This window comes from Malania oleifera, chromosome 9 (assembly GCF_029873635.1).
Source record: "Malania oleifera isolate guangnan ecotype guangnan chromosome 9, ASM2987363v1, whole genome shotgun sequence".
In the NCBI taxonomy this organism is placed as follows: domain Eukaryota; kingdom Viridiplantae; phylum Streptophyta; class Magnoliopsida; order Santalales; family Ximeniaceae; genus Malania; species Malania oleifera.
Window position 1 is genome coordinate 95,814,673 of NC_080425.1, and position 144,179 is coordinate 95,958,851.

General features: G+C 35.5%; 9 protein-coding genes across 10 annotated transcripts; 4 read left to right on the forward strand and 5 right to left on the reverse strand.

Moving 5' to 3' along the window:
• Nucleotides 1–12,057: 12,057 nt before the first annotated feature.
• On the reverse strand, nt 12,058–13,799 carry LOC131165050 (malonyl-coenzyme A:anthocyanin 3-O-glucoside-6''-O-malonyltransferase-like). The gene has a single exon (XM_058122698.1). The coding sequence runs from the start codon at nt 13,491–13,493 to the stop codon at nt 12,135–12,137; it is 1,359 nt and encodes a 452-aa protein (XP_057978681.1). The 5' UTR covers nt 13,494–13,799; the 3' UTR covers nt 12,058–12,134.
• Nucleotides 13,800–16,746: 2,947 nt separating this feature from the next.
• Nucleotides 16,747–17,194, forward strand: LOC131165051 (arabinogalactan protein 23-like). Its single transcript, XM_058122700.1, has one exon. The coding sequence runs from the start codon at nt 16,817–16,819 to the stop codon at nt 16,994–16,996; it is 180 nt and encodes a 59-aa protein (XP_057978683.1). The 5' UTR covers nt 16,747–16,816; the 3' UTR covers nt 16,997–17,194.
• A 1,725-nt stretch (nt 17,195–18,919) lies between these two features.
• LOC131165052 (uncharacterized) lies at nt 18,920–20,576 on the forward strand. The gene is made up of 2 exons (XM_058122701.1): nt 18,920–19,548; nt 20,153–20,576. Exons 1-2 carry the CDS (start codon nt 19,003–19,005, stop codon nt 20,516–20,518), a joined length of 912 nt encoding a protein of 303 aa, XP_057978684.1. The 5' UTR covers nt 18,920–19,002; the 3' UTR covers nt 20,519–20,576.
• Nucleotides 20,577–24,214: 3,638 nt separating this feature from the next.
• LOC131165053 (nucleolin 1) lies at nt 24,215–44,335 on the reverse strand. The gene is made up of 9 exons (XM_058122702.1): nt 43,762–44,335; nt 39,454–39,554; nt 39,003–39,357; nt 31,829–32,713; nt 31,600–31,654; nt 30,972–31,033; nt 30,768–30,874; nt 30,581–30,668; nt 24,215–24,821 (listed from the first exon to the last, which is right to left on the reverse strand). The coding sequence occupies exons 1-9, from the start codon at nt 43,897–43,899 to the stop codon at nt 24,546–24,548; spliced, it is 2,067 nt and encodes a 688-aa protein (XP_057978685.1). The 5' UTR covers nt 43,900–44,335; the 3' UTR covers nt 24,215–24,545.
• A 20,092-nt stretch (nt 44,336–64,427) lies between these two features.
• On the forward strand, nt 64,428–87,650 carry LOC131165054 (zinc finger A20 and AN1 domain-containing stress-associated protein 8-like). 2 transcript variants are annotated; one of them, XM_058122703.1, is made up of 3 exons: nt 64,428–64,549; nt 64,639–64,723; nt 86,802–87,650. In XM_058122703.1, exon 3 carries the CDS (start codon nt 86,833–86,835, stop codon nt 87,346–87,348), a length of 516 nt encoding a protein of 171 aa, XP_057978686.1. In that variant the 5' UTR covers nt 64,428–64,549; nt 64,639–64,723; nt 86,802–86,832; the 3' UTR covers nt 87,349–87,650. The 2 variants fall into 2 exon arrangements, with proteins under 2 accessions (XP_057978686.1, XP_057978687.1); XM_058122704.1 differs by having other exon boundaries at nt 64,432–64,549; nt 64,642–64,723.
• Nucleotides 87,651–98,331: 10,681 nt separating this feature from the next.
• On the forward strand, nt 98,332–99,360 carry LOC131165055 (zinc finger A20 and AN1 domain-containing stress-associated protein 5). The gene has a single exon (XM_058122705.1). It carries the CDS (start codon nt 98,471–98,473, stop codon nt 99,122–99,124), a length of 654 nt encoding a protein of 217 aa, XP_057978688.1. The 5' UTR covers nt 98,332–98,470; the 3' UTR covers nt 99,125–99,360.
• An 8,701-nt stretch (nt 99,361–108,061) lies between these two features.
• LOC131163594 (phospholipase A1-II 1-like) lies at nt 108,062–109,691 on the reverse strand. Its single transcript, XM_058120184.1, has 2 exons — nt 109,107–109,691; nt 108,062–108,682 (listed from the first exon to the last, which is right to left on the reverse strand). The coding sequence occupies exons 1-2, from the start codon at nt 109,689–109,691 to the stop codon at nt 108,062–108,064; spliced, it is 1,206 nt and encodes a 401-aa protein (XP_057976167.1).
• Nucleotides 109,692–117,972: 8,281 nt separating this feature from the next.
• Nucleotides 117,973–119,144, reverse strand: LOC131163595 (phospholipase A1-IIgamma-like). The gene is made up of 2 exons (XM_058120186.1): nt 118,893–119,144; nt 117,973–118,596 (listed from the first exon to the last, which is right to left on the reverse strand). Exons 1-2 carry the CDS (start codon nt 119,142–119,144, stop codon nt 117,973–117,975), a joined length of 876 nt encoding a protein of 291 aa, XP_057976169.1.
• Nucleotides 119,145–132,626: 13,482 nt separating this feature from the next.
• Nucleotides 132,627–134,370, reverse strand: LOC131163596 (phospholipase A1-IIgamma-like). Its single transcript, XM_058120187.1, has 3 exons — nt 134,105–134,370; nt 133,781–134,060; nt 132,627–133,256 (listed from the first exon to the last, which is right to left on the reverse strand). The coding sequence occupies exons 1-3, from the start codon at nt 134,368–134,370 to the stop codon at nt 132,627–132,629; spliced, it is 1,176 nt and encodes a 391-aa protein (XP_057976170.1).
• Between the last annotated feature and the right edge of the window lie 9,809 nt (nt 134,371–144,179).

Below are 144,179 nucleotides of genomic sequence, written 5' to 3' on the forward strand. Positions count from 1 at the left end.
TGACATGGACACCTTAAATTTGTCTTTAAATTTTTTACTCAATTAGATTATAAATTTTGGGCTATTGTCTGCAGTTTGATTGATTTTAATAATTTTAGCTTAAAATTGTCCAAAATTTATCACCATTATTGTTACATCCAAATTTTTCAGTAATTTTTTTTTTCAAAAAACTTTTTGATTTCCAAAGCGTGAATTTTGGATCTTAATTTATTTAAATAAATTTAAATATAAATTTATTTCACCTTGTAGAACTCAAATTCACTCTCTGTTTTAGTAAAGTGATTCTCGGGTGAGAGGCACGAACAAGACGAAAGTAGTTCTTCGAGAATGAAGTAAATTTGGATACTTTAAATTCAAAAGCTATCAAAACATAGGGGTTGAGTCTTATAAATTAAATGTCAATTTTTTGGTCCAATAAAATTGATTTAAATGGCAGGTTTTTTCATGTATCAAGTGATCAAGTGAGATCCATATAATAAAAGATAAGATCATGTTAGTCTTTCATGGAAACCTAATTATTTTTTCAACACAAAAAAAATATGGGAAATAGGGGAGAAAAATGAAAAAAAGTATTTGCTGTGAGCTAGGCAAAATCAACTATAACTCTTTGATACATTATAATGGAATAGATTAAGTAGAATGCATTAAAAATTGTATGATGAATTTGTAAATTATAGAGATCAATCTCATTACATTACATTTCATTTTATTCTTTTCTATCAAACACAATTTTAAATTTTCATTTTTTAGGGAGACTAAGTTGACAACAATGTATAGGACATAATTGCCAAAATGCTTTTGCAAAATTTGACATTTTTGGGAAGGGTGAGAGAGTAATGTTGAACAAATATCATTCATAGATTCCCCTTTAATGAATAATGATCAATGTACAAAATCTTTCGATAAACTTAAATCAATCGAAGTAAAAGATAATGTACCATATTTTTGGCAAAGTTGCATAAACTATTTTGAGTAATTGGCATGCCTCAATTAAAATAAGAGATTCATACAGTTTCATAAAATGATTCTTTATATTTAGATTGAAATTTTTTGTGTTCAATGCTTGTGTTAGAATTTTATAGATTGTAGTATAAGAAAGAAAGAAAAATTTGTCTCCAAGTTAGAAAGAGTAGGACTGGGATTGTAAAGTATAATTTCATCTCATTATTTTCTTTATATTTCAAAATTTATAATTAATTTTCAAATAAGATGGTTGTAGGAAGTAACTTTAATTTCAAATTATAGTTTGAAATTCAAATGTAACAATGGTGCCTATTTCAAAAGATCTCACCCTTTGAAAAATGGTATCTATTGTAAGGAGTATTATTCGTAATGTTGAATCCCTTCTTTTCGTTCTTCTAATATCCTGTTGTCATACAAGTTTAACTGATGTTCTAATAATTTCATTAAAAGACTAACTTCTCTTGAAATTTGAGAAAAACGCAATAACCTCTCACAAGATTTCGAAAATCATATGAACCTTCCCTGAGGTTTTAGAATTTTTACAAATCTCTCTTAATATTTGATTTTTGAGAAATGTGCATCCCTCAAAACTGTGTCTTTTTTACAAAATATGAGAAAAGTTAAGTGTCATTTTGACAAATTCCAAGAGAGGTTTGTGAAAATTTTAAAATCCTAGGAGAGGTTTTCGAAAATTTTGAAATTTTAGGGGATGTTTATATCTTTTTGTCAAACCTCCAAGTGTCTTTTGTCTTATTTTTTTTGTTATCATTGCAAAATTCTCAAATGCATATGGGTCTTTCTTTTATGTTTTGGTTTTTTGAAATTGTTTCTATTCAAAGCTAATTGATTAGGCATAGTATTAATCAAGAGAGAATGGATGATATTTGATTAAAAGAAATGGTGCCCGTAATAAATAGAAAGTCCAATTAGCAATGAAAATGTCGACCAAATTGGCCTCTTTAGTTATAAGTACCTCTATATTTGGCCATCAAAAGATACTACATCCCCCGAGATACAAGAAAAAGACACCGATCTTTCCTGAAGTTTCTAAAATTTCATAGACTTCTCTTAAGGTTTTAAAATTACCATAGACCTCTCCTGGCATTTGATTTTGAAACACTTATACACCCTTTAAAATTTTGTTATTGTATTTTAGTAATGTACAAGGAGAGATAAGTGCTACTTTATCAAATCTCAAGGAGGTTTGTAAAATTCTTATAACTTCAAAAAGAAGATTTTGAAATTTTTGAGGAGGTATGTATTATTTCGTCAAATCTCCAAAAGGTAAATGGTGTCGTCTTTTTGTCTTATGTTTTTATTATTGTAAAATTATCAAATGCATTCGAGTCCTTTTATGTTTCAGTTTTTTGAAATTGTTTCTATTTAAAGCTAATTAATTACACCTACTATTTTAATTCATGTTAAAACGAAAAAAAAAATGCTTGATTATTTGATTAAAAGAAATAGTGTTTGTAATAAATAAAAAGTTCAATTAGTAATGAAAAGGTTAACCAAATTGGCCCGATTAGCCATAAATGGTTCAATATTTTAAGGAGAAGAATTTAACAAATAAAGTTGAGTCGGTCATTCAAAAATTATCTTTTTCTTGATCTTGATTCACTTAAAAAATTAATAAAAAGTATGAAGTATTTTAATATAACAAAAATAAAAAAGATGATTGGTATAATAAAATTTAAAAAATAAAAAGTAGGTGCAAACTTAGAATTTTTAAGAATATATTTTAATACAATAAAATTTATTCAATTCTTAAATAAATATGATATTAATTCCCATGATTGAAAGGCACCTATTTTATATGGAATATATAAATATGGTCAGTCATCATCACAAACAACTTATAATATAATAAATTCTCTCAAATATTCAAAGAATTTAATATATTTTACTCATCAACAACCCACAATTCAAATCATTGAAGGTTTCATATTTAATTTTTCTCAAAAATGTATAGCAAAGAAGTACACATTAATTAATTGAAAGACAAAATAAACTACGGCACTTCATTTATTTTTCTTTCTATTTTTTTGCCAATTGATTGATTAAGAGCCAAGAAAACAATTTCTCTAAAAAATATTTAAACTTTGAATTTTAAAATTAGAATGCTCGTAAATTTTTTAAAATCAGTAGAAAATTGCTTTTAAATTCCACGTAAAAGAGATTCAAAATTCATGTTGCTAAACACATTTCGATCTCATCAGCATTCACGGAACCAAAGACATCACAGATTCACAGATCCGTATTCACATTCCAGTTTGAAATGCGAGAGTGATCTCTATTCATATTTTTAATGATATATAATTTAGTTTCAATCCTAATAATTTATTTCTCTCTTTCTCTAGTTTTTCCCATTGAACGATCATCCATGTATGGTGAGAAAACAAGAAATTATTATAAAGATGAGAAATCTCCTTTATTCATCTCAGTACCAGATAGAAAGAATACATAATGATAAAACAAATAAAATAAATACACCATAACAAATGTATAATCCTCAGCTCAATCCATCAACAGAAACCGCAGCTCGAGTATACCTATATCTAAATAAAACGAATCAATCACAGATCTACTGTTTCAACAGAGCCATCAAGGAGACCAAGAGTGACGCGCCGATGGCAGCCCCAGAGATCGCCGTGGAGTACGCCGATCCAGCCTCTATCGACGGCGTCGGGGCCGAAGCCGGAGCATCGATGTCTTGCGCCGAAGCTACGGCGGCGAAGATCAGAACAGCTGCGGCGAAGAGAATGGCGACGGCCTTCATTGTGCTTTTCTGATCGGAGATCTAGGCTGAGGAGGAGGAAAGTCGGAGAGCTGTGATAAAGATCTGAAGCCCGAGAGTTGCAGAGCAGCAATGGGAATTTAGAAACTGATGGTAAGGTTTGAGGTTTAAGGCGGTATTTATAAGGGTTCAGGGCGACGGATGACGCGTGGACCCCACAGGAAACGTGGACAGCTGTCGGTATAAACCGGTCACCGCTGTTTGATTCCAGAAAGCAACCGACTGAGTCTGGAGGAAGACCCCCTCCCCTGTCCTGTGGGCAGTGAACGTTGGGGGAGGAGGGATCCTCTGTGTCTCTTGTCTGGACCTTTTCGCTGCAATTTTATTTTATTTTTTGTAAAGTTTAAAATTGGGCCACTCTAATATTGCAAAATGGATTTTGATATCTAATGTCAATATTCTTCTTTTGATTTGAATTTTATTTATCACCTTTTAAACTTTAAAAATTACTTCTTTATCAAATTGTTCAAAATCTTAATAAGTCACCCTTTTTTTATTAAAAAATAAATTAGGTAGGTTTAGGTTATGAGTCAAGATTTCACACTTTGATTAATATTTACATTAATTGTGGATATAAAGGTGCACTTTTTTTTTTTATATATTTAGATGCATAATTTATTTTTATTTAAATATATAACTACAAATTAATCATAAGACATCATTATATCTGTAAAAAAAATAGATTACAAAATGTTTTTTATTAAGTTTTGTAACACCGATAATATATTTTTTCTTTTTCTTCTTTTTATATATCCTTTGAAACTCTTATACTTTTTTAAGTGAATTATGTTATACGTCACAAGTCTATGATAACACAAGTCCACATGATAGGATCTCACTGGATACAACAGTGTAGGTCTCATACTATTTTACTCAATAACGCTCTGACGGTGCGAGTCTCCACTGAACATTTACCTTCCTAACTTATTTACTTAAAAAAATTTACTTATATTTACATTTTGCGCTATAAAAATTAAAATTTATGATTTTATAAATTAGAAATAAAAAATATATGTATATTTTAAATCTAAAAAGAAAACTTACAATGATTTATCCTAATCAAGAATTCGTCGGCCTTTGCCAATAAGGAAAATTATTGCAAAAACAATAGCATGAAAAAAAATAGAAATCATGCCCAATGAAAAAGTTGTTATTTTTTTAGAAGGTACCATTGTGATTCATCAGATGGTGGGCCAGGTTTAAATGTGCGGCTCTGATGTAATGACCGGGAAGCAGCAGATCAGCCGCGGACTGTGGTTGGGTGGGCGGCGCACGTAACCCCCAGTAGCCATGTTCGGTAAACTGCCTTGCCTAGTCTTAGCGACTAAGCAGCTCATGTATGCTGGGCGCCGAACTGGGTCTACCGCCTACGCACGGAATTCGGGCCCTTTACAGTTCACACCCAGACCAATAACTAGTTAACTACACGTGGCGGAAGAAGAGCCTAGGGCACAGATTTCCTCTCGTCAGGCTGGCTGATGGTCATGGGTGTGCTTAATATTTTTTACTTCGCGTGAGAATCACTAATTGTGAAATTTGATTCAAATATATATTTTTTGAGTTTAAAAAATGTAATTTGAAAATTTTATATTTGATTTTTTGTTCTAGAAACTAATCATCATTGGCTCGATTGAGATCGTTCGAAATGCCCCCGTCCGACACCTAGACGTATTCGACATCGTCCGATCCATTGCCAATCGGGACCCTACCCAGCACAAACTCTTCATTCGCAGCCTTGGATGAGACACTACCATCAAGAACTTCCGCAATCTCTTCTCCACCTACGTTGACCTCGAAGAAGTTGTCGCGATCCTTGGCAAGGTCATCGGAAAAAGTAAAAGATACGTGTTTATTACGTTTAAGCACGTCAATGGCGCTTTGCTCGCGTTGAAGAAGTCAAGTAAGAAAATTGATTGATAAATAACCGGGACCCAGTGTAAGAACCCGAATCGTGATATATGGGTTTAAATAAATAAGAGAGGAGCAAATTAGGAATTTAGCAGATTTCGTCGACGAAGTCCATATAAGTCTCGTCGACGAAGTTCAGAGACTCGTCGACGAAGTTCAGAGGCTTGTTGACGAGGAGAAGTTGAGAGATTTTGGGAAACCGGTGATATCAGGATTCGTCGATGAATCCACCATCTCGTCGACGAGGACACCATTTCGTCAAAGAAGACGCCCTAGTCAAAGGGCTATAAATAGAAGTTTCATTACTTCTAAGCTAAGGAAAAAAAAAAATTCTCTCTCTCCCTACTCTTCATCTCTCTAGATTTCTTCGTCGTTCGTCGCGAGAATCGTAAATCTGAAGTTACCACGAGGATTGTGGAAGGATTCTCTACAAGTTCTACGAATTAGATTTTCGGTTTTGTCGATTTCAGGTTTCAGCTTAAAATCGAGATAAGGCTCGGTTTTCAGTTTTGATCTGGTAGTTTTGTAGGAAAAAATCTTATGAGTATCTTCTGTACTGTGATTTGTAGGTTTTGGAACTCGATTTGTTGTTTATGAGCCTTAGAGTTTGGGATTTGCTAATTAGGGAAAAGGTAAGGGGAATTGTGTTTATATCGGTTATTTTTGAAATTGAACTTGGTAGAACTGTGGTTCACGGTCCTGTGTGTGTTTTGGCTACTCATTTGGGGGGATCTAACGGAAAAAATTATAAGTTTTTCATGATTACAGTTTTGGGAAAAAGGGGGCGACGAGCTGTATCATTGGTTTTGTTGAAAACCGAATGTATATGTTGATTTATACTGTGTTATAGGGATGACCGTGTCTTGACTTGTTTTAACTGTATGTGTTTGAAAAACCATGATTTTATATTATCAAATGGGTGTGATTTGTTTGGTTATATAAGCATGCATGTGTGTGTGATTGGTTGAAATACTAGTAGGAATGTAGCGACTCGAATAAAATGGAATTTGTCTAATTAAGAGGGAGAAAAATAGAAACAGAAACAGAAAAAGGTCGTAGATTTCGTCGACGACATTGCATTTGGGGGATAAAAATAATTTTAAAAGATTGCCTGGATTCGTTGACGAACACAGGGTTTCGTCGACGAAGGCTTTAAGAATTTCGTTGATGAACACAGGGCTTCGTCGACGAAGAAATACGGAGAGGGGTTTTGGTGTCGACTGAATTTCGTCAACGAAGATTGAATTTCGTCGACGAAATTAGTGAGAATTCGTTAACGAATGAGGCATCTCGTCGACGAAATCCCCTATCTATAAATATGAAAAATCCAATTTTTACTTCACTTTTAAGCTTTCTCTCCACTCTCTCTCTCTCCCCTTCGACTCTCTCTCTCTCTCTCTCTCTCCCCTTCGGCTCTCTCTCTCTCTCTCTCTCTCTCTCTTCGATTTTGGGCTAGTTTTACACTAGATCGAAGATCTGAGGCTACCATGACGCTCTTGGCAAAGTTCTCTACAAGTTTGCCGGAGCGGATCGTTGGGGAAACAAAGTTGGAAATCATCTCAGAGTTGAGGTAAGACTTTTTAAGACAAATTTGGTCTTGTAATAGTTATAGGAAATGATGTACGCATGAAAATATTGATGTTTAATACTGGGAGTTTTGAGTTTCAGGGTATTGATCAGGAAGTCATAGAGGGGGTTAGCCTAAGATATTTTGGGGGCTTTCTCAATAGTCAAGTAAGAGAATAAACTAAAACAGTTATTTTCCATACAATATATTATTAATTATGAGCACATTTATTTTCAGAAAAGCATATGCTATATTTGTTTATCCCATGTGAAATGAATGTTTGGAAAATACTGTTATTATGAGTAAAAAGTATATATATGTATAAGATACTAGAAATGATGATTTTAGAATACGTGGTATGACTTTAAACGGCATATGTGTGGCATGAATATTATTTTTTTGTGAAGTGAATCATGATATGAATGATTTTATGAACCAAACATGTTTCCAAGTATTATGAAAAGATAAGTTATGTTGTGATGATTTTGACGAATATATGATAAATGATTTATTTTCAGAGCATATATATATATATATATACCTGAAACAATATTGGCGCGAGGCCATGTATTTTATGATATCGGCACGAGGCCGTATTTACGATTTTTGGCACGAGGCCATTATTTACTATGATTTCGGCACGAGGCCGTATGTATGATTTTGACGTGAGACCGTATTTATAAAATGTTCGGCATGAAGCCGTATTTATGAAATTATGTACTATATGTTATCATAACCCGTATGTTAGTTTAGTTCAGTTCAGGAGCTCGGTACTGTAACTATATTGTAGATCAGATATCTACGTCAGATTAGTGCTAACCATCCCACGAGGGGATGGGAGATGGATAGTCGATGTGGCTTTCAGTAGAGTGTGGACGTCCACTTGGCAGTTTGAACCAGGGTGTGGCGGGCCCATCGTACTTACAGACATATTTGATTCTATAGTGGTCGGCTCGCCATTGTCGGGTCCCGCCTTCGGACTGCACAACCCGTCATGGGGGGTAATACATGACACAACTAACTAGTCATCCTGGGTATGTTTTCAGTACTATTCAGTTATAATAGATGTTTTATGTATGATATGACTTATTAGAAAATATGAAAGCATGTGAATATTCAGTATGATATGATGAATTTTTATGAAAATATGAAATGCACTGTATATGTATAAATGCCTTAAATGTTCATATTGTCACACAGTTGTATTTGGTTTATTTTCCCTTATTGAGAAGTGTCTCACCCCCAAACTTAATTAACTTTTCAGGAAACCCAGAGAAACCGAGGGGTCAAGGCCGCCGTTGAGTGAGTGGAGCTTCCCTACTAGAAGGGTAAGCTTTGTACTAGGATCAGTAGATTTTTGTTGTATGATCCTAGGGTCATTTTGATATTTTGATGGTTGTATATAAGTACAGTTTTTGGAGATGTAGTAAACTCTGGTGTTATGCTTCTGATGTTAAGTTTTATGTATGGATGATTTAAATTTTATGTTACTGCTGCTTAGGTTTCCGCTGCGATTGACAGGTGTCCCTGTTACCCACGGGTTCGGGTTGACCACTTTTATTATTATGTTATATTTTATGGAGGGACACTACAAGGAATGCGGTTCCAAATTTTTTCAGGTACTGAGAGTGTCCGACTCTATATCCGAGGGCATATGAAATCGCTGGCCATAGATTGACAGAGTGTCCGGCTCTATATCCGGGCGTGAGCCTATTCTGTCAGATTAGGCCGAAGGGTGTGGATCCACCAGTTTAGTGTCGGTACGATGCCATGGGAGTTGGGGACTAACCATGTGCCGGTGGGGCCGTATTCGTGGGTTGTTTACGGGCTAACGCCGTATGTCGCGGGCCGACTTTAGGCCGATGGGTGTGACAATACCGGGATTGCTGATCATGTGTGTGTGTGCGTGTATGCACTGTTGTGAAATTAGTACTGAAATTGCATTTAACTACGTGTATGTTGCATCATGATAATACTCAAATGCCACACAACGATATAACCTATGTTCTTCCTTACTGAGAGGTGTCTTACCCTTACTGTACGTACATTTTTACAGGTCCTTTGAGTAACCGAAACTAGCGTCTTGGTATTGGGAGCGTAGTGGCCGCTGTACTGTGGGTAACACTTGGATAAGTGCTAGGGCTTGTATTTTGTGGGTTGCCGTTTTGAGATATGTTAGGCACCCATTTGCACGTTATATGATGGAACCTTGATTCTGTCCTTGTATAGACCCTGGTATGGTATTGTATGTATATAGAATGACCTTATTCCGCTGCGTATATTCTGTTATGTTTGAATGTGTATAGGGTGCTTGAGAGCCCCACGAGGTAGGACCCTTATCCTTTGCTCTGTATCTTGGATGTTTTGTACGTTACAGGGACTGGTTGGTTTACATTTTCACCCCTGGGTCCCATTTCCAGGTTCGGGGCGTGACATCCAGCTTATGATATTAGGAAATTCCGGATCTAATGCGAATCTGACTACAATTGATGTTTCTATGCACAAGATTTATGTAGTCAACGTGCCTATTCTTAAGATATGATTTTTTCTCCATCATACAATAATAATTCTAAAATAAATAAATAAATAGATGCCACAGTTTCAATGCTTGAAAAGTTCCGCCTTAATGGCTAATAATAATTAATAGGATGTTCAAGTTATTTAGTTGATTGAACAATAACCTATGCACCAAATGCATAGTGGGGTCATGAAAGTTGTACTTTCAGTCAAAAAAACAAAGCCAAACTTTGAAATTCCAATGGGTTGGCCGAATGCACCATGGGGTCAGCAATAATGAGTTTTGCATATTCATGTGCGCTGAACAATGCTTTGAATAGTGAATTTGAAATTGCAATTGGAAATTTGAGTTGAAATTGCAATGCACACTGAAATTGCACAATGGTGGCAACTACAATCGATAAAACCCCAAACAACAAAATCGAGCTCTTTAGTGACATTATATCGAGCACCTGGAGCCCAATCAGTTGAACAATCCACACTATAATCAAAACAAACAATAATAAAATCACCGTTATCAATGGTAGACATCTCACAGATCTCAATCTCAAACTTTAATCTGCCGCTGCACTTACAACCCTATGTCCAAAAAATTCAATATAGGACTCACGAATCAACTAGGATATAATCGAATAATCTAAGTCTATAGACCCTACAGATGACAAAGACGATACGAAAATAGTCTGCGAAATCTATAATACTGCACGCTCACCTGCAATTCCCTTTGTCGCAAATGATCGAACACTTGGTGCATACACGTCCAAAACCTTTGAAACAAATCCATCCCGAACCGATTTCGAATCCTAACTGATATTGAAAATATCAGAACTCACATCTTTAACCCTAATAAAATCAAAACTGCAAGAACTTGTCGAATTGAACAACCATCTCGGCATCATAAATTACTAAAATGTTACTGAAAATATAGTACAAAAGATAAGCATAGCTCATTAGGCAAAGAAGAATCGGCCCAACAATCATAGATAGTTTGGATTGGATTGAGCTTGCGGCGGTAGTGGAAGCCGTGAAGGGCAGAGGCTAAAAAAATATTACTAAGGCTATGATCACATGTTAGATCAAGAAGAATGAGAGAAAATTTGGTAATATATTATCACTGTAAAAAGGATATTTATACATAATAAAAAACATTGTGCAATCAAATCAAATCCCCACAATCACTCCTATAATTAAAGTTAATCAAATCTTCACAACTAATCAAATCCTCAATCTAATTAAATCTCCACAATCATTCTTATAATTAAGGCTAACACAATAGAAGAGAGTGTTTTCATTACCATCCAAGGAAAAATAAAAAATCTAGTCTCCACACAATACTAAGATAAATCCGTGACCTTTAATGGTGACATACAACTCATACCCACACTATAGTACATTTATGCTTAGAAAGCACTCAATATATGTATGACTACTAAGGGCATAGTTGAGAATTTAGAGTGCACCAACAAAGGTATGGCCTTTTGCAGGGCTGTGGCAAAGTATTCAACTTACCACTTATCATGTCTGCCAGAAAAGGAAAGGTTGTGATTCTCACGAATCAGATGTTCATTGGGGGATGCTCCATTATTTTGTTAAGAGATATGGGAACCAGGCAGCTTCTTTATTGGCCAATGGCCCCTACCCTTTTCCTTTTCTTTGTTTGCTGCCCTTTCATCCTGTCCTTGTTTGGATTCTTGAAAACAAAATACAGAAGAAAAAAAAAAAAAACTAAAAACAAAATGTATTAAATTTCTAAAATTAAAAGGAGATTTTTTCTTGCTCTCGTATTTTAATAGTGTGAACCCTAAAACTCAAATTTTGAATTTTTTTACTTATAAATCGTGACGATCATCTATAATTAAGAAAAATAAATAAATTATTTAGAAGGATATCTGTACGAATGTGCAAACTTATTTAATTCTTACATTCTTAGAAAAGTACTTTACTTTTATTGGAGGTCTCGAACCAAATAACTAAACTCTAGATACGTACCACTTTGTCCCTAAGTTAAGCCATGGTGACGTAGTTTAGACAGCTTTCTAAGTAAATATTTTCATGCTAATATCTAAAATTTTACATTATTTTCATTCCAAAAAATGCTTAGGCCTTAGAACTTTCAATTATGCTAAAAGACATTGCTTAAAAACAATTCATTTCATTAAGTAAAATTTCTATTCAACAACTGATGGAGCAGCCCAATACTGCTACACAAGCCCAATCAAAGAATTCAAAAAATATTACCCAAGCCCACGGTGATTTGGATCATATTCGAATTGGGTTCGAGTTACCCGGCCCACTCCAATTAACGTAAATAAAAATAAAAATAACTAAATAATTAATAAATACGCATAGGGATATTAAAATTCAATGGCTACAAGGAGTGGCTTATTGGAAAACCTTGAGACCCTCTTCAAAAAAAGAAGTAAAAGCATACATAGTGGCCCTCTTGAGAACCAAGCCAATCTCAATGCCTCCCTTGATTTCCCTACTCTCTGTCAAAGAAATTGCCCCCATTCCATCAATTGAAATATCCTCTATCTTCTTGGGCCTTCCCCACCCGAAATCCATCTCATAAAGGCCCACTTTTGGCGACCCGGAAACCGTCATGTGGAGCTCCGACCCGACCATCAGCTCCCAATCCGGAATCCACCTCTCTGCACCCTCCAAAACTCCTCTATTCAACTTCTCAATGGAGCTTCCGATGGCTTTGGCGGCAGCCACCACGCCATCACCTCCCACCAACTCCCCCATTTTCACTGTGGCCCGCCCGAACGCGACGCAGTTGCCGAAATATGTGGCCGGGATCGGGTAGTCCAACCGCGCTAACCCGCCCGCAACAAACCCGAAGAAAACCGGACCTTCAGTGCTCATTTTTTCGTTTTTGCCCTCTGCTTTGGCTTTTGCCAAACAGACCCATACAAACGCACATGTTACAACATAGTTGGAGAGGAGAAGTTGGGCCGAGTTACTTTTCTGAGTGATGATCCAGCGTTTGATCTTGTCCATGTCAGTCGGACCCACCACACAGGTGGCCCGAACCATGTCACGGACTTGGGTCCTCTTAGTGTAATTTCCCGGCGAGTCTCTCCATTGCTTCAAGAGAATTCCCTCGAGCCCACGGCGGTCGATGATCAAGCTCCGGTCGTGCGAGGGCAAAACGGTCACTTCACCATCGGACCTGCAAATTGCGGCCCACGTCTTCATGAAGTTGTCGAACGTTCTCCCGTCGCCGGCCGCATGGTGAAAAGCGAGTCCAATGGACACGCCGGCGCCAGGGAACAACGTGATTTGCACGGCGAGCAGTGGAATCGTGTGAGGGTCGCGTGATGAGGGCAGCAGCTGAGGCACGAGGGGGTGGAAGTCAGCGGCGTTTCTGGAGCTGTGGCCGCAGAGGTGGTGGAAGTCGCCGGAGGATTCAGCGAAAGTGAGGGGGACGGAGTCGGCTTGGGAGTAGACAATGCGGGGGCTGGCGGGGTAGGGTGGGGCGCAGAGGTGGCCAGCGAGGTGGTTGTAGTGGCGAAGGGTGAGGGAGAGGGAGTGTTTGAGAGCGGGGAGGGTGGCGGCGGCGGTGGCCGTGGAGAAGGAGGGAAGGTGGTAGAAGAAGAGGGGTTGGTGGGGGGAGAAGAGAAGCCATGGGATGTCGAAGAAAGTAAGAGGAAGAGATGTGGGTGGAGGGAGAGGAGGTGAGGGATGGACTCGGCAGTGCTCCACCACCTTCACGCCATGAATGGTAGGCGCAGCCATGAGAGAGAGAGAGAGAGAGAGAGAGAGAGAGAGAGAGAGAGAGAGAGAGAGAGAGGGTTGAGGTTTGAGTAGGTCGGAGGTGGACAAAACCGGGGGAGAGAGAGACGTTGCAATTGGGAGAAGCTAGGGCTGTCATTTGTAATGTGAGTTTAATTAATGATCGACGGTGAGACAGAGAGGGAGTAGTACTACTGAAACAGTGAATCAGTGATCGTTGATGCTCACCATGGTCAAAGTGTGCGTGGATGCCCTTCCAAATTTTGTCCATCTCAACTCCCTCTACTGTTAATGGGAGATCAGTAGTACTCCCCACTTATCTTTTAAGCTATAGACCTTTTTAATATAAAAATATTTAGTTTGTCTTATAATGGGTTAGGAAGAGATATTAATTATATAGATTTTGTCTTTTTATATTGTTTATATGTCTATTTTTTAAATATGAGACATGTGATAAATATGTCTATTCAATACTCGTAAATGTGAAAACTATTATCACATGTTTTACATCTAAAAGACAAATATATAAAGAGTTGGAAGGACATATTTATTGTATAATCTCTTCATAATGAATTGAGAAATTAGTAAATACACTAGATATATATATACTAGGCCTAATATGATTTTGTCATGTGCAAACAAATTGTTTAATTTTATTGAAATATATACACATGACTAAATCATATTAGATTTGATTGTATACTTGTACGTAATAATTTCTTCAACTAATAATCCACCATTGTGTGGCGTCCTTCCTTTACCACTCTACACTCGAAGACAAAGATTAAACATTAAAAAAAAGTTTGTAAAATCTAATAATTAACATCTGAACTCAAACGTTGTCGTCCAAAAAAGAGAGTTTCAAGTTCTTACTAAACACATTATTCAATTGATTGTTATCAATTTTGATAATATTAACTTTATATAGTAAATGAGTAATATAAGTGTCAAATAATAAGTAGAATTTATTTGTGTCTTCTACACACACATTGCAAGCATGTCCAACTTATGTAAAATACTGCTAATACAATAGCATGTTGCATCTATATATAAATCTTACGATCTTACGATGTGTATATGTAATTTTGTAAAATTTATAGAGTAAACATTTGATTTGTTTTTCTAATTAAGTACATGTAACTGCGCATCTTAGATTTCATGTGCATCTAAAGTTACTGATAAAGAAATGGTCTGATCATATTATATATTTGTATTATGAGAACATCTTGCATTCATAAGAAATATTATAAGATGTTTAATAGAAAAAATTGCCATGAATCTTTAAATGCGGCCATCTAACATTGTAGAAGTTATATTCCTAAAAATGCATAAGGATAGTCCAAACAAAATGTCCCCCTGAATTAGTTGCATCATCAAATTTAATGGTTCTTATTAAAGAAAAACCGAAACATGAAGAACAATGATATTTTTATTCAAAAGCCGAGTCGTGAACACTACGTGCTTTAAAGAGGATACAAGTAGGGGTATTTATGCACTATTACATTATATAGATAATAATTATAAATCCCATGATTTGAGATAAGAACTGTTTTATTCTTATATATCCTCTTTTTTGAATCAACTCTGATTTGTTAACATATATGACCCTCAGACATTGACTTTGGATCTTTGACATTCCCCAATCTTTATTGTAATAAACTGTCTCGAATTTTCATCATTTAAATCTGCAGCAAACAAATGTGATTGTCAAGATGTAATCGTCGATATGCATGGTTAATACTTATAATATTTACTGAAATATAAAAATAACACGATTTAAACAAGTAGAACGTAAAAAAGAAGTACAAATTTTAATTAGGGTTTAAATGACAATGAATCCAGAGAGAAAGCATTAAGATTTTGTTTCAACTAAAATTAATTTGGGAAGAAAACACAAAATTGGGTTCAAAGAATTCAAAAATCTTACCCAAACACAAAATTAAGATTTCAAAAAATCGAGATACTCTCTTCATTAACTTTTCTAAAGCAAGACTTGTGTTGTTTGAATAAAGATTTGGTCCTCACAAAATTCCAAACGGATTCAATATTAATAAACCAATAAAAATCAAAATAAATAACATTTTGTTTGGAAACATTAATTTTATTTTACAATTTGAAATTTATTTGTAGATTTAAAAAAAAATTATTTAATTTTGTATTATATGTTTTATTTGCCTCTTAAAATTTAAATTTAAGGTATGATGTTTGAAGCCCTAACTAAAAGTCAACACAATTAAAAATACTATATTACATATTTTGAATTGTAACACAATGGGTCGTCCAACTATTTTGACTTTATGACCACCTTTGAAAACAAGACTTGGTCAACGCAATCTCCTAAATTTTCATATCCTCTGCAATTTCATCTTTTTTATTTTTTATTTTTTTTTAAAAGTTCATAATCCTTAAATTTAATACTCAAGGAAAAAATTACTGGACACAACATGCACAATTAATCACCTAAATTTTTAATACCACCCCCAATAATTTAATATATTTACCCCCTGTAAATTTCTATTTTTCTCGTAATTTTATTTATTTATTTTTTTAAATTCTTATGACTATGATGATATTAAGAATCATCAAGCGCATAATCTTAAAATATTACGATATAATGCACTCACCAATAGATTTACTTTTTTTTATAATATTTATTTATTTTAAAAATAACTAATAAAAATTATTCGTGAATTTATTCCTTAAAATTGTATGCTTCAAAATAAGGAAAAAAAACCACTCGACACTATATATACAATTAATTAGTCACTAAATTTATGCTGCGCCTCTAATAATGTTGTTTTATTTATTAAAGCATCCACGCCCTATTATAAATTTATGTTTCTCGTAATTTTATTTATTTATTCTCTTAAATACTTATCTTACTTTAAAATATGACGATGGTATCACCAAATCTTTATTTTCCTCAATAGTTCAAATCTTTATTTTCCTTTATAGTTCAAGATACAAAGAATATTACGATATGATATGCAATCGTCAATATCTTTACTTTTTTTCTTAATTTTATTTATTTATTTATTTTAAAAAATAATAACGTCCACCCTCCAATGTGATTCGCCTAAATTTTTTCTCTCCCCCATAATTAATATTTTTTTTGGGGAAAAAAACAGAGATAATTATTCTCCACCATGCAATATTAAACACACCATATTTAGAATTTACAATTGAACATTCCAAAATTGGCCAAACGCTGCACTATAAAATGGGTGGTCGGCCTCCCATAATTCCTCCTCAGGCTGCACAAACCAATTCGGAAAATAAAATTATTATTCTCGTATAATAATACTACAGCCGGAAACGACGCCGTCATGGAGATGAAGAAGGTTTCGTGTGCAGTCCTCTTCGCCGCCGCCGCCATGAGCGCGGTGGTCGCCTCCGCTCAAGATTCTGCAGCCCCGGCTCCCGGGCCAGCCAGCTCCTCGGCCGCCGCAGCCCTCCCCGCCGTCGGAGCCTCCATCTTGTCGCTCTTGGCCTATTACTTGCACTAATTGAATCGTTCGGTATATTTGAAGAAACGCAGAAGAGGAGAGGAGGGCATGTTTGGATGATTTGATTTCGCAAATTTGTTTTTTTCATTTTTCAAACCCTTCTTCCCCTTTCTTTCTTCATGTGATTCTCTTCTTCTTCCTCCCTATTTCATATTGATCCATTGACATGCAATAAAACAAATTTCGCATTTGTTATTATTATTATTGTGTAATTTTTTTAATTTGGTTGGGTGTATTATAAAAATTATCATTTAATATCATTAAAAATATAAAAATTGAGTGATAATATCATTTAGTAATCTCCAAGATAATATATATATACTCATGGAGAATATCGGAGTTATTAAATTGATTCCAATTTTTATTTTTGCTTCGAAGGATGGCATGAAATATTTATAGTTGTATATGTTAAAGTTACAACAGAATAACAAATCTACTATTCGAAATTTAAAAAAGTGTTATATAAATGGAGAATCCTTTTAATTGTTTTCCGATTCTCCTCTAATACTAATAATTAATTTCAGCCAAAAAAGAATTCTCCATATGATATGATGTCCCTTTTTATTTTTCAAAATATTCTTACACAAATATTGATGAGGTAAAAAAATTAATAAAAAATATTGCTTTTATCTTATAATTAATTTATAATTACTCATATCAATATAAATATTTATTAGTAACTTTTAATTAATTCATAAATATTTAGTATATTTGATTCACTTTTTAACACTTTAAAATGTTAATGTTTGACATAAAAAAGGATTAAGTTACATAAACTTAGGTTACGTTTGATTTGCGGATTGGTTGTACAAGAAATTATGTTTTTACTCAATAAAACAAACAAAAACATGAAACGTTTTATAAATCTATAATAAGAAATAGACAAACACGATAATTTTTTAGCGTGCATTCTCGTGTGTAAACTCTCAAATTTACGAAAGAAAATGAAAAAAAAAAATTATCTACTTCATAGAAAGGAAAACAAAAATTATGAGCATAGTTAATAACTTTTACAAAGCATATAAGTCATAAATTTTTTAATTTTTAATTCTTAATTCAATTATAAAACCAAGTTTAGAGAAATTTGTAAGGTCATCAGGAAAAAAAATTATTATCCAAATATGTTAACATTATAAAAATTAATTATTAAAAACTAATAAGGTAATAAAATTGATTTAGTGACAAAAATTGAGTCGATAATATGTAAAAAAAAGTTATGAATGTCATGATTAATATTAAACAGAGATAAAAGAATTTGTTAATTTTGTTAAAAATTTATAGTGTGCTAATACAAGTGCCCAATAGGTAGCTCATCGAGAATGAAAACAAATTTGTCCATACAAATTTATGGCTAATTATAATCAATACATAAACATATAACAATAACAACAAAATCAAACCTTAACCCTACTAGGTGAGTTCGATTATATGAATTTTTTTCCGCTTACTTAATAAAAAATCAAGTATAAGAAAGTCCCAAAAGTAAAAAATCATGAGGTTTGTAAGGAGTTGTTTGGTATCATTATTGTTTTTTATTTATGTTTTTGCACCGTGAAAAAACATATTGTACAAATGTGTTTATTTATATTGTTAGTTTTCTATTTTTGTTACTAGTTCTCATCTCTTTACAAAAGAAAAATGAAAATCAGGTTTTTATAATTTTCAATTAGTTTGATAACTTATTATTAGAAATTTTAATATCGAGAATTAGTTTTTTTTTAGATTAAATCATCCATTTTGTGCACTTTTAAATTAAAATAAAAATAAAGTGATAAAATATGAATTAAAATAATAATTAAAATAAAATATACAATAATTTAAAAACATAACATTCATAGTAAATCAGAGACTGAATACTAGAGAGGCGAAAAAAATTGTTTAAATTTATTTGTATAAATAAAAAATCAAATATAAAGGATTAATGAATTTTAAGAAATTAAATGAGTTTACATTAGTCATAACTGGCCCAGCTCGCTCCTCTCCCTCTCCCTCTCTGTGAAGTCTGAATGGCGGCCATCGTCTATCGTAGATTCTCCTCCAAGCTCCTAAGCACCTCTCGAGCTTCTTCTTCTTCTTCTTTAATCTCCTCACTGTCCACTCGCCCCATTTCTCAAGATGCTCAAAACCCTAGTTCCACTCTCTTAACCCAATTCAACGCCCATAATTCCACCTGCACGTTCTCACTCTTCCCTAATAAAAAACCCTCAGACCCTTCACCCACACTCCCTAATTTCATCTGTTCTTCCACTAATTACACAACCCTTCGCAAATTCGAAGCATCATCAACAGACCCCAAACCCATATTTTTCGATCTCCGTCTCATTAGACTCTACTCTTGTTCTGCTCCCAACTTCAAAAACCCTAATTTTAACTGGGTATCAGGAGAAAAACCTAAGCACTTTTCAACCTCTGATGCACCATCAGCTTCTGAAAGTGAAAAACCGCAAAACTCTAGTCCGTACCCCAGTCAAAACCCTGAGTTCAAGCACCAAGAGATCGAAGGACCGACTGTGGATCGTGATCTCTCTGCTCTTGCCAATGAGACCCGAGAGGTACTGTTAGAAATCAAGTGAAGTTTCTGAATTTCTTTGACACTCTGTTTGGAATGCAAATGAAAGTAGAATTTATTTAATTTACAAGTGAATTCTTAATAAGAATTCATTTGTAAATGACTTGATGGGTTTGGCTTGCTATATATAAAACTGTGGAGCTCAGCTGAATTCTTGTCACGTTCGAATTATGATCCGATAGAATGTAGAAAAATGTCTTTCGATCTCAATTTTGTGAAATTCATTTATCAATTTTATTTGTTATAAGAACATGAATTCTGTGATCTGTTATTTAAGATTTCAATTCCATGATTCCTTATGCTTTCAAACAAAAAAAACTGCATATTTGTAAATGAGTATAAATTTAACAGAATTCAACTGTTCCGAACCAAGTCTTAAGTATTCCTATTTCATTTTATACCGTGCTTACCCGTAATTTTAAAGACTGTATTTCTAATGGGTGTCTATTACTTTATTTAAAGAAGACAGGACTGTTTTTCCATTTCACAGGCCAATCCACATTATTTTACTTTAATTTTTTGTTATCCTATTTTTGTAATTTATTGCAAATGAGACACAGATTAATGTACACCATATTTTCCAACAGGTTCTAGAAGGATTGTTGAAGAACATCTATAGTCTGAGCAAAGGAATGGCTGTTCTGGGTATGGTGCAGCTAGGATTTGGAGCTTGGATTTCATATATAACTCGATCTGCTCCGATCATGGAGGTCGCAATTATGTGCTGTGTGGCTTTTGGGTTCCCTTTTTCGATGGCATTCATGTTGCGGCAATCATTGAAGCCAATGTTCTTCTTCAAGAAGATGGAAGAGCAGGGTAGGTTGCAGATTCTGACTCTAACGCTTCAAATTGCAAAGAATTTAAATATTTTCTTTGTGCGGGTTCGAGGAATTTCTTATTTATGCATTGCTGGTCTGTCAGTTGGCTTCTTGTTTACCTTGTTATCAAGATGATGAATTACACGTCTGTTCTGGTTTAATTGATAATAAAAATGTTATCTTTTTTGCTGGATTTGTTGCCCATGGAGCATGAACGTGAAAATATAGTATGCTGCCTTCCATATACACTCCTTCCAATCTTTATACTGGCATATTAAATTTAGATGTGACTGTTGACATAGATTCTGAGATCAGGATGAGCTCGAGTATGCTTGAGGGTTAATGCCTGCAAAAGTGGAGAGTGCAACTAGAGATGGGATCCAAATGGACTCTCTGATGCTTAAGTTAGTGATGAAGTTCTTCGAAAGGAGGAAACTGATAATGATGACTTACCTTCCTATGGAGAAACTCTACAAGAAACCTACCCATTCATGTGTTTGTGTGCCTATTTTCTAAATACTAAACATGTGGCTAATAGGTCCTACATTCATTAGTATGAGACATAAACTATAAAGAGTGAGATTCATTTGCCAGATGTTTAACATCTAAAAATCAAGCACACGGACAACATGGAAGAGCATCCTTGAATGAAGAAAGAAGTTTTCATTTGCGAATTAGTAGTGGTTAGTACATGGTGTGGTAGTTATGGATTAGTCTGGTAGGTCGGGAAGGCTGTAGGATTGAGTTCAGGCGAACAGGCCAGACCACACTTCCTCCCATCTTGGGAGTGTGCCTCTGCCCACATCTCTTAAGATGGATGGAGCCATCTCCTCATTCTTTGCTTGCATCAATAAGTATTATTGCTCATTAGAATTAGTTATTACACAAATTTTCTAGAAAGGAAACCATGTGCGTGAGCCTTAATATTTGCTTAAACTATGGTTGTCCCTTCTTCATTCTGCAGTGATGACAGCCCTCATTGTTGGGCTTAGGTGACCTGAATGTTGAGCTGCATATCTCCCTCTGAATACTGCCTCACAACTTAATACCAATTTTCATATGTTAATCTGTCTGATTAGCTGAGTTTTCATCTAAAAAGACTTTTAGATTCAACCATAAGTAGGGCATGGTTGCGAGAGGTTAATGCCTCAACAGTTCTGCATTTTAAGGTTTGTCATGTTGTAGATCACAGGTGGATGCATCATGTTCTGTTGAATGCTAAGGCTGCATTTTGAATCATGTGTTTGGGGCACTCAATTCAAATTCGTATAGATTTGGATGAAAATGTAGTTTTATATAACATTTTATTCTAATTCATATGAATTGAAATCCAAATTCTGAAGTGGAAGCTCCCAATTATAGGATTAAGTTTTTCCTTTTCAAGATCTTGTGTCATACAAGCATAGAAAATTTGCCAGGAGTTGCAAACACTGTAGGTTTACATGGCAAGGAGATGTAGAAAGTTTTATATATATATATATTGGCGAGCTGTTAGCTTGATTAGAATAAATTCATAATCTGGAGCAAGGAGATGTAGAAATTTATGTTTATTGATGAGCTGTTAGCTTGATTTAGAATAAGTTCATTGTTAGGAGCTTGGTTCTTCCAATAGTATAGAATAGGAATGGTATAATGGCCATGAAAGAATGTAATTTGCTGAGAAGAATTTTATAATTTGTTTGGTATGCAAGAATGGAATAAAATTGGACCTTATTATAGTTTACATTTTTGCTATATAATTTTTCTCTTCATTTATAGAATTTGAAAAATCATCAAATTGCAACGTCTTGGAAACACAAAGTTAGATTTAGTGCATGTCTTACATCACATGAAATTATTAGGTCAGGTTGTTTAATTTCATCACAATTTAAACAATTCATCATATTCTTAGAGGCAGTTTTAATAATTTCTCGTCTAAATATTAATGAGATGTTGTGACGGGAGAGTGTCAAATATTATGAAGAATTATTGTCCCAGAAATTATTTTATGCCTATTGCCTTTCTTATTGGCCTGCTAGGGGGGATATGATTTAATGGCAATGGGAATTTAGGCCCCATTTAATTATGAAAAAAAAAATTTATTTTTTATTTTTTAAAATTTTTAAAAAATTATAAAAACTCAAACCTAGGTCAAAATCATATTGGATGCGGTTTGATTAGGTTAACGGTTTAGTTTTATTTTTTAGAAATAAATAATATAAAAAGGTAGTAGTAAAATTGAAATTTTGCAGAATATATGCAATTGACCTTTGGCTCCAAACATAGAGAGATTGAATTGGAAAAATGTTCTCAAAGTAACAACCACAATATACAACGTTGGCCTTCTTTCCTTTATATAATTTACCTTTTTGCTTTTAGATTCAGTTTGGGTTGAGTTGTTTGCTGTTTCAATCTATCATTCCGTTTGCATGTTTGGTTTGTATGAAATACAGCTCACAACTTGATTCAAATATTTCCATGGTCATGCCTTGTAGGCTATTTGAATTGGGTTAGTTACCCTTAATAATTATAAAAATACCACATTAATTTTTTAATTTTTTAATTTTTGTAAAAAAGTTGAAAATATGTTTTTATTATTTTTAAAATTTCTAACTATTACATTGCTAGAGAGTACGAAATTTGGACTTAGCGTGGAAAAATATTATAAAAATTTTAAGTTTTAAAATAATTGGGAAACTTTCGCTTCATTTTTAGTTTACTATTTTCAAGTTTTCTACACAAATTCTCAAAATATTCAAAGACTTAAAATAATTTTCAATAGTGCAAAGTGAGGACCTTTTATCTCTGCAAAATTCACATATTTAACCAAAAAAAATGTATATACATATTCATTAGAGATACATTACCATTTATTTGTTTAGTGACGGATAAAAACGTTGAGTTATTTGATATTACTATAAAAATTTATGAAAATAAAAATAAAAAAATTAGCAACTATTTGAAATTAAAACTTGATTAAACAAATACTTATTTTTATCTTTAAATAAAAAAAATATAAAATATAAAAAATATATATAATTAAAATAATAAAAGTAAAAAGTATACAAATTAAAAATAATATTATGAAAATAAAATCATTATAATTATATTAGTTGTTATTATATTTCAAAATTACTTTACAAGAACAATCTTATTATGCGTAACAATTGAAACAAATTATGAGAAAAAGTATTTTAATTATATATTAAATTCATATGATCATTTTATTTCTAATACCTATAAAGGAGAATATCATTCAAAAATATCAAACTTCACCCTATAACTAACCATAATAATTCCAAAATACTCCTCTTCCGCTACCCAAAATATCCTTATAAATATATCAAATTTATCCGCTAAACTACTCATATTTATTCCAAAATATCCTTATAATTTTTTACAACTATCCCAAAATTTCCTTATACTATTTAATTCTAAATATTTTAAAAAGTAGTCGTAAATCACGTACACACAGTGAAGGCCTTAATGAATGGATCTTCCTTGGGGAAGCCAACCTGCTGAGAGATGCACCAAAGGAGCCAAAACTCCGGTTCTAATCCAACTACCTGTTATAAAATCATGAATTTCTTTCAATGGCTCCGTGCAATCCAATTGAGTGGTCCGCATGCTGAAAATCTTCCATGCATTCTGAAAGACCAATCCCAGTCAATATGCTTTATTTGAAGAACATGGCCTCTGCTGTAGCCTCTCCACAGAATGCTCTGCTTAAAGTTTATAAACTATATTGGCCCCTATCATACATATACACATTAAATGAGGTAACAAAAACTCCAGGGGCCCTTATTAGGGCTAAATAAGGAGGGGCAATGCGAGAAAACGAACCCCAACACGAAATGATTATTCATCCACTGCTATTCACAAATTTTGAAGTACTGTTAACATGTATATAACTTTATGGTTCTCACCAGACAAAACTATTTTAAACAATTCCTCGCATCCTCTTCTTCTCTCCCAAAACCTTTCCTCCCCAACCCAACAGGGGAAGATAAAAGACCTCCAATCCCTGCAAAATGTCTTGAGCCATAGAAGGCAAACTACATATTCCACTTAAGGAAGAAGAGGGTTCCGCAGTTCTTTGCTATTAATGTCCTTGATGATTCAAATTTTATGCACTACATAATTTGGGCATCCAGAGGGGGAAAAAAATAAATGATAAAATCAACTAGGGTTTAGGCTCTGTTCGGATATAAGTGAGGCTTCGGGTAGTAGGTGAGGGAAAACTGTTGCCTGCAGTGGCAGTAGCACCACCCTCATCCCGCTTCCACTGCAGACTCCTTGCGCCGGGCTTAATTGGGAGGCGGGCCCTAAATGTGCTGGGAATGCCCCTTGAGAATGGGGCTCTGGCAAACCTACCAACAGCAAAGGGAGAGCCCCGAACAGCACGAGCCCAGGACAACATAGGAGCAGCTTCTTGCTGGGCAGCACTTTTCCTCACAACCTGCAAGATATATATGGAACAGAAATATAGTTAAGCAAATTAAAAAATGAAGAGGATATAAATGAATGTTGATCCATATTGCCACTTCAATTCACAAACACCGACACTCCCACAAACAAAAGTGCATTGTTAGTAACCAGAAAATAGTCGATAACACAATCATCCATTTCATATGATTCAGCTTAAGTGTCTACAACTTAATTTTCAATTGATATCTCAAACCTCATTATGTACCCATAATCCCATGAAATCTTTAGAATTCTTCATTTCAAATCTCCTAGCAGACTGCAGGGAGTACCAATAGGAAAACATCAAAAGCTCAAATGGTTCTCATTTTTGCTACACATACTTTAGTTCATGTTTTTTTTCTGTCATCCAACACTCTAGTTGATGTAGTACATCTTTATTATAATCAACCTTACAAATTTAAACTTGAGTGCCATATAGCAAGCAAAATGCACTTCTCCATTTTAACAAACCTGTCTTCTCTTTATTATCACTAAAAGAATTCATTAAAGGGCACCAAAGGAGTGCCACCCAGATAAACCGAATAGCAATAGAACAGAGAGGGTGGGGAGGAAAGAAAAAAGAAAAATCTTAAGTACCAAGGGAGTGCCACCCAGACATAACCAAAATAAGTCTACAGAACAAAGAGGGGGAGAAAAAAAACCCAGAAAATACAGGACATGACTTGTGTGAAAGAGTATCCAAAAGTCAAGTACTATGTAAGCACCAAAAACAAACATTACGCTTAACCAGCTAGCAAGTGAAATACACCATCTATTTTCAAGACATGTCTTTTAACTTTATCCACAAATTTATCTGAATGACTGGTCCAAGGTAGCAAAACCAATTATTTTTAAAAATTTCCCTCAACCTCAGTTTTAAATTTACCTTTCTTGAAATAGTAAAATGACTTTTAAAATTTAGATGTGAATAAAATGCATTTCTGAAACCATGTACACATAGAATTTAATAACTTTAATGCCCATAAAAGGACTAATATTAGTTAAAATATTACAAACTCACGATTCAATTTGTACTAGTTCCATAATATTCCAAATCTTACTAGCAAATATAAAAACAACTAATGAATCGATCTAAACTATAAACCCACATGATTCAGGACCTACCATATCTTGATAGACCATGATGGTTATCAATCCTGCAATCCTACTTTACTAAAACAATCCTGATCCTACCTAGAAACAAAAATTCGTAGGATCATAGTAGGATCAGTGGCAGATGCAAGGTGGGGCTGGAGGGGGCAGCTGCCCCCTAAGTGCAAACCCCCCTCCCCCAAAGGGCAGGTACTCCTTCCACTGCCATCCACATATATATCTTCCATCATACTTTTCCCATATTTGAAAAAAAAAAAAGGGAAAAACTAATTAGATTATATGAAAGATCATATGGTATAGATAATAAAGATATGATCACTATTATTTTATCCTATTTCATACCAAATATATGTATATATATATATTTTTAAAAAGTAAATGGCATGCACCTAAAGTTTTTTTGTCATAATTTAAAAATTAATAATTGCATTTATATCTATTATTGTATTTAATTTATTTTTTGATAAATAAAAAGTGAAATCATAGTTAGAACTTATTAGAAGTATTTAAAAATCAAGTTAAAAGCAAATATACAATGTAAAATTTCTTGTCTGATAGTATAAAAATCTAATAAAAAATGTTAAAATCTAAGAGTTAGTAATACCAATATATAGAATAGGTACACATATGGATACAACAATTTGATAATTCTTAAAAGAAAATTCTTGGAAAATAAAAAGTGAAAGAAATATTCATCATAAAATTATATTACTTCTATTCCAAAGACTTCACTAAAAAGAGATTTTTTGAGACATTAGTTACAACATTAACAACTTGACATTTGTCAATGTCTAGAGATTTTAAGAAGTGACAACCATTTTAAATTATGTTGAGAGTTAGCGGATGCAATAAAATTAGTAATCCATCCTCTTGTTGCTAGATTGACTCAATTTATTAATTATCCCTATTTCTAAAATTGTAATCAAGTGTTTTTTTTTGCCCCAATTATGAATTTTGTTAAAAACAAGCTTACAATAAATAAAAGATCGTTATCTTGTGAATTATTTTATTATATACAGTAAGAAAGAAATTGTGTAAAATTTTGATACCAATTCAATGATTGATGACTTTTGTGCTATGAAAGAAGCGGCAAACACGACTATAGGATCATAACTCTAGTTGAATTATTGGTTTATATTTGATATTTTGAAATTTCTTTTTGTATATGTCATGCTCATAGTGGCGTGTGTGTGTCTGTGTGTGTATATAACTATATATATATATACACACATATATAATTTTATTTTTTTACAGTTTCTGAGATGTATTTACTCATGATTCTAATTAATATTTTTTAAATTTTTGCATTTGCAGATAATTTAGTTAAAATTAATAAAAGTCATAATAATTACAAACATATTAAATCAATCTTCATACATTTTATATATATATATATATATATATATATACTTTTCCCCCCCCACCCCCCCCCCCCCCCAAAAAATTATAATTTCTGGATCCGCCACTGAGTAGGATCGGTAGGATTGTAAAAGGATTGTGATAGGATCATAAGGTCCTACATTCTTTCATGTTTTTAAAATCTTTACTCCAATACTTTAGGCCGGGCTTTTGTCATGTATCTCTTTTTTTGTCTAAGCTTCTGCCCGCCTTTCTGAATGAAAGCAGAGGAATGTATCATTATGCTTTGGATTTCATTTATTTGAATTCCAATTTTCATTTTTTTTATTCTTACCTTAGGGTGGACCCTATATAACTAAAATTCATTAATTTAATTGGATTGGAATAATTAACATATTCATATTCTAATAAATATTAGATAAATAAATGTAGAATAAGTTTCCAAATTAGAATTTGGAAATAACTAATAAATGAAATGGACAACTGAGAACGTGATTTGGTTCATTTTATACTGAAAAATGATGCATTTAAGAATAATAATGCTATTGTGTAACTTATACTAAATAACACATTGATGCATTTAACAATAATAATGATAATGATAGTGAAAATTTTAATGGTGGCCTCGATTAAATTGGTCATGATACTCTCAGTGATACCAATGAGACCAATGGTGGCATGAATGCTAATATTTAAGGTAGAAGCTAGCTTGACCATTTAACTTTTGTTTGTTAAGAATTTTTTTGAAAAAGAAAAATCTATATTCATATTGTATATTGTTCATTGACTGATTTGTGTTAAAAACTATGTTCTTGTTTGTGATTATTTCATTTTGTTTATAAGCCGGTTTGATTAAGAACACTTCATTTTTCTTCTTTTTGTAATATGAGGGCTCCACTATGTATACTTGTAATTTTTTGAGTCTTCAACACTTACTACCCAATTTTGAAGGTTTGTATCATAGAAATTTGTGAAAAAAACAACATACAAATGTATTTTACATATTTATTTAAGTATTTAGTAGAATCTTACAATCCTCTATCCAATTCTATGATCCGATCACAAAGGATCCTAATGTTAATAAATAGACTAACTAGTTTAAAACCTCAACAACAGCGTTTCTTTTTTTCTTATTGCTTTTATTTTTGCATGAAAAATGGAAAAGCTATGGAACCAGATAACATCCCAATTGAAGTTTGGAAATGTTTAGGTGATAACGGAATTATATGGTTAACAAATTTATTTAATACAATTGTAAAAACTAAGAAAATGTCAGATGAATAGAGGAAAGGCACTTCAATACATATATACAAAATAAAGGAGATATTCAAAATTATAATAACTATCGTGGAATTAAACTTATGAGTCATACGATGAAACTATGGGAAAGGGTAGTTGAACAAACATTAAGGTTAGAAACGAAAGTCAAAAAATCAATTTGGTTTTATGCCTGGGAGATCTACCACAGAAGCTATTTATCTTTTAAGAAGATTAATGGAAAAGTTTAGGGAAAAGAAGAGAGGCTTGCATATGATATTTATTGACCTTGAGAAAGCATATAATAGGATACTTAGGGAGGGTTCTATGGTGGGTTTTAGAAAAAAAAACAGGTATATGTAGTAAGTATACCGATATCATTAAGAATATGTACGATAGAATAATGACTAGTGTAAGGATTATAGATGGAGAAACTAGAGAATTTAAAATCACCATAAGTGTACATCAAGGATCTACTTTGAGTCCTTATCTTTTTGCATTAATGATAGACCAATTGACTAAGAGTATTCAAAAGGAGGTTCCTTGGTATATGTTGTTTGCAGATGATATTGTATTAATTGACGAAAATAGGGACGAAGTAAAGGCTGAGTTAGAATTATGGAGAGAAGCTTTGGAATCTAGAGACTTTAGGATAAGTAAAATATGACAGAATATATGAAATGTAACTTTAGTAATGATAGGAGGAATATTGGAGACAAAGTTAAATTTGATGATGAAGAAGTAAATAGCACTTGTAGATTTCGATACCTTGGATCTATTATGCAAGCTGAAAGAGAAATTGAAAATGATGTAATGCATAGAGTTAAAGTAGGTTCGGTAAAATGGAGAAGTGCTTCAAGTGTGCTCTATGATCGTAGAATACCCTTAAAATTGAAAGGGAAGTTTTATAGGATAGCTATAAAACCAGCTATGCTATATGGATCAGAATGTTGGGCGACGAAGAAACATAATCTAAAAAGTAAAAGTTACCGAGATGAGAAATTTTAGATGGAAGAGTGGTATAACATTGAAAGATAAATTTAGAAATGAACATATTCGTGGTAAGTTAGGTGTAGCTCCTATAGAAGATAAGATAAGGGAGGGACAACTCAGATGGTATGGACACTTGCAACGTAAGCCACATAGTCCACCTATGAGGAAGAGTGACTTAGTTACTGTGAGAGGGACAGTATAAAGGGTAGGGGCAGACCTAAAATAACTGGAGAGGAGATAGTGAGTAAGGATTTAATATCCTTGAATCTATCAAAAGAAATGGTCCATGATCGCATAAATTGGCGGACAATGATTCATATAGCCGACCCCATCTAGTGGGACTAAGGCTTGGTTTTGTTGTTGTTGTTTTATTTTTGCATGATTACCTTTCATTCCTTGTTTATGTCAGTTTTGTGCTCTAGGAGAAAATACGACTGATCTACCAATGAGAGCAAGGGGCAAAACACTCATCAGCTAAGGTGTTGCTTATGTTCCATCGTACTGTTAAGATTCAAAAGTTGTTTTTTCTAGTAGTTTGTTCAATTATTATCAGTTTGTTAAGGCTATTTTTTTCCCTTTTTAATCCAAGAGAGAATAGGCATGAAATTTTTTATTTTTAATTGTTGATAAACACCTAAAGTTCAGTTTTTTATTATTTTTTCTTGATTCCTTCCATTAAGAAGCATGAGTTCATTTTTTTATTAATTTTACTTGGTTCATTCCCTTACCTTACATTTCTTTGGGGAAAGCATACATGAAGTATGATTTTTATTGACAAAAATAAAATGTATTTTACTATTTTGATTGTTGTTTGCATATCAATATATGCATGTCATTTAGAATTGATTTTGAAAATTTGCACTGAATCTTCAAATCAATTCTCGGTTCCCAAAATTGGAATTTTGAATCTCAATTTGACAACCATGACACTAATTTATTTTCTAATGTGTTACAAGTTAAATGCAAACACAATAACAGTGAAAAGACCATCATATCTACCAGTCAAAACACCACATTTCTAAGTTTTACCTTGAGAATGCGTGACATAAAAGATGTGCCATCCAGAGACAAAGCATGCTCTGCTGCCTCTTTCCGCATGAACTCTACATAGGCCGCCCTGCTTAAGCAGTCTGATTTAGCATTTCTCCTACAGAAGATCAAGACAAAAGAATGCTAGGAAAATACAACATAAGAGTCAGCATCTGAAACATCTCACCCCTTTGGCTGCCCAGTGGCTGCATCCGTTATTATGACTACCTTCAACACTTCTCCAAACTTGTTAAAATGCCGAGAAAGACTGTCCTTGGTAGCAGCAAAATGAACCTGTAAAAAACAAACAGTAACACCACATACTCTTGGCAAGCAAAAGAATATCTTTCCTAACCCATACAAGGGATAAAACAGAATAAAAAGTCCTTACATTGCTAACAAATATGGTGCGAGAATCAGCATCCTCTGAAGGACGACCAGTAGAATAAGGAACTGCACAATTCAACCATAAAGATTATGGGGGTAAAGGTGAAAAATATAGTGATCAGAAATAGTGATAAAATAAGATCCAAAACCAAATATGGGTAGTGCCTTTTTCAGAGAGAAGATAAGTTTATGGGGCACAATGGAAGGAACATGCTACTCCAAAAAAGGAAATGAAAGGGAAGTTGGGGAAGCAAAAAAAAGTATTTATAAAAAAACTGCCATGTTCTCATAATAAACTAAAGAGATACCCATCTTGTTTTCCTTTAGGAATGTTTGGAAATTTGGAAGCATTAAGGAAAGAAAAACATGAAGGAATCCAACTTTTGAAGTTGGTTATCAAGGGAAGTGAGAAGAAATAAATTCTATATCAAACCAATGCACAAAATATTTAATTTTACACATATTGGAAAAAATATTCATTTTAATAGTATATGATATAAAGAAAATATAATGAAAATTAGTTTTCCTTATTATCTTCTTTTCCTTTCCTCAAAAGAAGTCCTTGATCCAAATGGAGCCCTAAAAAAGAAGGCAAAAAGAATGCCAACCAACCAACTAGGTCCGTAACTCACCAGTAGCAGAATGCGTCTTCTGAGGCTCTTTCAGAGAATCTGCAACTGGTTTTGCCTGTTAAAGATTATGACAAACTCAACCATCTTAAATTTTCACACAAAGAAACCCCTGATAAAGTGGGGCATAAAGAATAATACCGAAGAATAAACAAATAATGATAAATAAAAACTATATATATATACCTACAAATACAAATGAGCATGCATATACTTAGAGAAACCATCTTACATTTCCATTACCAGCGGTGATGATGTTGCTATTCTCCTTCTTCAGCGATGCATCAGACTTGCTAGCGGCCACCACATTCTCCTGCATAGGTTTTCGACTATCCACTTCTGTAACCTCCCTGGATGCCTGATAATGAGGTGGTTTCCATGTATTTACATTGACAGATATATTTACTATCTTACGAGATGCATTAGCTACTGCAGCAGGTTGTTCCTGATCTTTAGTCCATGTTTTCCGCACAACGTCATCAGAATTCTTAGCTACACTATACTGCACCATCAGTGAATCCTCACCTTTGCTCCCACCAGAAGTGCCAGCCTGAGAAACACCCATTACCCTATGACCCATTATGTTGACATCGTCATATCCGTCATTATCAGATGCAGAATCAGAAGCCAACCCTGTTTCACTTTCCATCATTGCCATTTTCCCAATATAGTGTCCACTGTAGTCACTTCTTTGAAGGTAAGATGAGTAGGTGTCTGGAATTTGGTTGAAGTCACTGTATTCTCCTCCTTCAACAGTAGCCTCTCTAATTTCGGCATGCTGATCATCTATAGTCTCTGATTCATCCACACCACGACTAAGACGATCAAACACATTTACTGAAGATCTAACTTTTTTCACATCCTCAGCAGCTTCCGCTACAGCCTTAACAGCAGTTGCCACTGCATTAGGCACTCTTGCAACTGACTTGAGTCTCAGAGGACGATCAACAATTGATGAGTCACTGGTGGCTGTAGAAACCACAGAGCGAAGACGCTTTAATGTGGGCTCTACAGCAGCAGCCAAATTAGATGGTCTCGCAGTAGCGACAGCATCTCGCACAGCAAATTGAAGCAGCCGTCGAGGAGCACCAACAGTTCCTTGAGAAACAGCATCCCTCTACAAAAATGTTCATTAGCAGATCAGAAAATCGAGAACCATTCCTCTACAAAAACATTCATTAGTGGATCAGAAAATTGAGAAACAACGAACATGCAGAATTTTTAATTCAAAAAAACATAGAATCTGCAATATCATTTGCTTGATTATTGCACTAAATCTTAAAGAAAGAAAGGTCAAGGGCTCGATGGATTGGTGTCACGAGTTAAGCTTGTTCAGGGCATTATGCTTGCCTGTGACCGCTTATCTCGTGTGTTTGGGATGGGTTTCCATCATGTAAATACTAGTGTAGGGTTATTTTCCAGTATTTATTTCATTGTAAGCCAAATAAGGCAGTATGACTCCTCGGTCACTTTGATGTTTCCTAGTGCCAGAATGAGAATAGCCCAGAAAGCTCTTTAGGGGAGGGTGAGTGTTCATCAGTCATTGTAAAACTCACTAGCAATTGTCAACATGCTTAGCCTACTTGCCTCCCTCGCTAAGTACAACATGTCAACGGAGGATTTGTTAATGAATTACATTTGCTTCAATGTTTACTGCTTGGTTGCCACAGCTTTCATGAATTGATTATTATTTCCGCTGCTATCTGAATGAATGTTAATGAAAGTGTTTTGTGGATGAATGTTGATAAACGATAGGCTGGCTAATTAAGCAAGAGTGCTTTAGCTCGCGCCGCACGGCTCTTCACAACGGTGTGAAAAGAGTCGGACCGTGACAATTGGGCATGTTATGCAACCAACAGCAGAAATGCAGAATCAACATAGATTAATTTTAGAAGTGAGATTTAAAAAGTTGATTGTTAATATGCAATAAAAAATGCAAACACTTCCACTAAGGATGCAGGCTTCTATGCAGTTCATGCTTCAATAGGAATTCACTTGAAAGTTTTTAATGGAAGTATGCAAAAAAGGAAGAAATAGAACAGAAGTATATGAAAGTAGTCAATGAAGTTTATGCACAATACAAAATCATCACAACCATCAATAATCAGTTGGGTAGCCCCATGTTCTGTTCCAGCAGTGAATTGTCGATTCTAAGCATCTACAGGTATTTCAATTGACAAGCAAGGTAAAGGTATCTCCATTGACAGTAACATGAATTATTCATTGCTTTGAGCTGTGATAAAAAGAAAGTGCAATTGGATCTGAGACAGTTATCTAATCAATAATATGAATTTTCCTTTCCACCATTACCTGTGAATATATCATGGGTAAAAAGTAGAATTTGAGGATTTAGATCATCTTAGGTGGAGAGAAATGCATTTTATGTTCAGCTTTCTCAATTTCATCAGTTATCCACGCTTACAGTTGCAACAGCTGTTGAGCAAACCCACTTGTACCTGCTAACTTAATCAAAATTCTAATGCAATAGTATATCATGACTCTTTTGCCAAAGAAATTCTGGAAGATATTTATTTCATATTTTGTGCATTCTGGAGTCAGGGCTCTGTATTCTAAGGGTTCATTTCCTGTAAGTCATGTTTCATTTGATATCAATTTAGTAATTTTTAATTCCTATGCAGTGATTTGATCCTTCAAACCATTTTAAAAATTGAAGTTCTTATATGACAACTGCTTATCAGAGCATTGACTCAAATGCTTCAAGAAAGATGTTTGAAGAATTCTCTCTCCACATACTGCATGTTCACATCCATTTGGAATGACTATTCTCACAGAAGCAAAAGCATTGGCCCAAGGAATCAGATTTTTTTATGCTCCACTCTTCTGTCCAATAGAGGATTCACAGGGACCAAGCAACATAAAAGGCAAAATATAGCTTCTCCTTGGTTTAACTTGTTTAAGAGGAAAAAATTGCCCAAAGTATTGAAGATGGGTGTAGTTCAGTGAACTCACTTGAGTAAACCCACTTGTCTGCTTCCCTTTTTAGAACAACTACTAATGCATCAACTTTGAGCTTAGCATTTCAACATTTCAAATGAAGTCCTCTCCATACTTCTATTTTCGTAGAAAAAAAGAAATATTTTATTTATATTGTCGAATGGAAGCTCAGCCCACCAATGGACTTGGCCTCGTGCCCTGCATCCATCTACATTATCCTTGCTGTGATATCTAGATACTTCCATTTTGCCCATAATTTTGTAATTGCATCATCAGTTACTACACTTTGTTTAGTCCAATATCAAGACACTCTTTCTCTCTTGATTTCGAATTTGATTTTGACTAGAACTCTCTCCAAATGGAGTCCTGAATTGACGAAGATTAATAAACTTAGGGGTCATTTGGTATCACTGTCAAAAATTAGAAAAATAAAAACCAAAAAAACCAAAAACAAAAATTAAAAACTAAAAACCAGCAATCTATTTGGTTAAAATTTATAAAACTAATACAAATTAAAAAAATGCTCATTTTCATCTTTAAATCAAAATATTATAAAAATATGATTAAAATAATAAATTTACAAATAACACGCATTAAAAAATTACAATAACAAAATTAAATTTATTATAATTATTTTACTTAATTATTCTACTTTCAAAATTTACTTTACAATTAAAATTTTATTCGGCATGACAATTGAAAAATAGTAAAAGTATTTTGTAATTGGCTTTATTATTATTTTTAGAAAATTATGTATATTTTCCCTTTAATTATATTTAAATTCGTCATTTAATTTTGATTTTATTTTAAGAGCGCATAAAATGAATAATTTAATCCAAAAAAAATATTACTAAATATTAAAATTTCTGACAACGTGTTGCCAAAACAATTGAAAACCATAAAATTTGGTTTTCAATTTTTTGATAAACAATTGAAAGCCAGCAATAGAAACAAAAAACTGCCAACAGAAACAAAAGAATTTCTATAATTTGTTTTTCCATTATGGAGAAACAGAAACTAAAAATAGAAAACAACAACAATACCAAACAGACACTTAGGTTACATTTGGTTTGCAAAATACCTATTTTAGAAATGGGATGAAATAATATGTCAATATAACAAAAATTGTATAGGGATGGATGCAATAATTTAGAAAGAATTCACTCAAGCAAAAGTTTGTGTTATTCCATTTAACATCAAATAGAAATAGAATAAGCATACATGGTGAAGTTTCTGAAAATAATTTAGAAAAAAGTCACTCATGCAAAGGTTTGTATTACTCCATTCAACATGGAATAGAAAAAGAAAAGGCATTCCCATAGTGATATTTGGGAATAGTTATTCCTTGTCTATTCAATTCATAACAATTTTTGCATTGATATATATATATATGATAGCAAAAGAAGAGATTACTATGATTAGAGGAGAATTTACAAAACAAAGAAAAAGATTTCTCCCATCAAAATTCTGGGAAAATCCAGAAAAAACAAACTAATAAAACTGGGGGGAAAAAATTCTAAGCAAAAGATTCCTCCATTCTTGTTAAAGAAAGAAGACAACCATTCAATAACAACACCAAGGATGAAAGTTCCAACAATTCTCAATCATAAGGAGATCTTGTAATATGAAAGTTCCATGAAACTAGAGGGCTACTTGAATCAACCACAAAGAAAGTCCACAAAGAAAGAAATCATACTATCTTGCCCTGAGCTCAAATGAAAGAGCCAAGGAAAATATGAGGCTAGAATATCATTCCACATTCCCCAACCACAGATCTTACCAAATTGAATCCGAGAACCTATCCCCACCACAAATTTGATGTGAGGCGTAAACAAAGGATAAATTTGAGAAATAGATCTCCATGGGCTCACTGATGAATAACAAGAAGGCTAAAAGTTCCAACAATTCTCAATCATTAGGAAATCTTGTAAAATGAAAGTTCCATGAAACCAGAGGGCTACTCGAGTAACCACAAAGAAAGAAATCATACTATCTTGCCCTGCGCTCAAATGTAAGAGCCAAGGAAAAGATGAAGCTAGAATATCATTCCCCATTCCCCAACCACGGATCTTTCCAAATCGAATCCGAGAACCTATCCCCACCACAATTTTGATGTAAGGCGTAAACAAAAGATAAATTTGAGAAATAGATCTACATGGGCTCACTGATGAACATCGTAAACTAACATTGGTAACCCGCCCATTCTCGCCCACCCTATACTTGCTTCTAATCACACTGTGCCAAAGGGAGTTCATCTTCTAAGGGAAAACTGCCATAATCACTTAGCTAAAAGGGCGATGATTTTAGACACCAAATTTCCAAGACATAGCCCTCCTCCAATCTAGACCTACAAACCTCATCCCACCTCACTAAATGATCCCTAAAGCCTTCAACTCCTGAGTCCTGACCATGAGAAATCCCTCATGATTTTCTCCTTCTTAGCAATCCCCACTGGAATCCTCAAGACAGACAAATAATATAACAGATGATAGATAAGCAGGACTGAATCAGGGTGATTCTACCCCTAAAGAAAAAAGAGACCCCTTACCAACCATCAAGCCTGCTAGCCGCTCCCTCCACTACTAGATTCCAAAATTTTGCGTGTTTAGGATTGCCCCTAATGGGACCCCTAGACAAGTCAGAGGTCACTCCAATATACTACATTCCACAATAGAAGACCACTCCAGAACTCAATCAACAGGCACATTAATATGTGTGAAACCCTTTTTCCCCATATTTATTTTAAGCCCCAAAATTCTCTCAAAGACTTTAGGATACCCAAAACACAACTGAAAAAAAGGATTGTAATCTTCTAAAAGGAAAATGGTATCATCTGCTGAAGATGAAAGACCACCACTCCCTCTCTCCCCACTTCCAACCATCTCACCATCCCCCTATCCACAGCCCTATCCACCATTCTACTCAATAGATTAGCTACTAAGACAAACAAAGAAGGGGAAGTGGATCACCTTGTCTAATACATCTCGAAGCCCTAACCCAGGACTTAGGTTCCCCATTCACTACAACCAAGAACCACACATTAGACAAACAACCCCTTAACCACCTATGCCAATGCTCGCCAAAACCCTTCCCACCAAAAATTTTGTCCAAAAACTCCAACTAAATCTATCATAGGCCTTCTCAAAATAAGCATTTAGCCACCAAATAAGCATCTACAATTCCCCCCCCCCCCCCCCAAAAAAAAAAAAGGGCACTCTGAGCTGTAGAAATAGACTTGTCCAGCACCACACTCAGCTAATTTTCTAGAACTTTGGTGATAATCTTATAGACAATAAAGACTAGACTAATAGGTCCGAAGTCCTATACCTTAATAGATCTGGATTCCTTAGGCACTGGGTAATTCAGCAAAAACTCTGAGCAAGTCATCCTTAATAATATCCAGCCAATCCTAATAAATAAATAAAAAAAGCTAAATTAAAACCATCCAGTCCAAGAGCCTTGTCCCTGTCCATCCCAAAAACTACATCCCTCACCTCCTCCTCATCAAAAGGTCACTAACCAAAGCATCTGACCAATAGAAATGGGATTCCACTCTAACTCCTCAACTATCAATCTCCAAGCCGCCTCCTCTGGATAAATATTTTCAATGAAAGCAGAGATCTCAAAAGCAATCCTATCAGGATCATTAATAATTGTCCCTCCACCCACCTTCAACTCCCTAATCAAATTTGTCCTCATCTTTCCTTTGCAAACTATGAAAGAAACCAGTATTACAATCATCTATCTGGCCCATTTGAATTTAGTTTTTTGCCTCCAGCATCTCATTTCTTTAAAAATCACCTATTCAAGCTCATTCTTTAGAGAGATCCTTCTATCCTCGTCACTCTCCAAGAGATTTGTCTCCTCTTCCTTTTTATCCAAAGATTCAAACTCACCTAGGATTCTAGATTTTCTAACTCTAACATCACCAAGCACCTCCTCATTCCAAGATTTTAGCTTCTTCTTAAGATGTTTCAATTTCCTCATAAACCTAAACCTTCCCAACCCCTACCTATATCCTCTCCCCAAGAGTTTCTAGCTAATGACTTTTACCATAGCAAGTGGAAAAACATGTGTGTGGACTAAGCGGATCCAACCAATTATAAGAGGCAAAAAATGTTCTAGTTCTTCAGAATATTCTTTGAAGGGTGCCTAAGCATGTAAATCATGAAAAAAATATGGAACCACAGGTCCCAAATCCTAGTGAAAAGTAGTGTCTGCTGCTCAACTACAATGTTTTTCACTTCTTACAACTATTTCCTCTTGTTGCATTGTTTCTTCTATTTCTTCCATTTAGACAATCCATTTTCTCACTAAAAGAACTTTATCAGTTCTATTGAAAATAAAACTTCAACATCCTCAAGAGTAAGGTAACAGCAATTACTATATTCAAACTCATGAGGAACAGCACAAATATTCTTGAGTTCAGTAAGAGAACTAAAGGCACAAACCTTGGTTTGCTGCCAGTCATCAGGCCGATTCCTTTTCTTCTGAACTGAAGGTTCAGGGGAGAGAGATTGTTTTGCATGCTTCCGATGAAGTTTTTCCTCTATATGAAGATTGTCAATCTCAGAGCTCCGAAGAGGAGGGGTTTCAGTTGCATCCCTAACTAGTCCTTTCCACTCCCTATTGTGCCGACTTCTAGATAACCGGCTAGACTTCCCTCTGTCGGATTCAGGATCCACATGATTCTCATTTCTTCCGGCTTGTTCCACCAATGTTGGTTTTGCTTTGGCCCCTCCCTCTGGATAAGATTCCCAGGGTTGCGCATAAAGTTCTATATTTAAAGCCAAGTGATCCCAAAGCCTATTCAAAAATAACACTATCAGAACAAGCATGACCGAAACAACTGATGTCAAGGGCCTCAGAACTTTTGAAGAATTAAGATTGGGATCAATTTACCAAGAGACAAAAGAGTCAATGTCATCCCCCAAGAAAACATTTAACTCGTTCCTTGCTTCTTCTCTGCTCCTGCCATTTCTAAGTAACACAATCACATATTCCTGCAAAACAACTCAGCATATGAGTAAAGTGTAGTACAATTATTGAGCTATTTTTTTACTAGATAACAAAAACAGTTTTTCTCCACATGTTTAATCAACACTTTTTCCAACCTATCAATCAAAATCACACAAATCATGCCAAAAAAATTATGTCAACATGCAGTGAGAGTTCTTATAATTAATAAGATGTGAAGACAAGGAACAGCAAGAACATATTTAAGTCATTTTGCAGAAGTACCCAAAGGCTCTGACAAAGATTGGTATCCAATAACCAGAACTTAATATAGCAGAATCCATTAAAATAATTTTCATAGCAGCACAATACCATACTTGTAAAGAGGCAGCATTCAGTTCATGGCATCTCCCTTAATAAAATATTTTCTTTTTCGATAAAAGTATGTATATTCTTCATATATTATATGCATAAACAAATCAAGGGTCTAATGATAATCCATATTACATATCAAATCATTTTGTGGACAAAAATATCCTTATCTTTTGAAAGTAACAGAAAACATTCCTTTCAATACATAGATGCATGAACAGTGTAAATCAATTTGTAGGCAAGAGTTCCTAATCTTCTAAAAGTAAGACTAACATTTCTAAAATGGAAAAATTCTATACTATATACAGAAGTGGAAATTGTGTAAATCATTGCGTACAAAATATCCTTATCTTTTCAAAATAAGATGAAATATTCTAAAAAGAAGTCAGAAGTTATTTTTAAACATAAAAGAAAGAGATTCAGTTATAAAAATAAAATAAAATGTTAGTGTATAGATATAAAAACATGTCTATATCTATATCTATACTATAAATTAATAAAAGTACAAAATGGATAAATCATTTATGACAAAAATATCCTTATATTTTAGAAGTAAGATAAACTTCCCTAAAAGAAAGTAAATTTAACAAAAATTTAATAAAATTATATTTATAAAATATATTTTGGATACGTTAAATGTTTGAACCTAAAAAACAAAAAATTATTTGGCTAAAAAAACACTAAACTAGCCATATGTATACATATCGTCATATATAAAAGTACAAAATGAAAATTATTTAAACATTTTATTTTAAATATGTAAAAATTTGAACCTAAAAATTCATTTAATTAAAAAATAAAATAAATATAGTGGCATTCTAAACACTAAATAAAAGGTATATCTCAAAATAAAATAATTATTCTTACATCTTTTAGAATTTTGTGAAGTATCCAACATCGATAATGATGTAACTTCAGAAAAATAAATTTTATAAATAAAATTATAGACATAGAAGTACCCCCAAGTAATGTGTTCGAAATTTTTAAACAAAAAACTCATTAATAAATCATTAATAAAACAAAAATAATAATAAATTTAAATATGTTAGGTAAATAAAATAAAATTTAGAAATTGCAATAATTTTAGTAATAATTCATCAGAAGAAGTCATATATTAAGAATTTTTATTAAAAAAATTATTTATTAAATTTTCTATATAGAATCACACATAAATATTAATTTTAATATTTTGCCTAATGTTATTAGAGCATTCCTATCGTGCCATATCCTATATTTTTAAGATTTTTCATATCTTTATCTACATGGTGTCATAATAGTATCCCATGTCTATGTCTGTTTTTCTTAGCTTTTGAAAAATATAATTTTTTATAAATAACTTTGAATATTCATACTTTAATATTTGTGACACTATATTATTAATTTTTATAAATTATATCTAAACTTCATTAAGAATTATAAAATATTTTTACGTAATATTATTCACATACAATCACGTGCAATGTCTTTTATAAATGTCTAGATTCTATGTTGAACCAAACAATAATAGACTAGTAAGAACATCTTGTGTGCATTCTTGTACATTCCTACGAATCTTAAATTACGAACTAAAACAAAAGTACTCCCATGAGGCATCCAATTCCCAGGAATGAGATTCCTGGGAATGTTATTCCATGGGATCATATTTTTTATACCGTGAACCAAACACCACCTGAAAAAATACAGTACATTAAATAACCAAAAGATTGAGTATGCATCAGACATGCAACTCTAAGGTCATCGAAACCACCAAAGTGCAAATGCTTGTTTGTATTTTTAATGCAATAGGGGCCAAAAATGAAGCATTCAGAGCATGTGATTCAAACACTAAATCAAATCACTTAATTTTGTTATGATGAAACTCAAACTCAACTAGGACCCATCAGTAACAAAAATACAAAATCCAGAAGAACTCCACTTTTAGTTCAATTGTCAAAACTGGGGACAAACTGTAAATTTGATGATAAAAAGGAGCAGTAGTTAAACAAAAATGTCCTTGTGTGACATACCTAATAGGGACATTATTCAATTACACATTAGGGAAGGGAAAAAAAAGCTACATGGTCATTTAAAAATTAAGTCTTGCAATTTGGACATGTTATCATGGTCTTTCTTAGAAATAGAACATATCACCAAAAACATACACAGGTCAACTGCAGCTACATAAATAAAAATCGAGATCTTAGTGAGGAAGAATAAATTTCGGAAAACTTTATTAGTATAGGGTGGAGCATAATGGATGAACTAGTAAATAGGTGAGGGCTTACATGAGGTGTTTCCTACGATCAAGTGAGTTTTGAAGTGGACAATGGAGAGACAAGGCAACCACCCTTTCATGGTTCCGAGAGCTAAGAAAAGGAGCATATGATGATTTTTGCTCCAAAAAAGGAACTCAAAGGGCTGATTCCTCAAACTATTGAAGATTAATGGAGGAGGTTCAAGTATGGTGACCTTTCCAAAGAGTTTTCAAGCAAAGTGACGGAAAATATTTGGAAACCCCAAGAATTTGGAAGCTTTATAGCTTCATCAAAGAAAAAAAAAATGCAGGAGGATACATTAAACTCGTAGGGATGAGAACTATTGGGAATGGTGCTGAAAATAAGAAAACAAAAAAGGATGCAAATTAAGACTTGTGCCTGCATTGAGGGGGTGAAAGTGAAATACCTCGAATTATACTTTAACCTCAAAAAAATAGTTCCAATCACTATAATAATCACACACGTACTTGCACATATGCATGTGCTTCTGAAAAGTGCCATGACTTCCTAAGTTCCAACTAATGATGCCCTTTCTTTCCTCAACAAACTGATTGAAAAGTTAACAATTCTAACCATGGATCCAAAGCTTGTCTAGCTTCCAAATTTTTTTGGTTAAGAGCCAAGCTCCCAAAGTTAAGAGCCAAAGCTAAATGCGTGCAAGCATTGCTCGTCCAGACATGAGGAGAATGAACACTAACAATGAACACTAACAAAACTTTAGAGGACTCCTAGAAAACTGAAAGGAATGTGGTAGCGCCACTAGTCAGAGCTATCCAAATGGATATCAATTCATTTCCCATGAAGATGAGCGCTGCCAAATTACCAAGATAAAGGTGTGAGTAGGTCTTGGAGCCTTGATTAGATATTGATGTCAGTTAACTAAAACTTCACCTATTCGTCCAACTTTCCGAGATAAAGAGAAGAGGGAAAGAGAAAAGTAATGCACAAGACTGCCACAGCATCATGGATCTGGGAAGAGCAATTTGTAGACAGTCCTGCCTCCATACTTTTAAAGAAACATTTTCCATGACTTGAACACGTTCGGGTGTGGATATGACATCCTTGCAATTGAGTCGAGGCTCGCCGTCAGAGAGAGAGAGAGAGAAACAAATGACCAAGATAAAGCATTATTATTCAATTTTTTATTGGAAAAAATATAGTATATTAGTAACGGATTTCAAGGGTTAGCTTGATACATAATTAAATGATGAAAGCAAAAACATAACCACATCAAACAACTGAAGAAATTCAGTTACGCTAATTGTTAAGACTTCTTGTTCAATATATGTTTTCTGCATAATATCATCTATTTGGTCGTTTACAGTGCAGAGTGTAGATTTTCGTTAGATTGAAATGAGAAGAGATTTTTGGAGCTTTGCAGGGTTCCGTATTAGCATGTTTCGACCCCTGAGACCTATCTCAGAGTCCGGAAATCATTTTCACCACGGTCACAACTAAAAATCTTCTCAACCGCGATTATGAGCAGCAAAATAACAGAAGTCAATATCGCGCATAATTAGAACATCTATATTACATTAGACTCGCCCAATCATGCACAAAGCCTAAAAATTTTCACCCCAATTAATCAAATTCTATGTGCAGTGTCAGAACACGAAACCATGCGTACCACGAGAGTGTCATCTGTGTAATCCCCCATGTACTCCTTCAACTTTTCTTTCACTTTCTCTCTCAACTTCGCCGCTCCGTCGCTGCTAAAGTTAACCCTAAACGTCTGATCATCATTCCCGACGTCCATCTCCGACATACAAACCCTAGAAGAACCCTACAATTAATACCTGAAAATAAAATAACTCTTTCGCGCCCCCGATCTACCGCTTGATAAACGCAATTCGATGCTCAAAAATTGAATCTACGAACATCCAATGTATAGATAAACCACAACTGGCACTCTACCACAAATGCAGACAATTGAACCTCTTCGAAACGATACTGAATTGGAAGGCTCTACAAATCTGATGCGATGTTCGATTACGGATGTCTGGTATTTTCTCGGTAAACAGTCGGAAAATGTTTCAGTTATGTTAGGCCGTCGGGGAAAAGCTCTGGTTTCGCGTGGGAGTAGAAGAGTACCCCCCCACAAGCCTCTGTGTGTGGGGAGAATCAGTCCAGCAGAGATGAACCCTACGTCCGTATATATATAGACTACCGGAGTGCTGTTTGGAACCGGGTCGCACCCTCCCAGCCTTTAGTCGGCGACTCGCTGGATTTTATTTTTTGAGCTTAATTTCGATTTCCGAGTTAAATTTAATACTATTTTTAATGTTTAATATTATTTATAAATCTAAATTAAATTGAACTATTTTTATATTCTAAATTTTTATATATTATACTTGTATTTATTTTTTTACTCTTTTTACAAGAAAAAATTCTATTTTCTATTCATCTGGATGTGGACGAAATAAATTATCTATTTTAAAAAATTTTATTTTTAAGTGGAATCATGTCTCATTCATTATTTTAAACCACTAAACTCGTAATATGTATTTATTTTAAAAATGAAGTTACAAAGTTTTCTAGTAATAAAAGGATTTGGACTCAATTTTGAACAAGAGTTGATTGTTGATTTAGCACGAGAGAGTTATGGGTTCAGTCACACCCTCTCCTAATTTGGTGTTCTTCGGGAGAGGTCTTAAGATCTTGTCCAAATTGAAATTCTAGATGATCAAAAAAATTTATGCCAACTACAGCAAAAAATGAAATTAATAATGAAGGATCAATTATTAATAAACTAATTAATAACAAGTAATTGTTCCACGAAAATTTCTAAAGCTAAGAATTTTTATTTATTTTTGATCCTTAATTAAATAATAATTAAAAATATAGTTAAAACAAGAAATATAAATCATATAATAAAATATATATATTACAATAAAAAATATAGATAATTTAAAATTGATAAAAAAAATTGAAAATGTTTTTGTTACCTTATCATATCTTATGAATATTAATGGATATTTTATTTAAATCATGTTTTAAATTTATATTGTCCTTTTATTTTAATTTAAATTAAAAACTTTATATAATGAATGCTTACGTCCACAAAAGTCAAATTTACAAATTAAACCATTGCAATTGACATTTAAATAATATAAAATATGGTTTTTAATTTTTCAAAAAATATGTCAATGAACAAAAAAACCAATATCATAAATAAATGTATTTTCATAACAGACTTATTCATTGTAAAATATTGAAAACAAAAAAAGACAAAAATATAACTTATACTAAATAGACCTTAATGGGTATAAAGCATAAACTAGTTCTAGGAAATCCTTGGATTTAAAATTATATTAGATTTATATAAAACGTAATATAAAAATTATATTTAAATTTGTTCAAATTCCCTCAAATCCGAGATCCAAAATTCATGTTCCCGAACACAGCATAAGGTGATTTATTTTCACAATTGATGAACTTCCGGAATGTAAGTACCTCTTACAAGTAAGACATGCTAACAATCTCAATCAAAGGGAGACCATTGCTTATTTGCATTATATTTTAAATATAAGAAACCAATATTTGAAAAAATGCTTCTATTGAAATGTAACAAATGCATACGGCTGCTTAGTGATGGAAAATATTTTTTATTTTTTATTTTTCATTCTTAAATTTCTAAAGAATTAAAAAATAAGTAAGAATATTTTTAGCTTTTGCAAAGACTAATCAAATGATAAAAAAAATTAGCTTTTAATTTTAATTTTTCAAATAGTGTTAAAAAAATACCACTTTTTCAAGTTTTTTAAAATTTGTACAAGAAAATTGGTGAATATTTTTTATTGTTTTTTTTAAATTGTGTTTCACTGAGTTTAGATTTTTTTTTTTTTTTTTGTATGTCGTCTTTTCCCCGTATTGTTTTTAAATCAAGGGTGGAAGGATCTTTTTTTAATTTTTGAACTCTCCAATTCATAAACATTAAATTGATTTAGATGACAACTTTAATTAAACAAAATTAATAAGTATAAATATTTGATTATGCAAATTAAAAATATAGTGACTAAACAAATATTTAATAATGACTAACTTATTATTTTGCTCGAGTGAAAACTTTTTGTCAACACTAAATGGGCTTACTAAATTTGCCACATAATTATAATGATTTTCATTCATTCTTAACCTGAGCTTATAATCCTCCAATTTACTCTTTTGTGATGAAAAAAAAAAGTCTTCCAAATTTTATCTTCATTTACTTTTTATCAAATTTGATATGATATACAGTATAAGAAATCTTTTATCAAGATGCTTCCACATGTGCATGGCTTGTGGAGGAACCGACCTGCTTTGATTTGCTTCCCAATGTGGAGGTCATGTGGAGGAATCAAGTTTCTCCAAGTTTTTGAAAGATTGTACAAACACGGTGTAACAATTGATGCCTACACCATTCTCTACATGTTTCATTTATAGAATTGTAAAAACTATATAAGGAAGTTTTGCATACAATAAAAGACTTGATAAGCGTGACAGACAAGGAAATGTTGGTTATAGACACATTCTAAATAAGGAGATACAATCATGAAAGGAAACTATGTGTCCGTTGGAAAGAAATTAGTCGAGTCAATCACCACATGTTGATTAACCGATGATAGATCCAATCTCACGTTGATTGACCGATGATAGCTCCAATCTATGAGTTGTCTTGTTTAACACTCCCCCACAAACGAAGGGGGGTTCACGCACCATGAGCTTGGACTTGAGAAACTGGAAGCAATTCGAGGTGAGACTAAAAAATGTCGCCAATCTAATCTTTGGATGATATGTAGTGAAAGTTAATATCTTGATTGACCACCTTTTTCGCGAATAAAATGGTAGTCAACCTCAATGTGTTTTGTGCGTGCACGGAACACTGGATTAGCAGCAAGAGTAAGTGCACTTTCATTGTCACATCATATAGCATGAGGCTTAGGGAGAACAATTTGTAAATCACATAACAACTTTCTAATTGCTTAACTTGCCACCCAAAATGCACTGCAAGTATCAACACAATTTGAACTGTAGCTAGTTTTATAACAGGATTGAATGTCTCAGAAAAATCAACCCCATAAGCTTGATGAAATCCCTTTGGCACTAGTCTCGCCTTATACCATTCAATTGCACCATATGGAGTCTGCTTGATCTTGTATACCCAGCGCATTGGAATCACCTTTCTATTTAGGGGTCGGGGAACTAACTCCCTAGTTTCGTTGTCCATCTGTAGTGACCCGAAGAATAATAGAATTTTAATAATAAGAGAGAGAGAGAAAATAGATACCAAAACAGAAGGAGGCCGTAGACTTCGTCGACGAACACAGGGTTTCGTCGACGAGAAAATATCGAGAGAGGGTCTGGGGGCGGTCTGAATTTCGTCAACGAATACAGGGCTTCGTTGACAAATTTACTGAAGAATTCGTCGACAAAGTGGCGGGCCTCGTCGACAAATCTAGTAGTATATAAATGGGAAAATCGGGATTTTTTCTCATTTATCTCGCTCCTCTCTCTCTCCTACGACTATATCTCCCTTCTCTTTTCATTTCCGGCCCCACCAATCACCGGATCAACGATCCGAGGTTACCACGACGCTCTTGGTGGAGTTCTCCACAAGTCTGCCAGAGCGGATCGTCGAGAAAACAGAGTTGGAATTCATCCCAAATTCAGGGTAAGTCCTTTTAGTCCCTTTTTGGCCTTATAGTAGTTATAGGAAATAATGTAGGCAGAAAAATACTAATGTTTAGTTCTGACAAATACCGTTTTCAGGGTGTTGTACAGGAGGCCCTACGGCTATCGGGCTAGAGTATTGTAAGGGCTTTTCAAAGTTAAGGTAAGGGAAATATGCTATGTTAGAAAATTTCTAAATATTATACAGTATATTTATTTACAAAAATTATGCATAAAAGTATGGTGTGGCTTGTGAATATGTATGTAGTATGGGGATATGTTTTATGAATTGTAGTTTCATGATATTTATGAATTTCATTACCATGATTTTACGGATTTAAGTACTATGATTATGTGAACTTCAGTACCATGATTTTACGGATTTTAGTACCATGATTATACGAATCTCAATACCATGATTATACGAATTCCGGTATTACGAATATGCAGTTCCATGTTATGATTATTCAAATTTCAGTACGTTATGTAGCATCATGGTTATTTCAGTACTTCAGAATCATTGTAAATCAGTTAGAAATATATATATAAAAATATATTATACGATATCATACCCTATTGGACTTGCAGCTACAGAGCACGGTACCGTTGCTACAAATACTATGTTACTTTATCAGTGCAACCACCTATTCAAATAATATGTGGTAAAGTCGACCACCTAAGCCCTTGAAGTGGTTAGGCTCCCAATCCAGATATGGGTTGAGGTGGGCAGGTCGACTGAAGGAGTTCAGTGATTTATTCTTGGTTGGCCAGTCAGGGTAAATCCAACCTACGGGCCGCACAACCTCGTCATGAGGGGCATGTCATGACACAGATAGCCACAGGGAACAGTTTCAGTTATTATTACATACGTATGGATTTTACAGAAACAGGGACTCTACTTATGTACACTAGAAGTATTTTGAATTATAACCTGAAATATTGCTATGTTAATCAACATGGAAAGGGGTGGTGTATTTTATTATTTATATTGTACTTGGCATTCAGTCATTCATGTTTATATGAAAACAGATTTCATGATATATAGTAGCTCATTTGCCACACACTAGTAATAGCATATTTCTTCTTACTGAGTGTTGGCTCATCCTAGTGTTGAAACATTTTTCAGGTGATCCAGGTAGGCGAGCAGATCAGGCTCGCAAATAGAGGGACGTCTATAGTGCCTTGTCAGAGAGTGAGTATCATTTTAGGGAACATTTTTGTATAGCCCTCACTAGTTGAGGATATTTTGGGAATACAGTTATGTTTGTATATATTGGAAAACATTTCAGAACTTTGGTATTGTATATAATGGTTTATGATTATGTTTGTATGATTTTTGCTTCCTGCTGTTTAGGTTAATACTATGGTATCAGAGTATGTTAATTACTATAGGGGAAAAAAAATCATGTTAATTAAGCAGGTCGTTATACCATCGGCGTCCGATACTCCTCCTGTATTGCCTTGCACCAATCAGTAGACACAACAACTCGTGAGCAGCAAGATGGTTCAAAAATTTCAAGCACAGCATGAAGACTTTTATGGGGTGTTTGAAGGCATAGAAAAGATGGTAGTCTGTGTATTGCTTGGGACGAGAGGAGCCGATTTGGGATCTAGTGACTATATGTGGTTCGGGAGGCACAGGTCGTGACGTAGGAAACAAGTCAGGCTGAGGGTTCTTTTGTATAGGTGGGTTAAGTAGAGAGGGGGGTTCGTAAGGCTCGGGAGACTAGACAATGGGATTTAGGTCCAGAGGATCAGGTATCGTGATGGGTTCAGGTGATGAGATAATGGAATTATTAAGAACTAGGGGGTCAGGTATCGTGACGAGCTGTGTGAGGGATTGTGTCCTTCCAGCAGTGTGCATCCCGTTTTGCGATCCATTACCCACAACAATTGTTTCCGAGCCATTATGAGGCGTTGGAGAAGCCATATCACCATTATCATTGGTGATGTGCCTATTTGCCTCGCTATCAGCCAACCAAGTATTATCTTCCAGCAGAGAGTTTGAGTGAGCTACAATGGCGGCAAGTTAATTGGGTGGATGTCGACCTTGGCAGCTATAGTCGAATATGTGAAAGTAATTCAAGGCAGTGTGGTTTTCCTTTTGGCAAAATTGGTAGGCATACGGATTAAAAACATCACCATTCGGGTTTTGATTGTTTCTGAATGGTAGAAAATTCCTTTGAAATTGAAATTGATTATTATTCTGCTTATTGTTATTGCCTTGGAATGGAGGACGACCTTGATTGTGATTTTGTCCAAAAGGATTGGGAAACTTGGGTTGAAAGGGTTTGTTATGCTTCTTTTAGCCTCCAAAATGACGAGCCATCATAGCAAAAGTGCCCTCATCGTGCAGCTGTGGGACATGAATAGGTAATGACTTTAAATTTGAATTTCACAAACAATAGCTCAGAGGAAAAATCATTAAAACTCATTGATTTGTCACGAAAAACAACACCCATGGAGATCGAAAAAGATGAAAAAAATGAATTCAAACCACTGAGAATGTGATGAATTAAATCATCATCTTCTACAGGTTGTCTAGTTGCAGCCAATTGATCTACCCAATCGTTATTTTACATTTCAGATAATTTTGAAGAAAATACCAAAAATCAGGCGTAGCAAGTGCATGGGCGGGAGTAGAATGAATATAGTAGAATAAAAATTTAGCATAATACAATTTAAAATATGTTTGTGCATTTTAGAATTTTAAAAATTTTCATTTTAATAGTTGAAACATATATTTGTAATAAAGGTAATTAGTGCACTGATAATAAAAATAATTTAGATTTTTGTGCGTCCGCTGAAAAATTTATATGTAAAAACTCACTCGGGTTCAAGTCCTTACATGGAAATTGTAAATAATGTTTTTCTTTTTAAACTCATATATATTTTTTGTCCCCTTAATGACAAAATAAGCCAATAAGTCAAACAACTAATAAGCAAATGTTAAACTTGTATTTCAGTTAACTCATTTATTATTAAATAACTGAATTAAATAAATTATGTTAAATTTATTAAATCACATAAGAATATTGCACTTTTTCTACTTCTTGGCGTGGTAAACTAGGTCTACAAATCAAGTAGCTAATAATGAAGATAAGTAAATTTGAATTTAACTTATGCATAAATGGATGAATTTAAACGAATGTATATTGTCCATGAAATTTATTAAAAGGTTGCAAACAAATACTCTGTTAACCAATTATAATAAATTTATTTTATATTATTGCTTAACATTTTCACAAATTTAGCTAGAACAAACACATGTTTAACACATTCATCAAGTGTAAAGACCCATGAAAAATAATAATAAATAATGAAATGGTAAAGAAAAGGAGGGAAGTGGGTTTGGCACAAGCCAAATCATCGACGGTTTTGTGAACTCAGAAAAAACCGACGACTGTTTTGAGTTACTGAGGGACAGTAAGGGTAAAATGGTGAAAAAAATGGCTTGGTTAAAACCAAACCGTGGTCGACGGTTTTCCTCTGGCCAGCAGCGTATAAATTGAATTCAAGTCATTTTTTTGGGACAAAATTAACTCTCGCTCTCTCTCTCTCTCTCTCCTAGGGCTGTGACTTTCTTCTTCTCTCTCTTCGATTTCTCACCTGGTATAAGCCCGAATTGAAGGAGGATTCGGGATCCTGGCGACGTTCCTCTGTAGTTTAATCGGAACAAATTAGCTGTTTCAGGGATCCTAAGCACCACTCCAAAACTAAGGTAAGGAAGATGTTTTTAAAAGTTTAATCAGTTATTGAGAATGTGTGGACCTAGGAGTGTTAAATAGTTATTATTCCAGATTGAACTGATTAAACAAAGGTATATGAATACAAGGTTTTGTACGAACACTATAGACACTGTTTTAGGATCCTTACGGGAATATTCTCGATAAACATGTTAGAGGAATAAATTATGTCAGCCATTTTGGAAATTAACTGAATAATTTAAAGCATGAAAATATGAAAATATTGTATATGATTTCCTGATGTATCAGGCATATGAAAATACTGGTTTTGGATTATCATATATTTATTTGGGTAATTATTATTTTATGAAATATTATTTAAAATTTATGTGGCATGAAAAATGATTTTGTTACCGTATATTAAACATGTGAAAATCTTTTATGATGAAATGTGATTTATACTGGTATATGAGAAAATTTTAAAGGGTAGACACAATATTTTGATATTGAAAAATGAGATTTATACAGACATAATATTTTTGATATTGAAATATGTGATGATGGTTTTATACCGAAATACAGACATAATATTTTTTATACTGAAATATGTGATGACGGTATTATACCGAGAAATAAAATAACAAAAATGATAGTTTTTATACTGAGACGTGGAAATGAGAATCCTGATGGACCAGTGATGTACATGAGAGTACGGTACCATTGCTAGGAAATAAGTCGGTGCAGCCACACTGCTCGGGGAGAGTGTTGGTATTGGAAGTCGATTGAGCTTACGGAGAGTTGTTGACCGCTCCTGGGTCTAGACCAGGCTGCGATAGACCAATCGTACTACAAACAAGATTTGTTTTGACTTAATCTAGTAGGCCAACCATGGTTAAGTCCCGCCTTTAGGCCGCACAACCTGATCATGTGGGGTGATTATATGACAGTGATTTATGAATGTCCACTCAGGTTAGTTCCTCATTACAGACATGATGAATGTACGTTTACAGACATGTTGGGTTTTGAGCCAAGAGAAACCTATTGAGCACGTGTATATTTTTGAGAAAAATACTTGCTTGCAAATGTATATATATGTATATGGATATAAGTACAATTTTCATGATTACTCTGTTAAATTATTTATTAAATAAACGCATTATGATGTATTAAAACTCATGTTGTCACACACTGACAATAATTTATTCCGTCTTACTAAGAGGTGTCTCATCCCAACTAATATTTTAACATTTCAGGACCTCGTGGGGATCGAGATTAGCGCTTTAGAGTAGGGTATATATAGTGTTATCGAAAGTAAGTACTGGTAAGAATTGTTATGTATACAGTTAGACATGTTTTTGTATAGTTGGGTTATAATAAGGTTTTGGGCGTATTTATGGAAATATGATGGTATTAGAACTTGGTAATGTGTATGAGATTTATATATATTATGTTTCCACTGTGATGTAATATTATATCTTATGGATAGTTGTACTTGGTAACCCACTTGGGGGTCGGTGGTTTATATATGATATCAAAGTTTTATGTAAAAAAAGAAAAGAAAAGAAAATGTAATAAAATTTTCGAGTCGTTACATTAAGTACATTTAACTATTACTTTATATTTATTATCAATCCAATGTTCAATATTACAATACTCTTTAAAATTATTCATTTGCTTTGTTTTTTTTTTTTTTTTCTCTACTACTAATTAAGAGAAACTTTTTAAAATAATTTTTTTTTTCAAATCATCTTCTCAAAATATAACCCTTTACTGTCTAATTATAATATTTTATAAATTAAGGACATATAAATTGTTTAATTTGTTTTACTTAATTTTTAAAAAATTATATTATTTTTTAAATTTCATGTTATCTCCTAAAAATAATTTAAAAAAAAAACTCACACAATTAAAATTTTAATAAATATTTTAAATTATCCATTATTCTTGAAGATAGTAAAGACAAAAAAAAAAACGTATTGTGCCAATTTATAATCTATTATTTTTTAAAATCTCTATTTTATCTCCTATTTTTTTTTTTAAAATAATGCAAACATTTAAAATTTGGATAATATTTTGTTTATTCATTATTCTTGAAAATAATAAAAATTTAAGAAAATCACGCACAAACATAGTGTGTGGATTTATACTATATTGTTTTTTAAAATCTCGCACTATATATTAAAAATAAAAAATTGAAAATAACACACATTTAAAATTTTAATAAATATTTCTAATTATCCATTATTCTTGACGATAATAAAAAATTTGAAAAAATCATGCACAAACGGTAGTGTGTAACTTAAATTGTAAGTAAGAAACCATTAATTAAGAATATCATCAGTTTTTAGTGTCTCAAAATAATAACCACTCGATACTTGTAAACTTCGCAATAAAGATGAGTTCATTTTTTTTGTAAATTTTTCTTTTCCACACTTTACATAAATTGTAATAATTGGATAATATCTAATTTTCCTACTCCCAAACACAAGACAAACATACAAACATGGATCCATTGAATTGTTGTTTCCCTCAAACAAAGACTTCGCTACATGATAGAGATAAAAAATAAAAAATGAAGTAAAAGGGTTGTTTGCTTGCACTTAATAGCCTTTAAATAAAGGTCAGACTCTTAACAGTCTAATATAAAATTAATCAGTATTATTTTTTTCTGCTCTGGCAAGGTACTTTTAAATGAAGAATGTGTTCTCACCGAACTAACATTTTTCTCGTTGTTGATTCGGTTTGCAAAAAATATTTTCCATCTTTTTACATGCAAAAATCCCCAAAATTCTCTTTTTGTCTCTTTTTTTATTTATTTATACAAAAGCCTGAACTACGAATTCCATCTCCTTGTATTGTTGCTCCCAACCATAAAATTTAGTCTAGGTCACTAAATTGAGGTTAGGTCTTTGACTAGAAAATGGGAAGATGCTTTTCTTCAAATGGCCATCATTGCCATGAATGGAGCTGCAAACTCCACCAATTTGAGTTTAACCTTGGTATTTCTAAAATATTTCCAACCTACTTTCCATTGTAAGTCCCAAATTTATGTCCAATTTTGTTCAATTTTATTTTTTTATTTTTCTTAAATTTGAATTGCATTTTGTATTCATATTTGTTTGAATTTTGTTGTCCTTTTTGTTTAATTCAAAGAATGCAAGCAAAGTTTTTGTTTAATTTGGGTAATTTTATTTGTGTTTCTATGTTTTTTTATGATATAGATTTTTTTAAATTACTTATTCAAGTTTTTACTGTTGGCCTAATAAGGTTTAATTTCATTTTGATAATGACAAATCAAAGCATCTGATTGTTCTTTTAAGTGTATTTACAGGTATTTCAATAGAAAAAGTACAATGAAAGATGAATAATGGAAAGTCAAGAATACAAGCATATCAAAAATGACTATTGAAGTAAATCTTGGATGAAGATCAAGCTTAAGGATATGAAGATCTACTTAGTTTATAATGAGTATTGTAAACTAGGTTTCATGTAAGTACTTTTTAATTCATTTTTGTTTATGAAATTCTTAGGTTAATTACTTAGACCTAGATACCTTTTAAAATATCTGAAAAATATTTTTATAAGGTCAAAAGTTATTTCAAAAATGTTAAAATTATTTTTTGAATGAAAAGCGTCAAAACACGATTCTCCAAATTCATTCCCTTGTTTTTCTACAGCCGTCTTAAAGTGTGATTTTATCTATCTATATCTTCTTATCTTCGAAAGTCTTAAACACAAAAGTTGTGATATTTTTTCTTATCTTTCTTTTGATACCAATATCGCTTTATTTGGAATTCTGTAGCAAAAGTTATGCTCAAAATATTGAAAGGTGTTCAAAGTTGAAATTTCCTAAGGAGTTCAGGCAACCGAACCTCAAAGTTCAGTCGACTAAATGGTTCAAGTGACCGAACTTAAGAGTTCAGGCGACTGAACCTGTACTGCCACTTTGGAAATTCAATTTTAATTTGTTCAGGCGACTGAACACGTGGTTCAAGCGATTGAAGTGCTGTGATAACTCTCGGAAACAACCTAAAATATTCCGGTTTTTGAAAGATAATGTTACTGAAACATACCCAAACGGTCATATTTCAAACTTAACTATAAAAGACTAACCCTAAACATGTTAGGGCAACCAAATAGCATCAAAGCATGTTGATTTTATCTCTTAAACGTTGCTGTGTGTCGTTCCCCTTTTCTGAACTGATTTTCTGGTTTGTTCTTTAAGTTCAAAGCTTTCAAAACCCCAAAAACCTAGCCTAGCTTTCAAAACCCCAAAAACCTAGCCTATCTCCTTGAGCTTCATAGTAATACCTTTTGAGAGTATATTTGTGATTTGATATTATAAAAATTTGCTCTTTGAGAGAGTAATTTGATTGTACGAAAATCTATTGTTACGTGCTTTGTAACTTGACGATTCGGGATAGAATTGTTGCCTAGCGAGAGGGGTATTCTTGCTAAAGAGGGGCCTCCACCTACCAACGGAGAGAGGGAATTCCACCTATTGAATGGAGAGAGTAAGGAAAATTCTCATAGCAGGTTGCTTGAGGCAAGGACGTAAGCGGGACGCCAAACCTTGTAAAAAATATGGGTGTCTTTCTCTTCCTTAATATTTTTTACTTTTTTACAATTTTAGATTGTTTATTATTTGCCGTGAATGATTTAAAATTCAGTTAAGAATTGTTGGATGTTGAGATTGATTTGAGGATATTGTGAATGCTTAGATAGACTTTGTGAATATTGTGAATAAATTAACTTTCAGTTGTGAATCAAACGCTACTGAACTTGCAATTCTAAATTGATTTAAATCAGCTAAGATAATTTTATTTGAGTTGAATAATTGTTCGAATACAAGAAGGATATTTGCTTAACATAAATTGTTGAGATTGTATATTGACATATTCATTGGTTAAACACAAAGGTTAATATTTGTATGGTTCAAATATCTATTGACCTATATTAATCTGCTGGAATTAAAACAAGCTTTGTGTTTTGATTATATATATTTAAGATTGTTCATTGGTATAGTCGTTCGCTGATTAGACTATTGTGTTGATTAAGATTATTTAAAGTGAATGTGATAAATACTTGTTAAAATAAATCAAGCTTCCACACATTAAATTTAAAATATCCAATTCACCCCCCTCTTGGGACTACATCATCACTTTATGAAAGTGGTGGTATGCTCATATACCACTTGTCGGCCCGGGAGTATATAAAGTTAGATGGGGGGTGAATGGACTCTTTCACATATTTTGGGTTTTCTCTACAAAATAAAATTCTTGCCAAGATTCAAGCAATTATATCATAATATATGAAATGTAAATCATGCACAAGTCAAATAATAAAGAGTAGGGTAGAGAAGCTTAACACCGATATTTTAACGTGGTTCGGCACCAAACCTACGTCTACACCTTGAGACCAACTCAAGGATTTCACAAACACTAAGGAACTCCTTTACCGGTGGAGAAGCCTTACAACTCGGGAACAAATTCATACCGCTCACCAATAGCCTTCACTTAGGAACAAATCCCTACCACTCACCAAGAAGCCTTGCAAGACGGTTCACCGAGAACCTTCACCAATTTGGTTCACAACGAGCCTTTTACAAGAATATGGGTATACAAAGCAATTGCTCCTTAAATGAGCTGATATCAAATACAAAATAAGTCTCACACTAATCTCTCAAGTAATGAATCAAACACGATTTAGAGAGCAAGAGATAATTAAGCACTTTGAATGATGAACTAAGATGCAAAAGTGTCTAGGTTCTGTATTCAAAGATATTTTTTCACTAAGAACTTGTAAAATCACCAAAACCATATCTAAACAAGTCGAATAACTTGTATTGATAGCCAAAAACCCATGCTAGCCGTTATATAGCCGTTGAGAGCAAATCCCAAAAGAAACTAACCATTTTCTAGCCGTTCGTGTTCAATTCACAATGTTAATTGTCGACGAGTCCACCCCAATCGTTGACAAGTCACCCTCAGTCGTTAATGAATCATGCCCTTTTGTTGACGAGTCATCTATGCTAAAAACTCGATTTGGCTACTGGAAAAATTTATCGACCAATCAATACCATGTGTCAATGAGTCCCTACAATTCGTCAACGATTGCCCTGGGCAGAAACTCAATTAGGCTACTGGTTTTATTAGTTGACGATTGCTCTGTTTTTTCATACCAAAAGGTCTCTTAATGATTTAAAACATTCTTAGAAAAAAGTATATTAAATATATCAAGTTTAATGAAGACTAATACTTGTCTAAATGTGTTTTCCTTTAAATATACGATATCTTGATTATGAAAACTCATTTGAAAGCTTATTTGATATCTTATAAGCTGGTATGCCCTTTGTAAAGATATACTTGACTTTCTTAAGGCTCTAGGGCATAAAACTTGTTTTGGACTCAATCGGGACCAAGTATGTAAAAGTTCAAAATACAAAGATGTTTGAAAACTTCTCCCTTTAGAAAACATGTTTGAGTATAGGATTCTTTTGACAAACTCTTTGATTTAATTTTGAAAACTATGAAAGTTGAATTTATGACTTAGTGAAATCCTATATACTCATGTGTCCTAGTATGCATGTGCAATTGCTCAACTCTTACTCATAAATCATGTATGAAATAAAACTGTGAGAGTTACAAAATATACTACCTCTGGTTGTGCTTGGGTGCTTTCCGAGTGAGTGTCCATCTGATATTTCCTACTTGACGTCTACTCGGTCTGATCTTTGCTTTTGATCTAGTCCTTCATGTAATTGTCACTTGTACCTGTACTTAACATGATCTGCAAAGATAGGAAACACTAGGAACCACAAATAGGTTAATAGCATCAAAACACATTAAATATGATTATGAAACCACCAAGGCTAACAATATGTAATGCCCCGAACCCGTTGAGCAGGGCCCGGGATGTTACGTGTTCCATTCACCTATTTCTAATACCAAAAATACCATTCACACAGTGGAAATAATTAAACATTATCCATTAAAATACCAGAGTTATATTATATACAACCCAAAAAGTGTATCCATCCACTTTATATTACGTAACCAAGAATTAAACATAACTTTTAAATACTTTATATCTTACAACTACTCATAATATCAAAAACTAAACTCTGCCTTGGAGCTTGCTAAACTCGATCACCAGAAGAACCTAAAAAGTTAATAATTCACTGGGGTGAGACACTTCTCAGTAAGGATGGAATAAATCATAACAGTGTGTGGCAGAGGAGTTTTAGTGCACACAAAATATATTTGTTTGTTAATCGACAATAATAACCGCTAATACACTTATATACTATACTCACACATACATAACCGATATTTATAATGAAAGTTCTCGATGATTGGAGAGATTACACGCCTATACATGTAACGGCTCTTTGCTCTGATACCGTTTGTAACTTTGCCCTTTTTAATTTGGGTGAGGTTACAACTGATACTTATCAGAACACTTACCTTACTGAGTAAGCCCTTGGGCGGAGTGTTTTACTTCGCCATAAATATTCATGCATTTAAATTTGCATACATGTACCCACACACATTGGACATCAATCACACATTTCAGTCACATCCATACAAGATAATGCACAAGTTTCACATCCACACAGGATACTGCACAAGTTTCACCACAATCGATTGTTACCTTCACTGCTACACTTCCTAATGGCCTATTCATAGTGTATCAGTAAAACAAACTCCTTAGGCTTGCCAATATTATATCATGATTTATACCCAGGCAATATAACGAACTCCTCAGGCCTACAATATTATATTGTGATACATACGAATAACCACACAAACAATTCATCCAAACATATCAATTCATTCACCACAGTAATCACAACTAGTTTGTTATGAAGAGTTATTCTCATGCCACACGGTTTGAGTGTTAATCAGACTGTTACATACTGTAAATAATTAATATACCCCACTTACATTGGTCTTTCCCTGAATATGAATTATAATCAAAACCATCACTTTCAAATACTTAACCCATTCAGAAAATCATACATACATACACAGGTTTATATACTAAAATTTAACTAGTTCAAATTTAATAAAAAACTAGTATAATTTAATCCCCTTACTTGTTTTTCCGAAAGCGACCCAAAACGAATCAGGAAAGCAAAACCCTAGCTTTCCAAAAACTCGCCGAGGGCGGAGACCCAAAAGGCGAGAGGTGTAACGACCTGCTCCTTTTTCACATATATATTTTTTTTATATAAATAAATTATCATCACATCATACATTCCAACTCAGCAGGTCACAATCCACGTGGGCCCGTGGGCACCAGGGATATAACAAAACATACAGCAGAAGCCTACGCAGCAAAAAGTATAAAATCATATACATCTCATCATAATGTGCATAACACATACCAGAGTCACTACAATTACTATCTCACAGTATATACATCTCAAAAATGAAATCTAGGGACAATCCCCACAAAACCTAACTGTCCCTACCAAAAACTTACCCTTCCAAAGAGGGCAAACAACTGATCTAGATCAGCGGGGCTTTTCCCGCTCTCCTATCAGGGGCTCTTGAAAAATGTATAAGATTTAGGGGTGAGACACCTCTCGGTAAGGGAAATAAACTAATACCAGTGTGTGGCAACATAAGTATTCTGTGTTCTACATATACCATACATAACATATTTAATACTGTTTATCAAATTTGGGAAAACATATGCATATCAAAACATGGCAGAACATACTGCATTTTCATAAACATTTCTCATCTCATATCATAATAATAATAACATAAAAACAACCCTGGTAGGTTAGCTGGCTGTTGTCATGTATTACCCCCACATGACTGGGTTGTGTGGCCCGAAGGCGGGACCTGACAATGGTTGGCCGACCACTGCCAAGTCAAACAGTAGTCTGTAGGTTCGATGGGTCTACCCAGACTGGTCCGTACACCAGGGGCGATAACAGCACACTTCTTGAAAATAACCACATCGACCATCCAATCTCACACCACTCCGTACAGTGGCGTTAACACAGATATCATGATCACGAGGACCATGGACACATAGCAACGGTACCGTGCAAGTGCTAGCCTAGACCAAGCCAACCAGGTTCTAATATCATATACATATACTAAAACCGTGATACATAAATATCTCATATCATTTATTTTCACATCAATCATATCATTTCACATATATACGTGTATCACAAAAATCATCGGCCCGTACGCCGGTATTACACATTTTAACATAGCACGGCCCGTACGCCGGCAAATCACATAGCACAGCCCGTACGCTGGCAAATCACATAGCACAGCCCGTACGCTGGCAAATCACATAGCACGGCCCGTACGCTGGCAAATCTCATCCACATAGCACGGCCCATACGCCGGCAAATCACATATACATATAAAAATATCTTGGCCCGTACGCCGGTTTTCTATCATAGAAATCCATATCGTCCCCATTCCAAAAAAAAAACAGTATTTCACAACATTTTTATACTCATGCCACACTAAACAAATTTTCTACGTATTCAACATATCATTATTTAAACAGTATTTTCCAAATATAAATCATATATATAAATATATTTATTTTTCCTGAAACCAGATGCTATATATATATACATACATTTTCTCAAAATAAAATTAGCTTAGTTTATCCCCTTATCTGATTCCTGAAAAGCTCCTAAGAAAATCTTCCCCGTACCCACAAGGTTCTCAACTCAACACCCTGAAAATGAAAACTCGTAGAATTAAAGTTTAGTATTTTCGTACGTACAACATTTTCTATAACTACCACTAAGTCAAATTCGACTTAAAAAGTCTTACCTCAACTTAGGGATGATTCCCAACGTTCCCAATCAACACCTTGGAACTGAAAATTTTCAGTATTAAAGTTCAGTATTTTTACGCGTATATCACTTTCTTCAACTGTCAAAAATCCAAATATTGAATATAAAGCCTTACCTTGGATTTGGGATGAAATCCAACTTCGTTTTCCTGACGATCTACTCCGGCAGACTTGTAGAGAACTTCGCCAGGAGCGTCGTGGTGGCTTCGGTTTGTCGATTCGACGTAAAACTAGCCCGGAATCGAAGAGAGAGAGAGTCGTAGGAGAGAGAGAGAAGAGAGAGAGAGAGAGAGAGAGAGAGCACTTCCAAAAAATATCCAAGTAAGCTTTTTGAAGAAGCTTTCCACTTTATATATATACCTTTAACCTTTATATTAAATACATATCATAATAACTTATATATATATATATATATATACACACACACACACATATATATATATACATGCTTCAATATATATATATATATATATATTTTCCTTATCATACTATTCATTTTACTTGTTAATTTAATTAATTAATTTTATTTTATTATTTTATTATTATTATATTTTTTTAAAATTAAAATTTATTATTATTATTATTTTTTCATGGTTACTACAAGAGGAGAGAGACACAATCAAATAGCAAGCATGAACTTCGATTAGGATTAAGAGAGCGAGAGAAACCCGAAAGAAGACCAAATCCGGAAACCCTAGGTTTTTGAGAAAGAGAGAAAGGAAATTTTCTTAAAAAAGTAACTCAACATCTATTTATAGAGTTATTGGCCTACAAAAAACTGTCGACGGTTTTCCTGAAACTGTTGACGATTTTCCTGAAACCGTTGACGGTTTAGTTCGTGCCAAACCCCAAAACACCCTTATATGGTCTTGGTAATTTGCCCTGCAGGAAAACCGTCGACGATTTTTCTGAGTCCCTCGTAACTGTCGACGGTTTGGTCATGGCCAAACCTTTTTTCTTTTTTTTTTTCTTCTCTTCTCTTTATTTATTTTCCTTTTCTTTTATTTATTTTTCTTTTATTTTATGGGTTCGAGTTATTACAAACAATCTCCTCATTTTTGATAACTTGATATGAATTTACTTTTTAATAATTTACTTAATCTTTGCATTTGAGTTTGTACTTATCATAACTTGATATGCAAAGATAAGTTTACCTAGAACCACTAATGGGTTGTTATCATCAAAACATGATAATTTAGATCATGTAGCCACCAAGGCTAACACTTTCAATTCAATAAGTTATATTTCTTAGTGTTAAAATGTTGGATGAACCTCTAAATTGGTTAGTAAAATTTAACGGCTAATTCAATCTACAACACTTACTGTTTAATTTTATCTATCTCTTTTAAGCTAGGGATGTGCATAATCGAAATAACCAACCAAATTCGGTCGAATCAGTTCAAATAATTTTTAATTCGGCTTGGTTTTATATATCGGTAAAATCGACTATTCGATTTTCGGTTTGATTATGGAGAAACTACATTTCGGTTAACCGATTTAACCAAATTATATAATTAAATATAAATTATATGATTTATAATTAGGGTTCCATAATTATTATATAATTAATAATTGAATATGAATTAAATATTGAAAGCACACAATTATATTTTTCCCATAATTAATTATAATTTGATTCGGTTAAATTCGGTTAACTAAATTAACTGAAAATTCGATTCAGTCGGGTAAGGTTCGAGTAAGAAGGGTAATTCGGTCGGTTCAATTATGATGAATAGTTAACCAAATTTTTTCGATTAATTAAGTTAATTGACCGAATTGGTCGAACCGACCAATTCCATGCTCCTATTCTAAGCATCCACACTCACAAGGATAATAAATTCATAATAATTTAAACAATTCAACCCTCACTTTTAGCGGAGGAATACATGACCAAATAAATAACCAAGTTGTGAATTAGTTTCCGCACACATATTATGTTAAATTTATCAAATCACAAAAGAATATTGCACTTTTTCTACCTACAGGGCCGGCTCTTCCATTAGGCCACTGAGGTACTTGCCTAGGGCCCCAAAAATTTTGGGGCTCCTAAATATTTTTTTAATATAATAATATTAACATTATTTATAGAATTCATATGTTTGGTGGGTGGAGTGCAAATGCAGTGCAGTTAAAATTATTTGATATACTTAAAAAAATTAATTTTAAATAAAAATAAAAATTAAATAAAATATTAAGGACCCCTAATTAAATTATTTACCTAGAGCCCCATATTGTGAAGAGCCGCTCGTGTCTACCTATTTGGGGTGGTAAAATAGGTCTACAAATCAAGTAGCTAATAACGAAGGTTAAGTAAATTTGAATTTAACTTGTGTATAAATGGACGAGTTTAAACAAATATATCGCAAACAAGTACGCCGTTGACAAATTGTAATAATTTTATTTTATATTTTTTTCTTAACATTTTCATAAATGCAACTAGAACGAAAACATGTTTAACACATTCAAGTACATTTAACTCTTATTTTATATTTATTATCAATCCAATGTTCAATATTACAATGCTCTTCAAAATTATGCATTTACTTTTTTTTAATTTCTACTACTAAGTACGGGAATTTAAAAAAAAAAAAATATTTTTAAATCATCTTATTGAAAAAGAATCCTTCAATCCATAAGTTATCGTCTAATTACAATATTTAATAAATTATAAATATTTTAAGTGTTTTACTTAAATTTTTTAAAATTCTATTATTTTTAAATCTCATGTTATCTCCTAAAAATAAAGAAAATAATGCAAATATTTAAAATTTGGATAAATATTTTAATTATTTGTTATTCTTAAAATTAATAAAAAATTAAGAAAATCACTGACAAAGGTGATGTGTTGCCTTATTATATATTGTTTTTAAAAATCTCATGCTATATCTTAAAAATAAAAATTTCAAAAATAACGTACATTTATAATTTTAATAAATATTTTTAATTATCCATTATTCTTGAAGATAATAAATATTTTAAAAAATTATGCGAGTATTTGGTGTCTCAAAATAATAGCCACATAAAGTGGAGTTCATTTTTAATTTGTAAATTTTCCCTTTTCACATTTCACGTAAATCGTAATAATTGGATAATATCTAATTTTTATCCAGCTAAAAATGAATTTTGAGTCCAAAAGAAAAACCGAAAAAGAACTCCACTCTCCTTCGGCATTTAAATACTATACCATCGTTTGGATTTCGCTTCTCTGTGGTTCTGAGTTCATTTCCTGTTCCCTGAGGGGTACTCTCTCTCTCTCTCTCTCTTTTCCGAACCGAACTATTAACTTTACTTTTTGATGCAATAGATTTATTTTTTGTTTATAATTGAAGGAGGTAAGGCTCATATCAAGTGATTTTTCTGAGTTTGGAGCGATCAGAGAAACTACTTGCCAGAGATTATCTTCCCCGTGAACAGGTTAGAGTTCTGTTCGTATTTTTTTTATTGAGTTGTTGATGGGGTTTCTATTTCGTGCTGTATGATATTGGGAATTCTTCGTTTACGGAAATAGTTCTGTTTTGTGGAAGTGCCTGGGTCGTATTCTAGATTTGTTCAATTTTAATTTTATTTTTTAAAAAGTGGGTATAGAATTACGTGTTTTTGAGTTTTGTATTGCTTTGTAATCTTAAACCTTTTTTTTTTTTTTTCCGAGTACACACTTCAATTGAATTGCTTTGAGTATGTTATTTATTATTGTTGTTCTTAATTTTTTGTTTTGTTGTTTGTGTTTGTGTTTTTTTTTTTTTTTTCCTTTTCTATTTTTAATTTTAATCTATATCTCTATACTAGTTTAGGATTTGCGTTATTATTGAAAAGCTCATTCATGTATTTCCTTGATTCCGATTGGAGGACAAAGATCGTATCATCTCACATTTAGGATTTTAATATATTTTGATTTTTATTAAATGTCTAGATGTGATTGGATTTGGGCACTTTTTATTTATTTATTATATTATTATTATTTTTGGTTGATGTTTTGGTTTGGAGGTTTGAAGATTAGATTTGTGTCTCTAGGATCTTGTTGGGTTTCTGTCTGCTTACGACCTAATATTCTTCTACAAAGTGAAGGGAATGAACATGAAGCCAAAAAAAATGCTTAATGGAGGATAGGTTGATGGTAAGGAGTGGAGTGGCAGAGGCTGAAGTTTCAAGGTGAAGTAGTGGGGGAATCCAAAAGGAGGTAAGTCACAGGCTATGAAGCATTGACATGGACAAGAGATGTGAGTATGGCATGAGACGTACATGGGGACAAAAAAATTAAGATGTTGGACATGACATGGCAATTATAGTTTTTACACCCACAAAATGCCTTTCCCTTTGTGGGTCAGTGGAAGAGGGGTGGGGGACTGGCCAGCTGTAGCCTGAATAAGAATTTCCCTCTCACCCTAGCTGTGCCAAACATGGATTATGAGAGCTTAGCTAAGACTATCTTGCTTTAGCCTAGAGAACTATGGTACGCTTGACTAACAAATGTGATGAAAAGATAGGCAAAAATGCAAAGCGAGGAGCATGTACGGAGCACATGTTGCTACAAATTATCTTGGAGGCTTCGATGAATCACTATCTTTGAAATGGGTGTCAAAGGAGGTCTTGTTCAGCTTATTATTGCAGGTTGACATGTTTATTATGTTTGCAGTTTTGGCATTTATATTTTTAAATTGGGTTAATTCCTCATTACAACGCAAAGAAATTTGTGAAATAATTAACCTCCTCAAGTCACTCAACCTAATCGATATGTGGCTGCTTTCATGTTTGGGTAGCAAGGCTTTCTCTAGGGCCTGACTTATTTAGTACAGTGGTCTGATTTTGAGTTATGGGAGGCCTGTGCTCTAGATTATTCATGCTCAAGAGCTTTACTATAGAAGCCATGAGACCCATCACAGTTTTGACTACTTAGGTTGTTTGATATTTTGTGAACTAAATCTGTTTAGTAGTCATAGATTGATGAATGTTTGGGAAATTTGCAACCTATATATTGGTTAACTTGGAGCATAAAAGTAAATATACTGAGATGGGCAGACTATTTTAATATAGTCAAGCTCTTATATTGAGTTTTAATATCAACTTATTCAATTTTAAAGCATTATTGTTGGCAAGTGTGTGCTACACAACTTGGTTACTATATGATTTTTGCAAAGTCATCTAGTTTAATTTGAGTTATTTCTTCAGTTGAACTTGAGTTTCATGTTAGATTTCGTGCTTTAAGGTGGTTTCAGCTGTTATAACACTATTGTGTAACGGTGATACCATTACGGGATGATATCTTGTAACTGCCTGCATTCACATCCATGTCATTCGCTACAGTCTGCCATGGTGTCATGATCTGTTTCTGTCTAGTATAGGCTGTTATGTCTTCAGGCTGGTTGTGCATTGCTTTAGCAAATTTTTACTAAAGCTTTTATACTTTTTAAAAACATTTCAACCTTTTAAAGTTTGATATAGAGGATCAAAAGAATCTTTTTTGAATGTGTTCACTGCTTTAGAGTTGTCTGATAGGGCTTCTTGTTTAAAAATAAATTTGGGGAAGAGTGGTTTAGCTTGTATTAATGTGGTTGTTAAAATTGTGATCATATCCAATGATCCCATTTTACCAAAGCAATCTTGATCCTATGTAGAATGGCAAATTGGTAGGATTGAAATAGGATTATAATAGGATCGTAAGATCCTACAATTCATTTTATATTTTAAATTTAAAATTGTACTTCAGTTTTGGTGTTTGTATTAACTTGTACAAGGATTGCACAACTTAAGGAAATGGTTTGCAATATTAACAAAACCAAGGACTCAAAAATGATTCTGATGTAGTCACTTGTGATGATCTCGGTGATATTAATGAATCAAATGGTGGTTGAATGTTGACACTGTTTTTAATGAGTGTGCTTGATAGTTTGTCTTTAGTTATTTGTTTACTAGATTTTGAATATATTTTAGAAGTTCTTGTTGTATAATTGTTTGTTGACTATTTTTTCATTTTTTTTCTCTACAGGTATTTTCTCTTTTTTCACTATAAGCCAATTTGATTGACTTAAGAATGCAATCTCTTTGTTACATGGGGGTTCTACCTTACAAGCTACCTGTTATTTCCTAGACCTGCAAGCCCTTCTCCTTTTCATGTGTGTCATGTTGTTTGGAAGGCTAAGGTTCCTTTTAAGGTCCATGTTTTTACTTGGACTCTATCTCCTAACAAGATTAATATGAACAACTTGTTACAAGTAAGAAGGCCCAATAAGGTTCTCATGCAGATATTTGTATATGTGTCGCGAGTGCGAGTGACTCGAGCGAGTGAGTCCAGGGAGACTAATGCACACTTTTTCCTCCATTGTTCAGTGGCAAGGAATTTATGGGATGCTCTTTTATCATTTTCTGATGAAAATGTGGGTAGCTCCACAAAGACGTATACGAGTTCTTACTTGTGAGATTTCAGGGTTCTAGGAAGAGTAGAAGAGGGAGGGATTTTTTGGTTGTGTAGTGCGTGCTATGTGTCTTTTTAAGTACATTCTTTGAAATTTCTAGCTGGATATTGCTCTCTGATCTTCAAAGATATTGGTGGGCAGCGCTTTGCAGTTAGTTTGTGGAGGATACCTTATTCTACTTATGTATTTTTGATTTGTTATTAATGGATTTTTGTCATCTAAGAAAATTTTTCCTTGTCTTGAACAGGTACGATACAATTTTTCAGTTTATCATACTTAAATTTATGAAAAATAACTTGTAAATTCATTTTTATAAATAAAATGATCCTCAATCTGATATTTCCAACCTATTAGCAATCCCAAATCTCAATTTTAACTACATTGGTATTAATTTGAGTGAATCTAGATCTTTTGAGTCATATTCTTTAGTTGAGTGTGGTATTTTAGATTGTCCTTTGATTTATCTAGGGATGTCTTTGGGTGTTAAGTCATGTCGGTTGGGTGTTGGGATTCTGTTGTGAAGAAGATGTCATAGAGGTTAACTAGTTGGAAGAGTGCTTTATTCTCTCTAGATGGGAGGATCACTTTTATTCAGACTTGTCTTTCTTGCATCCCTATGTATTTCTTCTCTATTTTTAAAATTCTCAGTAGCTAGAAATATTGACAGTCATGAGAGTTTTTCTGACATTTCTGTGGTCTGGGATGGGGAGAGTAGTGATCATTTGGTTAGTTGGGGGCTGTTTGTAGGTCTAAGGAGGAAGGGGGTTGGGGTCTTTGGAAGTTGGTGTCTAAAAACACTGCTTTAATGTGTAAATGGCTTTGGCGAGAGGAAAATTCCCTTTGGCGCGAAGTTACTATAAGTAAATTTGACTTGCAGGGTAATGGATGGATGATAATATGGGGCTAAGGTGTCCATTTGAGAGCCCTTGGAAGTGTATTTTCCAGACTCATCTCTTTATCCCTTATACCAAAGTTATTGTTGGTAATAGGAATCATATTCAGTTTTAGGAAGACATATGGATGGGTGATGCTGCGTTTTGCAATTTCTTTCCTCCTTTGTGTAGGTTGTCCCCTGCATAATGGAATTATTTCTTCCTATTGTATTTCAATTCATGGCATTTCTACGGACCTTCAGTTTTGATGATTCCTTAATTACATGGAGGTGTTGGTGCTCTCTTCTTTGTTGTATTTGTTGGAAGGTAGTCGTCCATCCATGAGGATGGACAATTAGTTGGTCCTTGACTCCTCCACAGTTCTTTTTTTGAGTTTCCAATCCAATAAATTTTTGTCTTTTCTGCGTCGTAGTTCTATTTGGAAAGCCAAACTCTCCTCTAAGATTAAGGCTTTGATTTGGTCAGTTGTTCATAGTTACTCCTCATGCAGCAGATGATGATGTGTAGGGGTGTAATTGGTTGGGTTGAAAAATGAGAGTCAGTTTAACATTTAGGCCCATCATTGATCATAGCTAGGCCTATAAGGAATAGGCCTAAGTTGCAAACCTAAATTGGGCTACAGTCCACATGGTTGAAGTGCAATTGATGCAGGGTTGGTTTTTATAAGAGGAAGGGGCTCCCCAATCTTGGATGGAGTCGATGTAGGAGTAGGACAAATAAAAATGGAGTGTTGCACTGCATGCATAAAACAAGAAGATGAGAGAAGGGGGTCCTCCTCCTTCCTTGTTCATTGTCTCATACCTTGGAGAAGGGGGTGACCCTCTTCCCATCTATAAAATTCTTCTATTCCCCTTTTAAAGCAAATGAATTATAAAGCTAAACTTTTATAAAGCGCAGCACAACTAAAAATTTGTATGTTAATTTCTTTAAAACAAAAAAATTTAACAAATAATTAAAAAATCCTAATATTTTAAGTTTAAATAATGATAAAAAATAATTTGATTTTTCTATTTTTTTTTTGGCTTGTACAACTGAAATGGAGACACAGAATTGGTTTAAAAAAAATAAAAACTGAACTCAAAAACTATAACTGAAAAACTGAATTGAAATGTGAAGAAGTTCACTTTTCTGTCTGGTTTTTGTTTTTTAGTAATTTTTGTACTCCCAGAGGGTTTGGCAGGGTGATGCTTCAGGTCTCCTTTCTTAAATATCTATTTCATACACTTTTAAGAAATGTTTCTTTTAATTTCTTCCCTTGAAGCCACATCATTTGGAGGGCAAAGGTTCCTTTTAAGATTTGGACCTTATCTGGACTGAAACTGTCAATAGAATTAATACGCATGATTTGCTACAGACAAGAAGACCCTACAAGTCTCCCAGTCATCATATGTGCTTGATGTGCCATGAGTCCAATGAAAGCTCTCCTTTTCCTCTGTTATTAGGTGGCAAACTACCTTTGGAATGCTCTTCTCTTGTTTTGATGGGGCTTGGGTGGTGCCTTGGAACGTGGGAGATCTCTTGCTTGTGGGGCATTGGGGTTTTGGCTCACATAGTAAAAGGCTGCATATATGGTGTTGCTGTGTTGTTCAGCCTTTGCTATTTTGTGAACAACCCTTTGGATAGAGAGGATGTGGGAACCATAAGAGGTTGGACAACCACTCCTATTCTGTTATGGGATAGAGCTGTGTTCTTGGCATCTTTTTGGGCCCATTTGTTTGGATTTTTTAGGTCTGTTGCTGTCTAAGCTTCAAAGGTATTGGAAGGCAGCTGTTTTGGAATTTCTCTGGTTGTTGCTCTTCGCGTTTTGGATGACACCTCACCCACCTATTATTGCAAATTGTTTCATTTTTAATGAAAAATTTCTTATCAAAAAGCATTCTGTTGGAGAGTAGGAGGTCTTTCAAGGCTTTATCTTTTTATCTCTGGATGTTTGTTCTTTATGTTTTTAAAGTTCCGAATCTGCTTCTCACCTTTTTCTTCATTGTTCCTGTGAGAATAGCACTTTACCCAAAAGTTTAACCTGTTAGATTGTCAGCCAACATTGTATATCAAGCCTTAACGCTCCCCCGCACGTGCACAAAATATAAGCAACACCCATCACAGGGAGTACAATAATTTTTTAAATACCACACAATAAACGTGGGCAACGAGACTAGAAGTCTAGAACCCTGGACCTCTTGGTAAACCACCTTTGTTACCATGTTAGATTACCCACTTTGCCTAAAAGCTTAAGCTGTTAGGTTGTGGGCCAACAATGTATATTAGGTCAGGCCTTACCAGTTCCTTTTCTTGGAGGGTCTGGAACAAATTATTTGGAGTATTTGGAGATTCAGGTTTGTACAGAGTTAGTGGAGGATTTTTAACTATTTTTTTTTTAAAAGGTTTTGGAAGGAGCAGACGCGGTTTTGTGTTGTGTAGTGGTGGTTTTTGTTACTTTCTTGTAGGGTATTTGGTTGGAGAGGAATGCTTGTATTTTGTGGTGGAAGAGTATGTCTTGCTCTATGCTTTGGGATAGGATTCACTATATGGCATCATTGTGGGCTTTCGCTGCTGGTTGTTTTAAAGGATTGTCTTTTTCGGATCTTCAGCTGATTGGATGGCAGTACAATTTTAATGTTTTCTGTGTCTTTTTTTTTCATTTTTTTCCCTCGTCCAAGGAGGATTTCTTAAGATCCTTGTTGTGTTTTCTCTGTTCTTCAATTTCTTCTTTCTCTATCAAAAAATAAATTGAAACAAAAGTTGTAAATTATATTAATCATATTTACTATCAAATATTAAAGAACTTAAATCAATTGAAGATAAACATTCTGTTATATGGGAGAGCAAATAATCATATTTTGGAAGTTTCTTCATCTACTGTTTAGAATATTTTTTTGATAAATGTAGGGAATTTATTGAAAAAGCATCAAGGGGATGCTAGCCCAAGTTACATCAAATCAACCACCCTGTAGGGTGTTGCAAATATCAAAGATTACATTGAAGTCATAAACAACATTTCCATTGTGCCAATAGTAACAGCCATTATCCATTGCTCCTTGCTTGTCTAAGGTGTTGAGGTTGAGTTACTAAACATTCTCCTATTTCTCTCTTTTTAAACTCACCAGAAAATTGTGAGGGGAATCAGTGACAAAGCCTTTTTTTTTTCTCTTTTGTTGCCCAAATCCCTCTCCAAGCCCAAAGCTCCCCCCACCCTCCCCAGTAGAGTTGGTGGTGACCCATCAATGTCCGATTAAGTTCAGATCCGAATTCCACAGGCTCCTAGTCCAAAGGCAATGAAGGAGGATATGCTCGACTGATTCAGCATCAGCCATGCAAAGGGGGGCATCTTACCAAAGTCCGGATTTCCCCCTACTCTGCAAGTTATCCAAAGTCAGGATCTTACCATGAGTTGCCTCCCAAGCAAGGAAGACAGCTTTTGTGGGGGCAGCTGTCTTCCAAATTTGATTCCAAGGAAAACTTTTTACTATTGGATTCTGGAGGACAGAGTTTTCTGTAAAAGGATCTAACAGTGAAGATCCCCTTCTTATCTAAGGTCCAAGCTGGCTGATTTGTGCTGTTTTGATGCTGAAAGTTTTAAAGATAGCTGTAGAGGTCTGTGCTATGGTGTAGGTCCCAATCTTCCGCATTTCTGAGGAAGGGGATGTTCCAAAAGAACCCCTGATCTGACGTTTGGAGGTGCTGGCTGATGCAGTCATCTTTGTCACGAACAAAGTTATAAATGGCTGGAAACAAGATATTAAGAGCCTCCTGATCATGCCAAACATTGTGCCAAAAGTAAATTTTGTCCCCGTTCCCCACATGAAATCTAATACAATAAAAGAAATCATCCCAACGTTTCCTAATGAAGTTCCACATCCCAACACCATGTGATCATTTGCCAGCATGGGAAGTCCACATATCTTTTGCAACAAGTATTGTGAGTCAATTTCTGAATTCTCCGAGGACAAGTCACTGAGTCACAGCAATTCGCATCTTGAGATATCTCAAAGGTGCACCTAGGAGAGGTCTTTTATATAGAGATCCGGGTCACACTTATATTTGCCTTCCAGAAGATCCACAATCAGGTACTATGTCTTGGTTGGTGGTAACTTGGTTTCTTGGAAGAGTAAGACACAAATTGTGGTGGCGAGTCAAGTTTTGAACCAGAGTATAGAGCTATGGTTCACCCTAGTTGTGAACTTATTTGGTTGAAGAACATGTTGGAAGAATTGGGTCTTCCACATTCTCAATCTATGGAATCATTTGTGATAATTAAGATGCTCTTCATATTGCCTCCAACCCGATCTTTCATGAGCGAACGAAACGCATTGAAGTTGATTGCCATTTTGTTCGAGAGGAACTTGTTCAGAAGCTCATTACTACCACTTATGTGAAGTCCGATATGCAGCTTGTTGATTTGTTTACCAAGGCCTTGGGGGGTGCTCATAGGAAATTTTTTTGTAACAAGCTAGGAGCATATGATATTTATGTTCCAACTTGAGGGAGAGTGGTAAAGGTTATTTTAGTCTTTTAATATTATTATTGTGTGTATGTTAATTAGTGAGAGTCATTGGAATGTATTTGATTTGTATTATAAATAGAGGGAGAGACAAATCTTCAAGTTAGGTCATCCATGTAATCAAAATCTTCATTCCATGTTCTCATAGTATCAACATAAAATATTCATGTGAATTGTTTATTTATTTATTACAATAGTAGCGACTCACTGTCATCCAACTATCAATAGCTTAGGTGTCTATTAATTGATGAGTGTGTAATCAAATCAAGACATGGACATTTTAGGAACATTTTACCACAAATTTCACATATACGCATGAAACTAGTTTTCTATTAATCAAAATGTGGACAAGAAAAATCATCCAAGAATAGTAAAGGAACTCACTTTATTAAGTCAAGGAAATGATTAATGCTTGCTAGTTTTCCCCATTATCCAATTATCTCTCCTCACATGTTTGATTCAAGGTAGTTCAAACTTAGTTGGGAAATTATTTGGATTAAGTTAACGTTTTAGTTGGAAATTTATTGGAATTGAATTAAGGAGTGCATCCTCAAATGATTGTTTCATACATTGAAGGGTGGACTGACATATTAGTATATTAGTACATATAGTAAATCAACCCTGAATTGTGTCCTAATTACAATTTTCCAATCAAATAGCTAAAAAAAAAATCCAACAACATGGTGAAAATTCATTGGAAAAGGGATGCCTTTGTCATGTTTTGAACACACTATCAAGCCTTTTCGCACCTTTCCCAAGTGTGGGGATAATGTTTGCAAAATCATCATTGATGGGAAATGCCCTATGAATGTGGTTTCTAGAAATGTTGTTATTCATATGCAGTTCCTCCTAAACCCTACCCACAACAATATAAGTCAATGAAAGCTATTCAGTTTCTATCCAAATGGATGACTATGAAACTGTTTACTATGATATCATACCCATGAATACCGGCCATCTGCTCCTTGGTTCTCCTTGGTTGGACGACTTCTAAGTGGGACTCAAGGGCATGAAAATGCACGTCATTCACTATAATGGCAAGAAGATTATTGTGAAACCTGTTTTACCAATCCACCGAGAAAGAATTTGGCAATATTGATCATGTCAAAGTTTCCAAGGGCATGCATATGCTTGAATACATCCAAATTATTCAAAACATTCCTATTGTTGAGATCTCCATCCTTAATTAAGCTCTTTTCTATCTTTTGGTCCTATCAAAGTAATAGGGGCATCTTGCAACACTCAAGCAAAAACTTTCAAAGCCTCCAAGTTCATTGCTTGTTTTTTATCCTCCAAGATTTCAAAATTTGAGAACAAATTTTCTGGGTTGACTCATTCACTAGAATCGAATCAAGAAATTACTTGGTCCTTGACCCAATAGAGTTGGGAGTAATTAATCAAAATTATATTTATCTAGGCGTTTGTTCTTAATTTATGTGTTTTTGATATTTTTTTAATTTAATAAAGAGTTCATAGGTAATTTTATTTATTTTAGTTTTTCTATATTAGTAGGTTGTATTTCTATATTAAAAAAAAAAGAATAAAAATAATAGTTGTATTGTCAAAGGGAATTTTTTTTTTTTAGTGAATTTCAAATTTGGAAGTTAGTGTGTGTTTTCCCCCAATCTTCTTCTTCCTCCTCCCTCCTCTCTCCTTTTTCTTTCCTAGCATCAATTCAGCGCACCAGTTTGGTCCAAGCTTTCAAAATCATCTTCATGCAACTCACCTAGTAACTTGTCTTCCTCAATCCCTTGTAGTTTTGATGGCACAACATTGCAACAAAGAACAAGTGATTTTGGCAAACAAGACCAGGAACCAAATGATGGAATTAGAGACTCCAACGACTTTGGATGATAATGTTGCAACAAGATTGAGATCTAGCTTGCGCAGAGAAAAACACCAGTGATGAGGTAAGGATGAGCAAGGAACTATTGCCAAAGAAGATTGGGCAACAACAGTGAAGGGTGTTGGTTATGTTTTTTGAATCCAACTGCTTCAAGTTTAGTGGCTTGGGCTGCGACAAACAAACACAAGCATCTAGGTTGCTCCGACAAGTAGTGATTTTGACTACTAACTGACATGCGAAAAGCACCAGCATGAGTTGATGTGAACGTCTATTAATCAACAAAGAAGATGGCGGATCTTTGATTGTTTCAAAGGATTTCAACTGAGGCAGCAATTTTTCTTATTTTTGGGTTCAAATATGGTAGGGTTGGGATGAATAGTGTCAATCGAAGGGAGTTGAGGCTGCTACGTAAGAGGGTTATAATGACTGTTGCAAGTTGGAACATGAGGGGTCTGACCCCATCAAACAAAAAGAAGTTAGCAGATATATCAGTAATCAGAAAATCAGCTTAATTGGTCTCTATGAAACAAAAGTTAGATCTCAGAATTTTGACGAAATGTGCTTGTTGATTCAAAAATACGGTATTCCTTCATAATTTTCAGAATGATAAAGCTACAAGCAAAATATGGGCGGGCTTTAACCCTACCATTTCAATATTTTGGCAGTAAAAAGGCATAATCAGGCCATTCCTTATTACAATCTAAGATTGGCAATGTTGATTGTTGAATTAAACTACGACATACTTCAAATGAAAGGTTGAAAAGGAGGGTATAATAGACTGATTTAATGCATCTATATAAATCTATTGGGGATTGTTTAGGAGATTTCTGGAAGCAGCAATGAAATATCCCTGGGAGGCTTAGCTGGAATGAAGGATTTTAAAGGACTTCTGTTCAATACTGGACTTGAGGACTATCCTTATACAAGGCCAAATTTCACTTGGTCAGCATTTCAACTCTGTATATCAGAATTTGATAGTGGAATTTCAAATGCTTGCCTTTTCAGATCATTGTCCAGCTTTGATGGAGTTTAAATTGGTATTTCTCCAAATATCAGAAAACATTTCAGATTTTTGAATTGTTGGGTTAAAAATAAGAACTTTATGCAGATTGTATTGGATTCTTGGACTAGTGTGGTAAACACAACCCCCACGTTTTTTCTTTATAGGAAGCTAAAGCATTTGAAAGCAAAATTAAAGGAATCCCACAAGAGAAATTTCTCAAATCTGAAAGGAAAGCTTATCATGGCCAAACAGAATCTGTTTCAAGTTCAATCTGATCTGCTATGTCTCAAAGGCTCCACTGAAGATGTAAATGGAAAAATGAAAGAGTACCTAGAGGCGGCCGTCAGTATGGAGGAGGAAATATTGCAGAAGAGAGCTAAAGCTTGTTGGTTAAAGCTAGGAGATAAAAATAACTAGTTATTTTCTAGAGTGGTAAATGATAAGAGGGTCAAATTTCAATTAAGAGCCCTACATACTGAAGATGGCATAAAAGTTGCTATCCATTCTGAGATCTCAGGTCTAATAAATGAATATGATAAGAATCTCTTGGGGAAGAGAGATTCAGAGCTGAAACACCATAGTATGAGCTGTTTGAAGAAAATGACATATTTTGCTTGGTCAGATGAAGAGAAAAGTAAAATTTGAATAAAAAAAATCTATTTTTTCATTCTTGGATGATAAAATTCCAGGACCTGATGGATTCAATTCCAAGTTTTTCAAAGGTTGCTGGCAGATAGTTGGAAAGGATGAATCAGAAGCTGTTCTTTTTTTTTTTTTTCAAAGACTCAAAGCTACTCAGGCAAGTAATTCATACTCCATTGACATTGGTACCTAAAACAAAAAGTTCTTCACATCCCAAAGAGTTCAGACCCATAGCTTGTTGTAATATTGTATATTAATGCAATACAAAGATAACGGCAAATAAATTACAGCTTTGTATAAGCTCGTTTGTTAGAAAAATCAGACAGAATTTGTCAAAGGGAGGAATATCCATGAAATATTCTTTCTGCTCAAAAGAAAATGCTGTATGTATCTAATGCAAGACCTATCGATAAGCTAAGGCTACGACATGAAGAATTATTACATGGATATCATTTAGATGCCAGCCCTCCTAGATTTGCTCTGAAGGTGGATTTGATGAAAGCACTCTATTCAGTCCATTGGGGCTTTTTGTTTCAACTCTTTGAGTATTGAAACTCCTCAGAACTTTATAAGATGGTTTAAAGAGTGTATTTTATCTCCTACTTACTCTATCATGATAAATGGTTCCATGGAAGGCTTCTTTGAAGGCCAGCAAGGTGATAGGACAAGGAGACCCAATTTCTTATTATCTCTTAGTTATGCTAATGGAAGTGTTGACTAGAATATTGGAATTCTCTACAATCCATGGGAGGCTTAAATGCCATCACAGATGTAAGAAGATAAATATGTTCAATCTTTGCTTTGCAAATGACTTGTTAATACTAGCACAAGGAGAGATAGATTCTACCAAGAGTGTTTGCATGCTTTTACGGGTTTTTTATAGAATGACTGGGTTGAAAAAGCAATCCTGCAAATCAGAGCTGTTTTACTCTGGTATAGCTGAAGACAAGGCCAAAGAATGATAGCTGCTTTGCTACAAGTTTCAATTGGACAGCATCCTATAAGATATTTGGGTTAAACACTAGTTACAAAAAGAGTAAATATAATGGATAGTGAAATGTTGGTTTTAAAGGATTACTTGTAGAATCCATTCATGGACACACAAACATTTATCCTGGAAGACTTCAGCTTATAAAATCCATCTTACACAATATTCTTGGATATTGCTCTGCTGCTATTTCCCTTTCCCAATCTGTCATAGATGAATTAAAGGATTACTTGTAGAATCCATCATGGACACACAAATACTTATCCTGGAATACTTCAGCTAATAAAGTCCATCTTACAGAAATCTTTGGATATTGCTCTGTTGCTATTTCCCTTCCCCAATCTGTCATAGATGAATTGGAAAGAATGTTTAAAGCTTTCTTATGGAGAGGTAATGAATGGAAGACCCAGGGATGCAAAGTAAAGTGGAAGGATGTATGCAAGCCTCAATCAAGGGTAATTGGAAATGAAACTACTAAAGGAATGGACTAACATCTCTATGGTCAAACTGCTTAGGGATATATGTGCTTCAAAATCATTCTTATGGTTTATACATAAATACAAATTAAATGGAAAGAGTATATGGGCAGCTAAAGAAACCTCAGGGAGCTCATGGATTTGGAAAAAGATGCTTCAAGCTAGAGCTTATGTTTCAAGCTAGAGCTTATGCATATTCACATATAGTGCACAAAATTGGTAATGGATCAAACACTCATCTATTCTATGATAATTGGCATCAGAACAGCCCCATTATTCAACATTATGGTACATATTTTCCTGTGGAATTAGGAGTTCAAATTGATGCAAAATTCTCTTCTATAATCAGGGATAACTATTGTGTTATGCCTATAAGGAATTCTGTTAATGTTTCTTCTTTTAGAGCAGAAATTAATTTTTATCTCAATTCTGAAATTAAGGACAAAGTCATATGGAACCTGTCTTTCCTTGGGCACTTTCTCTTTCTCTTCTGCTTGTAAAAATCTCAGAGAGAAAAATACTCATGTTGAATGGGCAAAAATATTAAGGATGAAGCATAGTATCTTAAAACATTCCTTTATTGCATGGCTAGGAATCCTAAAAAGACAGCCAACTCTGGACAGAATGGCTAAGAGCAGAACAGTTGATTCTACACACAAAATATGTGGATCTTCATCTGAAAATAGAGAACATTTGTGTTTTTTGTTTTAATAATAACAGAAGATATATTTGGAAAGAGAATGTACAATCAGAGGAAGGAGTGAGGATACTAAACCATAAAAAGAAAAGGGAAAAAAAAAAAAAACAAAAAACAGAAAAAAACAAAAGTAAAAACTGCTACAATCAGCCCAGAAAACCCTTCTTTAAATCCTTCCCATCATGGTTCACCAAACACTTCAGATTAGCTAATTTGCTCTGACACTTCTTCACCTTAGATTTGCTGACTGAATCTAATCTAAACAAGAAATCATAAAATAATGAAACATTAACAATATAACATATGTATATTTCCTATTTCCTAACATAATTACATAAAAACATAAACATTTTAAGACCAACTCACTTCAAATTTTAAATCCAATTTTTTCTACCAATTGAGAGATAATTTAACTCTCCAACAATTCTCCAGTATCGTCCAGGATTAGGCAACAAATCACCCATATCCGACACTAACTTGCTATTAGGATCCATGGGTGTATCAACCGGTTTGGATCCTAACAGTCCAGTTTCATCCAATAGATCAAGAACATGCTTCCTTTGTGACAAAATTGATCCCATATGAGCCTGGACACTTCTATGCCCAAGAAGAATTTCGACGGTCCCAAATCTTCAGTTTGAAACTTAGATTGTAGGGAAATTTAAAGACTTTAAACATCTTTATATCATTATTGCCTGTAATAACAAAGTGATCCATTGCACATCGTCAAACACCAGCCTTAAGTACTACAACACTGAACCGACCAAACCATGCTCTGGGAGACTTTTTAAAACCATATAGTGCCTTCTTGAGCCGACACAATAAGCATTAGTCCACTTGAGCAACAAACCTAGGTGGTTGCTCCATATAGACCTCTTCCTCAAGATCATCATGCAATAAGGTATTCTTCATATCCAACTGATGCAGATGCCAGTGACAAGTGGTAGCCAAGGAGACGAACATGTATACTAATGCAAGTTTGGCAATCAGAGAAAAAGTTTCGGAGTAATCCAAACCATACACCTAAGTATACCCCTTAGCAACAAGATATGCCTTCAGACAAGCCACAAAACCATCATGGTTGACTTTCACAATGTATACCTAGCAACAACCAACCACAAACTTGTTGGGAGGAAGAGATATCAAGTCCCAAGTACCACTGCCCACAAAGCATTCATCTCTTCAACCGTGGCATTCCTCCACCTAGAGTGGGCTAAGGCTTTTAAAACATATTTAGGAAGGTCAGCAAATGATAAAATAGTGACAAAACAATAACAAGAGGGTGATAAAAAGTTATAGCAAACATAGTTGGAAATGGGATGTTGTGCACATGTGCGTTTACCTTTTTGGATAGCAATGAGAGGATCAACATTATAGGAATTATGATCATCAGACGAGAAAACCCAATACATGGTGGTAGGAGCTAGAAGGGACTCTCTTACTTGGAGCCGCCATCGTGAGTACATTTGTAAATTAGGATGATCAAGATGATGAGAAGCACTCGAACTACAAACGCATGTGGTTGATTGGGCAAGGACAACAAACTAGAATCTAGAAGATTTGTCAGAGGACAAGACTTATTGAGATCGGAAGCACCCAAGGACTGGGTGTAGTAAGGTGTAGACTCAAAGAAAGTAACATCTACAAAAACAAAGAAGAGATGTATTGTAGGACTATAACAACGATATCCCATTTGAGTATATAAGCAACCTAGAAAGGCACATTTTATAGCACGAGGATCCAACTTATCCACCCTGGGAGTTAGTTGTTGAACAAAGGACACACACCCAAATATACGAGGAGGTAGAGAGAATAAAGGTGAATTAGGAAAGAGAATGGAGTAGGGAATTTTACCAGTAAGAACAAATGAAGGATGGCATCTTATTGATAAGATAGCAAGCAATAAGTACAACATCACTCCAAAACACTTTAGGTACATGCATTTGAGAAATTAAGTTGCCAGTGATTTCAAGGATATGTCTATTTTTCCTCTTTGCGACCATATGTTAAGTGTGGGCACAAGATGATTAATGAACAATACCAAACTGAGTCGTATGAGTAGTGAATTGAGTACTAAACTTTAACATTATCACTTTGAAGTATATGAATTGGCAAATCAAATTGAGTCTTTATTTTAGAATAAAAGGTACAAAATATATGAAATAACTCATAATGATCTTTTTATTAAATATAGCCAAGTCATCCTTGTTGAACAATCATCCTCAAAGGTTACGGGAAACCCAACTTGGATACAATTCTACTAAGACCCCAAACATCAGCATGGACTAACATGAAAGGGCGTGTAGCTTGTTTATTGACTTGGGAAGCAAAAGGGATAGGATGATGCTTTTCTTACTAACAAGACTCGCAATCAAGACTAGACATAGAACTCAAATAAGGAACTAGACATTTCAACTTTTACAATGAAGGATGACCAAAGCGACAATGAATTTGGAGAGGTATGGCAGCAACATTGCAGGTAGTAGAAGATGACTTAAAGTGATAAAGTCCATTAGCTTCACGCCCCTACCAATTGTTTTCCTCGTCTTCAAATCTTGAATAACCTCAGACTCAAGGAAGAATGTTACTGAACAATTCATGGATCTAGTAATCTTGCTATCGAACATAAGATTGAAAGGAAACTTGGGAATAGACAAAATCAAAGGAAGAGAAATAGAAGAAGTCAGATTTAGAGTCCCAATTCCATTAATAGCAACGGTGGATCCATCAACAAGAGTAACTCAAGGTAAATTTGCAGGATTCTAAAGAGTAAAGAACTTAGGTATATCTATGATATGATTAGTGGTAGTGGAGTCTATAACCCAAGGACTAGGACAATAAGTAATGGATGACAAACATGTTGTGGGATTACCTGTTTGGGCAAGGGATGCAATGGGAAGAGAAGCTTGTTGTGACGCTTGATACTACTAGAACTTGGAATACTCTTCCTCTTACATAGATATAGTATGTTGCCCCCTACTTGGCCCTAAAGGTGTGGAATCGGTAGTGGTTGCATTAGTAACATGTGAAGGTCTACCTCGGAGATCTCAACAATACTGAATAGTATGATTAATTCATCCACAATGAGTGCACTTGCGAGGAGTGCCACACTGCTATGATTGCTCGAACCACCTTGATAACTTCCGTGTTTGTTTGGTAGAGAACTAGAATAACCATGTGTGGCAAAGGTTGTCCTCTCAGAGTCAATGCAAGAGCAGGAGAATGTGTGCTAAAGGAAGCACGAAGGAAGCGATAATAAACATAGGAAAATGATGGCAACGTTGCACTACTAGGTATCTCGGACTAGATTGCCTCAAACTCGGGTATCAAGCCCCTTAGAACCCGAAGAATTGTCATTTGCTCTTTCTACTTTTGCATCTCACAAACATCGGCGGTCATGGGTTGCACAACTTTAAGCTCCTCGTGAATATGTTACATCTCTCCAAAATAATCTGCAATGCTCCTGGGATAAATCATACATACATGTAAAGTTACTAGAGTAAAGAAGCTTGGTATAATCCTAAATCTCCTTGCATGTATATAGATGCATGCACATTCGTGCAACTTGGGGCTCGATCGAATTCCATAGGAAGGAAACAATCAAAGCACCTTCCTAAATTCACACTTCTTTTCTCTTTTCATCAAAAGTATTAGCTTGGAGCAAGTGGTTAGATTTTCCTAATCCTACTAAATAAACCTGAACAACCTTAGACCATTGAGCATAATTATTTCCATCGAAATTTTGAGTTGTTATTTGTGGCAGCGATAAAGGAGACATGTTTTTAGGATTCATAGATATTATCCCAATATTCAGAAACCAACAGCTACACCAATGTCAAACTAGAGGAACAATTAAAACTAATTGAGATAACCATAAACAATGTGAAGCACAGAAACAGCCATAGACGAGGTGAATCACTTGCAAACTGATATAGAGCATTGCCATAGCCTCAGAAATCAACTTTTGAACACTGCCATTGCTCTAAGAAACTCACAAGAAAGCCTTTATGAACACCGAACAACAACTAATGGATTACCATGAGTGCATGATCGAGAAGGGTTGGATCTTTGAGCAAAAAACATGTCGAACAACTTGATAATATGGTCTGGGGAAGGAATCAAAACATGGTGGAGGAAAAACTCAGAAAAGAGGTGCTCGGAATCTCTTTCATGCACTGGCACGTGGGTTCAGTACTGCCGGTAGTATGTTGGCACGTGGCAATGCGTGGGACACTTTCTAGTGATGGGATTTTGTAGGGGTAGGTTTCAAAGGGTTCTATTTTTGGCTATAGGGTTGGTTTTGTGAAAAAATGAAGGGTTGAGGTGGATCTGAGAAGGGTAGCGATGGGGTGGTGTTTCTAGCGACAACTGAGTGGGATAGGGTTTAGGTTGGATCACGCTTTGATACCATGTTGAGATTTTGATTAGATGAATAACCTAACTTTGAAGATAGGTCTCTTCCTCAATTTATAATACAAATCAAATATATTCTAATGACCATAATACCTTTACTAGCTCTCACTGATTAACATTCAAACACACTTACTAATAATCTAAAAGACTAAAATAACCTTTAACAAAGACAAATATGTATGTTTTGTTCTTGGTGACTTGGTTTAATCCTGAATTTGAATTGTTGTGTATATCATGTTGTTCTATGATGAGCACCTCAATGGTATGCTAGTCTTCGATTTGTGTAGTTTTAACCTCTGTAATCTTTTGGTAATATGGATAAATACGATCGCATGGCTAGGGTTGAATAATTGTGCGTGGAAACTAGAGGTATGACACTTTTTAACCATGCAGTCCTGAGCTGTTTGGTTGTATTATCATGTGTTGGAGGCTGCAACTGAAGTGTGCATAGAGGGAGTGTCTTCGGGAGCGAGGTGCATTGGGGCTGTCTCTACTGAGATGTGATTGTTTTTTGATAGTTAAAATTGCGTTTTTTGGAGTGTATTATTTGTGGGAAGCTAAACTAAAGTTTTACACTTTATGATATTTAAGGAAGCCGAGGGTCTATTTGGTATCGTTGTTGTTTTCTATTTTTTGTATTTGTTTTTGCTCAGTGAAGAAATAGATTATAAAAATGCGTTTGTTTATGTTGTCAGTTTTCTTTGTTTATGTTGTCAGATTTCAGCTATTTGTGAAAGAATTGTAAATCAAATTTTATGGTTTTCAGTTGTTTTGGCGACCTATTGCTAGAAATTTTAATATCCAGAAAATATTTCTTTTGGATTAAATGATTCATTTTATACACTTTAAGATTAAAACTAAAATAAAATGACCATTTTAAATTTAAATATAATTAAAATAGAAATATACATATTTTTTTTTAAAAATAATAGTGCCATTTACAAAATATTTTTACTATTTTTCAATTGTCATGTCCAATGAAATTATTGTAAAGTAAATTTTGTAAGTATAACAATTAAGTAAAACCAATGTTTTAAAAGGCGAAGGCGTAAGGCGAGACGTTTTAACCCCTAAGAGGCAAGGCATAAGCCTTAAGGCATTGGGGCTTAAGCCTTTTGAGAATTTGTTTTCAAGATAAAAATATGTAAGCAAATATTTGTATTGTAAAAATAAAGAAAAAATTAAGAAAATCACAAATATAATGTACAAAAGAAAGATTATAATCATTATATATACTTTGCAAACTAATTGTTGGCCATTCAAAAATTGCTAACTTGAGTACATGACTTAAATCATGACGAGATAACTGTACTATTATAAAGTTCAAACTATTTTCATGATCTGAAATACGACTCTTAGTTATTTTGGAAAGCTTGAGGTTCAAGAATTTTATAAATCAACCCATATTATGATATTGCTTTTATATAAACATGTAGTTAAAATTTTCTTACCAATTCTAACCTGAGAACACACCCAAAATGCACAAGCCTCAACTAAAAAGGGGCAAAAGGTGTGCCTTTTGTAAAACTGTGTAAGCCCTAGCAAATAATGTGTTAGCCTTTTTGGAATTTGGTATTTCGATTGAGCCTCAAGGCATTTAGGCATGTCTTGCCTTGAGGCGAGCCTCAAATGAGCCTTTTAAAACACTGAGTAAAACCATTATAATAACTTTTATTCTTATTATATTATTTTTTTATCTGTATTATTCTGAAATTTATTATTTTAATCATATTTTAATTACATAATTTGAGTTAAAGATGAAAATGAGCATTTTTTAATTATTTTTCTAATTTGTGTTTGTTTTATAAATATTAACCACCAAATAGGTTGTTAGTTTTTGGTCTTTAGTTTCTTTTTTAGATTTTCGTTTCTAGTTTTCATTTTTGTAATTTTTGACAATGATATTAAACGGCCCTTAAGTAGTGTGGATGGTTCATGATATCTTGTAACAATTAGGAAACCTATTGGCCATTTGAACTCACTGTTTTTCTCCCATTCTAGGTAATTAAAGCCCTGAGCTAGTGTTCGATGCTAGGGATTCATGTGAGAACCATATTCAGTTTTTGTCATTACTTTCGTTCAGGTTTCTTTTTTTGGTGGGGCTTTGGGGGAAGAGTTGGTAGTTGTTGGCTTGGTAGTTGTTGGTTCTATGTTTGAGGTATCTGGGCTGCTATAGTTATGTACTGATGATAATTATTTATGATTTGGTGGTAATATTACACTTTGTATTACTAAGGCATCTTGTAGGTGGATGTATGGTTTTGGTAATTATCTACGAATGAGGTAAGTTTCAGTGGTTTGTGTTGTAGGTTGGGTTTTATAATGTGTAGGATTGGGGCTCAATTCCCAAAAGCAATGATGCTGCCTCGGCTAGGGCCCTCCAGGCTGGGTTGTTATAAAAGGTCACACGAGGGGGAGGGGAGGACCTAAAATATATTAGATTGAGGTAGTAAAAATGGATTTAACAACACTCTGCTTCCAGAGATGTTGCTGATCCCACCTAGTGGAATGTTAGGCTTGGTTGTTGCTACATGTTGTTGCCTGTACTTCAACTGATAATTGATGTTGTTCCTTATTGTAGAAGAATTTGCTGAAAAGGGCCTACACTTCGTTTAAGTGCTGTGGCAGGCCTCCAAACGTGGGATGAAGGCACTCTAAACACTCCGACCCAAATCCCTACCCTCAACACCCCACCCACCCAAATGCAAAAAAAGTTTGTGACTAATTTTTTAAAAAGGAGTCATAAGCTCTTGATATTCATAGTTATGTTGTCAAGTAAAAAGAAAAAAAGAAAAAAAGAAAGAGAAAAGTTAGTTTGTAATGATCTTGCCAAAGATTTCAATTTGTAAAGGAAGGGGTTAGGCGAGGTCTAGAGCTTTCCATTTGGCTGTGTGATCCTGGTCTTTTTATTATGTCCAAGGAGAAAGGTGCTTTTTGCGTGTCATTATATTTCTGAGAGTGAGATGTTTACGTGGAATCAGAGCCACTATAGCTTGCTCAGAAGACAAAAGAAGTGTCTGATGGTTAGGGCACTTGCAATGCAGATCAAGTGATGCTGAAATGAGAAAGAGTGATATAGTTGGTGATAAAAGCTGTAGGAGGGGTGAATGGATTTTATAGAACTTTATATTTCTTAGGAAATTGTCTCAAATTGTGTAGAATGGCAAAATAGGATTCATGTAACTGATCCCACTGAATAAATTGGTAGTGGTTCTTCTATTGCTTTGTAATAGTTAGCTAGGAAAAAGATGAGTTTTGTGCTATTGGCATTATTTGTTAAATCAAAGATTTTGATTTGCACCACGTAGCTAAGCGATGAAATGGTTTTTAATTTTTGGCTATATATTAAATTTCACGCACTTTTTATTTCCTTATTAAAGAGTATGTGAGTCAGTGATCACATTATTTCAATATGCTTTGTGATATGATTTGATTTGAATCTCATTTTCCTTTATGATGTTTTGGTTTTTAGACCTGTCTCTGTAGACCATAATTTTGCTTGTGTACACATATTGGTTGGTTTTGTTCATCTCCTTTGACCCAGAGGTTGGGGATGTGAGGTGGAGGGTTAAGAGTTTCTGGTAGATGTTTGTATTTTGTTTTTCTGAAAACAATTGATGGTGCAGGAAGGTTTTTTGAAAAAAAAAAGTGTAAAAGATGGAGCACAAAGAGACAGGATGCCAAGCTCCCCCTGACGCTCCAATACTTTGTGCCAACAACTGTGGTTTCTTTGGGAGTGTAACTACAATGAACTTGTGCTCCAAGTGCCACAAGGACTTGGCATTGAAGGAAGAACAGGCTAAACTTGCTGCCTCATCAATTGGGAATCTCACAAACAACTCCAGCAGCAGTTCTCAAGATTCATCTGCTGTGGCTGTCACTGTAGATGTACAACCTGGTACAGCAAACCCAATGATCAACACAAAAGGGGGATATTTTGCTTCAGCTTCCAGCGGGAGCAATGAAAAGGCAAAGGATCGCCCAAATAGGTGCAGCACTTGCAGGAAGCGGGTTGGTCTAACGGGGTTCAATTGTCGGTGTGGGCATGTTTTCTGTGCAGCTCATCGCTATTCTGACAAACACAACTGCCCCTTCGATTATAGAACTGCTGCCCGGGATGCTATAGCCAAAGCCAACCCAGTTGTGAAGGCTGAAAAGCTCGATAAGATCTAGGCGTCTTGGATGATTACACAAGATCTTATGTTGAAATCTTGGCTTCTCCTCAATATCCACGAATATGGATAACTATGAAGCATCATATGTGGAATGCTTGGCTCCTCTATGCCCATGAACTTGTTCTGACTTGGTTAGTTGTTTCTGCTGTGGTTGATGTTGTTTTGTGATGTGAATGGTTGAAGGCATAAATGGTAGGTAAAACATATTTCCCATCTGGTGACTGATAAGGCTTATATCAGTTTGCTATGGTTGTAGTGCTTGTTTGTGCTGGTTTGATATACTGAGCCACGTTGAATCTCTGGTTTTGTGTGTTTCAGAATTGCAATTTCATTTGGACAATGATATTGGGATTGGTTCACACAGAAAACATTACAAAAAATAAAATAAAATCCATAATGTTCTTACTGCGTAGCTCTACATATAAAGCACATATGATTATAAAGCTAGAAGGCTTGGGGCAAGGTTTCCTTATCAAGGATGTGGTGTCCAAGCCTAAATTTAATGAAACTTAGGTTTCCATTGTGTTCGGATGAAAGTGTTTTTGGTGTTGGTGTACCTAGATGAACTTGCAATGGTAGCACTGCTTGCATGAAATGACTTGCGGTCTTATATTTGCAGCTTTCATTTCTTAATAGGAAAATTATTATTAGGTTAACTTATCTAAACAAGTTATATTTTAAATTATTGATCAAATTTTTGGATTTAGATTATAATGGAAAGTTTGATCTACAAATAACTATCAATTCAAGATAATTTAAAATTTAAGATCTGATTGGCCGTAGGTAATTTAATTGAATAATTTTTCAATCTCGTTTCTTTCTTTCTAAAAATTCTAACATATCGACCAAACACATTTTTCTAATTGGGGTTAGCAAAAGGGTTGAAAGACTATGGATAACTTTTAATGGATCTTATTTTTGTGTAGGCGAAATGTCATTTTTAGAAGAACCAACCCTTTGTTTAGGTGAAGTATTTCTTAAACGATATTTAACAAAATAAATCAAGATATAGTAAAATTTTAATAAAGAAAAAGAAAAAAAAAATTAAAACATGTGAATTTCTTTCCAAAAAAAATAAAAAAAATAAAAAAGGAAGTGAAATACCCAAAGGAATAAGTGGGAAAGGGCCAACCCCAAGTGGGCACTCCCCAGGGCAAGAGCACCACCTACACCCTACCCACTCACCACAGTATAAATTAATAGGGCACCTCCAGCTCACAAGTTAGCCAAACCCTACCCCTCCCTCCTTGCTTTTTGTGGGCGTAGGGCACCCCCCACCCCTACCCTTTCATCTACACAATCCACACTTACTGTCATTGCCATACTTCACCAAAATGTAAGTCGCAAATTTTACATTCCCATGATTAGTTGGTTTTTAAAATCTTATGATTTTAATATTTGCGATAATGCTCCATTTGAACTTATAAATTTTAAACTTTAAATTTAGATTTGGATCGATTTCGATAAATTTCAATATAATTTTATATTATATTTATTTAAATCTAATATAAATATAAATTTAAGGTCTGTCTAAATATAGAATAAGAGTAAGAATATTTAATTTATTTAATTACCTTTTTTAATATTATAATTTAGATTTTTATTGATATGGTATTCTATTTTAAAATGTAGGATTTTTAAAATAAGATTTCTTAAAGTAGAAGGTTGGTAAATATCCCACGTTCGTTCTCTCCATAGATTTTTATTATGCTTTTCTATATTTTTATAATGCACGGTACAAATGACATGATAGTGAGACTTTATTCTATTTTATTTGTGAAAGATTAGTATAATCAAACCTTCTTTAGATCATGATGAAATTAGTTTTATTTACAAATAAAAATAAAGATAAAAAAAAAAAAAAATCTCCCTTCAGGTATAAAAAAATCTTTCACTGATCTTCTTTGATTTTTGACAATAAGAAGTAGAATTTTCTTGGGTTTTCAAAAATTTTAAAATTTTTTTATACACTTAATTTTTGAGATATTTATAATCCGAGTTATACTATGAGTCACGGGTCCACATGGTGGGGTCTTACAGGGTACAACAATATAGCACCCATATTATTATATTTAGTGAGACCCTCTCACATGAGCCCATATCATCACGGCCTACACGAAGCGTTATCTTTATAGTCCTTCCTTAATTTATCATTAAGTGTAGGAAAAGAGTCAAACGTGTATATATAATCAAAGAAAATTTATGTCATTTTTATCTTGAAGAGAATTAGAGTCTTTTTATATGGAATTATACAAGTATTATGCATAATATACAATATTGTAAATATAAAATTATAGAAGATTATAATACTACTTAGTATATCATCTTATATAAATTAATACAACTACAATTAAAATATACAATATTAATATTGTAACATTACGCATTAAGTTACATTATGCATTAAGTTACATATCAAATGATTGGGCACAGGACCAATCATTTTCAGGAATTGAAGTGGGTTGGGCCCACCCATCCGCCAGGGCCTACGGTCTGAGTGTCGCCCACGGCCCTCTTTGGGAGTCCGGTGAGGGCCTCGTCAGGTGGGGTCCATCAAGGCGGCCCATCCCACATGCAAACTGTGTGCGTACAAATGAATCACAACCGTCCAATCGTTCCCATGTTTGACTCACTAACGCAGAGTCTCTCGTCTTCAGAGAACCGGTCAAATGGTGGGCCCATGCAGCCACCGTCCATCCTCCGAGAGGGTGCCATGAAGGTGGGCCACCCTAGAAATTGGGCTCGGGAAATGATCCAGTACTGCCGTCCTACGTGTGCCCCAACAGTGCTTATATGTTTGGACTAGGAGTGAGCAAACGACCGGTTCGATTAAATTCGGGTAATTAACCGAATTAATTGAAAAATTTGATTAAATAATACCATTAATCGAACCAACTGAATTGATGAAGGACACCGAACCGACCCCGACCGAATTGCCCATTCGGGTAATTCGGTTAACCGAAATCATTTAAAATTAATTGCTAGAAGCAGAATAGCAATATAAATTTTTTTAAAAACAAAATCCAGCTTAATTAAATACCTTATTTATTAATTTTATTAATGAAAATAATATTTTACCATAGAACAAAGAATCCAAAACAAGAAAAACAACGACAAAAAATAATAATAATAATGTCGAGTATAAGCAAGTTTAATTAAACTCCTTAATGCACTTGCATAAGCAAAATTTATATTCATAAATTATATTTAAAATCTAATTAATTAGTAATTCGGTTAATCGGTTAACGAAAATTTTTTTTCCCCTTAACCGAATCGAAACCGACTAACCGGAATTCTGTAGAATTATAACCGAACTGATCGAACTGGGATTTTTACTCGAACAGAACCGGTCAATTTCGATCGATTAATTCGGTTAATTCGGTTTTCACCGAATTATGCTCACCCCTAGTTTGGACCGTATGAGCTCTTTGCCTTATCGGGACCCTCTTGAGAGCACCACTTCAATTAATTCAAAAATGAAGCCTTGAAATTGTTTTTGCTAAAATTGAATATTTGAAAACTCTTTTTTGGCACTTGTGGAAAATTAAATTTGAATTTATATAATTTTAGATAAGAAATAGTAAAATTTATCTAACATCAAATTCGAGGCACAAAATATATGCGGCCAAATATAATTTTTATTGATGTTTAAATAAATAAAATTTAGGTTATTAGCAATGATATACATTTTTCATTTTAAATTTAGATTTTTCACTTAGACAACACAAAGGGATATAGTAATGGCACATCTCTCATCTTGTATCCCTTTTTATCTCTCACAAGATTAAAAAATAAGACCAACAACATAAAACTTGCACATTTAAATTGCTAAAAATGTTTCATTGAGAATTTAAGATTTAAACATAGCAACCCTTACATTTTTTCTCACTAAGTTAATTATCCATCTCTCAATAAAAAGAAATTTTATTTGAATTTAACATTTAAATTGTGGAAAAACATGATGTTGCGGGATAAAACGACGATGACCTGTAAGACTGCTCTCTAACTTTCAATGACCTGAAAAGAATGAAAACAAAACAAGTTTGGAGGACCCGACGTGTACTTTGGGGGATCACTCTAATACTTAACTAAGGGGAATGTTTCACAAAGGTTGAATGTAACAGTAAAGGTGAGTAAGAATGAGATACCTTCTCTTGTTCACGTCCTCTCCTTTTATAGTGGCCAGAGTTGACCCTTGAGGCGAATCGTCTTTATGACGCGAGGGCGTGAACCTCTCTTGGGTCATAAAGTGCCAGCATGTATCACTTTGAGCGTTTAAGGTGCTAGCATGGATCTCTCCCCTTTTTATTGGGTTGGAGCTGATTGCTCTTACCAAAAAGTCTGACTTGGGGAGTGTCTGTTAGGTGTTGACTTCCTTTTATTAACTGATATATTTTGGGCATATTAGTTGTCCCCCCTTAGTTTCGAATTTTCAGAACTTGTTCTTGAAATTTCGAACTGGGGTTTCCTTCTCTCTCTCTCTCTCTCTCTCTCTCTCTGCGTTGGTTTTTTTTTTTTTGGGGGGTCGGCTGGTTGGAGCCGACTGGGCTCCCCTTCGGCTCTGTCGAGCTGATTCATGTGATGAGCCGTCTTCTTTCGAGCCGATGCCACAGGGTCGGTGTCTAGGGGGTTTGTCTGAGATGCTCTTGCCGAGCTATTTTTTGCGGCAGATTCTGCCGAGTAGTTCTCTGCCAAGCTGTGTTCCGGAGCGTTTCTTGCCAAGTTGCTTCTGATAGCACTTCTTGCTGAGTTGCTCTTCGCAGTATTTTTGGTCAAGCTGCTCTTCGTGGCATTTTTGTAGAGCCATTTTGGCCGAGCTGCTTTTGAAGGCATTTTTGCTGAGCTGTTTGCACCGAGCTGCTCTTCGCAATCTTTTTTGGCCAAGCTGCTCTTGAAGGCATTTTTTGTCGAACTGTTTTGTGTTGAGCTGCTCTTCGTGGTCTTTTTGCCAAGCTACTCTTCGTGGCATTGTTGCCGAACCGTTTTGGCTGAGCTGCTCTTGAAGGCATTTTGCGGAGCTGTTTTGCTGAGTTTCTCTTCACGGTATTTTTGGCCATAGGGCATTACTTGGTAGCAATAGAGCCCTCTCTCGGTGATGAAATATGTTTTTTCTTCGTCTGCTTGATGCATTGGGATTTGATTATATCTCGAGTAAGCATCCATAAAGCTAAGGAGCTCATGCCCAGACGTTGAATCCACCAGCAGATCAATTCGAGGAAGAGGAAAGCTATCTTTCAGACATGCCTTATTCAAGTCCGTGAAATCAATACACGTCTGCCACTTTCCATTCAGTTTCTTTACCAAAACTATGTTGCTTAACCACTATGGATAGTGGACCTCCCTGATGAATTCGGTTTGTACAAATTTCGTCGCTTCTTCATCTGTCGCCTTGATTCGCTCCATTGCAAAGCTCATCTTCTTTTGCTTTACAGTCTTATGGTTGGGGTATACCTACAACCTGTGCTCCATGATTGTAGGGTCAATCCTCGACATATCTTCAGCCGACCAAGCAGACACATTCGCGAATTCGCTCAGTAGCTCGCTGAGTTCTGCTCTTAAAGTATCGGGTAGGCGACTCCTGATCTTCACGCACTTCTCCTAATCGCCGTTTATAGGTATACATGTGAGGTCATCATCCAATGTGCTAATTTGAGGGTATTCTCCCCTCACTTCCAGGTCTTCTACAGTCAAGGTCTCCCTTGCTTCCGTCTTACCTTTTAGGGCCATCATGTAGCAATTCCGAACTGCTGCTTGATCTCCCTTGACCATCCCTGTCTAGTGCGGGGTAGGGATTTTCATTTTTAGGTGATGTGTGGATGTTATGGCTCAGGCCGCATTAAGCAAGGGGCGGCCTAGTATGATGTTGTATATTGATGGCCGGTCCCACTAGGAAATCTGTCAAGGAAGTGATTTGTTGTGGGGCTGTCCCCATGGTTACCGGGAGTGTAATAGATCCCATGGGATGTACTACGTCTCCTCCGAATCCGACCAAGGGGGTGGAGATCGGTTTGAGTTGTTCTTTATCGTTCTTATTTTCTCGAGCACCGACCAGAACATAATATTGGCCGAACTCTCATTGTTTATTAACACACGCCTTCCTTTGTAGTTTGCCACTAGAAGGGAGACTACTAGAGCATCTTCGTGGGGTTGTTGCACTCCTTCTTCATCTTCGCTATTGAAGACAATATCATCATCTTGTTTTTATCTTTTGCCGCTTGGTTCCCTTTTCTTCGTTAAGAGTACCTACTTAGCATACCTTTTATGAGCACCTCCGCTGTCTCCACCACTAGCGGACCCTCCAAAGATCACAATGATTTCTCCTATGATTTGTTCCTCCTTCTCGTCCCTATTTGGCCTTTTTTGCTCACGAGTTTCCCCCTGATGATCCCCCTTCTTTATGAACCTCGACAGGTGTCCTTTTTTTATTTTATTTTATTTTATCAAGGCTTCAATTTCATTCTTCAGTTGAATACATTCTTCTATATCGTGCTCGTGGTCCCTATGGATATGACAAAATTTCGACATGTTTCGTTTATATGAGGGAGTTCGCATGGGTTCGAGCCACGAGACGTATTCTTTCTTTCTTATGTACATCAACACATCAGTTTGTGGTGTGTTTAAGGGAGTGTAGAAGGGAACTTACTAGGTTGCCCTCTAGCCTTAGAGCTGGCATGCAGGTGTGCTGTTCTCCTGCCTTTTCGAGGGTTTGGAAGGTTCGCCAATCTCTCTGCTACTCTTCCTTTTCAACTCAATCTGATTTCCCCTAGTATCCATCATTTCTTACAGCTTGATATACTTTTGTGCTCTTGCCATCAGTTCTCCCATATTAGCGGATGACTTCTTCCCTAGTGACTACAGGAAGTTTCCTGGCTGAAGGGCTGTGATCAAAGCTGCCAATGCCACCCTCGTCTAAGTTGCAGATCTCCAGGGTCGCGGTGAGGAAGCGGTGCATGAACTTTTTTATTGTCTCCCTTTCTCCCTGAACCATGCTCATCAAATGAGCCGACATTTTAATGATTCTATGACTATTGAGGAAATGGTCGGTGAACAGTTGCTCCATCTCTGAGAAAGAACCGATTGATCCAGGGTGTAGGGTTCGGTACCAATCCCTAACACTACCTTTAAGGGTTACAGCAAATGCCCGGCACATGATGGCATCAGGTGCGCCCTGCAATTGCATTAACACCTTGAAGGGGTCCAGATGATCGATCGGGTCAGATAAACCCTTGTACCTTTCAAAGGTCAACATTTTGAATTTGTTGGGTAGTGAGACCTCCATCTCTTCTTTAGTGAATGACGACTCCGAGGATGTTAGAGAGGCTTCCCCGTAGAAGAGGTTGGTCTGGCATTCTTTCATCATCTTCTCAATTTGGTCTATCTTTTTAATCCTTTCCTCCAACTTAGTCAATCTTTGCTTGTTGACTCTTATGCTATTCACATATTTCACCTTCTTAGTGAGGTTAGTTTTTTCTTCACTCTCCTTTAATTCCTCTACTTCCTTAGGTGGGTTAGGGCTAATTTGTTGTTGGTGGGGGACATGCTCTTCCTGACTCTTTTGCATCTTCTTTTGGAAGGCAAGAAATTCCTCCTTGGTGATTTCTGAATATTCTGCAGGTGTGGAGTGGATGGAATGAGGTGATTCTTTTCTAACAGCAGGGCTGGAGCTAGAGCCTTGAGTATTTGACATTATTTGAATGTCGGAGGTCGATAGTAAGATGAGTACCTCTCAAAAGCAAGTTCACACAGATAGCGCCAACTGTTGTGGGATAAAACGGCGATGACTTGTAAGACTACTCTCCGACTTCAGATGACCTGAAAAGAATGAAAGTAAAATAGGCTTGGAGGACCCGAGGTGTACTGTATCAATCGGGAGCATCAACTGAGTGTATCTACAAGTATTCGAACATCCGATGCTCTTACTTGATTGCCCATTGCTTTACCATTGCACCCATGCCTTGGGGCACGACGTTTAGATTTCTTCCATTTATAAACGTCGCATTCAATTTGTTGGTATAAAAAAATAGGTTACATTATAAATGGTATATATGAATTGCCCCATTACCATAAGTGTTAAAATCTTGTTCATCCATTTCTTTTTGCCTAACCAGTATGGAACCAATTAAGTGGTGTATGGTGTGCCATCTTACTATTCATTTGGGTGTGTTTTTTTTTTTTTTTTTAAACAAAAAAAAAAGGATTAATTGGAGACACACAATTCCTTCTAAAATAGGCAGAGCAATTCATGATTACGTGTTCCAATTTTCCATGTTTTGCCATGTCCTATCATTATTTAACACACTCAATTTTTCAAGGCAAAAAAAAAAAAAAAAAAGATTTGCCATTTTCTCTTAAAATTTTTGTTAACAGTTTTATACATTATTTTATTTAATTAATTTAATTTATAAAATAATTTTGTCATAGTTATTTAAATATATTATTTTCTGATGTAAATCACCACTTTCAGCTGACGTCATCAAGAACAAGATATCTAAATTTTTTGACATGTAATTGATTTAAAATAATTATTTTTTAATTTGAATTTATTTTCATTTAAATTTGAAAAATATAACAATCAATTTCTCAATTCCTTGGATTTCTTTGTCTGCTTTGGAAACGAGAAGTTTTATTAAGAGAAATCAGGGGGTAGAGGGGAAAAAGGAGAGGAGACGTGCGGGCGTCTGATTGGGCCACGTGGCAGTGACGCGCACGGGTGGAGGGGGACAGGCGTCAGGGCAGGCGTGAACGTGTACGCGCCACGTGTAGGCCACGGTGAGGACAGTCAGATAGGGCGGCGAAAATGGCCGATTCTTAGTTGAAGAGGTGCCCTTATCACCGTTCACCATCGCGGTCCGTCGAATTTCCGAAAGTGCCCCTATTGGGTCGCCTGGCTCTTCGCACGCTCCGTCCTTTACCGAACCCATGCACTGTCATTTTGTCAACACGGTTGCTTGGTACATGCGGTGAACACAGTCCAAAGGAGGGCTGTGATCTCCTGCGGCCGACTCTTCGGTGCTCCCTCCCATCATTTTCCATTTGTCTATTTCCTGCCTGAACTGGGACGGCTCCTCTGCTCCTTTTTGTTTTTGGACTTTTTCAATTACTTAAATGCGCACCATGTGCCTCCTATCATATGAAGCATTTTTTTTTTAAAAAAAAATAAATCATTATTATTATTAAAAATCAAAATTTTAATTTAGACCAATTCAAAGTCTGTAAATTTAAATTTAAATATAATTTTATATTATATTTTATCAAAATTTGGCATTAATCAAAATATATGGTCTCTCCTAATATGAGATTTAAAATTTTCAAATAACACAAAATTGGAGAGGACCTAAAAATTTCATAAGTTTGTTGTGATAAATTAAGAACTGACTCACGATATCTAATTAAATTTAAAATCTCTTATTAACAAAAGTCTTGGCATTCCACCTAAGTTCATCCCGTGTTTTGACAATTTAATTAACTAATTTATAAGAATAACAAGCTTGTCTTTTGCGCTTCTTTATTTAAGTATTAAAATCTTATTTTGATTTAAAAAGTTGTAAAGTCAAAAACTATGCCTAATCTGAGCGTTCATGAGAGAGAGAGAGAGAGAGATTGGAATGCCCAAATATTGGACAACAATTAATACAACCAAATTTTCATTTCAGTTCTTTTTAGCATTAGAATTTGATAAAATGAAATATTATTATTCTATTAGAATTTGTAATATAAAATTGTATTAAAATTTGATCAAATTAATTTAAATTGAAGACTCGAAATTCATACTTTTAAATATAGCATTATTGTATTTTTTTTTTCGGTTAGGCCATATCATGAGAGTTAGTTCATCCTTCATTTTAGATATCTCTTCATTTTTCTTAATAAAATTCCAATTTTATTTTATATCTTCATTCTTTATAAAATTCTAATTTTTGTTCAACAATAAAAATCATCTTCTTAAATAAAAAATTCCATCAACATATATTATTTTTTAGGAAAACAAAACATTTTTAATACTAACAAAAATGAGGCTGAGTCGAGCCAATCCAAGTTGAGTTTTGTCACGGTCAAAGTTGTTTATTTAATTTTGGGCAAAAGATGCTTATCTTTCTTGAGATTTAATAAAAAGATAGATATTTTCCGAGATGTCCCCGAGATTTCAAAAATATAACAGAAGGATGAGGTTTGTTTTTATTGAACGTCAAGGGAGATCTCTAAAATTTTTTGAAACCTTGGGTGAGTTTCTTAGAATTTTTGAAATCTTATGGGAGGTCATTGTCTTTTTTCCCAACCACAAAAGAGGTAAATGTCTTTTGTCCTTTAATTTTTAATCAAATTTAGACCGAATTATAATATATTTGTTCAAGTTTATTTATTATACAAATAATTATACAAGCTCATGAGCCCTCACTGAGTTGAACCATTAAAATGTTAATGAATGATTTGATTCCTTTAAAACCTTCGACTTTAGAGGGGAGAGACTAGTTTTTATTGTATATTTGCTATATAGAAATAGAATGAAATTAGGAGGAATAAAATCAAAATTTTTCGTTTGGTTTCATCGTGCTCTCAATTTAAATTTTCAATCCGTTCTTTCCCTATCCCATTCATTCACAAACAAAACATGGCATTAGGATTTTGATTAGAAAAAAAGGAAAATAAGCTCTTGCTAATATTGTCAAAGAGTTTTTCCCCCCTCACCAAACTAGCTTATTGACTTTATCACTAAATTCATTTTTTTTTTCAAATATGGTCCAAATAGTATTTACTTTTAAATCTATTGGCTAAATTGGTTTATATTTAAGAAAATATGCTGCACAATTGTGCTTGGGAAGTGCTCATTTATAAAAAAAACAAATTATTAAAATTTTTTTAATTTTAGTTTTTATATTAATTGTTTTTATAGATAAAATTGTTTTTCTAATATGTATTTTGTCGTCACTAGAAAAGTTATGGGGCTTGTCACTGACAGGTGGATTGACAGGAAAGATTGGTTGCAGGACAGCAGGATAAGCGTGCCACACCATATAATTACCTTATTAATGACGAGTAACACGTCAGGGCTAATCTAGAACAGAGAAAGTTGTGTAATTAAAGGAAAGTCAGGAGGGTATTATGGTAACATCGGAATAAAAATGTATGATACGCGTCTCTATGAGGCCCATATTCTATCGCCATTACCGACCTTTGAATCCCTTAAAATTCCCTTCTCCCAGCCTCAAATCTCCCCCACAACCAATCTTCATCGATCTCTCTCTTCAATTTTACCTTTTTCGATTTCTCGCCGGAAAATGGCTCAAAAGACGGAGAAAGAAGAGACGACGGAGCTTAAAGTCCCCGAAACCCTGACTCTCTGTGCCAACAACTGCGGATTCACCGGCAATCCGGCGACGAACAACATGTGCCAGAAGTGCTTCAACGCCACGGCCGCCGGGATCCTGGACAAGTTTTCCGGTGCTGAGAGCGCCAGATCCGGCTCGCCGCTCGCTCTAGAGAGGTCCGATCCGGCTTCAGATGCGCCAGCGGAGAGCAGCCGCGATCCTTCTCCGGATCGGCTTCCCGCTGCGGAGTCAACGACGGTGATGTCGAAGAGGGAGGTAAATCGGTGCTCCGGGTGCGGGAGGAAGGTCGGGTTGACCGGGTTCCGATGCAGGTGCGGCGAACTGTTCTGCGCGGAGCACCGGTACTCCGATCGACACTACTGCAGTTACGATTACAAGACAGCCGGTCGCGAGGCGATCGCGAGGGAAAATCCGGTGGTTAAAGCTGCTAAGATCGTTAGAGTTTAAACGTAAACAGGATCGTTGATGTTCCAAAAATCAACGGAGAAAAATTTGGGGATCGAGGCGCGGATTCCATCTCCGGATCTCTCAGATATAGCTCCTTTGAGAGAGAGAGAGAGAGAGGGGTCTAGAGAGAGAGAGAGAGAAAGATGTATGGAAATGATTTGAACATATTCAAGATGATATGGATCTTCTCTTGTTAGGTTTGTCTTCGATTAATCTATATTATTATTCTCTATTTTTCATGTTGTGTGTGATTTCTTTTTTCTTGCAATGAATCTATGAAATTGAAGCTATTCAATTTGTGGTAACAGAATGTATGGAAGATGATAAATTGATTTGCAGCTTACGGTGCCGCTGTTTTTGGTTTTCATAAATTATTTCGGTTATTTAATTCTGTTTTTTTCGCTTTGAGAAATACGCTCGGTGTCCGAAAATTATCCGGCGAAGGTGGCAGAGTCGTAAATATCGCGGGTAACTTTGCCCTCCATCGTCATTTCACACAATTTTTTTTCTTTTGTAATAAAAGAATTGGTTGTTCAGAAAGCAAAATCAAATGATTCGGCGTCATATCTCAAAAAGGAGACGGCCCCACCGGCCGTCCGAATAACTCAATCTCGCGATACGATAGATCGGGACGAGAAGATGAAAATATCCTCATTACATTATGAATATGATATTTTATTTAGCACTTCGAGAATAAAATAAAAAGTGATTAGCATTGAGCACGATGTTTATTGTGTGTCGCCACGTGGGAGTGTAAAGGCATTTTGTGACAGCCGTAGGGGGTGAGGGTTGATATCGTGACAGGCCAGTTCGTCGGTTGCGTAAAGATTTTATCTGATCGGACGGCTGCTATCAAGGCTCTGGGTGGGAGCATTAGCAGTGGCAGCTACACAGCTGTAACTCTGAAGTTGTTGGCTACCACCCAACTCAGCACCTCTTTTATTTATTTAGGGATGTAAATAAAAACACTCATTCGCCTTGTCAAGGATTTACTCATCTCATTTATGGACTAAATATTTATGTATATGAAATTGTTGTGCTGGTTGTTAATTCCAATTTTTAGATTTCAATCAATTACAAGCAAGCCATAATAATAATATGAATTTGTCCAATTATCAATTACAATTACATTTAAACTTATTTTGATGCGTGTGTGTTAAGCCTGATTAAGAAAAATATATGTTCACCAAATAATATTCAGTAACACATAAACATGCCAATCACACAATCACAATCCATAAGAACATATTTACGTGGTTTGACCCAAAAATTGGCCTACATTTACGGCAGAAACTCACTTTCAGAGACACTGTATTAAATAGGCGGAAATAAATACAAGTACATACAGATTTACCCTTTCTTGTCTTATCGATTTCCTCTGAAAATTAGCCCAAGAATAATCTAAGAAATCCCCCTCTTCGCACCTGCGAAGAACCCTAGATTTCTCCCTATATTCCTCCCTGATTTCCCTACAAGAAATCCTCCCAAGAAACTAAATCTGTGTCTTTACCTTCACTTACCCTTGCGTGCACATCTGCTGGAAATACCCACGCTGCACCCACCTCTTGCCGTCTCCCTCTCCTACGCGCTGCGGCTGAAGGATCTCCCTCGGCGGTGATGGCCTCCTCGATTCGTAGGTGCTCTCTCACGCGGCTGTAAGTGAAGACGTCTCTCCGGCTCTATAGGAGTCTCTCTCTCATGGCTGGGAATGCTCGCGAGTGAAGCAGAAAAGAAGACGCCTCTCGGCTGTTTCTCTCCAAGAAGCTGCAAAACAGCAAGTCAGAAGCCCCCCTGCGCTGCCGTTTTTCCTGAAGATGCGAAGACGCCCCGCTCCTAAAAAAACCCATGCCCCTGCTATTCAATTTACAAATCAGGAAAGCAAATTACATCCATGCCCCCATAACAAAAATAAAATACATAGCAGCAGCCGTTGGATCTGAGAAAAGAAATGGACCGCTATGTGATGGGGACCGCTAGGTTTGAAATAGAAAAATTCACCGAGAAAAATGATTTTGGTTTATGGAGGATTAAGATGCGTGCCATCTTGGTACAGTAGGGGCTTGAGGAGGCTCTTCTTGGAGAAAAGAAGGGAGCCTCCACTTCACAAGAGGGGAAACTAGATTTTCCCTCCACCAACAAAGTGAAGCCCAAAATCTTCCAAAAGGCACATAGTGCCATTATCTTGTCCTTAGGAGACAAGGTGCTTAGGGAAGTTGCCAATGAGGATACGGCAGCTGGAGTGTGGTCAAAACTAGAGAGTTTGTACATGAAAAAATCCCTAGCAAATAGACTCCATAAGAAGACTAGACTCTACACCTTTAGAATGACCCCTAGAATATCAATTGATGAACATTTAGATGAATTTAATAAAATTCTTTTGGATCTTGCTAATATTGATATTAGTATAGATGAAGAAGACCAGACAATTCTTTTATTGAGTTCTCTTGATTCCACATATGACCATATTAAAGAAACTATGATGTATGGGAGAGAGAGACTGACTTTAGAAGATGTGCAAGCCGTTTTGCACTCTAGGGAATTGCACATTAAGTTTGAGTCTAAATCAGGGTCAGGGGAAGGGTTAAATGTGAGAGGTAGGTCTGAAAAGAGGAACAAGAAAGGAAAAGACAAGAGGTCTAGATCAAAGTCTAAGAGTAAGACACTAAAATGTTTTACATGTCACAAGGAAGGACATTTTAGGAGGGACTGCCCTGAGAGGAAAAATTGTGCAAATGCCACCACCTCTAAATTAAAGGGTAAGGCAGCTGTAGTTTTAGATGAGTATGATAGTGCGGAAGTGTTGAATGCCTCCGATAGAGATTCGGAAAAAGAATGGATATTAGATTCAGGATGTTCCTTCCACATGTGTCCATTGAAAAACTGGTTTGAGTTCTTTACATGCTTAGAAGGAGGTCATGTTATCCTAGGAAACAATAAGTCATGTAAAATATAGGATATAGGGACTGTGAGACTTCTAATGCATGATGGGATGGAAAGAGTGCTAAGAGATGTGAGGTACATACCTGAGCTAAAGAGAAACTTGATTTCTCTGGGTAGCTTAGATAAGACAGGGTACACGTTTAAGTCTGAAAGAGGTAGCATAAGAGTTTGAAGAGGTTCACTGGTAGTGATGAAAGGTGTGCTAAAGAATGGGCTGTACACCTTGGTAGGAAAGAAAGTGATTGGTGAGGCGTCACCTATCAATCACAGGGTAAAAAATCAGGTTTCCTTGTGGCATAAGACGTTAGGACATGTTAGCCTGCAAGGCCTAAAGGAGTTGGAGAAACAGGGGCTTCTTGGAGATAAGAAACTTGAGGAATTTTCATTATATGAGGAGTGTGTCTTGGGTAAGTCTACTAGGGTTAGTTTTAAGAAGTCCACTCACACCACAAAACAGACTCTTGATTACATACGTTCAGACTGTTAGAAACTCTGATACTAGTGACCCGCAACTTGAGGTGGAGTAACCCTCCACTTCTCATAGCCATTTAGAAACAGATGCTGCAGTTTGTAAGGAGCAAAACTTAGAAACGGAAACCTCTGAAGTAAGTAAAACTTACCTTCTAGCACGGGATAGGGAGAGGAGGGTCATAAGACCTCCTTAAAGGTATGGGGAAGCTAATATGACAGTTTTTGCTTTTTCTGTTGCTGAAACAGAAATTGAGTGGAATTTAGGACTTTTAGAGAGACCATAGATAGTAAAGAGGCTGAAAAATGGATTCTTGCAATGCAAGAAGACATAGAGTCTTTAAACAAGAATGAGACATGGGTGATGGTACCTAGACAAGAAAAACAAAAACTCATAGGATCCAAGTGGATCTTTAAGAGGAAAGAGGGAATCCCTGGAGTTGAACCACCTAGGTATAAAGTTAGGTTAGTGGCTAAGGGATTTACACAAAGGGAAGGGGTAGACTATAATAAAATATTTTCCCCTGTTGTGAGGCATAGTTCTATTAGAATTCTATTATCTTTTGTTGCTGTACATGACTTGCATTTGGAACAACTTGATGTTAAAACTACTTTCTTGCATGGTACTTTAGAAGAAACAATTTATATGCAACCTCTCGGGGGCTTTGATACGGAAATGAATAAAAATCATGTATGTTTATTAAAGAAATCTTTATATGGGTTGAAACAATCACCTAGACAATGGTATAAACGATTTGATTCTTACATGATTCAAAATGATTTCTGTAGAAGCAATTATGATGGTTGTATTTATTTTAAATCATGAGATAAATGCTATATATATTTGCTATTATATGTTGATGACATGTTGGTTGCTTGTCAAGATATGGATATGTTAAATCAAGTTAAGTGCATGCTTAAATCTGAATTTGAAATGAAAGACTTAAGACCTGTTAAAAGGATACTTAGTATGAAAATAACTAGAGAAAGGAATAAAAAGCTTCTCTACTTGTCTAAAAAGTCTTATATTTCAAAGGTATTAAAAAGATTTGGAATGAGTCATGTTAAATCTACTTCTATTCCCGTTGCACAGCATGTTAAGTTGTCTAACAAACAGTGTCCTGAAACTGAAGATGAGTCACTGTTTACGAATAGAATACCTTATGTTAGTATGGTTGGTAGTGTAATGTATGCTATGCTATGTTCTAGACTTGATCTATTTTATGCTGTAAGTCAAGTGAGTAGATTTATGAGCAAACCTGGAAAACCACATTAACATGCTTTGAAACAAATTTTTCAATACTTGTCTGGAACAAAACAGTAAGGATTAATATTTGGTAAAAAGGATATGCATTGTGAAATATGATTAAAAGGATATGTAGATTCTGACTATGCTGGAAATTTAGATATCAGGAAGTCTTTGTCTGGTATGATCTTTTATTTTTTAGGTAGTGCTATTAGTTGGACTTCGGATGTGATGACTAAAGTAGTACCTAAATCCAAGTTTGAACATTGTTCGAACTTGGTTAACCTAGGAAGCTCTTAGTATTTTGTTTTGCAGGAACTGTCATGGGAGATGTTAAGGAGGTGCAAGGGTTATAAGCTTGCCAAGGTGGAGAACTATTGGAGTGTCAAGCCTGTTGAAGATTCCAGGCCGTCCATTTCTTTTCTCAGATCCAACGGCTATTGCTGTGTATTTTATTTTTGTTATGGGGGCATGGATGTAATTTACTTTCCTAATTTGTAAATTGAATAGCAGGGGTGTCGGTTTTTTTGGGAGTGGGGTGTCTTCGCATCTTCAGGAAAAACAACAGCGCAGGGGGGCTTCTGAGAAAAGAAATGGACGGCCTGGATTCTTCAACAGGCTTGAGACTCCAACAAAAATAAATAAATATTTATTTATATTTAGGAGAGATTTTAATTAAGAGGGATAATATTTATGGTGAGATAAGATCCGAGCAAGAAAATATATTTATTATTTATTATCTTTAATCTGTTTGGGATTATGAAATTCATTCCAACTGCAATTAGATTCAATTTTTTTTTTTTAATGAAGAGGGACAAAATTTACTTTAAAATTTTTTTTCTTATTATTTTTGTTTGTTTATGATTCAAAAATATGAACCTTTTGTATGAATATTTTTTTAAATAAAATATTATATACCTATTAATGTTTTACTTTATGCCTATTTTATCTCCGAATTAAGCGTAACTTTAAAATATTTTAAAAAATTATGTTCTTCGATTATTTTGAATGCTATTTTTGGTTTTTATGAATATTTTATTTTATTTTTTAAACTATCTCTTTTATTTAGTACTTTGAAAAAAAAAATAGTGTAGACTCTTATAAAGCAATCAGATAATCAATTGAAATTATTAAGTGTTAAAATTTTTTTTAATGAGAGAATTTATGAATGGAGAGAATAATTATTTATAATAGTTTGACAACTTTAGGGTATAACTTTAATACGTTATGAAGATGAGATTTAAGAATGGATTTGGATAAAAATTTTTGTTTCGAAGACGAAAAATTAGATGTAATTCTTTAATTTAATTTAATTTTTGTGTAAAATATTATTAAAAATAACATGTAGTCCTCCTATTCATGTAAAGGCTTTAAATAGTAGATCTCGCGTGGTATGGTTCACATATAATTTGATAAGTTTGAAGTGTTTTCGTTAAATAAGAATGTCTGATGGGGAGGATCACGTTGATCCTCCCACAAGACTTCGATCTTGTTCTACTCAAATGTGGACACATGTACCTTAAACCCACATATTAATTGATTTTGTCAACTTTTTTTTTTTTGATTACATAGGAACTCCAGCCACCAACAAGCCCTTCGGATCCCCTGGTGCGGTACCAAACCTACGGATCAGTGTCCTTTCCCTAGGTTTCACTGATAAGGTAAAATTCGGAATACGAGCACGATTTTCGTGCATCAGTTGAACAAAATTAAGGTACATATGTTAGAACAAGACTACATATTAAATTTATAGTGCCTACAATTTATTTATCATTTGTCCTCCTAAATATTTTTAAAAATGTGATTGCATAACTTGTATCGTAGCTCTATTTGTTTGAAAAACACATGGTACATCATACAAGCGCGCATCAAACATCATAATTTATATATTTATATAAAATTTAATATATATTTTTTTATAAAAAGCTAAGTGGATGACTTGGCAGGTACCCAACTAACCTATTTATAAAATGTTCACTCCTTCTTAAACCTAAACCCATTTTAACTGGACGAATAATGAGTCACCCGTTGGGTAGTGACCTATTTTGCCATCCCTATATTTGACTAAGTTATCCTCATTACTTAAATTTATTTATACCAAAAAAGCCTTATATGACTTAGCTATATTCTTCTCCCAAGCTTATAATATTGTTCCCTCTAGAAGTATATACACACACATATATATATATATATATATATATATATATATATATTTATATATATTTATATATATATATATTTATATATATTTTCCGTATTGTGACTTAGCTATTGCTTCTTGGTTTTACAATTCAAGTTATAACTAATAAATTCAATTAATGATTGATTATTTTATTTTGTCGTGACCAAGAAATTATAACTTTAAATTTATTTTTATTCTCTTTTAAAGTTTCCTTTGTATGATAAGATAAATAAATATAAAAAATCAAATAGTACATATATAGTTTGATTCTATAGATATTAAATATAATAAATCGTCGACATTTTTTGCACGCAAACTATTCTTAGCTTATTTATTTTTGATTAGGCGTTTTGCTTAATTTGTGGCTACTACCCAATACAATATATTTATTTACAAAATATATAATTTAAATATTATGTGCAATAATATATATAATAATTAAAAAAATATCACTTGCAAGTTGCATTGCAAGTTGCAACACGAATAACATAATTATCAAATGCTAGGCTATGATAACATTGGGTCAACTAACGTATTTTTGGTTTAATTTTTTGAAGTAATTTTCTTCTTTTTTTTCAATGAAGCAAAAAATTATATTGACTTTTACTTTAAAAAGCAAAGCATTAAAGTGAAAATCTGAAAAGTCAAGCCAAACTAGACCTTAATAATTTCAACTTTTCCTACGTTGATTTCCAAATTCATCTCTTTGATTATTTGGTCAAACTTTTTGTTGGTTTTGAATTTTACTCTCTCCATCACTGGTGTAAAGTTGAATTTTGGCACCCTGTATGGGCTTTCTGCTGGCCCAAGATTACCAAGAGCCCAGAGGGATGAGCATCTGGGCTTCCCAATTGTATGTAAAGCCCATATATATCTTTAGCCCAACCAAGAACTACTGGTCTATGGGCCTGCATCTTAGCCCATATATCTTCTGCTTTTCTTAACCTCCTTTTGTCCAAACTGATATATAGGTTAATTAATACAACCCAAGACAAGTTTTTTTTCTTAAAAAAAAAAAAAAATAGAATAGAAAGATTTAAATTATGGTCTTTTCATTTTTTTTAATCTTGATTTTTAATTTGATTTTAATTCTGAATAAATTTTCTTGAGCTGTTTTCATTTTAACTTATCTCAAGTCAATTCGAGCATCTTACTCAACTATCAATCTCCTAGGCATGCGATTAGCCTAATTACAAACTTTATTTTTGGTATATGGTTCTAAAATAACATAGGAAGTGTCATTGCAAAAGAAAATGAGCAATTCAAAATTCAAAATCCACATCTAATGAACATTTAGTTGTGATTAAGAGTTGGAAATAAAATCATTTAAAAGTAGAACAACTCAATGGATGGCGAGAATTTTTTCATGAGTCTCATAATATGTTAGAATTCTAAAAGTTCAACTAATTAATCCTAAAATGTTGTGTTACTTGTATTTTTTGAAAGATAATTAATTACTTGTGAACAAGTGTTGGCATAATTTTCTTCTAGTAAATAACAAAATACTCAAAAAACTATATATATAAATAAAGTAGATGCATCACTCTTTTATCACAATATCTAACAATAGTTGCTCGATTAAAAAATTTTCAAGGCTAGCATGTATATCAACACCTTTAAGACTCGTTTGGTTCGGTAGAGATTAACTATTTATTGGAATAAGATGCAATATAGTTTTAATTTTTTTAATGAAGGAAATAGTTATTTGTTATATATTCTTAATTATTTTATTCAACATGTAATAAAAAAGAAATAAACATTCCATCATAAAATTTGGGGATAGTTACTGTTACCTATTCCTTATTATATATGCACCTATAAAATTTTCACATTATTCTTTGCTTCACAGTAACAACATAATTTCTTAAATATCTAATTGTAAGTAACATATTAAAACTAATTTATTACTAAGAATAAATATTTTGCAAACCAAACGCAGCCTTATATTATATTATAATCAATATGCATCCACATTACACATTTATTCCCTAAATTTATAGTTTAAATTTTATTGCATGCTATATATAACAATTTGTCCCATAATAAATCCTATATATATATATATATATATATATATATGTATGTATATATTTTCTTGGTATCATATATGATCATCATCATCATCATCTGGCTCACAATCCTTCAACACCCAAGATCCATCTTCCACCTGTACCATAGAATTGTTCTTGGCAACCCACCAGTGCGTCACCACCTCGTACTCATCCCTCACCGCGTCCGCCCATTTGTTCATCAGCGCTATATCGCGCTTCACTTCCAGCTTAAACGCTCCTTGCCCTCGCCCGCCATGCGACCCTGCAACTCCGTGCAGGTAAACCTCCAAGTCATGGTATTGGTTCGAGCTCTGCTTGTAGTAAGGCGACCGGCAGGCGTCCACCACCAACTCCTTTCCCACGTCCGCGTAACCGAAGTACGGGGTGTCAGGAACCGGATCTTTGACGTTCCGGATGCGGAGCACGTGAAGATCGCTACCGTGGTCGGCGACCACCTGACGGAATCCGCCGTCGCCGACGCGAGGGCTCGCGAAGGCGAAGACCGTGACAGGACATGATGAGGTCCCGTTTGTGGGCTTGTTGTATCCGTTCACGGTTATGTCTGCGGCACTCAGAGTTGCAAGCGCTGCGCCCATGCTGTATCCCGCCACCGTGATGCTGATTTCCTCTTCCTTGTAAGTGTCCACAAGCTTCCTAACCTGCGCCAGCACCTAGAGGAAAATGTCCACCAATATTCCTCCAATGTCATATTGATTTCAGTGATATTAGTATAAAAAAATAACGAAAACTAACTAGAAGTGGAAGCTAAAAATAAGGTGCTAAATATTTGTAAAGATAAAAGAAATTAAAAGTTTAATTAAAAAATAGTCATTTTTATTTGTAAATCAGATAATATTATTATAAAAATATTATCATAATAATAAAATTATAAAATATATAAATTATATTTAAATTTATATGATTGATTTTATTTCAATTTTAATTAAAAATGTATATAAAATGAATGATTTAATCTTAAAAAAACTACTTATGGATATAATTATAAAACTTATTTATTTATTTATTTATTTTTGGAAATAGTTAAAAACCAATAACTGAAACAAAATTAATAACTTAAATAAATGACTAACTTACCTGATCCCTGCAACTAGTAGAATTATACTTGGAACCATTCTCAGCTGTAGTGTACAAGGAGTACCAGCCGCCGTGCACCATAGGATTATTTTTCCGTCCAAGTATTTCTGAAGCTGGGAATAGCACAGCAACCCCATCCACCTGCGCTTCCACGTTCCTTTTGGTTCCCCTCCAAGCAATCAGAATGTCTCTCCTCCCCATCGCTCTGCTCCCCTCCTCCGTGCTCACCGCCACGTACCCCACGAAGTTCGAGTTCCCAGCGGCCCCCTCCCGCGAAATCGACTTCACCGTGTAAACGCCGGAGCCACCTTTGATGTTGGTGGTTGCGTAGAAATATGTCTTCACTTCGTAGCGGAACGGGTTGCCATATTCTAAGCCCACCTCTGAGAAGAAGTGTTTCTTTGCGTGGCGTGGAAGGCCGCAGTTCTTGGACTTCTCTTCGGCGATGAAGGCGTCGCCGGCGGCTCCGGCCCTCTCGCCGTAGTGGATGAGGTACCGCCCCAGATTGAGGTCCAGAGGATCCAGCAGACCCTCCCAGTTCTTCTCCCCGCTCAGAAGCTCCCAGTTTTCAGCTATGCTGCTCATACTGGTATCAACTTATGTGTGTGTACTGATTTGGTTTCTGCTGAGGAGTTAATATTATTTCTTATACAGCGTTAATGCCCACATCCCAACGCAAGCCCTTGCAGTATTTATAGGTAAGAAATCATGAGCTTGCTTATTGTTAATTGATTAATTAATGAATTAATTAGTATCGAACAATGCATGCCTGCCATGCAAGGAAATAGTTTTCCTCCCAAAAGCTAAAATTCAAAGCCATGGAGCGTTTCTGCTGGCAGAAGCAAAAGTTCTTCTCTGGTAAACCAAGGCAAGGATTAGGAATATTGTTCAGTTGCTAATCCAGGGTTAAGAATAATGGACTGTGGGCTCTATCCGTCCGTATCATTTAGGGCTTCCAATAACGACTCAATCCTACAAGAAAAGTCATTATGTGGCTTGATATGATACTACTTTGGCTCAAAAGCCTAAACTTGAAAGATACGCACACTGTACTTACCCACAAGATATATGAAAGTTGAGAAAAATTTAGGACTTGCTTGATATTGTAATAATTTTTTTATTTTTTATTTTTATTTTCGTACGTAAAGAAATAAATTATAAAATATGTTTGTTTATCTTGTCAAATTTCTATTTTTATTATTAATTATCAGTTGCTTTGACAATCTATTATTTGAAAATTTAATATGTAGAAATAGTTATTTTAGATTAAATCATTAATTTCACACACTTTTAAATTAAAATAAAAATAAAATGATCATATGAATTTAAATATAAATAAAAATATACATAAATTTTTAAAAATAATATTAATTCCAAGTACAAAATAATTTTATTATTTTTCAATTGTCATGTCTAATAAAATTTTTATTTGAAAGTATGACACTTAAATAAAATAATTGTAATAATTTTTATTTTATTATAGTATTTCTTAATGTGTATTTTGTAATTTTGTTATTTTAATAATATAATTTGATTTTAAAATGAAAATGAGTGTTTTTTAATTAAGTTTTCAAAATTATTTTAATTTTATAAATATTAATCAGGTTTCAAATTTTTAGTTTTTATTTCTTATTTTTAATTTTCATAATTTGAAACAGATCCTTACGTTAAGGCACACAAATCATATCTCTTGCATGAGGTCACATCCTAAGTGGGACATGTTTAATTAATGAAGCTTCCCGACATGATACCCTTAGGACATATGAGTCTTTATATTTTCTTAAAGAGATAAAAAGGAAAATATATTAATGGGAAACAGGTAATCCCAAGCAAGGAGCTTGATGAGTCAATAAAGAGGAATTACGGACTCCTCAAAATTGTCTAAAGCAAGTACAACCAACACCTTTAATTTTTTTGCTATGCAACTATAAAAAATTTGTCTTTTGTATTCTACTCCTTCTTCATCCTTTTTTTTTTCAGCCGTATTTCCTTTCTTATATATAAAAAACTTAACTTTACTATACAATTTTTCATCTCCTAGACTCAAACTAGCCACCCTGATTTATGAGATGTTATAAATTTCAAATGTCTCAAATCTCTCACCCTGATTTATGAGATGTTACAAATTTCAAATATCTCAAATCTTTCTTGGTTGTTTACAATGACAGCTCACGCCAACACTCTCCTTCAAGTTGATGCATAGAGGTCTCGCATGTCCAACTTGTCAAGTGAGTTGTAGAAGTCCTTGCTAGATACAGCTTTTGTAAGGATGTCTGCCAATTGATCTTCGAATTTCACAAACGAAAACCTAATTGTTTTTACTTCAAGATTCTCTTTGATGAAGTGTCGATCTACCTCCACGTGTTTAGTACGATCATGTTGAATAGGATTGTGAGAAATGGCAATTGCAGCTTTATTGTCACACAAGAGATCCATCTCAGAAGTGAGGGCAAACCTGATTTCATTGAGTAGCTTTCTTAGCCAAAGGAGTTCACAAAGACCTTTAGCCATTCCCCTAAACTCAGCTTCAGCACTTGACAAGGCTACCACTTTTTGTTTCTTGCTTCTCCAAGTTACAAGATTTCCTCCAACAAATGTAAAATATCCTGATGTAGACTTTCTGTTAGTGATATTACCTGCCCAATCCGCATCCGTATACCCATAAACCATCGGCTGACTGTTATGTTTTGAGAACATAAGTCTCTTGCCCGGGGATGACTTCAAGTATCGAAGTCTTCCATATGACTCTTACTTGGATTATGCATAAATTGACTTACGACACTTACAACATAGGCAATATCTGGGCGAGTATGGGAGAGATAAATAAGTTTACCAACTAACCTTTGGTATCTTCCCTTATCTGTTGTTACTTGGTCTGGGTATTCTCCAAGCTTGTGATTTTGAACTATGGGGGTGTCTGGAGGCCTATACTCCAACATCCCTACTTCGGTTAGCAAATCTAATATGTATTTTTGTTGGGAGAGAAATATGCCTTTCTTAGACCTGGCAACTTCAATTCCCAAGAAATACTTGAGTCCTCCCAGATTTTTCATCTCAAATTCAGTTGCTAATTGCTTTTGAAGCAAAGAGATTTCGTTTTCATCCTCTCCTGTAATAATAATGTCATCTACATAAACTATCAAAGCAGTTGCCTTGCCTAACTGATGCTTTAAGAATAAAGTATGGTCAGAGTTACTTTGTTGGAAGCCATATTTCTTCACTGCCAAGCTAAACCTTCCAAACCACGCTCATGGTGATTGCTTCAGTCTGTACAACGCTCGCTGCAATTTGCACACCACTCCATTCTTTGAAGATGTTGTATAACCAGGAGGAACATCCATATAAACCTCTTCTTGGAGATCACCGTTGAGAAAAGCATTCTTTACATCAAATTGATGCAAAGGCCAATCAAGATTTGCAGCAAGAGACAATAATACCCTAACTGTGTTTAGCTTGGCTACAGGTGAGAAAGTCTCCTGATAATCGATACCATATGTCTGCGTATATCCCTTCGCTACCAGTCGTGCTTTGTACCATTCAATAGATCCATTTGCTTTGTGTTTAATGGAGAACAACCATTTGCACCCCACATTTTGTTTTCCTTTAGGTAATGGAACAAGAGTCCATGCATCATTTTTTAGTAGTGCCTCCATTTCTTCCTCAATAGCTCGGGTCCATCTTGGATCTGCCAATGCCTTATAAACACTGGTAAGAATTTGACATATGGAGAGTTCTTGTGCAAATTTCTTAATCGGTTCAGAGAGTTCCTTGGTGGATACATAGTTAGCAATAGGATACATCGACCTTCGTTCCTCAATATTTGGAGAGTATCTATTAGGTGGCTTGCCACGATTGTACCTGTAAGGTAAGACATAACTCACAGAAGCATCTATATCATCGGTATGTAAGGGTGTAATAACATTACGTACCTCAGGAGTATTCTCAGGAGATGATTCGGCTGGCACTTCAGAGGGAGGGGATAAAGGTTCAGTCTCAGATGTTGCATGCTTTGTAGTAGGATATATCTTAGCTTCATAGTTCACAATGCCTAAGTTATCATTTGGCCCAGCCTGCCTCTCATGTTCACGTGGCCCCTCATTTGGCGCCAACCAATCAAACTCATTTGGCGCCTCATGTTGGAACCAATTCAACTCTTCATTATGTATCTCCCCCTGAAGAGGAGAAGTAGGTGCCGAAGAGGAAAAGAACATATCAGTCTCCAAGAATTGGACATCCATAGTCACATAGAGTCTTCGGGTGGTAGGATCATAGCACCGGTACCCTTTCTGATGGACGCCATAGCCCAAAAACAAACATCAACATGCACACGGATTAAGTTTAGTGCGTTGGTTCTTGTGGAGATACACATAGACAACACACCCGAAGACTCGAGGAGGAAGCATTAGTGCAGTAGGTAGTGACACATAAGTAGAAAGACATTGGAGTGGTGTCTTAAAGGATAAAACCTTGGAAGGCATTCGGTTAAGAAGATGGATAGTAGTTGAGACGGCATCGGTCCAAAAACGTTTGGGCATATGAGCACCGAGAAGCAAAGCACGGACAGTCTCAAGAACATGTCTATTCTTCCTCTCGGCAACACCGTTCTGTTGAGGTGTTTGTGAGCATGAAGTTTCATGAATTAAACCATGTTGAGTAAAGTATGCTTTAAGGTGCTTATTGACATATTCACCACCATTATCAGAGCGAAGAACCTCATGGTGGCACCGTACTGAGTACCAACCATAGCATGGAATGTTTCAAACACACTAAGAACCTCATCTTTGTGTTTCGTCAAGTAAAGCCATGTCATATGAGTACAATCATCCACAAAAATCACAAACCAACGAAAGCCAAACATATTAGTAACAGGTGAGGGCCCCCATACATTAGAGTGAATTAACGTAAATGGAGTGTCACTTTTATTCATGCTTAAAGGATAAGTAGTGCGATGGCTCTTAGCCAAAATACAAGTGTCACATTTCAAATCAGGAGTCTGTAAATGCTTAAACAAATCAGGAAAAACATGCTTCAAATAGGGAAAAGATGGGTGTCCCAAGCTTCGATGCCACAACCAAAGTAGTGTCTCTTTATCGGCATGCAGATGGTTCATGTGATTGGCCTGGTCGATACTAATGTCTTCCACATAATATAATCCCTCCCTCTTAGTACCACGCCCAATTATCTCCTTGGTGAGAATATCCTAAATAAGACAGAAATTGGGATAAATAAGCACAACACACCCAAGGTCTGCAGTAAGCTGACTTACAGACAAATATTTATGGGATAAAGACGGAACAAGTAAAGTATTAGATAAATGCATGGATGGAGATAAAGTCACAGAACTAGCGCCAGTGACTGGTGAGATAACACCATTTGCATTGGCTATGCTGGTGCGTTGCAGAAGAGAGGTATAAGAGAAGTCCGAGGCAGCAAAAGTCATATGGTCAGTGGCCCCCGAGTCAAGAAGCCATGCACTACAGTCTGCATCTCGATGGGAGGTAGGAAGAGCAAGATCAGGGATACCTGAGTTCAAATTAGGAGGAGCATCCGTGGACGTTGCAGCTGGTTGTATAAGGGAGAGATGAGGCTCTGTAGCAGCAACAGCAGCTGTGCCTGAATTTCCATTCGTTCCGGTTCCAACAGGACGTTTATGGGCTTGAAGGTCATGCCACCAATCAGGGTACCCATGCAATTTGAAACAAGTTTTACGTGTGTGCTTCTGGTTTTCATAGTGAGAACATTTTTTCGAATCAGTGGAGTTTTGGGGCTTGGAGGATTTACCAGGGGCAGAGGTGCTTAATGTAAGTGATTTTGAGGCCAAGACAGCCCCCTGGAGCCCATCGGGGTCATGGGTAGTCATAACCTGCTGTCGAATAGCCTCCCGTCTAACACTCGCATATGCTTGTTCGACAGTAGGAAATGGTTTCATCTGCAAAACATCAGCTCGTATTTTGTCTAACTGATCGTCAAGACCATCCAAAAACACATAAACGCGGTCTTCCTGAATGATCTGATTATAATGCTGAATATCAATAGAGCATTCCATAGGATTTGGCCGGCGAAAATCAATTTCACGCCATAAACCCTGCAACTCAGTATAATATTTTTCCAGTGAGCCAGAGGCTTGCTTTAGCCGTGTCACATGGCATCGAAGATCATACACTTGTGATGTATCACTACCATCAAAGAAGGTAGTGGCAATGGAATCCCAAACCGTCTTTGCTGTAGGAAACCGAATAAAATTGCCAATCAAGGACGAATCCATGGAAGAAATTAACCAACCTTTAACAATGGCGTTATCGGTGTGCCACTTGTGTAAGGAGGGATCAGTGGATAGCGGCTGGGGAAAGTCGCCATTAATGTACCCCAGTTTATCCTTGCCAGAGATATACATCTCAATAACCTGGGACCACAGTGCATAGTTGGAACCATCCAACTTAATGCCGATCGGAGCAGCGGATGTTTCAGTGGTGATGGTCGGGGTCCGAGTGTTGTTCAAAACCTCGGTCATCCTTGTAGTCAATTCAAGGACAGAATCAGAGAGATTGGACGTGTCGCCAGAAGAGTTCAGATCATCAGAGTCCGCCGTGAATAAAGGTATGGTTAGGATGCAATATAGGAAGCCAGAACTCGTTTGGTTCTGATACCATGTAAAAAATCTGTCTTTTGTATTCTACTCCTTCTTCATCATTTTTTTTTTTTTGTTCAGCCATCTTTCCTTTCTTATATATAAAAAACTTAACTTTACTATACAGTTTTTCATCTCATAGACTCAAGCTAACCACCCTGATTTATGGGATGTTACAAATTTCAAATGCCTCAAATCTCTCATCCTGATTTATGGGATGTTACAAATTTTAAATACTTCAAATCTCTCTTGGTTGTTTACAATGACAGCTCACGCCAACAGCAACAACTCATACGAGTGAAACTTTCAACAATAGGAGTACTTATTGATAGCTCAGATCTTTTTTTTTTTTTTTTTTGAAAAAAGATAATTTTATTGAAAGGGAAGAAGCAAGCTAGCAAGAAGCTTGAGACTTCCAACCTAATAGAATGGGAATATGCTAGAATCATAAGGAGCTAGAGTACATCGATCAACCTCTTAAATCTAAAATAACACTCTTCCTAATACAATGAGCTCAAATTTTTATTAGTTTGACTCAAGTGGAACAAGTTAGACCGACATCTATGTGACACTACTGACGCATTGAGTAATTGTCCATGAAGATTCTCTCAATCCTCTCCTTTCAAATCTCCCAATAGATGACCGTCGAAATTGCTAGTCTAAAACTTCTGAGAACCCCTTTAAACTAGAGAAGTTCTAGGTATGGAGCAATGATATTAGATCTTTTGGCATAACTTAATTAATATTTAAGCATTGCCAAACCATGACTCAAATCTGCCTGCTAAAAGAACAGTGAAGAAAAAGATGATCTACTCCTTCATTATCCTTCTTGTAAAGAGAGCATATTGAGGCCAATATCCATCCTCTTTTTTATAAATTATCTGTAGTAAGGATTTTATCCGCCCTGGGCTTTGGAGCTTGTGACAAAACTCCATTTAGTAAGGGGGTATTTAAAATTTTCTTCTGGACACCTCCAAAAAAGATTCCTTTGCATCCTCTCTAGAACCCGAATTATCTTCTTGGGAATGGAAATAATGACAAGAAATAGATAGGCTGATTAGATAAGACATAATTAATAAGTGTGAGTCTACCTGTCATCCACAAGAATTTTGACTTCCACGTCGCCAGCTTATGCTTAATTTTCTCCACCATTGGGTCCCACTAGATATGAGGAGAGGTTGATTTGACTCCTAATAGAAGCTCTAGATAAGTTTTGGGAAAGACGTCTAGATTACACTTGGGGATTTTTACCTTTTGCTTTACTCCCGTAGAAATACCCAATGGGTAGATACTACTTTTGGAGAAATTGACTTTCAAGCTTGCTACTACCTCAAAACAAAGTAAGATTGCCCTTATGTTCTTAAATTCAGATGAAGAATTATTACAAAAAATCAAAGTGTCATTGCAAATAAAAGGTGAGATAAAGTGGTGGAGTGAGATGGGCTGTAGATATTTACTCTCTTTAATAAATTCTTGTCCAAAATAATAAAATCCTTAATAATATGGGAGGGTGATTTTATTCACCTCTTCTCTCTTTCTGAGTTGTCTCTTTTAAAAATTCAAACTCCTTGCTTGTTATCTTTTTTCTTTAATAAAATTACCTTCATTTAAAAAACATTTTAAGAGGCACACTTAGATATACTATGTACATAAATTAAATCTAATATGAAGTCGTCATGTATATAGAAAAACTATCTATGTAATAATTAAAATATCCACATGACAAAATCATATTAGATTCGGTATATACACCTAATTTACCTAACAATTTCTCATTTAAAAAATTTCTAAAAAGCTCATGGTGGCCTTTGAAATGTAACACAGAGAATGTAATCCCCAAACCCGACTTTCAAAAAACAATATTAATTAGAATCATCCATAGAAGAAATATATCCAATTAATTAATTAATCATATCTTTAATTTCCTGCATACAGTATGAATATGTATAGCTAGCAGAAGGCCTGGCAATCATTTTTAGCAACCGCCCAATTAAATTGGGTAATGCCGTGTTCGTTGACAACCTGCTCTCGGCTTGGGTAATGCTCTAAACTGAAGGGATTCATTTAGTTTTATTCATTTATTTTTTGCCCATTGGAGCCTCACTTAGCAAGGACTACGTACACAAAGCATCCATTCTCCAATATTGTGACCTAACAGATCATACCGAAGCTTATTGAAACTAGCTAGATCAATTTCACATCCATTTCTAGCATAATCACCAAAGCCTCTGCTCTACTTCAATCATCATCATCCCTTTCATGATCCATTAGAACCCAGGACCCATCGTCCCTCTGCACCATTGACATGTTCTTGGCGGCCCACCAGTTCGGCACCACCAGGTACTCACCCTTCACCGCATCCGCCGATTTGTTCATCAACGCAATGTCACGCTTCACTTCCAACTTAAACTCTCCCTGTCCCTGTGGCCCGTGCGCCCCCGCAATCGTATGCAGATACACTTCCAAATTATGAAACTGCGACGAATCCTGCTTGTAGTAGGGAGACTGGTTGGCGTCCACCGCCAGCTCTTCTCCCACCTCAATGTATGGGAATGTCGGGGTCGCCGGCGGAAGCTTGGGGATTGGGTCTTTCAGGTTTCTGATGCGAAGCACTCGAAGACTGTCGCTCAGCCCGGAGAACACTTTTCCAAAGCCTTCATCGCCGAGGCGGGGGCTCGCGAAAGCAAATGCCGTCACGAGACATGCCTTTTCGGGCCGACCAGCGAGCTTATTATATCCGTTCGCCACGATGTCGGTGGCTGTCAGAGTTGCGAGGACTGCGCCTAGGCTGTAGCCGGTGACGGTGATGCTTATTTCTTCGTCTTTGTAAGCATACACCAGTTTTCTAATCTCATCTAGAATCTGATCACGAGTTAACAAAATTTTATGTATTAAATTAAAATAACAAATATCACACTTTCTAATAATCATATCATATGCATAATAAAATATAATAAAAAAGTGATATGTATTTTTTTATTAAATTAAGTATAATATCATATCAAAGAAATATTAAAATCATTATATCCCACCAAGGAAACTTTCCCCCATATTAGAGGAAGGGTTGAGTCTTGGCACTATATATGATTTTCCGATTAAGATAAAACTTTTATATTTGGGTGAAGGAGAAAATCTGAGGAATAAATTAATTAATTTACCTGGTCTCTGCAGCTAATAGAGTTGAAGTTAGAGCCTTCCTCGGCGGTGGTGTACAAGGAGTACCACCCGAAGTGCACCAAAGGGTCAACTCCATTGGGAGACCCTAGTATTTTAGAAGCCGACACCAGCATGGCCATCGCATTGATCTCCCACTCTTCGCTCTTCAGCGTTCCCCTTAACGCGATCATAATGTCCCTCCTCCCCATCACGTTGCTGCTCCCTGCGTCCGTGCTCACCGCCACGTACCCCATGCAGTTGGAGTTCCCGGCGGCCACCTCCGGCCACTGCGACCTCTCTATGAAACCATTGGACGCTCCTCTGAAGTTTGTGGTTGCGTACAAATACCTCGTCACTTTGTAGCTGAAGGGGTTCCCGTTTTCCAAACCCACCTGCGAGAACAACCGTTTCTTTGCGAACCGTGGAAGCCCGCAGTTCTTCGACTTCACCTCGTCGATGAAGTTGTCGCCGGCGGCTACCGCCCTCTCGCCGTAGTGGATGAGGTACCGCCGGAGATTGAGGTCCAGAGGCTCCAGCAGACCTTCCCAGTTATTCTCCCCGCTCAGAAGCTTCCAGTTTTCTGCTATGCTGCCCATTGTTAGTTTTTGATTAAACCCAAATCGATTAATTAGAACTTAGTTGGATAAGCAAAAGAATTTTGCCTTGCTATTTGCCTATTTCTCCTTTTGCAAACTAATGAAGGCATTTATAGATGACAAAAATCATGAATTATTTGTTCTTTTTGATTTGTTTATGTGTTAATCCTTTTCATATTTAATATTATATTGTGAACTGCATGCATGCGTGCATGCATCAGATGCGACGATACAATTATCCAGACAAAACAAACCTTTCTTTGTAATATCTTCGATCCTCCCAAAGCAATAATTCTAATAACAACAATGATCATTGTTGCCTAATTTGAGTTCTTCTATTGTATATCTATGATTATTTTAGTTTTATTTATTTTTTAAAAAAGTGACGCATGATCCGCGAGGGTGAAGGTAGCGACAGAGGATATAGCGAAGGCTAGGCTGGAGGGCTTGAGCAATGGAGTTGGTATTCAATTGGAATCCGAGAAAGATACCGCCGACGCCGGCCACCTCAATATGTATTTTGTCTCATCCATTAACAAAGCAAAGCTGTGCATGCACCTACCTTCCAGCGTATATCCTCGTTCGAAGTGCCGCGAAAGCATGCACGGACAGATCATCATCGTCGATTATTATTATTATTATTATTTTGAAAGTTACGCATGGGTGGATAAGTATTCCACAGGCTGTTCGATCTATAAATGCATGTGAATAAAATTATGACCAGTACGTATTTTATATTTGCATGCTACAAGGCTTGTGCCCAAAGGGGTTGGTGTATGGATATATGAAATTAAAATTAAAATTAATGGAGTCTCAATCTGGGTCTTTAACACAATGGTTTTATTGGGAAGGTATTAATTAGGGTCTTGCATGCATGTTGCTATAACTAGCTAGCAGGGCATGGGAATTAAGGTTTAATCATCCTTCCTTTTGCATGCAAAATTATATTTCTGTAAGCTTCATATTAAGAACTAATCACCCCTTAAGGCTTAAAGGATGCCTTAGATGAATGAAAACAATAATTCTGAGAGTTATATATTGGGAAATTTGGAAAGAGAGGAATGGAAGAATTTTAAGGAAGAAATACTCTACGTTTCAATTGTGTTTGACCGATGCTTATCAAATTTATTTCAGTAGACTAGGTCCAACTCCTCTCTATCATCCTTAGACTCGGAAGAGTTTTCTCGTATTATTTCTGATATGAGAGGGTGATTTTTCTCACAACTCCATCCTTTGTATGTTTGACATTGTTTAAGAATTCAAGCTACTTGTTTGTATTCTTTTCTCTTTAATGAAATTACCTTTCTTTCAAAAAAAAAAAAAAAAAGATTAGATAATTTTTTTATTTTTTAAAGTTCATTGTTCATTGCATAGGAGTAGTCCATCAATTCGCATTCCAAATTCCTTTGCACGCACAATGATCTTGGGTTGAAATTCGGACCTCCATTATAGAAATCTGACAAGTTCTCTATGTGAGACTAAGGATTTTTTGGGGGTAAATTTATAATTGTAATAAGAAATTTTAATTATTAATTTGGTCTTTGGAGTATTTTTGTTAGGGATTGATGTATATTTCATGTGCCATGCAACTTGTGAATAGTGTGCTTTGTTGTAATTAATAATGATGTTGAAACAATGGGCGGTTCAGTGATTTTTAGATCAGTTCTTTGCAATCCAAAACCGATTCCTAGGGTTTTTCGACCTTTTGAACACAGTGGTGGCATTCGATTTGCCAAAATCAATCCCCCATCTCTCTATTTTTTATATATATTAAATTCAATGACGAACAGCGCTACTCAAGCGGTCATTCCAAAGTTGACTCGAGAGAATTATGACAACTGATCTATTCAAATAAGAGCCCTTCTAAGTGCTCAGGATGTCATGGACATCATTGAAGATATACAGAGAAAGTTCATTAAAAGAAGCTGAAGCAGTTATGTCCGATGCTTAAAGAACGACCCTACGAGCCGATCGAAAGAAGGTTACAAGGCGAAGTCCATAATCTACCAAGGCCTTGATGTAGTAACTGGGAAAAATAAAATTTTAAAAAAATAAAAAATAAAATAAAATAATTAAATTAACAAGTAAAATGAATAGTATGATAAGGAAATATATATATATATATATATATATATATATATATATATATATATATATATATATACCTTTAACTTATATATTAGCAAAGGTGATAGACAGAGTACAGAGTGGGCAGGGGGAGGAGTTCAGTATCGTAGATGACGAAGCTTTGCAGTTCCGTACCAGATTATGTGTTCTTGCCGATATTGAGATCAGGAAGACTATTTTAGAGGAGGCTCATAGATCTTTGTATACGATTCATCCCGGTAGTACAAAGATGTACAAAGATCTGCGAGAGTCGTACTGGTGGAGTGGTATGAAAAGGGAGATTGTCGAGTATGTAGCGCAGTGTTTGACGTGCCAGCAGGTGAAAGTTGAGCACCAAAAGCCGGCAGGGCAGTTGCAGCCGTTATTTATCCCAGAGTGGAAGTGAGATCATATATCGATGGACTTCGTGTCAGGACTGCCGACAACGTTACATGGACAGAATGCCATCTGGGTGATTGTTGATCGGTTGACAAAGACCGCCCACTTTATACCTATCAAGATCAACTACTCCCTCAGCCGTTTAGCGGAGATTTACATACAGGAGATAGTTCGTTCTTATGGAGTGCCAGTATCGATTATGTCAGATCGAGACCCGCGATTTACATCACGATTTTGGAGGAGTTTGCAGGAGGCTATGGGGTCTCAGCTATCGTTTAGTACAACATTCCATCCTCAGTCAGACGGGCAGACTGAGAGGACGATACAGATATTAGAGGATATGCTCCGAGCGTGCGTATTTGACTTTGGGGGTAGTTGGACTCAGTTCATGCCGCTGGTACAGTTTGCATATAATAACAGTTATCAGTCTAGTATTGGCATGACACCGTTTGAGGCTCTGTACGGTAGGAGATGTTGATCTCCTTTGTTTTGGGATGAAGTGGGTGAGCGGCGAGTAGTGGGGCCAGAGCTGGTTCAGCAGGCGTGTGATAAAGTTCGTCTTATCAGGGACAGGATCAGTGCAGCTTAGAGCCAACAGAAGAGTTATGCCGACCATCGCCGCAGGAATTTAGAGTTTGACGTAGGTGATCACGTATTTTTGAAGATAGCTCCGATGAAAGGGGTTATGCAATTTGGGAGAAAGGGTAAACTTAGTCCTAGGTTTATCGGTCCATTTAAGATTCTAGATAAAGTGGGACCAGTAGCCTACAGGCTAGCTTTGCCACTTGTATTGTCTATGATTCACGACGTATTTCATGTTGCTATGTTGAGGAAATACGTCCCAGACCCTTCTCATATCATCAGTTATGATGAGTTGGAGCTTAGTGATACACTGGGATATGAGGAGGTACCAGTACAGATTCTGGATAGGAAAGTATAGGAGCTACGTAATAAGAAAATTCCTTAGGTAAAGGTTTTGTGGAGGAATCATGCGGTAGAAGAGGCTTCTTGGGAATTCGAGGAGCAGATGAGATAGAGATATCCGCATATGAAGCAAGCCGAGGAAGAGGACAAAGGGGGGACGTCACAACGAGGAAGAGGACGAAGCCGAGGATCTCGTGGAAGAAATTATGGAAATTTTGACTCTAGAGAAGGTGGCAGAGGCAGAAAAGGTCCCACTAGAGAAGGATGCAATTAATAGAATTATGTCCCACGAGGCAGAGGACAAAGAAGAAGTGGAGGATACAATAACCGTCTGAACGTAGACAAGAGAAATGTTCAGTGCTACAACTGCTACAAGTACAGACACTACAGCATTAGTGCAGAGATAATCCCTAAAATCATGAAGTAAATGAAAATTCTAACTTTGCAAAAAAGGAGAAAGTCGAAGGAGAATCGTTGATGCCGATGGCACACAATTCAACCCATTAGAACCAAAATGTTTGGTGCCTTGACTCTAGAGCCAATAATCATATGACTGGTAGAAAGAACCTATTTAATGAACTTGATGAGAAAGTTCAGGGAGAGATATCATTTGGCGATCTGTCTAAAGTCCCAGTTCGAGGAAGGGGAAATGTCCTAATTAAGAGGAAGGATGGAGACCACACTTTTTATCTCCAACGTGTACTATGTGCCAGCCATGAAGACTAATATACCTAGTCTCGGACAGCTTGTGGAGAAAGGCTACCAATATAGCCTTAAAGATAAGTATATGGTGATAACAGACGCTCGAGGTAAGCTCGTTACTCGAGTACAAATGACAAAGAATTGAATGTTTCTGCTCGTCATTCAACATGATACGCCAAGGTGTTTGAGCGCTATCATTAAAGACAAAGACTGTCTATGACATTTCAGGTACGAACATCTAAATTTTGAAAGTTTGAAATAGTTGGGAAGCAAGAAGATGGTGAAAGGCCTACCCAACATCCACCACTCAAATGTGATATGTGAAAGTAGCTGTGTTTTGAGCAAGCAACACATAAATAGTTTTGGAAAGCAAGCTGACTAGAGATCTAGCATGCCACTCCAGCTAGTACACACAGACGTGTGTGGTCTATTGAGACCGATTTCAAATGGATAGAACCGATACTTCCTCACTCATTGATGATTACAGCAGGAAGACTTGGGTCTACTTCCTGAAATGGAAGTTAGAGGTCTTTGACAAGTTCAAAGAGTTCAAAACTCTTATGGAGAAACAGAGTGGCTATCGCATCAAGTCACTCCGATCAGACCAAGGAGGAGAGTACAAAGACGAAGCTTTCCTGGAATTCCTTAGTCAACATGGGATTCAAAAATAGTTCACACCGACTTACACTCCCCAGTTGAACGGTGTAGCTGAAAGAAAGAATTGCATAATCCTTCACATGACCAGGACCATGTTAAAGGATAAGATTGTGCCCAAGAGTTTTTGGGCAGAAGCAGTGTCATGTGCAGTTTATTTGCTCAACAGGTTTCCTACGAAGAGTCTTGATACAAAGACACCACATGAAGTCTGGAGTACTCACAAGCCCAGTGTGAGTCATCTTAGGGTGTTTGGCTCCACAGTCTATGCTAAGATCCTAGAGGCAAGAAGGACACAATTGGAAGATAAAGGAGAGAAATATGTCCTAGTTGGATACGGCGACAACACAATGGGATATCTACTATACAATCCCATCAACAAGAAAGTTATTCACAGTAGGGATGCCATTTTTGAAGAAAATGAATCTTAGAAATGGAACTAGGCTGAATCTTCTAAAGATACAGAATCAACGCTTGAAGGAGAAGAACCCACATAGACAAGAAAAGTGGTTATTGAGTCATAAGTTCCTGAGCTACAAGCACCTCCATATGGTTTACCACAGAGGAATGAATCTCCATCACCAATTGAGCGTGAAATGTCATACATGAGATCTAGAGGAGCTCGTGATCTAATTGATTTGTATGAAACTACAGAACCTATAGAAGAACATGTTACTTTATACTGTCTATTGTTGACCAACGACTGAGTTACCTTTGAGGAAGTTAACGAAGAAGAAAAATGGAGAAAAACGATGGATGAAGAGATTTAATCTATTGAGAAGAACAAGATTTGGGAGTTAACAAATCTCCCGAAGGGCCGCAAAACTATTGGTGTGAAATGGGTTTACAAGACCAAGAAGAATGCTCAAGGAGAAGTTCAGAGATACAAAGCAAGACTTGTCGCCAAAGGCTACAAACAGAAAGAATATATTGATTATGGAGAAATATTTGCCCTGGTGCTAGAATTGAAATCATCAGATTACTAATTTCGCTATTAGTACAAAATGGATGGAAGATTTACTAGTTGGACGTGAAATCAGCATTTCTGAACGGTTTTCTAGAAGAAGAGATCTATATTGATCAACCACCTGGATATGTGAAGAATGGCAAAGAAGATAGAGTGTACAAGTTGAAGAAAGCACTCTATGACTTGAAGCAGGCACCTCGTGCGTGGAACATGAGGATTGATGACTACTTCCAGAAAAATGGATTTGAGAAGTGTCCCTACGAGCATACGCTATACATGAAGATGGAGATAGACGAAAGCATGTTGATTGTCTGCCTATATGTTGATGATCTAATTTTTACTAGCAACAATCCATAGATGTTTGCCGCTTTCAAAAGAAGCATGGTCAAAGAGTTCGAAATAACGGATATTGGCCAGATGGCTTATTTCCTTGGCATAAAAGTCCTGCAAAGTAAGAAGGGAATCTTCATCTTCCAGTGCCACTATGCAAAAGAAGTACTGAAGAAGTTTGGGATGGAAAAATGCAATCCTGTGACAACTATAGTTGAAACGTGATTGGAATTGAGAAAGAATGAGTAAGGAGATGTTGACCCCACATATTTCAAGAGTCTAGTTGGAAGCTTGATGTAACAACCCAAGAAATTTTAAACATTTTGAAATAATAAGGAATATAGAAGGGAAGGAAAAATAAGTTTGTAAAGGTGGCAGCAAGCATTCGTCGACAAAAAAACTGGTCTCGTCGACGAGTGTTCCATCTTGTCTCGTCGACGAAGGCACGTGTACCATCGAAGATGAATTAATGAGAGGGGGTTTTTCACATGACTGAAATTTGTCGACGAGTTGGCTATTTCGTCGCCGAACTGTGTACTAGGACTTGTTGAAGAATCCTTGCGTACAAATAGTGAGATCCTTCATTTCTGCGTGAAATTTCCTACATGTTCTCTCTCTCTCTCTCTCTCTCTCTCTCTCTCTCACACACACACACACACACACACACACACACACTAGAAATTTAGCCCTACTACCTTCTCTCTTTGATTCTAGGCCGGATTTAGCTCGGTTCGATGATCGGAAGTTACCATGAGACTTTTGGGAAGATTCTCTGAAATATAGGCAGAGTGGATCTTTGATTTGAAAAGTTTTGGAAACATCCCAAGACAAGGGTAAGTGAGTTATTTTGGAGTTTCCTTAGCAAATATTGTCATTTGGAGCCTAGGAAGTATTATAAGGGTGTTTTACTAAGATTTGAGGAATTTGGAACTTTGGATTACAGGGTCTCGTTTTGTTGATTTTGGGTCGAATTTTAAGGAGCTAGTAAGGGGAAATATTTTATAATAGTTTTTTAGTGATTTTAAACGACTAGTTTCGAGTATGAAATTCTATATATATACAAGTATAATTTTATAAACTTTATTGGTATTGAAAATGTTGCTTTTAGATAGATAAATTATATTGGAAAAAATCGTGTGGTTAAAACCATTTTTGAAAATCAAATGATTGTGGATAATGTGGAATGAGGAATTATTGAGAATGCAAATATTGTTTGATTGTGAATTCTGGCTGATTGAATATACTGATGTTGTGTATGTTGTGGTAGAATCATGGATATGTTGAATGATTGGTTGCTGATTTGGGTTGTGGTTTATGTAAATTACGATATAGTGGTAGCAGTGGTATTGGAGGGAGTAGACTTTTCGATAAATCATTGGTATAGAGAAGGGAATAAAGTGGCAAATGCTTTGGCTCGACAAGGGGCTATGGGGAGGATTAGTTTGTTTACAAATAGTAGTCAACTTCCTAGAGTTATCAATGATTTGTATAAACTGAAGAAGATGGGTACGACTTATATGAGGTATGTTTAGCTGATTTCCTATTGGTATTAGTTGATGCTTATTTGAGGTTTTTTATTTTGTTTGTTTTGTTGTGTGGGGTATTTTTTTTTTTTTTTTGATTTGTTGGTCCTTGTTTTGTTTTGTTTTGTTTGGACTTGTAGCCTTGTTTTGGTTGGATCTTGGTATTGTTTTTGGGAGGCCTTTAAAGTTTTTTTTTTCTATTGTAATCTCCAATTGCTTGTCTTGTAACCACGGTATTCCTCCACCAAAAGTGAGGGTTTATTAATAAATAAATGAAGGTGCGACCCTTCTTTGATTAAAAAAAAAAAAAAGTTGGCAGTGGTATGAGGAGGTTGTTATATCGTACCTGATATAACCGTCATATAACGTTGGCAGTGGTACGAGGAGGTGATTATATGAACGTTTATATTGGGAGGTAAACATTGACAGTGGTATGAGGAGGTTGTTTACCTATTTACTATGAACGGAGTGTTGTTTTGAGTCCTGTGTGGACATCTATGTGGTGGTTTGATTAGTCCTGTGTGGACCAGTCCTGTGCGGACATATATGTCGTGTTTGATCCTGTGTGGATTGATTATGATATGGGTGTATGTGTGAAATTCTGTGAAGCAATTGTGTTGGCCGTGTGTGACTTTAAATTAATTAAGTATTTATGGTAAAGTAGATTACTCCACCCAAGGGCTTGCTGAGGAAGGCGAGTACTCTGGTAATTATATGTGGATACCAGAGTGGAGGGAAGTCACTTGTATGGGCGGGTGATCTTTCCCATTCTCGGCAACTTTACCTGGATACATAACTCGAGGGCTTACTAAGAAAGGTGAGTGCCCTAATGTTAGCACTAGAGTAGAGGGAACCTACTTTTATGGGCAGGTAGATTTCCCTATTCTCGGGAATTACTAGTAAAATATCGATGGTTATAGGTATATGGTTGGATGGCAAATACGTTGACCATGTGTGATCGTGGGCATGATATTTGGGCTACTTGTGGATTGTGAATACACTTTGGATGGATATTTTAATTGTATAATAAACACTTCGGCCACACACTGTTATAAACTATTTCTTCCTTAGTGAGAGGTGCCTCACCCCATCATATGTTAAATCTTTTCAGGTTATCCAGGTGATCAAGCTTAGATAGCTCCAGGGCAGGGTAGTTTTGTGAGTGGTATTTGACCGGTTATGTTTTAGTTTATATGTTTTATTATATTTCATCCAGGTTTGTAATATGGAGAACATGGTTATATGATATGAGTTTGTTGATGTACAAATATAGAACTCTGGTATATTATCTTCGAAGTTATTTTATTATTTTTCGCTATGTTTAGCTGATTTCCTATTGGTATTAGTTTATGCTTATTTGAGGTTTTTTATTTTGTTTGTTTTGTTGTGTGGGGTGTTTTTTTTTATTATTTGTTGGTCCTTGTTTTGTTTTGTTTTGTTTGGACTTGTAGCCTTGTTTTGGTTGGATCTTGGTATTGTTTTTGGGAGGCCTTTAAAGTTTTCTTTTCTTTTGTAATCTCCAATTGCTTGTCTTGTAACCACGGTATTCCTCCACCAAAAGTGAGGGTTTATTAATAAATAAATGGAGGTGCTGCCCTTTTTTGATTAAAAAAAAAAAAGTTGGCAGTGGTATGAGGAGGTTGTTATATCGTACCTGGTATAGTCGTTATATGGACGTTTATATTGGGAGGTTAACATTGACAGTGGTATGAGGAGGTTGTATACCTATTTTGTGATACCCCATGGATGAAAGACTTAAAAAGATTAGATGTTACTACCCATATCAACAAGGTCCACCTTTCTTTTCGGGAGCTTTCCCACAAGAATTTCATAGTTAAGCGTGCTTGGCTTGGAGTAATCTTGAGATGGGTGACCACCTAGGAAGTTTTCTCAGGAAGTGTGCAAGTGAGGACAAAACACACTAAAAAGGACACGTGTTGGTTTTTGGGGCTAGACATTAGTCCGATAATGCCCGCCCCCTATTGTCTGGTCCAGGTGGAGGAGGAGAGATGCAGTGCTCCCTAACAGACCCAGGTTGGGGTGTTACAAATGGTATCAGAGCCAACACCCAACCGAAAGTGTGATGAGATTCACATTGCCTGAGTTTGGAAATGTGGGTTCGCAATGAGGACATTGCGTTCTATAAGTGGGGGAGAATGTGATACCTCATGGATGAAAGACTTAAAAAAATTAGATGTTACTACCCATATCAATAAGGTGCACCTTTCTTTTCGGGAGCTTTCCCATAAGAACTTCATAGTTAAGTGTGCTTGGTTTGGAGCAATCTTGAGATAGGTGACCACTTGGGAAGTTTTCTTAGGAAGTGTGTGAGTGAGGACAAAACACACTGAAAAGGACACGTGTTGGTTTGTGGGGCTAGCCATTAGAATTTGGTATATTATGTTGGAGATTATTTTATTATTTTTCGCTGCGTGAATGGTATTTGAGATGCGTGTCGGTCTCATAACACTCCGGGTCCAACGTGGCGAGTCTGGGGTGTTACACATGAGTTATTTGACGTGCACTAGACCAGACATACTCTATGGAGTTGGACTTGTCAACAGATACATGGAGACTCCTAACCAATCCCATTTGAATGCAGCGAAAATGATACTCCACTATGTCAAGGGTACCGTCATTGATGGTATGTTCTATTTATCAAGAGGTGATTGCAAACTTATCGACTATTCAGATAGCGATTAGGGAAGAGATCTTAATGAAAGAAAAAGCATGACGAGATTCATATTTTTCATGGGAGATACAACGTTTGCATGGTCATCTAAGAAGCAACCCATCGTAACGCTATCATCATGTTAAACTGAGTATGTTACTGCCAGCTCAGCTGTTTGTCATGGTATATAGATTAGGAATGTATTGAAGTATCTGAGATTTCTTCAAGATAACCCCACATAAGTCTACATCGACGGTCAATTAGCGACTGCACTTTCAAAGAATCCAGTATTCCATGAAAGAAGTAAACATATTGATATTCGATATCATTTTATGAGGGAGCATGTCAAGAATAAAGAAGTGGAGTTGTTATCTTGCAGAACGTATAATCAGATTGCTGACATTTTCACGAAACCACTCAGACATGATATTTTTGCAAGATTGAAGATAATACTCGGAATGACAAAGTCAGGAGAGTCAAGTTTAAGGGGGGATGTTGAAAATTAAACTTGAAGAGTGAGACGGTGGCAGAAAATTTGACGGCCAGCAGCCCACCCATGTTGAATTTGGGCAAGAGTCGGCCACCAACTTCACAAACCAGCCCACCATTGTTGATTATTTTGTTCAAGAATTTGCTATAAATAGATGTGCGTGTGTAATGTAGTGTGGTGAAGTGAGGGTGAATAACTAGTGAGAGATTTTGTTTTGAATTCCTCTGGATTTTTTTTTAGATTGAAATTAATTGTTTTACAATTGAGTGCAATACTCACTGAGTTTCAATCACAGCTAGTGATTGAGTGAGTCCCCTCCACCCATCACGACATGAACTTTGGCATTGCCCAATTGATGCTCAAAATCTGAAAAAGACTATCCCAAACTTGTTTGCTAAAACTATTGTGAAGCATTAAGTGATCTATTGTTTCTTCCTCCTTCTTGTTCACAATACAACAATTGGGCATAATCCATCCCCTTTGACGTAGATTATCCATAGTATTTTATCTTTCTCGGTGAGCTAGGTGAACATGGAAATCTTGGATAAAATGAGTGAATTCCAAATTAGTCTCTTATGAAAGTGCTTTTGAGAGGCATAGGGATTGAGTAAATTAGCATACTAACTCTTAACAATGTAAGTGTTGTTCTTGGTTAGAGTCCATACACGTTCGTCCTCCCTATCTTTGTACTACATCTCCTTGTGGATTATCTCCAATAGGTTCATGGCTTTTGAGCTTTCTACACCTATGTGATTTCTATTAAAGGTAATATTCCAGATAATTTCCTCCTTCTGCACCACATATCACAAATCTTTGCATCTTTGTTAGTAGATAAACAAAAAAAGATTAGGGAAATTATCTCTTAGCATTTCTGATGCAGCCACTTGTCCCACCAGAATGAGGTTTTGTTGCTATTGCTCAGTTGAATTTTAGCAGCTTTTCACAAATTCTCCTTCCCTTTCAAAATGCCTCGCCATATGTCCCCCTCCATGTCTTGTTTTTGATCATATCTATCTCCCATTTTCCCTTATAATCATATTTTATTTTGATGAGAGATCTCCATATTGCAACAATATTATCCTTTTGGTATCACCATAACCATTTTCCTAACAGAGCAAAGTTCATTTTCTCGATGCTTTTGATTCCCAAATCCCCTCCTATAGTTGGTGGCTGGGTAACATTCACACCATTTAACTAGGGGATATTTGAATCCAACTACATTTTCTCTCCAAAGAAATTCTCTTTGTAATCTCTCGACTTTAATTTGTTCACTATCCCCACTGACATAAGTAATATGGACATGTAATAGATCGGAATATTTGACATGCTTGATCATAGTTAGTCTCTTTCCTAGGGAAAGATATATAGATTTCCAAGTGACTAATTTGTTCTCCACTTTCTCCACTACATCCCAACCTCATTTGGCTCCTGCTTTAGCCTCTAAAGGCAACTCCAAATAAATCGTAGGGAAAGTATCCAATTTGCAATTCATCAAAGAAACATAACTTTCTAAGTGACTTGATTCCCTTCTTAAGAAGATTCAAATTTTTTCTAAATTCACTTTTAATCCTACAGTGACCTCAAAAACATATAAACAAGGATTTTAAGCATTTAATCTCTTCAGCTGAGTTCCTACAAAAAATTAATGTGTCATTAGCAAACAGAATATATGAAAACCTCCATAGTACCTGCCTGATTTTTCAGAACCACTCCATTCAATCTCTCGAGTTTGTCTTCTTTTTGTAATCGTTTGAGAAAGAGCTGCTTCCATGACCTATAGAGCTTCCAAAGAAACCTAATGATTCCCCACAGATTATTATTGAAAAAGAGGCCGCGGATATATATTAGAAAATCCACTTCTTCCATTTCGCACTAAAGCCCATACTTGTCAAAATATTCATCAAGCACACCAAACTTACATGATCAAACTTCTTTTCGACATCAAGTATGCTAAACCAAAACTCATTTTGTTAATATAGTGATTAATTTTGGTCACAAACTTACGATCAATTTCGTAGATTTAATTTATATTGTGTTTTCTTTTTATAGAGTGGTAAGTATCAAGTGACTTGTATAGGGGAAAAAACATGTATATATAGAGGTGTTTGATAATAGCATGACAAAAATAATTAAGAATATCTAAATAATATTTTATTTTTTTAACTTAGATAAAATCACATGCTAAAACAGAGATAGACTCAATTCTCTTGGATACTTGACCTGACTAATTAAAAAGTAGAAAATTCATAGAGCTAGGAATAAGATCATCTTATTTATTCATGTATTTCTCCTGCGGTAAAACTCTCACCACCTTATTCAATCCCCATGCACGTAGCAAGCTTTCCAAACCAGTTTCATATCCATTAGAAGATTTTCAAAAGAATCCATCCTCATCCCTCTCATGATCCATCAAAACCCAAAACCCGTCATCCTTCTGCACCATAGACGTGTTCTTGGCCACCCACCAGCTTGAAATCACAAGATACTCTTCCTTGAGGTCACTTGAGTACTTGTTCAAGAGCGCAATATCACGTTTCACTTCTAGCTTAAACTTCCCTTGCCCCTGAGGCCCGTGCGTGCCAGCAATCGCATGCAAGTACAGTTCCAGACCATGATATTGCACCGAGTTCTCCCTCCGGTAGGGGGACTTGGTGGCGTCCACCACCAGCTCCTCTCCCACATCCACATATTTAAAAAACGGGATTGATGGTGGAAGCTTGGGAACTGGATCCAAGAGGTTTGTGATGCGAAGCACATGGAGATAGACCCCAAGATCAGAGACCAATGTTCGGAAGTCTTTATTGCCAACGCGGGGGCTGGCAAATGCAAATGCCGTCACCAGACATGCCTTTTCTGGATGACTAGTGGGTCTGTTAAATCCATTGGCCACGATGTCCGCTGCATTCAGAGTTGCAAGTGCTGCACCAAGGCTGTGACCTGTGATAGTGATGCTAATTTCCTCATCTTTATATGTGTCTACCAGTTTCCTTACCTCCTCTAGCACCTGTAACCAAATCAAATAGTCAATAACATGCAAATATTTTGTGTAAATCAAAGCTACATTTAAGTGGACGCGTGTGTTAAAATTACTGCTATATAATTGATTAATGTACCATCAAATCTTTCTATCTAATATGAAATACTTATAGATCGGTAATCTTTGTTATCCTAATAATTAATTCACGCATCGATTCTCAATATTAAAATTAAACACAAAAATTAGTTTTATAGATGTGTCTGGTTAAAGATATGAGATATGTGTTTTATATGCAGATCTTAATCATATTAAAAAAAATACGAGAATGTGACCCCACATGACACATGTCTCACATCTATATAGGCACATTGAATAACAAAAAATATACGAGAACTTTTCGCAATCTAATGAATGCAACACCTTCGAAACCGATGAGAACCTTGCAATCAATTAACAAGTAAGTTTTCCAAACAATTGCTTGGAAATTTTATTATTTTGGTATGACTGTACGTATACGTGGCACTTGGAAATTTAGTTAATTGCCTAATTACCTGGTCTCTACAGCTCATAGAATTGAGCGTGGAGCCTTCCTCAGCAGTAGTGTACAAGGAGTACCAACCCAAGTGCACCAAAGGATCCACACCATTAGGGCTCCCCAATATTTTGGAACCCGAGACCAAGACCGCCATTGCGTTGATGACCCACTCCACATGCCTCATGGTTCCCCTCCAAGCCACCATAATGTCCCTCCTCCCCAAAACCGCGCTCCCCAAGTCCGTGCTAACGGCCACGTACCCCATGCAGTTTGAGTTTCCGGCCACAGAGACTTCACCAGTAAACCCTGATCGCCGGCGTCGGAGTCCCCTTTGATGTTTGAGGTGGCGTATAAATACCTCGTCACTTTGTAGCTGAAGGGGTTCCCATTCTCCAACCCCACTTGCGAGAACAAGTGTCTTTTTGCGAAGCGGGGAAGCCCGCAGTTCTTGGACTTCTCGTCGGCGATGAAGTTGTCGGTGGTGGCTCCGGCCCTCTCGCCGTAGTGGATGAGGTACCGCCGGAGATTGAGGTCCAGTGGCTCCAGCAGACCCTCCCAGTTCTTCTCGCCGCTCAAAAGCTTCCAGTTTTCCGCAATGCTGCTCATGATGATTGTTTATCTTAATGCTTATATTAATAGTTAGCTTCTAGAGCTCATGCAATATTGCAAAGCCATGAATGCAAACCCATGCATTTATAGGAGATGCAATGAATTTATGTTATTATCTTTTCTTTTGCCAACCTTTAATTTATTTATTTAATTTTGTAGCTCTTGTATTATTGATACCCATGCAGCTGGCGTGCATGCACCACGTGCAAAGACACAAACCTGTCAATCATTTCAGGCAATAATATTATTAAACAATTATCAATGATAAATAAATAAATAGACAAAAGACATCAACCCTAAAAAATGTAAAATTTCTTCAAAATTTTAATTTTTTTTAGAAGGTAAACATTTCACGCGGCCAAGCTAAGGAAGAGGCTTGAGAAAGATACAGATAACTTAAGATTCAATAGAGTATAATAAAGACACAACATCAGACCAAAGCATTAAAGAAAGAGAGGTACAAACTCTACTCCATGAGAAACGATCGCTTAATTTACACAGAAAATCTTTGGCAATCTCTTCCTTTGGAGCAGCTCTTCGTCGTCAATTTGCAATAGCTGGAAGGACTTTTTGGAGACGCTGCCCAATCTAAATTCTTGATATCCCTTACGCCTTTCTCTTGTTCATTCTCTCCTTCTGAATAAAATTACTTTTACCTTTCAAAATGAAAGAAGTGTTGAACTGAAAAGTGTTGAAAGTTATAAGTGTTATTTGATTGTATTTAAAATAAGTGATATTTGGATACTTACTTTTATTATAAGGTGATGGTGGAGAAGATTCACTCAATCCATGGTTGTGATTGAAATTTAGTGAGAAATTGCACTCAATTGATTTCAATATGAAAAAAATTAGAGAGAAATTCAAAATACACGAAACACTTCTTCTCACTGGTTAATGTCTCTCTCTACACCACACATTACATTACACACACACATCTATTTATAACAATTGTTAGAACAGTATAATCAACAATGGTGGGCTGGTTAGTGGTCGAATCCTACCCAAAATCAACAGAGGTGGGCTGCCGGTTGGTGAAACTGCCGCCATCAAATTTTGCTACCTCTGTCAAGTTTAGTTTTAATCTTCAACACCCCCCTTAAACTTGACTCTCCTGATTTTGTCATTTCGAGCATTGTATTCAATCTTGCAAAAATATCATGTCTAAGTGGTTTTATAAAAATGTCAGCAATCTGATCATACATTCTACAAGATATCAACTCCAGTTCTTTATTCTTGACATGCTCCCTGATAAAATGATACCGAGTATCAATATGTTTGCTTCTTTCATGGTAAACTAGATTTTTCACGAGTGCAATTGCTAATCGATTGTCAATGTAGACTTTTGTGGGGTCATTTTGTAGAAATCGTAAATACTTCAGTACATTCCTGATCCATATATCATGACAAACAGCTGAGCTGGTAGCAACGTACTCGACTTCACATGATGACAGCGTTGCGATGGGTTGCTTCTTCAATGACCATGTAAACGCTATATGTCCCATGAAGAATATGAATCCATTCGTGCTTTTTCTTTCTTCAAGATTTCTTCACCAATCGCTATCTGAATAGCCAATAAGTTTGCAATCGCCTCTTGATGAATAGAACATACCATCAATGATGGTACCCTTGACATAGCGGAGTATCCTCTTTGCTGCATTCAGATGGGACTTGTCAGGAGTCTCCACATACTTGCTGACAAGTCTAACTCCATAGAGTATGTTTGGTCTAGTGCACGTCAAATACCTCAAGCTTATAACTAGACTCTTAAAATATGTGGGGTCAACATCTCCTTGCTCATTCTTTCTCAACTCCAATCCCGTTTCAACTGGAGTTGTCACAGGTTTGCAATTGTCCATCCCAAACTTTTTCAGTACTTCTTTTGCATAGTGGCTCTCAGAGATGAAGATTCCCTTCTTACTTTGCATGACTTTTATGCTAAGAAAATGAGTCACCTGGCCAATATATGTCATTTCGAATTTTTTGACCATACTCCTCTTGAAAGCGCAAAACATGTCTAGATTGTTGCCGGTGAAAATTAGATCATTAACATATAGGCAGACAATCAACATGCTCCTGTTATCTATCTCCATCTTCATGTATAGCGCATGCTCGTAGGGACACTTCTCAAATTTATTCTTTTGGAAATAGTCATCAATCCTCATGTTCCACGCACGAGGTGCCTGCTTCAAGCCATAAAGTGATTTGTTCAGTTTGTACACTTTGTCTTCTTTGCCATTCATCACATATTCAAGTGGTTGATCAATATAGACATATTCTTCTAGAAAACTGTTCAGAAATACTAATTTCACATCCATCTAGCGGTAAATCTTCCATCCATTTTGTACTGATAGTGAAATTAGCAATCTAATGGTTTCGAGCATGGCAATCGGGGCAAATATTTCTGCATAATCAATTAGTTCTTTCTGCTTGTAACCTTTGGTGACAAGTTTTGCTTTGTATTTCTGAACTTCTCCTTGAGCATTCTTCTTGGTCTTGTAGACCCATTTCACACCAATAGTTTTGCGGCCCTTTGGGAGAATTGTCAACTCCCAAGTTTTATTCTTCTCGATGGATTGAATCTCCTCATTCATCGCTTGTCTCCATTTTTCTTATTCGTTAGTCTCCTCAAAGCTAACTGGGTTGTGACAATCCGAATAAAAATGGAATTTGAATAATTAAGAGGGAGAGAAATAGAAACAAAAATAGGAAGACACGTTCATCGACGACCTTGCATTTGGGGGATAAAAAATAATAATAATAAAATAAAATAATAATTTTAAAGAGATTTTCTGGATTCGTCGATGAATACAGGAGTTCGTCGACGAGTGCAGAAGAAAATTCGTCGACGAATACAGGGATTCATCAATGAGAAAATACCGAGCAATGTTTTTGGCTGCTCTGAATTTCGTCGCTGAATACAGGGTCTCGTCGACGAATTTAATGAAGGACTCTTCGACGAGGTGACGTGTCTCGTCGACGAATCTGGCCCTATAAATAACTAAAAATCCGATTTTTATTCACTTTTAACGCTTCTCTTTCTCTCCTCTCTCTCTCTCTCTCTCTCTCTCTCTCTCTCTCTCTCTCTCTCTCCTACGCCTCTCTTTCTCTCACTTCCCTCTTCGATTTTGGCCCCGCCAATTGTCGGATCGAAGATTTGAGGCAACCACGATGCTCCTGGCGAAGTTCTCTACGACTTTTCCAGAGTGGATCATTGGGGAAACGAAGTTGGAAATCATCCCTGAGTTGCCAAATTTGTATGAAAATACTGAAGTTTAATATTGGAAATTTTTTGTTTCAGGGTATTGATAAGAAAATCCTACGGGGGTCAGGTTAGGATATTTTAGGGGCTTTCTCAGTAGTCAAGTAATGGAATAAACTAAAGCAGTAACTTTCCATACAAATTATTATTAGTTATGAGTAAATTTATTTTCAGAAAAGCATGTCATAATTGTATATTATGGATGAAATGTACGTTTGGGAAATACTACTATTATGTTGAAATGTATATGTATATATGAGATGCCAGAGAATTACGATTTTAGAATAAGAAGTATGATTTTATATAGCGCATGTGTGGCATGAATATTATTTTATGTGAACGTATTATGATATGAAAGATTTTATGAGCAAAGTGTAGTGACCCGAAGAATAATAGTATTTTAATAATAATAAGAGAGAGAGAGAGAAAATAGAAACAGAAACAGAAGGAGGTTGTAGACTTCGTCGACGAACGCGGAGCGGTATGAAGAGGGAGATAACAGAGTTTGTGCAGTAGTGTTTGACGTACCAGCAGGTTAAGGCTGAGTACCAGAGGCCAACTGGTCAGTTGCAGACACTTTTCATTCCTAAGTGGAAGTGGGATCACATATCCATGGATTTTGTCACTGGGCTGTCACTAGTGTTGCATGGTCAGAATGTCATATAGGTGATAATTGATCGATTGACGAAGGTTAGCTATGAACAGGTTAGCTATGAACAGGTTAGCAGATATTTATATACAGGAGATTGTTTGATCCCATGGAGTGCCAGTATCCATAGTCTTGGACCATTATCCACATTTTACATCACGGTTCTGGAGGAATTTGTATGAGGCACTAGGGACTCAGCTAGCATTCATCACAGCTTTTCACCCTCAAACCGATGGTTAGACTGAGATAACCATCTAGGTGTTGGAAGATATGTTTCGTGCTTGTGTGTTAGACTTCGGAGGTAGCTGGATTTAGTTTTTGCTGCTAGTTGAATTTGCTTATAATAACAGTTATCAAACTAGCATCAGCATGGCGCCTTATGAGGCACTATATAGTTGGAGATGTAGATCTCTTCTTTTCTGGGATGAAGTAGGCGAAAGGCAAGTTTTGGGTCCAGAGATAATTCAGCAAGCATGTGATAAAGTCTGACTTATTCGAGATAGGATCAGTGCAGCACAAAGTCGGCAGAAAAGTTATGCAGATACTCGCCGCCGGGAACTGGAATTTGGAGTAGGTGATCATGTGTTTTTGAAGATAAATCCACTGAAGGGGATCTTGAGATTTGGGAAGAAGGGTAAGTTCAGCCCTAGGTTTATTGGCCCTTTTGAGATACTTGAGAAGATTGGGCCAATAGCCTATCGGCTAACTTTACCGCCATCTTTATTTCGAGTTCATAACGTATTTCATGTTTCTACGCTAAGGAAATACATCCCAGATCCTTCCCATATCATCAGCCATGCAGAATTAGAAGTTAGTGAGGCTTTAGCATATGAAGAAGCTCCAGTACAGATCCTAGATTAGAAAGAACAAGAATTGCGCAACAAGAAGATACCACTAATGAAAGTTCTATGGAGAAATCATGCGATTGATGAAGACTCGTGGGAGCTCGAAAGCGAGATTAGACAGAAATATCTCTACTTCTTTAGTGGATCATAGTATTGATGAATACGCATGTAACTACGGTATTCCTCCTCCATAAGTGATGGTAGGTAATAAAATAAGTAGACCATTTTCTTTACAGAATGATGGAAGTATAGATAGAGATTCAGATAGTAAATTTTGAGGATGAAATTTTATAAGGAGGGGAGAATGTAGTGACCCGAATAATAATAGTATTTTAATAATAATAAGAGGGAGAGAAAATAGAAATAGAAACAGAAGGAGGTCATAGACTTTTAGGGATAAATATAATTTTAGGAAATTGCCCAGCTTCGTCGACGAACACAGGGTTTCGTTGATGAAGGTATAAAGGATTTCATCGACGAACACAGGGCTTTGTCGACGAGAAAATACTGAGAGGCAGTTCGGGTTGCTCTGAATTTCGTCGACGAACACAGGGTCTCATCAACGAGGTGACGTGTCTCGTCGACGAACCTAGCTCTATAAATAGTGGAAACCTGAGATTTTTTATCATTTTCATCGCGCCTCTCTCCTCTCTCTCTCTCTCTCTCTACATCTCCCTCTCTCTTCTCTCTTTGATTCCGGCCCCACCAGTCACCGAGTCGACGATCCAAAGCTACCATGACACTCCTGGCAGTGTCCTCTGCAAATCTATCGGTGCGGATCGTCAAGAAAACAGAGTTGGATTTCATCCCAAATTCAGGGTAATGTCTTTTAGTCCTTTTTTGACCTTATGGCAGTTATAGAAAATAATGTAGGCGAAAAAATACTGATATTATGTTCTGGCATATGTTGATTTTAGGGTGTTGTGTAGGAGGCCCTGCGGGTATTAGGCAAGTATTCCCTAGGGGCTTTCTAGTAGTCAGGTAAGGAAAATATGCTATGTTAGACATTTCTTAAAATATGATACACTTTATTTAATTATGAAAATTATGTATTTAGTATGGTGTGGCTTGTGAATATGTATATGGTACGGAGATATGTTTTACGAATTTAGTTTCATGATTTTTACGAATTTCAGTATTATAATTATGCGAATTTCAGTACCATGATTTTATGGATTTTAGTAACATGATTATACAGATCTCAGTACCATGATTATACGAATATCAGTATTATGATTATGCAGTTACAGTGTTATGATTATACAGTTCTCAGATTTACAGTACAGTTTATGCAGCATCATGGTTATTACGATTACTTCAGAATCATGATAAATCATATAGATATGTATAGAAATATATTATATGATATCAGACCCTATTGGACTTGTAGCTACAGAGCACGGTACCTTTGTTATAGATATTATGTTACTTATTTAGTACAACCACCTATTCAGATAATACGTGGTAAGGTCGATCACCTAGGCCCTTGAAGAGGTTAGGTTTCCCATCTAGATATGGGTTGAGGTGGGCAGATCGACTGATAAAGTTCAGTGATTTGTTTCTGGTTGGCAAGTCAGGGTAAATCCAGCCTACGGGCCGCACAACCCTATCATGAGGGGGGCAAGTCACTACACACAGATAGCCACAGGGAATAATTTCAGTTACTATTACATACGTACGGATTGACAAAAACAGGGACTATACTTTTGTACACTAGAAGTACTTTGAATTATAACCATAATACTGTTATGTTAAGCAATAGGGAAAATGGGTGGTGTATTTTATTATTTGTACGGTACTTTCGTATTCAGTTAATCATGTTTATATGAAAATAGATTTCATGATATATATATATAGTAGCTCATTTGCCACACACTAGTAATAGCATATTTCTTCTTACTGAGCGTTGTCTCATCCCAGTGTTGAAATATTTTTTAGGTGATCCAGGTAGGCGAGCAGACCAGACTCACAAATAGAGGGGCTTCTGTAGTGCCCTGACAGTGAGTGAGTACATTTTTGGGAATGATTTTGTATGCCCTAGCTAGTAGAGGGTATTTTGGGGAAACAGTGATATGTATATATTTTGGGAAAACATTTTTGAACTTTGGTATTGTGTGTAATGATTTATGGTTATGTTATATGATTTTCGCTTCTTACTGCTTAGTTTTTAGTTAGGTTTACCCCCAGCATGGTATCAGAGCATGTAGAATATTAGTGTAAAAAAAAAAAAAAAAACCCAGTTAATTAAGCAGGTCGTTAGAGTTATGTTATAAAGTATTATGAAAAGATATGTTATGTTATGATGTCTTTGACGAATGTATATACCTAAGATGATTTCGGCACAAGGCCGTAATTACGATATTTTCAGCACGAGGCCGTATTTACGATATATTCAGCACGAGACCGTATTTATGATATATTCAGCACGAGGCCGTAATTATGATGTATTCAACACGAGGCCGTAATTATGATATGTTCGGCACGAGGCCATAATTACGATATATTCGGCACGAGGCCGTAATGATGTTATGTATGATCATGTATTATATGTAATCACAACCATGATGTTAGTTTAGTTCAATTCAGGAGCTCGGTACCGTAGCTTATAGATCAGATGTTTATGATCAGATTAGTGCTAACCACCCCACGAGGGGGTGGGAGATGGATAGTCGATGTGGCTTTCAGTAGAGTGTGGGTGTCCACCTGGCAGTCCGGACCAGGGTGTGGCGGGCTCATCGTGCTTACAGACATATTTGACTCAGCAGTGGTCGACCAACCATTGTCGGGTCCCGCCTTCGGGCTGCACAACCCGTTATGGGTGGTAATACATGACACCAGCTAGCTATTCATCCTGGGTATATTTTTAGTATTACAGTTATAACATATGTTTTATATATGTTATGATTTATTAACAAATATGAAATTATATGATTATCCAGTATGATATGATGAATGTTTACAGAATTATGAAGTGTACTGTATACGTACAAGTGCCTTAAATATTCATGTTGCCACACAACTATATTTAGTTTATTTTTCCCTTACTGAGAAGTGTCTCACCCCCCGAATATTAAATGATTTTCAGGAAGCCCAGAGGGACCGATGGGTCAGGGCCGCCGTTGAGTGGGTTTAGCTTCCCTACTAGAAGGGTAAGCGTTGAACTAGGATCAGGAGATTTTTGTTATACGATCCTAGTGTTATTTTGATTTTTGGAAGATTGTAAATAAATAAAGTATTTTGGGAATGTAAATAACTCTGATATTATGTTTCATGGTTGAATGATTGAGATTTTTATTTTACTGCTGCTTAGGTTTCCGCTGTGATTGACAGGTGTCCCCGTTACCCACGGGTTCAGGTTGACTTTTCCATTCATTACGTTATATTTCATGTTAAGAAATTAAGGTCGCTACACGAATCGCTGGTCAACAATAGACAATATAGTGTAACTGTGTTGCTTTCTCATAACACAACTTTTGCATATTACATTTGGGTGGTGGATGTTGGGTAAGCCTTTCACCATCTTCTTGCTTCCAAGTTGTTTCAAACTTTCAAAGTTAATATGTTCATACCTGAGATGCCATAGTCAGTCTTTGTCTTTGATGATAATGCTCAAACACCTTGGCGTATCGTGTTGAATGGTTAGCGGAAACATCTGATTCTTTGTCAATTGTACTCGAATAACGAGCTTACCTCAAGCATCTCTTATCATCATCTGCTTATCTCTAAGGCTAATTCGATAATCTTTCTCCACAAGCTGTCTGAGACTAAGTATATTAGTCCTTATGGCTGGCACATAGTAGACGTTGGAGATAAAAGCATGGTCTCCATCCTTCCTCTTGATTAGGACATTTCCTCTTTTTCGAACTAGGACTTTAGAGAGATGACCAAATGATATCTCTCCCTAAACTTTCTCATCTAGTTTATTAAATAGGTTCTTTCTACCAGTTACATGATTGCTGGTGTAGTAACCGGGAAAAATAAAATTAAAAATAATAAAAATAATAAAATAAAATAAATTAATTAAATTAACAAGTAAAATGAATAGTATGATAAGGAATATATATATATATATATATATATATATATATAAAATATATGTAAATTATCTTAAAGTGAGCTTCTCCAAGAAGCTTTGTTTAATTAATGGTTATCATGATATTAATATATATATATATATATATATATATAATTGTATTAGAAAGCTTGCTTTAATTAATAGTTAGTATGGTATATATATATATATATACATAATAGTGCAAGCTTCTCCAAGAAGCTTGCTTTAAGTTTGGAAGTGCTATCTCTCTCTCTCTCTCTCTCTCTCTCTCTCTCTCTCTATATTTTGGGCCAGTTTTAAGCCGGATCGACAAACGGAAGCCACCACGACGCTCCTGGCGAAGTTCTCTGCAAATCTGCCGGAGCGGATCATCAGGGAAACGAAATTGGATTTCATCCCAAATCCAGGGTAAGGGTTTATACTCAATATTTGGATTTTTTACAGTCGAAGAAAGTGATATATATGCGTTAAAATATTAAAGTTTAATACTTGGAGTTTTCGTTTCCAGGGATGTTGATTGGGAACGTTGAGAATAATCCCTAAGTTGAGGTAAGGCTTTTTAAGCCGAATTTGACTTAGTGGTAGTTGTAGAAAATGTTGTACGTACAAAAATACTGAACTTTAATTTTACGAATTTTCGTTTCCAGGGTTGTTGAATTGGGAACCTTGCGAGTGTAGTGAAGATTTTCTTAGGGGCTTTGCAAGAATTAGGTAAGGGGATAAACTAAACTAGTTTTGTTTTGAGAAAATGCATGTATATATATGTAGCATCTGGTTTCAGTAAAAATAAATATATTTATATATATGATTTATATTTGTAAAATACTATTTAAATGATGATATGTTGCATATGTGGAAAAATTTGTTCAGTGTAGCATGAGTATAAAAATGTTGTGAAATACTGTTTTCTGGGAGTGGGGATGATATGGATTTCTATGATGAAAAATCGGCGTACGGGCCGAAATATTTATATATATGTGATTTGCTGGCGTACGGGTC

Excerpts from the sequence above, each read along its gene's own strand:
- LOC131165050 (XM_058122698.1), bottom strand. The coding sequence starts at position 13,493 with ATGGCTGCGCCTACCATTCATGGCGTGAAGGTGGTGGAGCACTGCCGA.
- LOC131165054 (XM_058122703.1), top strand. The coding sequence starts at position 86,833 with ATGGAGCACAAAGAGACAGGATGCCAAGCTCCCCCTGACGCTCCAATA.
- LOC131165052 (XM_058122701.1), top strand. The coding sequence starts at position 19,003 with ATGGCGGCCATCGTCTATCGTAGATTCTCCTCCAAGCTCCTAAGCACC. Across the intron at positions 19,549-20,152 it reads TTGCCAATGAGACCCGAGAG|GTTCTAGAAGGATTGTTGAA; the intron begins GTACTGTTAGAA and ends ATTTTCCAACAG.
- LOC131163594 (XM_058120184.1), bottom strand. The coding sequence starts at position 109,691 with ATGAGCAGCATAGCTGAAAACTGGGAGCTTCTGAGCGGGGAGAAGAAC. Across the intron at positions 108,683-109,106 it reads CTACTAGTTGCAGGGATCAG|GTGCTGGCGCAGGTTAGGAA; the intron begins GTAAGTTAGTCA and ends ATTTTCCTCTAG.
- LOC131165051 (XM_058122700.1), top strand. The coding sequence starts at position 16,817 with ATGGAGATGAAGAAGGTTTCGTGTGCAGTCCTCTTCGCCGCCGCCGCC.
- LOC131163595 (XM_058120186.1), bottom strand. The coding sequence starts at position 119,144 with ATGGGGTACGTGGCGGTGAGCACGGACGCAGGGAGCAGCAACGTGATG. Across the intron at positions 118,597-118,892 it reads CTATTAGCTGCAGAGACCAG|ATTCTAGATGAGATTAGAAA; the intron begins GTAAATTAATTA and ends ACTCGTGATCAG.
- LOC131165055 (XM_058122705.1), top strand. The coding sequence starts at position 98,471 with ATGTATGATACGCGTCTCTATGAGGCCCATATTCTATCGCCATTACCG.
- LOC131163596 (XM_058120187.1), bottom strand. The coding sequence starts at position 134,370 with ATGAGCAGCATTGCGGAAAACTGGAAGCTTTTGAGCGGCGAGAAGAAC. Across the intron at positions 134,061-134,104 it reads AGGTATTTATACGCCACCTC|TGAAGTCTCTGTGGCCGGAA; the intron begins AAACATCAAAGG and ends AGGGTTTACTGG. Across the intron at positions 133,257-133,780 it reads CTATGAGCTGTAGAGACCAG|GTGCTAGAGGAGGTAAGGAA; the intron begins GTAATTAGGCAA and ends ATTTGGTTACAG.
- LOC131165053 (XM_058122702.1), bottom strand. The coding sequence starts at position 43,899 with ATGTCGGAGATGGACGTCGGGAATGATGATCAGACGTTTAGGGTTAAC. Across the intron at positions 31,655-31,828 it reads TCACCGCTGGTAATGGAAAT|GCAAAACCAGTTGCAGATTC; the intron begins GTAAGATGGTTT and ends AATCTTTAACAG. Across the intron at positions 24,822-30,580 it reads TTATGTCACGCATTCTCAAG|GTTGTGAGGAAAAGTGCTGC; the intron begins GTAAAACTTAGA and ends TATATCTTGCAG.